Genomic DNA, 144,179 nt, shown 5'->3' with positions numbered 1-144,179 from the left:
GGCCATACATTGGAATTGGCTGAGGTGCTTTAAAAAGTGGTGAAGTGATCCCACCCCGCAGATTCTGATTTAATTGGACTAGCATGCAAGCAGAGTGTCTGTATATTTAAAAGCTGCATATGGTTGAAAATCAGTGGGCGAAACTATCCCATGGTGGGGTTTATATAAGTCAGTGTGCTGTCTCACTGACTTATATCTTATCTTAAGAATAAAAGACTTCTTCTCCCTAGAATGAGAAATAATAAAGAATGAAGGTCTCTTGGAGGTCTTACACAAAACTCTTCATTATTCTTTTTCTCCACTTCTCTCTACCATTTGATGCCAGCCATATGTAAGTTCTTTCCTAGAAACCTCTAGAAATCTATAGGTTTTTATCTAGTATTCTCTGTATTCTTAGGGAAATATAGTCCTGTGAGTTTTCCTGGACTCCCTGAATGATGGTTTTCACTCCCTATGATTCCAATGTGTTCTCTTTACAAATATCCATCGCAGCCACTCTCCAGTTACAGCGTGCTTGGTGCCCATCTGCTCTCTGTATGGGGCTGCTGTCACAACAGTGGAAGGTGTAGGAAGCATTCGCACCAGGATTCATCCCGTACAGGTCAGAGTGTAATGGGACTGGAACCAGATGCTGGTATAGGCATCCCACATAGTCTGCTATACTTGCACCAATTTTGAAATCCTCTGTGCTTCTAAATTTTCATTTCGCCATAATCAGTGCTTCATAATGAAGGTTCTTTTTAGAGACTGGTGTATAAACCAAGATTTCTTCTTTGTTTATAATATATCTTTACTTCTCTGCTCCATCCTTACCCTAAATTAAAACAATGACACCTTATACTATTAAAATTGATGGAAGCTACAAATTAGAGTTTTTTCCCCAGAGATTCGGTTGCTACACATTTACCATCACATTTACAACCAGGTTTATATGCCGCATCTGAAGCAACTTGCCATCTAGCAATAAATCCAACACATTTCCCTCTAACATTAGAACAATGTCTGTCCTTTCAGTTGAGCTACAGATGAAATATTTGCTTTCATCTTAGGGGTGAAACATTTGAAAAATGTTTATTTAAAGACATTGGAAACACACTTGAGCCAGCCAGTTGAGTAAGAGACACATGGGAAAGAAACACAAGAGGGACCCACAGAGTCATGTTCCCCACTTATTGTTTTGTTGTCTTTAAATGCATAAAAGTTGAATGTGCATAACTTAAATATATGAATGGCACAACACTACTAAATTACACTTTACAGTTTTCAAAGTATTTATATAGATTTTGTCATTTAGACCACCAAAAATTCTGTAATATAATGGTGAAGGGGATGAAAATGACCTGCCAGAGACTGCTAAGTGATTTGCATATACTTGTTCATTTATTCTCACAACCATCCTGCAGAATAGATAGCATTATTATTCTTATTTTAATGAAGAAAAGTCAAGTAAATCACCAAGGTCACACAGTTAATAGGTATGGTAGTGACTAAAACTCACAGGAGCGGGACTGCAAAGCATTTTACTTGTACCCTAAGCTACACTTCCTATTTCACAGGTAAAGAAATCAGTCTAGAGACTAAAGTCACTTAATTAATACCTGCCACTAGGCTTTTCTTGAGGGGAGAAAAAATAAAAGGCTTTTTAAAATAGAAATATTTTCAAGAAATAGAAATATTTTTCTTCTAGAGTGACGTCTTTTACCCTGCACTCATTCCTGGAAAGCTAAATAAATAAGCTGCATTCCTTTCTAGCGTCCAAGGTAGGGAAACAAGAGGTTTGAAGCATAAATAACGTACTGTTTCCTCCCAGGAGAGACTTGCCAAGTGTCATGGCACACAGTGTGGCTTCTGCAGTCCAGGAATGGTGATGTCCATCTACACACTGTTGAGGAACCACCCAGAGCCAACCCTGGAGCAGATAACCAAAGCTCTTGGAGGTGAGCCTTCTTGGTCCTCTGTAGGCAGGGCCTAGGATGGAAAGTGCCCGAGCAACTAGAAAAGGAAATCCCAGCCCATGGAGAGACATTGTGGCACACATTGAGGTTCCAGGCACCTGGCTAACATGAAGGCCTCTTTAGTACCTTTAATACTTTCCAGGAAGTATTGCCTTCCTTTTGTGAGCAGTGATGCCAAGAACTGGGGCAATATTGGTTTCATTACAAATCTTGCTCCCTTAGTGAATCCCAGTGTCCCTCTACAAAAGGCATTCAAATAGGCTCTTTCTAACACTTATAATATTATCTCTTCCAAATGTGGAAATTTGGGTAGTAGGGAAGGATGAGACTTTGTTGTTTATTTTTAAATTAATCTGTTAGAATCATTTATTAACTCTACTTACTACAGTTAATTAAAAAAATTATAAAGAGGATACACTTTCAGATACTTTACTTTTTATGTTCTGGTTCTATTAGGAAGTCATGGGCAGCAACTAGTTATCACAAATAAACTTAGTGAGAAATTCAGTCTCCTAAAATGAAATAACTATCAAATTTAATGAATAAACACAATTTTCTACAAAACAAAACAAAAGCATATTAACAAATGTAGTTTTCTGTAACAAACATACTCACTTTCAAGGTAACTGTCCTCTAGTTCTTAGAAGAAAGCTGTGAAAATAAACCTCTAAATATTATAAGAAAGCTCCTTGTCCCTTTCAGTAAACAGACCTAGACAGAAATTCAGTGTTATGATGAAAAGATGTAGACTCAAACAAAGTAAAAATGCAACTTAAATTTTATGGTAAATGGTATATAAAAATTCTTTAGTATTTTCCTTTGTTTCTCAACAACCTCTTCATTGAAAAGTTTTTAGTTTCTTATAAAGTAGTACTAAAACTTTGGCCTATGGTTTCAATTATAATTTTAACCCAACCTGAATAGATAATCTTTATTCAATGAAATAATCCACACTAATGAAGAATTGAGAGCTTCAAAAAGCAGAGATCTTGTGATTTGCCCTACTTGTTGTTTAGAGAGTCTTAGAGAGATGGATTATTTCCTCCCAGATTCTGTGCCTGTAATTCACGTAACAACCATCAGGAGGTGGTGCTATAAAGTTTGGCTAAATTGATGAAGTAGATAACCTTATGTGGGATGTGGATAATTTGGAGAGTATATTTTGGTTCACAATCCATTTGCCTGAGCTCTTTCTAGAATTAAAAATGCTAGCCACACTGATAACCTTCATGTCCATATTTTAAGGGAAACAATAACATAAAATAAAGTTCAAAGTAATGCAGTTAGGTATGGAACATATCTTCTAAAATGGTCAGCTGGTATAAATCACCACTTCATTTAATCTTGTCTTTCTCTTCAAGACTAAGGGAAACTTTTTTCTTTTTTTTTTAATTTCCATCTTTTTTCCTTAGAATCAGAAGATTTTCTGCAGTGGCTACTATTAGCATTTCTGTGGTGGGCCTTTCATAGGGCTTATAAACTTGTCACTGATTATGTGACCAAGAACAAAAACATGACAAAAAAACTCTCATACTAGATCTCTCTAGTGTTTAATGTCTGCATATAGTTTATCAGAGAGAAGGTGTCCATTGCCTCTTAAATACTTGTATCTCATGCCATGTAGTTATATTTTAGACATTTCTGCTCCTTTCCTCAGACTCCAAAGGGAGATTCTTAACTCACACACTGCAACATTCTTTCTTCTTAGCAAAAAGAAAGATAGATTGTATGTTCTGAATCCCTTCTTGAGCATGTAGTTTCTTCCTAAGCTGTTCTTGTTCTAAAAACAAAAACAGAGTATACCTGTTAACCACGTTTCCGTGTGACTCGCTGGCATCAAGCTGTTACACTTTTGGCTGTTTAAACCTACCCAATCCACACATTTATAATGCTTCTGAAATTGTTAAACTGAATTTTCACATAATCATTTAAAATCTATTTTTACTATAAAAATAACACATTCCTATTATGAAAAATGCAAAAAAAATAATCAAAAGGGAAAAAACTCATTCATATTTCTGCCCTCAGAAAACAACCACAATCAGATACTTCTGTTTCCTTTCAGTCTTCTCTATGCATAGTTTTTGTTTTCTTATTTTAAATACTTGTGGCTACTGTATATATGATTTTATATTGTATATACAATTTTAACAGTATAACCTAAGAATTTTTTCATTTTATTTGTAAAAAGACAGTCGTTTCCTCACCTTTTCCACCATGCTTTGGAAATATTGACTGATTAAAACAATACCAGGTACTTATTGAACACCCATTGTGCTGTACTGGAGGGCTCATGAAATCTAAGATACTCCTCACCTTCTGCAGGAACGTAAGATCCATTGAGGGAGATGAGCATGTACATAAATGACCCTAACTAGCACAACTGATGATAGGCCTGCAGAAGGATCCAGACAGTGAGGGGTACAGCTCTGGGTGGGGTGTTAGAGCAGACCCCATGGAAAAGGGGCCTGGGGCCCTGACAAATGAACATACTCTCCCTAAGAGAACATGTGAGAGGGAAAAGACTATTTAAGAAAAGCTTAACAAAGAGACACATGAGATGTTACAGGAGTGTAGCGTTACATGAATTAGGACAGGGGTGGGAAATAAGGCAGGAAGAGTTGATTGGAAAAATTGTGGAGACCTTTGTGATATATCAGGAAGAAAATGTAATCACAAGATTTTTTTTTTTTGAAGAACATCTCTGTTCCCAAGAGAAACAAAAAAAAGAATCTAATTACTAATAGATCTATTTCACTGAAAAAACGAAGCACAAATAGGGAATATATTTCATTACCATTCCTTCAAAATTGATCTCTTCTTTTTTTAAAAAAGACTTTATTTATTTGAGACAGAAAGAGAGCACGAGTGAGAGAGCATGAGCCGGGGAAGGGCAAAGGGAGAGGGAAAAGCAGGCCCCAGGATCATGACCTGAGCTAAAGGCAGATGCTTAACCAACTGAGCCACCCAGGTGCCCCAAAACTGATCTCTTCTTAATCAGGTAACTTGTGCCGCTGTACTGGATACCGACCAATTGTAGAAAGTGGAAAAACTTTCTGTGCGGTAAGTTAAAATAAAAAATTTTTTCAGTTGATTTAATATATTGATGAACATTTGCATAAAATCATCTCTTGCATTCAGTTATTTCTAAAATACCCTCATGTTGACCTTTCTAACATTTAAAGTTGTTGAATGCCACTGTTGGTATTTTTTAAATAAACCTTTAGCATGTATCTTCTTTAGCCCTAAATTAAGCACTTTCCTAAGAAGCATATGGTACTTGACTTCAAGAAATGCAAACTCTATTAAAGAAAATAATATAAACTAAGGAATAGTCTATATATAGACCATAATATAGACTATAGACTATAATATAGACTAAGGAATAGTCTATATATAGACTATAATATAGACTATAGACTATAATATAGACTATAGACTATAATATAGGCTAAGGAATAGTCTATATATAGACTATAATATAGACTATATAGACTATAATATAATATAGACTATAGACTATAATATAGACTAAGGAATAGTCTATATTATTTTAGACTAATAGACTAAGACTATAGACTTTTTAAAGAAAAATATATAGGCTAAGAAATAATAAAAACATAATTGAAAAGCAAGATACTAAAAGTTCAATATATCCTCTATACCATGTGTATCAGTTTTGAAGGAACATTGATTAAAGAGAATTAATGAGTGGGAAGGGAAAGGAAACATTGGAGAAGGGGAGTTTTGAGCTAGGTCTTAGAAGAAGTGATAGAAATGAATGGGTGAAGAGAGGCCAGTAGAAAATTCCAAGTAAGAAAATGCATTGAAGTAGAAAAAAGAAAGCTGTCCAAGGTTCCACTAGGAAACTGATATAGCTAAAGCATTAGGGAGTAAAAAGATATTATTCTGGGCTAAGGAATTTAGACTTAAAGTTGGTAACCAATATATAGTCATTGTCTGTTCTCAAGCTAGGAGTAACACGGGAACAGTATCTCAAAGGGAAAATTCTTGGCACCTGCCAGTAAGAAGCCTAAGCCTGAAACGGGATGAGGACATGGACTAGTGCAGTCCTCCATGAATGAGGGAATGAGGACCTAGACCAGTGTGGTAAATATGGACCCAAAAAGATAATTTTCAGGAAAGGGATTGCCAGAATCATAACCTCCAGACAATAAAGGATATGGTTAAGAAGAAATCCAAGTCATCCTCAAAGTTAAGAGATTAAGGGACTAGGCAGAATGAAGGAAATTGGGAAAAAATGATTAGTGTTTGGCACAGGGTGGGGGAGGCTGAGTTTTGAGATGTATTAAGTTTTCAGAATATTAAATATCAACAAGGTTTCAGTTAGGATGGATTTCTAGCACCCATTTTTTATGGTAAAAGTTAATTTTATATAATTTTGGTTAACCAAAACAATTCAAGTTACACAATTTAATTCCAAATACCAAAAAGTCTTTGGGAAAAAAATCTAATTTTAGACCAGTAATGAAGAATCTGAAAAGCTTTGCAAACTACAGCTATTTTGAAATCCTGGGTAAGACACCATTCATGATGAACCATATGAATGGCCAGTCTTCCACCATTTTAACTCACAAAAACAGCAACTTCATATGATTCATGCTTCAAACTAATACTATGTGATTATTTTCCTGGAGATCAAATCTACCCATACAAAGATCGATATTTTTATCGACGCACTTGGGTCCCCACATTCAGCCATTTGTCACTCGTTCCTTATTGTGCACGGCATCGTCACAAAATCTAAATCCCTTCTTAAGTCTGTAGAAAATTCCTTATAGGTAAAAATATCAATCACCACTTCTGCAGTGCTTCCTATGTGTCAGACACAGTGTGTACCATTTGCATATTTAAATCAAACAGACCTGTTTGGGAGGGGTTTTATTTTCCTAATTTAACAAACTCAACCCAGTTACTATGTATTGAAGCAGAAACTAGAACCCAGGTCTCCTTTACTCCATGTACAAAGTCAAACCATAGGTCTCCAAAACACCCCAAAGCCTTGGGTTGCTTCTGCACATGAAAAGGACAAACAAGGATAAAAATAATTAGCTAGAGTTGCAGTACTAACCAGTGCATTCAGGCCTGGGGTCTGCATGAAGTGTCCTGAAAATTAAGGTAAATGGTTTGGGACTTGAATCATCCAAATAATTCAGAATAGCTCCAATAACACCCAAATAAAACTCAGGTTTTCAGTTTATTTTCCTTTGTGAATAGAAAGTTTTAAAGGCAGTTTGCCTCCCCGGGACTTTGTTAAAGATACATGCTGTATCACTCTTAGGATAAAGAAAAGCCATCTTTTTTGATTTTTTGATTATCACCTTGTTAACTACTCCATTGACCTCACTCTAGTGGAAGCTTTAGCTGGCTGACCCCACCTCCTCTGACCGTCTTCATGATCCCCTGGGATTTGAGTGACACATTAAGAAGACCCTATTACAGCATGGTTACATGCTCCCTGTAATTTTCCCTAATTGTTCAGTGATGGAATAGCTTGTTCCCCGCTCCACCCCATTACAGAGCCCTTGAAGGCAAGGACATGCTCTGTTACTTCTTCCATTGCTCCTGTGGGGCCTGGGGACTGAAAGTACTCAGGTTGATGTTTTAAGAACTGACCAGTGAATTTGTTTTAAATTCTTGCATTACTTCCTAAGGAATCAACTATTTGTGGACTGAAAGGATCAGGAAAATGTTGCATGGATCAAGAAGAGAGGTCTTTTGTAAATAGACAGGAAAAAGTAAGTATCTTGTGTTCCACTTCAGTTGGGATTAACTGAAAAATACCCACATAAATCCAAATGTATTCATTTCCTGTTCTTTTCAGTGAGTAAAGTAAAAGGAAGTGAATTCAGGAAGTAAAGAGTCTTAAAATGCTTCAAAAATTAACAGGCCCATGACTTTCATGAGGCCAATCACCACATAAGCATTTTCCTTCAGAAGCATTACAACTTTCTGTGCCTTAATCGGTGTACCACCACCCTTCCGCACAACAAGTACTATGAGAGCTGTAAGCAGTGCATCTTCATGCTCATAGCAAATAAGTATCTGTTAATAACACCCGAGACCCAGCACAGAAGCTTAAACCCTAGTTCCTGATGCCAAAAGAGGAAGCCCAGAGTCCAGTAAATCTGCCAGGAAACCATTACAGTCCTGTGAGGGTGGGAAGGACTCTACTCAGGGATATGCTGTGGCTCTGGCACCTCCATTTTGTGTAAAGCGTGTCAGAGGTGTGGCCCTGAATCTGAAGTCTCACACTTAGAAATTCCTGTACATCTTTCAGTAACGCTGAAGTTCCATTTGTGTTTTGTTTTGTTTTGTTGAGATGTGTACCAAACTGTATAATGAAGATGAATTCCAGCCCTTGGATCCATCCCAGGAACCTATATTCCCTCCTGAACTAATAGTAAGACACTTCACTTTTGTTGTCTCATAACATGACGTGGTACAAGCCTTTTTGCTGTATGTTCTGGAATCACTGAGTTTTAGACATTAGAATTTGGAAGTGTGTCCTATGTGATAACCCACTGTTAAGAATTTGTTCGGTTCCACTAAAAGTAATTTCAAGCAGATAGCTTACAAGAGTGGTACTGCCAGGACCTCAGAGCTGCTTTGGTTTACCCCTTCACTCAAAGATCCTGAGCTCAGAGAGTATAGGTAACTTACTCAAGGTCACATAGCTACACTGTGAGATATGGTGAAGCTATTTTGTAAAACGATACTTATTATAATGGAATTATATTATTCTTACTATTAGCCTATGTGATTTCAACTCAGGGAAGAGAAATAGAATAATATAAACAGTGTGTATGCTCAACATTCTATTCTATGACTATGCTCGGAAGAGAATGTGAGATGAGGGATATGATTCTACTGGCTTCCCAAAAGGTCACAATCCCCATGCACCCCTCAGAGTGTGAGAACTTGGACTCACTATTTAAAGAGTATACAGACACACGTGACACACACACACACACACACACACAGAGTTGTAAAAAAAAAATTACGCTTTACCTGGTAAATGACGTAAGAGATTTTTCAAGGATAATTTTGCCTAGAAGCAATTTTTGTCATACCAAAACACCTAATCCCCAAAGATGAGGCCCCTTTGAGTCACTGTTAGGGCAGACCTAGAACAAGAAGCCTGGTCCTTTAATCTCAGACCAAGACACTTTCACTATACCATGATTGCCTCCTCTTCAGGCACTCACTTCACAAATATAGGTAGTTTGCTCTACTCTATATGCAGTTGGTGATGGACAGATACCTATTATGATGTTTATTCAGTGGTGCCCACATGGATCTTATCAATCTAAGTAGTTTCAAACAGGCCATCCTTTCCTGATCAATATAAGGAAGGTCACCTCAGAAAACTAAAATGACCCATCAGGCCATTTGGACAACCAGAGCAGTGGATATACTCATGGCATGTAGTTCAGTAGCCTTACTCAAAAGCCTATTGGCTTTGTTTCTTTGCAGAGAATGGCAGAAGATCCAAACAAGAGAAGGCTGATGTTCCAAGGGGAGAGGACTACCTGGATCACCCCTGTGACCCTCAGTGATCTTCTGGAGCTGAAAACCAATTTCCCTGAAGCCCCCCTCATCATGGGGAACACTGCAGTGGGTGGGTGGTTTTTAAGCATGTTCCTTAGTCTAGCTTAGGTAACCTAGACATCTGTCTCTCTTTTTAAACTCTCATAAATGCAGTTCATTTTAATTAATAGATACCTGTGGTCCTTTAGAATGTTTCATTGTTTTCTTTTGCGAATATGTCATTTGCATCACAATTTTCACTCTAGATTATCAGTGAGCAACATCTGTTAGCACCCATTGACTTCCTTTTCTAATTGCTTTAAATGATTTTCTCTTTAAGGACCTAGCATTAAATTCAGAGGTGAATTCCATCCAGTTTTCATATCTCCACTTGGGCTTCCAGAACTATATTTTGTGGACTACACAGATGATGGTATGAACCTTCTTTTACATTGATCATTGGTAGGCTATGAGTAAGTATATGCACTGGCCTTATTTGAGCATTTCATAGAATATCTGACCTCATTTATTCATTCAGAAATATTTATTGAGCGTCTACTATGTGTCCTCTATGAGCTTTATCAAACTGAGAAATTGACTGAATAAGGAGACTTAAGACATTGGCTGGCTTGTAGGAAAGGTTCTTACCAGATATTACTCCCTGACTCAGAAATTTGCTCAGGGCTCAGCTTATACCCACACACATTCAAAAAATAAAATAAATTCTGGGACACAAAATTTGAAAATTTAAATTTAACTATTTATTTTTATGGTCTTTTCACAATTTACCAAACGCTTTCACATCTCTTGTTTCTTTTGATCCTCATGACAGTCCTGGAAGGCAGAGATAGCAGGTGGTAGCCTTGGTGTCTCCATTCTTCTAAAGAAGATAAAGAATCAAAGGACTTAAGTAAATTCCCCAATTTCACACAGCTAACACATGATCGAATCAGGACTGGATTCCAGGGTTTCTTACTTCTAGTCAAGTTCTCCTTCCACATAATGCACTGAAAAAGGCTACCTGAGAAACATATCCAAACTCAGCATTTTAATAGATAACAGTGTATAGGTGGTAAACATTCTATTTTAGAATAACGTTCTCCCCAATGAGTAAACAGAAATCAGATTGTCTGCTTTCCCCTCTGATCTGCTAATTTTAAGTCAATCTGCCCATTCATTTTTTTGTTTTACCTGTTACAATGTTCATATCAGTGGACTCATAGGAAGAAATGGAGCAAGGGGAGGCCAGGCTGGTACAGGAGAGGGTTGGAAGTAAGGTGTGGAGGTACTTGGTTAGGGTGGGGTGGGAGTGAAGGGACTGGGGAGGAGGGAGAGCCTATAACACTAAGTCAGTGTTTCTCAACCTTTTCATTATTGTCTCACTAGGGAGCAATAGACATTTTCCCCCTAATCATCCCTCCATGAAATTTTAACACCATAGATAGACCATGTATCTGCTTATGTATAGTATGTATATCAGAGCTTTATACATCAAAAGAGTAAGATTTTCTTCACCCCCTTTGGGCTGGCATTATCCTCCTTGAGAATGCATGAACTAGATGATATCACTACTCAAGGCATTCCCTATAAGCACACTTTTAACAAAACTGACCCAAAGTACAGACAAGTGTCTATTCTTGTTCTGTTAAGGGAACAATATGAAGAGATGGCAGTAGAAGAAGGGTAAATGGGCAATGCAAATGCGTAGGTTACTTCCCACTTCAATTTAATGTTCTTTTAAAAGTCTTATAGAATCGGGGCACTTTGGGTGGTTCAGTTGGTTGAGCATTAACTCTTGGTTTCGGCTTAGGTCATGATCTCAGTGTCATGGAATCGAGCCCCACGTGGGGCTCTGTGCTCAGCACAGAGTCTGCTGGAGATATCTCCCTCTACCTCTCCCTCTCCCTTTGCTCCTCCCCCTGCTCGCCCTCTCTCTCTTTCTCTCTAAAATGAATAAATAAAATCTTAAAAAAAATAAAAACACAAAAGTCTTATAGAATCTTGACTGAAATTTTTATATTTGATCTATTTATTCAGGAAAACACTAAATTGGGAATTAAAGTAGTGAATTTCATATACCTGTGGTTGGTATGTCCTAAAATGCATGGCATATATGACTGTATACGTGACTGAGAAAAAGAATTTGTTACTTAATATTTGGGAATAAAGCAAATTGCCAGAAATATCTTCACCTTTTACTTTTTTAAGTTAATAAAAGAGAAGATATACTTGAAAGATTATTTCTGTGCAGCTCATGAATCTTGTTATAATTCACCTTCAGTTTATATTCCACTATCTTATTTTCAGGAGTGACAATAGGGGCAGGGTACAGCCTGGCCCAGCTGAATGACGCTTTACATCTTACTGTTTTGGAGCAACCAAAGGAGAAGACTAAGACTTACCGTGCTCTCCTGAAGCATCTGAGGACACTTGCTGGAGCCCAGATAAGGACTATGGCGGTATGCACCCTAGTGTGATGTGAAAGAAGCCACAGTTATAGACAGTCATGCAGTCTGTTCAGTTTAGCAAACATTACTCTGAAGAGAAATCCCCAATGTCGAACAAGTCTCTACAATGTAAGTGTGAGTGTGTGTATGTGCCCAAAGTGAGTTATCACACTGCATGTGTGTGTGTGTGTCCAAAGTGAAAAATGGCATATTATATCACAGGATTATGGTACTGAAGTCTGAAGATGCCCAAATTCTAAACCCAGCCTGTCGCCCATGAATGGTATGATCCTAGAGAAGCCACTTGACCTCTTTAAGCCACTATTTTTTCATTTTAAGAGTTAAAGTTCAACCAAATGGGCTGTCCATGTCTAACGGGCTATGAAATATGTCTTATTCAAGGTATAGTAATAAGAGCCTCACTTTGAAAATACTCTTTTATGGCTGTTTCTTGTCTTAAACCTTTGCACTGAGCTCAGTTTCTTAACCCGTGCATCCCACATGCCTATTCTTGGTTGTCCCCCAGTTGTCTAGCTTATTGAGGTTTCCTTATTATTTAAGATTTAAGAGTAATTGGTTTGGACCACTGCCCACTCCAGGTCTTACTACACGATGCCTTAGTCTTAGTCTTCTCCTTTGGTTGCTCCAAAACAGTAAGATGTAAGGCGTCATTTCTCCTGATTTTCTCGACCCCTATTTCTGTTGGTTCTCAAAATTCACTGTATGTTTTTACCTTCTGCATCTTCCGTTCCTTTTTCTGGACGAGGCCCCTCAAAGTTTCTCATTCAAGGCTATGTCTGAAGCTACTTTATTGGTGGTTTAGAGTAACAGAGGAGACTCTACGGCACAAGAGTACAGCAAGCATTTTGAATGGGAGTGCTATATATCCCAGTTCTTCAGACTTTACTCCGAGTCTAGTCCCCACTTTACCCCCATATTATTGGACACTCATACTAGGGCCAGCTTTCAAGGGAATTTTCTTCCTCATTGCACATGGAAAAGGAACATTTGCTCAAGCAATAAGTTTGAACTGGGGTTAGGGGTGGGAATCTTGCACAATATGTGGCCTGACTCTATTTAGCTGCCCTAAAGCCATACCAGATCATTCTATGAAACAAAGAAGAGAATTAAAAAATTAAAACTTACCAAAAAAACTATACATAATTTCTTATTTGTCAAATAACTAGCTTAAAAATGTTATCTTTTTTTATTTAGACTTTAGGAGGACATGTGGTGAGCAGACCTAATTTTTCTGACCTGAATCCCATTTTAGCAGCAGGAAATGCTACCATCAATCTGATATCCAAAGGTAAGAGATAAGCCTTAGGCATTCTATTTTATAATTACCGCTGTCAGTTATGTAGCTCCTATCATAAACCATGAATTAGGAACCCAAGTATATCTAACTTAGACTCACCGAATATATAGGCTATATTACCTCAAATGTAAGGATGAAACCGAGATCAATTATCCTGTTCTCAGATGTTCTGTATCTTATAGATCAGTTACTGTACCTGAGAATTTTTCTTAACTATTTGTCCACATTTATGTATAGTCCAAATTGTAGTATCAAAGCATTTTTAAAATGAGATGTGTATCTGCAGTTTTAAAGCTTTATAGGACATTTCATTTCAGGGTTTTATAAAGATGGAAATTTTTTTATAGGACTTTTCATTCTTTTTTTTAAATATTTTATTTTTAAGTAATCTTATACCCAATGTGTGGCTCAAACTCACAACCCCAAGATCAAGAGTCGCATGTCTACCAAATGAGCCAGCCAGGCACCCCTAGGACTTTTCATTCGAAATAAAATCAAGTTTGTGGGGCATATTACTGATTACTTCTCTCTTTATTCAAAGACAGCTTGAGCTTTGCCAAGGGAAAATTATTTAAACTTAGTGAGATAACAATAAATGCATATTTAATTCATAGAGCTATTGATGTAAGATACCCTCTCTTTGATTAAAATCGCATTTTTAGGGGCACCTGGGTGACTCAGCCAGTTGAGCGTCCAGCTCTTGATTTCCTCTCAGGTCATGATCTCAAGGTCATGGGATTGAGCCCTGCCTCTGGCTCTGCGCTGAGCAGATAGCCTGCTTGGGATTCTCTCTCTCCCTCCCCTCCCCCCAGCTCACATGCCTGCTCGCTCTCTCTCTTAAAAAAAAGAAAAGAAGAGAAAAGAAAAGAAAGAAAGAAAAGAAAAGAAATCATATTTTTAAAAATACAGTGAATCAAATGAGAGTATTATAAACTATTTAAGAAAAAAAAGCTGTATATCAGGCATTTCACCTCTGTCACTTGTCCCATCTCTAGCACTTTGAACAGATCATTTAACCTCTCTGGACCTCTGGACCTCAGTTTTCCCATTTGTGAAACACATTGTACTAGGTTGTTTCCAAATAGCTTTAAAGTTTTTCAAGGCCAAAATTTGTGAGTGGTGTATAATGGGTGGTAAGAACCAGAAAATACTTTTCTTTTCTTGTTTTATTTAAGATTCTATTTATTTATTTGAGAAAGAAAGAGACAAGTATGAGTGGGGTTAGAGACAGAGGGAAAGGGAGAAGCAGACTCCCTGCTGAGCGGGGAGCCTAACACCGGGCTCAATCCCAGGACCCTGAGATAATGACCTGAGCCGAAGGCAAGTGAGAAACTGACTGAGCCACCTAGGCACTCCCAGAAAAGACTTTTCAGATTATCTGGCCCAACACCGTCGTTCTACAGATGAGGAACCAGAAGCCCCAAAGGTTCTGTGACTTGCCTAAGATGACCCAGCTTGGAAGCTGCAACTGGAAACCACATCTTCTGGCTTCCAGCTTGCACTCTCTCTTTCCACCAGAGGCATCACACCTATCCCTTGCTACATATTCTCCAGTTGATAATTTCTTTCTGATCAAGGTCATTTTCTCTAATAGGAGGAGAACGGCAGATTCCTTTAAACAGCCATTTTCTTGAGAGATCACCTGAAGCCAGCCTCAAATCAGAAGAGATTGTGTTATCTGTTCATATTCCCCACTCTACTCAGGTAAAGTCTTCCTGACTTACCGCCCACCTGGAGGGAGCTCAGCTTACCCTGCAGGGTGACTTTGGGGCTACTCTCAGGAAGGGGCAAATTCTCAGAGGACCATTTGATTTGCTTTCTTACCAGGGCAACATTGATAGGCCCAACATGACTTCCATGGGCCCTAGGCACTTTTGCCTTCGTGGCTCCCTTCCTCCATAAAAAGTAAAATAAAAATTTTTTAAAAATATGACTTTTTTGGTATAAAGATGAAAATAACCCAAATTGCATTTAGTGTTATATATTCATTATTACTATATTCATTGTTTCATTTGTTTTTAAAAAAACTTTAAAGGAAAACATTCTTGATATTCTGGTAAGTTGTAGAGTGAGAGATGGGAGCTACGCTTGTGGTGAGCATAAGGTATAGGGATGCTGAATCACTATGTTGTACACCTGAAACTAATGTAACATTGTATGCCAACTATAGCGAAATAAAAAAAAATTTTTTAAAAAAGAATAACATTGCTATGGCCCCTATCTCTCTACAGAGAGCCCTTTGTGTGAGGAGTTGAATTTTTGGTTTCAGATAAATATTCATCTTAGCCAAGATTGAGTAAAATTATAATTAGTTCCATCTACAGCAAGTTTCTAGTAAACTGAAAGTTCATGATCATAAAGATACTTCCAAACCAACCAACATTTATTAATCACTTTAAATAAAATTGTTTATTAACTACCTACCACTCGGCATGCCAAGCACAGTGCTGAATCTGGAAGACACTACATGTATTCATAAGACATGGGTTTCTGTCCTCAAAGGTCTCTAGATCTGAGAGGAAGGGCTTGAAATCGTAAGTAGGTAATCATCTCAGACAGGAATTATGTGCACAAAGAGCCAGGGTAGTTCCCTTGACATGGAGAGTCCTCCTTTGGTGTTGTTGCTCAAAAGGGAGGGAAAGCAGCTGGGATAGAGCAAAGATCAGTAGAGAGAAGTGGGTGCTCATTCCAGGCAGGAGAACAGCTTGGGGGTGGGGGCTAGGTGGAATGGCAGGTTGGTCTGGGCAGTGGTCTGGGGCAGCCCTGTGAGACGTGGCTGGGAGGGAGGCTGGGGCTCCATCACCAAGGAGCTCTATTATTCAATCAAGGAGTTCGTACATGTCCTAGCAGACAGCCATCTTTGAAGGCTTTAAACCAAGGTAAACTCTTAATGAAAATGGTATTTTAGGAATGCCAATCTAACGAGAAAAATAGAGGATAAGCTGGTTGGAGGAGAAACTGAAGGTTGAATGGCCAGTTAAGAGGCTAATGCAGTCATGCTGTAATTCAGAAGGGTGAGAATGAGGGTGGTGGCAGCAGGAATAGGGAGGAAAGTCCCCACCAAGCAGTACAGTGGACTAAATAGGATCAAGTGTGTCTCAAGCATCTCTTTATCACTTTTGCTTTCTAAATCAATGATGTTTTATCTTTGACAGGGTCCATGGTGGCACCCCTATCCCCACCAAGATGCTGGCCACACAAAGAGACTCTCCTACTTTGTGGCTCTAATATTTCACACTAGTAATGAGATTAAACCTAGAATGAGAGATTGAAACCTGGAAGGCACTTGAAGACCATGTGATCCAGTGGTTTCCAAGCTGCTTTTTTTTTTTTAAGAGTAAAGCTCACCGCACACGTGAAATTTACTTAGAATGCCAAACTAAAACAGTTAAAAGTGGAGGTGTCCTAGTTCATCCCGAGAGGCACCACACCTCCTGATTTTCCCTTACCCCTCTCAGCAGCCCTGGAGGCACCACCTGATGAAACCCAGCCTTCTCATTTTTAAAGAAAATTAAGACCCAAGCAGTTTAAATCACTTGCCTGAGGCCACATGTGGTGACTCAGAGTTGAAAGTACATGACCATCAACTCTGGAGCCAGACTGCTTAGATTTCAACCCCAATTCTGCCACTTACTGTATGACCTTGTACGAGTTACGTAACCTTTCAGTTTCCTCATCAGTAAATTAGAAATGAGGACAGTTTCTCTGAGGATAAAATATTAATACCCTTAAAGCATGGGAGCCAGTACTCACAGTGAACACTGTGGTCAAAAGGATCATTGAGAGGCTCCTTTTCATTATAACTAATTCTGAGTGTTTTTCTGTTTCCAGTGGCACTTTGTGTCAGGACTCAGGCTGGCCCAACGTCAGGAAAATGCTTTTGCCATTGTCAATGCCGGCATGAGTGTGAAGTTTGAAGATGGTACAGACACGATTAAGGATCTTCAAATGTTCTATGGAAGTGTTGGCCCCACTGTTGTCTCTGCAAGCCAAACGTGCAAGCAGCTCATTGGGAGGTATGTCACAGCACATCTGGATATAAAACTCAGGACTTTGTATTTTAATATTTTAATGAAAATAGCGCTTGGAGAATTTTTTTCTGATTACATACATATTACATAATCATATAGGAAATTTAAGCACTGCGGAAGAATATAAAGAAAATAAAAGTCACCCAAAAGCCAACCTTCTTCAAGATATAATTCTTTTGTTGCAGTTTCTGTGATAAGATGAATGCACAAATTAATCTAAGTAGATAATATCTTCAAATTTTCATTTTTAATTAACCTGCAAATAAGTAAAGGTTTCTAATACTGTACCTTAAGACATCTGAAAACGTCCTTACAGCAGAAAAAGAAGACAAAATATTCAAAAAGTTTAAATGGCCTTCCTCCTATCACTCTCATCATTTCTAGTGTTTGGAAAGTAAGTTTTAAAAATTCTTCCAACCAGTGCTTTTACAATAATTTTTATCTTCTCATTTCATTGTCAACACTGCAATGCAACTTAATGCAGCTTTTCTTCTCAGATATTAAAATGAGTGGATGCTTTCAAAGCATTTCTGTAGAAACTTTCATTTGTGAAAATGTTACAACTATCATCAATAATTGGGTCATTTGCTGGTCATTCCCTTGTATGTACGTGCCAGGCATGACCTGTTTGCTGGGGATGCAGCAATGAACAAGACAAAGTTCCAGATCTTGGGAAACTCTGATTTTAGTACTTTGTTACCCCAGCTCTTTGAGATAAAGTCAACATTCCCAGGCCATGGAGTTACAGATAATAATAAAGGAGGATGGTGAGGAAAATTTGGAAACCATCGCAGCAGATTCTAAAGAAAGCTAGTGACATATTGGAGGGTTTCATCCAGACTTCAAAGATGAATACGGATTTTTTCCATCTTCCCTTGCTCTCTGTCAGTTTAGTCTGTCTTCCCCTCTCCTGTGACGTGTTTACATTCTTTTCTACGAGGTCGTGGGATGACCACATGCTGAGTGATGCCTGCCGTTGGGTCCTGGATGAGATTTATATTCCACCAGCAGCTGAGGGTGGCATGGTAGAGTACAGGCGAACCCTCATCATCAGCTTACTCTTCAAATTCTACCTCAAAGTGAGGCGAAGACTGAATAAAATGGTAAATGACTTCTCTGGGTCTCTGAGTGCCTTGACATTCTGAGTGTGAGTCTGCACATGAAGGACTTCCCCTTCCCTTCCCTGCTGTAGCAAGGGTATCAGGAAGGGATGGAACCTGCAGTGTGGGGCATCCCAGCCTCTTTTGTCCCTCTCCTTCCTTCTCCCTTCTCCTCCTCTCCTGGGCTGAGAAGCGGACAGTCTTGCTATTACATTTGCCCTATAGGTTGTGTGACAATACTAATACGCAATATCAAGTTGATCTACATAGTGAAAAGCTTTCAGTAATTAAATTATAACATCTTTTCCTATTTTAAAGAAAATTTTCTTGTTAAAACAATACCTCCTTTAATATTTAGAAAATGTGGATAAGCCAAAAAGGAAGAGAAAATCCTTTGTAATCCCATCACCCATACATAACTGTTATTAATATTTTAGTTTGTATCCTTCTAAGCTCTTTTTCGTGGATGTGTGTATATATGTGTCACACATATACATCTATAGAACGGTTTAGCATAGCTGGCTTGTTTCACATAGTAACAAGCAGCTTTCAGTGTCATCAAATATTCTTCGTGACAAAATGACATAATGGTTGCATGATGAGCCATTATTTGATCTGTTCCTTACTTTTGGATATTTAGATTGCTTCTGGTTTTTTAACTGTTTTTTTTTTCTTACCTAGCCTAGTTTAAAATGATCTTCACAGCAGTGTTTCTCAGAATGTGGTCCACGACTGTGAGTGTCCCCGTGATAAGTCGTGAGCTGACCCAAAAATGGCAGATAAGGGACTACATACACATTTCTTTTATGGCTGAAAGATTTACTCTGTCAATTCAGCAAGTCCTTTTTTATCGTTTTTATTAACATTATTTATTATTAGCGTTAACATAATATTCTGTTGTAAATTATTATATACTCTATTGTATATGTTCATTATATATATAATTTGCATATATCTAATACATTACTACATATAATTTATTAAATATGTCTATTGTTTTATATTCTTATATATTGTCATATGTTCTCTTACATATATATTATGATTATATGTTCTATCTTTACAGAAAAAGCAAAAACAGAGAAGCAAAAATTTTAAAAATCAACTATAAAACAATAATCCTACCATAAAGACTATTATTAACATTTGGAATGCATACATATATATTTCTCTTTTTTTTTTTTTACAAGAAAAAGGGATGATACTCTGCAAAAATTTTTGTAATCCATTTCTTCACTTAATTATAATTCATGAGCATTTTTAATGTCCATAAATATACTTCTATGAAATCATTTTTAATAACTGCAAAATATTATATCTTATGGCTGTTCCATAATTTGTTTATTCAGTTCCCTCTTATTGGATATTTAGATTAATTCTAGTTTCTTTACTATGACAAATGATCTGTAGCTGAATGTCCTTGTAGATTAATCTTCGTCTGCTCTGTTAGTTGCTTCTTTGTGATATATGCCCAGAAGACTGTCCCGGACTTGAAAGCACAGCCTCTGTTTGGAAGTGCACATATTTCCACCCATTCAAAAGGAGAGCTGTTCATAAAGGAAGTCTCCACTCCCTGGAAATAGCATTCACCTTCTTGTGTGCATGAGCAGATACAATCATGCTGCTGCTAGCCTAGGGAGCTCGAAGCTCAGGGCTTTCTCCCAGCAGATCTGGAGACTAATATCTGGGAGAATAAATTGGATAACCTATTTCTACATGTACTTCTCCAAGCTAGTGACTCAGGATGTAAAGCTAAATGTGAAATAATCTTCTTTTCAGGATCCCCATAAGTTTCCTGATATCCCAGAAAGGTACATGAGTGCCTTAGAAGATTTCCCCATAAAAACACCGCAAGGAATTCAGATGTTTCAGGTCAGTGTGTAGAGTTCTTATTTTTATTCTTTGTATGCATTCAGATGCATGCATCCTGCATATATCTTTCTCTTTTCAATAGCTATATTTTTTATTATTTGTAAGGGTCATGTCTACCAAAGCCAGCCAACACTACCCATTGTTACTCACACATGATTTCACAATTTGCTTGATTTAGCTTCTATTCTATTTTACTCAAGTCTTCACAAGGAATTGGATTCTAAATGTCCCTCCTCAACTATTTCAGTGTTGTTGCTTAAAATGTTCTCCTTTTCTTAGTGAATGCCTGTTCTTTCTTCAAAACCTAACTCTACATTCACTGCTTCTAGGAAGCCTTCCCTGCTTTAATAAAGCCGTCCTAAATCCCCCAGGAATTGTGTATTTTCTTTGCACCATATTAGCAGTATAAAGTGTTCTTTATTGCTATATGAAGTTGACCATGTTATTTTAATGTGTGTTTGTGTGTATTCTGATATCCTTACAAGCTTGTGGAATTTTTAAGGATGAGAACAATGTCTTCCTTTTGGAGAGGTGAGGGGGTAGATTATAACCAGAATATATCTCTTACCATGGTACTCAATGGACATTTATTAACTTTGACTCACAGATATGGATACCGATTACCTATAATTTTTCTTGACATGTGAGTAAGCCAGATATATCAGACCCATTTTCAGTGCATGAGAATGTCTGGAAGTTAAATAACTGCTTTATTCATTGACAGTGTGTGGATCCCTACCAATCCCCACAAGACCCCATCGGCCACCCAGTCATGCACCAGTCAGCCATCAAACATGCCACAGGGGAGGCTGTATTTAGTGATGACATGCCCCCTATTGCCCAAGAACTCTTCCTGGCTGTAACCACCAGCACCAGAGCTCACGCAAAGATCATGTAAGAAAATAAAAGATGTTTCTTTGTATTACTGGAATGCATTCACAATTTCACATTAAAATTGAGAACTTATGGGGTGCCTGGGTGGCTCAGTTGGTTGAGCGTCTGCCTTTGGCTCAGATCATGATCCCAAGGTCCTGGGATCCAGTCTCGCATAGGGCTCCTTGCTCAGCGGGAAACCTGCTTCTCCCTCTGCCTGCCGCTCCCCCTGCTTGTGTTCTATCTCTGTCAAATAAATAAATAAAATCTAAATAAATAAATAAATAAAATTGAGACTTTATTATATATTTAAGTCAACTAAGAACATTCATTTCCTCTTCTGGATGGATAGCAGTCCTTTTTTAAGCAAATTTTTGAAAGAAACTAATGCCAAGAGTCCAAACACAAGCTAAACATTGGCACTTTTCAACATAGAATTTTGTCCCATGATTTAGTTATGAGGTTCATTATAGTTTTTCCCTGTGTTTGAGTAATCATTTATATTGTACCCTGAACTCACCCCTGCAACTTTGATGCGCGCTTTCAAATTTTCCCTCCTAGATCAATTGATGCTTCAGAAGCCCTGGCCCTTCCAGGTGTTTTTGATGTGATAACAGCAGAGGACGTTCCAGGAGATAATAACCATCAGGGAGAGGTCCTCTATGCACAGAATGAGGTGTGTGATTTGTATGGGGCCTTTTACTCAAATGCTCAGTTAGAAACACCAAAATGACTATTGGTTCTGACTCTAACATCCATGGATTCATGTTCACATCACAAATACTTACAGGGAACCAAAGACTCCACATCAGTGATTCTCAAATTCTCTCTTGAATTGTGGACCCTTTTGAGATTCTGATCATAAGCCATAAGCCCTGTCAAAGACAGTTTCTTAAAAAAAAATTGAGAAAACCATAGAAGCAATATCGATCATAGGACATTAAAAGAACCAACAGAATTTCAGGATGACCGGATTAAAGTGTGTGATATGGGAATGGTGAGGAATGCTCCCAAAGACAGAAGCCAGGTCGTTAAGTTCTGCACCCAGTTTTTGTACCCTCTAAATCTCACTCAGTCCAGTGTTTTGAATTTATTCTCATAGGTAGAAAAATCATCTTTCTTTTGGTCATAAGAACCCAGTGGGTAAATGTAAGAATGTGGGAACTGTAATTCCTTTTTAATGATTCTTGTCTTAGCTAATGGCGACATGTGGCTTTTCTGCAGGTTATTTGCGTGGGTCAGATTGTCTGCACTGTGGCTGCTGACACCTATGCTCATGCAAGAGAGGCGGCTAAAAAAGTGAAGATCACTTATGAAGACATACAACCAAGGATTATCACAATAGAGGTAGTCAGGCCATTTTGTGTCTTCTAGAATGACTAGGCCGGTATACTTCTGGCAGAACTCAACTGGTGGAGTCACAAAATAGTATAATTTGGGCTCCATCTATACTCTGCACTTTAAGTGCTATCTATATTTTCAGAGTGAAGGCTCTAGCGATCTGCACCTTGAGACATAATACTGAGAATTTCCCTGCCTGGATTTCCCCTTCCTTCCTGTGACCATTTCTTCTCCCATTGCCTCTTGCCAAGGCATGTCCTCAGAATACAAATAAGTAACACCAGAGGAATGTCCTTATGACTTCCATGTAAAACTAGTCAGTGGAAAAATCCAGAGCACTGTGAGACAGAACAGTTGTAACATTTACTGAATTGCAGCCTGGGTACTCTGTCTCCTGCCCACTTCCTCCAAGCTCTGAGACAGAAAACCCAGGTTTGTATTCTAACTCCATCTTTTAGAGGCCTCTTAATAGCAATGAAAGTTTTGCCAAGTTACTTAAATCCCGCTTACTTTCTTAGCTGTAGAACGGGAATGATAAAAGCACCCACATAAATGTCATTGTGAGGGTTCGATGAGAAAACCCAATTAAAATGCTTAGAACAGCACCTGGGAGACATGGAATTCATGCAGTAAATATTTGCTATTATTTTTGTTTTAGTTGTTATTAATGGGGGCATGGTGCTATAGCAAAGTGCTAAACTTGGTCCATCTTATTAAATGCGTGTGATGGAGGGAGAGATGAATAGGTGGGTACATGAGCAATATGAAACCCAGCCAGGTAGGCATCAGTCTTCAATATTCTCTGATTCCCTCTGTTCTTCCCAAGAGTTGCCAAGTTCAAGTCTTTCCCAGCTATCTTTTAAATGCCTTTAAGTCAGCCCCTTTCTTTCCATTCTCAGTTTCACCTCCATCCCACCCTTCAGCCCAGACCTCCCCATTTATTGTCCGACTTACTACAGTAACCACTTAAAGAGGCTCTTGTACTCCATTTCAACCTGTCTACCCACCACATTAACTTTTCTAAGCCTCAGTGTTCATCAGGTCACTTTTCTTATACAATCATGCCCCCCTCGATAAGGTTCTTAGCATAGAACTCAAAGTCTTTCATAATCCAACCTCAATTCACCTTTGAAGCTTATCCAGGTGCTTCTTGATAGAAAACCTGCTCCCTAGCCAGCCTGGCCTTGTTCTCTTTTTGGCCCCTCAGCTTTTTTTCAGCCTCAAACTATTGCTTTCTGAGGTGTCCTTGACTTCAAATGATTTCGCCTCCTGTCTGTAACTGTCCTAATTCCATGCAATTCAGCACCTAATTTAGGTCACCTAGACAAGGCCATTTCTGAGCATTTGCAGCTCCACCAGCCTCCTCCTTGGCCTCTCTCTACCCTCTTACTCCAGCCCCCACTCACACCACAAAGTTGGCACCTGAATACCCAACTGCCTCAGGTCATCCCTCAGCAATCTAGAGGGTGAGGCCCTGTTTCATATATGCTTGTTTCCCCCTCAGCTCTTCCTCAGAGCCCTGAACAAAACTGAGTCACCCCTGCCTGTACCCCATGGTATCCCAGTTTCTGCAGACTCTCCACACTGCTCGGATTGTCTGTTGTGGTGTGTGACTATCTGATAAAGCAAGAGCATAGCAGTTTGATGGGGGATGAATGGCTTATTAGGATGTGAAAAAAACAAAACTTTTTATTGTTTTGGTTTGTTTTTCACTTGCAGCAAGCACTAGAGCACAATTCATTTTTTTCCATTGAAAAGAAAGTCGAGCAAGGAAATGTAGAGCAAGCCTTTAAATATGTTGATCAAATCATTGAAGGTAAGTGGTCTCAGGCCAGAAAAGTAACTCCTCTGAAGTTGAACACTCTAAGTTCAATTATCTGGTTTGAGAAATACTGAAACTCCAAGGCAGAGCTCTCAACCCTAGTGTGATTTTTAAATCAAGATTTAAAATGCACAAGTAATAAGTTTACAGTTTGATGAAATTTTATGTCTCTGTACAAATCTATGTAAACACTACCCACATCAAGATACAGAGCACTTCCAGGGTGCCTGGCTGACTCGGTTGGAAGAGCATGCAACTCTTGATCTTGGGGTTGTGAGGTCGAGCCCCATATTGGGTGTAGAGATTACTTAAAAATAAAATCTTTAGAAATACATATATAGAACACTTCCAGCAGCCCAGAAAGCTTCCTCTTGCCCTCTCTCAATCAATAACTCTCCCAAAGGTCTTTATCACACAGAAAAGTTTTACCTCTTTTGAACTTCATACAAATTAAATCTTACAGTATAACTTTCTTTGTGCCTACTTCTTTTATTCAACATTTTGTATGGAAGATTCATCTACATGGTTGCATAGATCAGTAGTTCTTTTTCATTGTGTAGGAGTATTCCATTGTATAAATAATTCTACAATTTATTTATCCATTCTACCGTTGATAGACTATTTAGCTATTTTCAACTTGATGTTATGAATAAAGTTTCTTTAATATTGTACATGTCTTTTGGTGAACATAAGCAGTCATTTCCATTGAAATATACCCAGGAGTAGAATTGCTAAATAATAGTGTTTTTATATATTTACCTTTAGTAGTTAATGCCAAACATTAAAAAAAATTTTTGTTCCAGTTGTACTCCTGTTAGTGCTTATGAGAGTTGCATTGTTCTGTTGTTATCATCAGTCTTTTTAGTTTTATCTAATCTGGTGGAGTAGTATCTCATTGTGGTTTCCACTGAATTTCTTTGATGATAATGATATTGAATTTTTTCATATGTGTATTGGCCATTTTTAGATCCTCTTTGGTGGGATATTTGTTGAAGTCTTTTGCCTGCTTTTTAACTAATTAAAAGTGATAATTATAATTAATATTATATTGCTATAATTATATATAATTACTTTTAACATAATTAATAATATAATAATTACTTAATTTACTTACAAGTCTATAGGAGGTTTCTATGTTTTTTGGTATAAGTTCTTCGTTGGTTATAAGTATTGCACATATCTTCTCCCAGCCTGTAGACTGCATGTTCACTGTCTTCATTATTCTTTTTCATGAACAAAAGTTCTTGATTTTAATGAAGAACAATTTGTCAGTCTTTTCTTTATGGTGCCCAGTGTTGTTGAGCCCATGAAGAAATTCTTGCCTATCCAAAGGTCATGAAGATATTTTTCTATGTTTACTTCTAGAAGCTTGATAAAATGTTTTAGCCTTGACATTGAGGTCTCTAATCCATCTCAAATTAATTTTTCTGCCTGGCATGACGCAGGGGTCAAGTTTCAGTTTTTTTCAAGTGGATATCTAGTTGACCCAGCACCATCTATTAAAAACTATCTTTTCCTTTAGTGAATTGCAGTGCAGCTTTTGTGGTTTTCCAGGTGTCTACATATGTGTATGTGTATTTCTGAACTCTTTATTATATTCCATTCATCTGTTTATCTTTGTAACAGACCACGCTATCTTAATTGCTGTCACTCTATTGTAAATTCTGTAATCTGAGAGTATAATGTCCTTTTGCTAATTCTCAATATGACCTTAGCTATTATAGGTTCTTGCACTTCCATATACATTTATCATCAGCTCATCAATTTTCACTAAAAATAACTTTCTTGGATTTTGACTGGAATTGCATTGAAACAATATCAACCTAGAGACTGAAAATCTTAACAGTATTAAGTTCCAATCCATGAGCAGGATAGACCCTGCCTTTTATTTAGGTTTACTTTAATTTCTCTCAGTAACTGTAGTTTTCACTACAGAGCGCATCCTTCTTAATATTTATACCTAGTATTTGGTGCTTTATGATGCTGTTCTAATGACATTTATTTTTATTTAATTTTCTACTTGTTTGTGTCTAGTATATAAAAACACAATTAGCTTTTATTTATTTAGTTCTTTAATTTTTTGTTTAAATTCAATTAGCCAACATATAGTACATCATTAGTTTCAGATGTAGTGTTCAATAATTCATCAGTTGCAGGGAGCCAGATGCAGGGCTTCATCCCAGGACACTGGGGATCATGACCTGAGCTGAAGGCAGACACTCAACTGACTAAGCCACCCAGGCGCCCTGATTTTTTTTTTTTTTTTTTTTTTTAGTACCAATACCCAGATCCCACCCCATACCAATGAAATCAGAACTTTGAGTACAGGACGAGAGCATCAGTATTTATCTAAAAGCTTCCCAGATGATCCTAAGGTGTTTTCAAGATTGAGAAGCACAGTTCTTTAAGGAGAATTACTTCCAGTCTTGGGTAAAAGAAAATAGTAATTTTCACAGAATCTATTACCCCCTTCTAAAGAGTTGGAATAGAGAGTTCTGCAAGCTTTTAATCTTTTATGAAAACCTGGAAGAGAGTTTTTTTGGGGGGGGAGGGGGACCTTTCTGCATGACTCACCTTTTGTTGTCCAAAGAGATAATTTCAAGAAATCCTTTGACTCTTGGCAAAAATAACTTCTCACTTATTTTAACAGCACAGGAATCTTTTGGCTAATTTTTGTTGTTGTTGTTATTCTTAGCTGAATTATGTTGACATAAATTTAAAGCAAAAATAGTGAAGTATTTAGTTTTTTATTTTATTTTAAAGTAAAAATGCCTTCCAAATGCTGAAAGTAGGGCCAAATGCCTCTTCTGGTATAACCTAGAAAATGATAAGGATATACTGAGCAAGCCAAAAATCTCAGCTAAACCAGCAGGAGCAGGCTGGTTTTAGGGAAAGNCAACCTCAGCTCTGCCATTTTAAACCTTTGTGTCCTTTCACGAACCACTGATCTGTGACTCAGTAATCCTGACATCACTGGACTGAGGTACATACTGTTATTACCCTCCCCTCTTTCCATTTTACAGAGGACGAAATGAGGGTTTAATAACTTGGCCAAATTCACCAAAGAGATGATGGTACCTGCATATGTAGCTAGGTTAGTCGTATGCTCAAGTCCAGCACATCACAGATCTCACCACCCCATTGGACAGATGAGGCAACTGAGGCCAAGTGAGAGGAAGTGAATGATCCAGGATCATATAGCTGGTTGTACACAAGTCTTAATTAGAAAAAAAGTGGTTTAACCAAATGATATAAATTCCAGCTCTCCATAAGCTAATAAAGCAACCTGCTCCTCATAAACCAAATACACTGAGAGCCCCCAGTTTGGGACTTTCACGTAAGCACTGTCCTGTGTTTATACCTTATAGGTGAGGCCCATGTAGAAGGGCAGGAACATTTCTACATGGAAACGCAAACTATCCTGGCTATCCCAAAACAGGAAGATAAAGAAATGGTCCTATACCTTGGAACACAGTTTCCAAGCCATGCGCAGGTAACAGGATATTTTTGGAAAATGGGACTCCAGATGTGGTGTGCTGTAGGGCCCTACAACCAAGCACTCTGCTCTAGGGGACTTTGGATTCCTTCGACTCCTGTAACTCAAACTCTCTGTATATTTGACATAAGCTACAGTCCAGAATGGAGAAAATGGGGCACATATTTCCCTTAAAGGGCAGACGTTTCAAAGAGAAATGAAAATTTCGCTACCTTCCAAAACATAGGTAAGATAAATCTTACCCTTAAAACAACTGTGATAGTATAAACCTAATGTCAGGGAGGTCAAAGCCTTCTTATTATATTTAAATTTCCCTTTGTGGCTCACTCCTGTCGCTTCCCTGTCTCAGTGTTTGTATGTATTGGTGAGGCACGTGTAAAGCGATTGCGTTTTCATGCAGTAGCAGGTGATTTCCAGTCCTATTCCAGTGGTTGAGATAAAAGGCATTGCTGCACCCAGGCAAGTAAAGGAAATCCTCTGACACTCCCCTCTTCTGAGATGTGGAGATGTTGGGTCTAGAATAGTGTCTGGCACAGGGGGATACTTAAACAGTTATACTGAGAGGAGGAGTAATGACAAGTACTACTGAGGGGAAAAGCAAAAGCTGAGGGCTTCCTGGTAGAGCAAAGTGAGTTGGTACCTTGGGGTCCTGCAGGGGTAGATAGGCTCAGTGGGAGGAGGAAGCTACTATTCAAGGCAAAATGAAAGTCTGAGGGAACTGATGTTGAGCTGGGATGTGGCTGTGGCCTCCATGGTTACAAGTTTTGAAGTGGACAGCAGAGGAGTGAGGAGTTATGGTTTTGCCCTGAAAAACCTACGTAATCTCCCACAAGTTGCCGGGCACCAGTATCTTTTTCTATAAATTGAGAGAGGTGATAAAGATCACCTGTGAGCTCTCTTTTGACAGAGAGTATGCAGGTCTGAGCTCCAAAATGGATAAAATGCATGCCCCAGGTTATCATTGCTGTCTATCATCAATACCTTCTAAGGTATAATTAGTTAACTTCATGAGGCATTTCCCAGGGGTAACTAGGGTACAGGGTACTCACAGCCCTTCATACATTGCTGATACGCATGAAAAATGGCACAGCCTGGAAAATAGCATGGCAGTTTCTAAGGATATTAAAGGTAGTGACTACATAAACCCAACATTTCCATGACTAGGTATCTACCTGAGAGAATTGAAGTCATCTGCCCACACAAAAATTTATATGTGAGTGTTCATAACAGCATTGTTTACAAAGTAGAAACAATCCAAATGCCCACCAATTGATGAATGGGTAAACAAAGACGGTATATCCGTACAGTGGAATATTATTCCGCCGTAAAGGAATGAAGTACTGTTACATGCTACAACATGGACAACATGCTTTCAAAAACCTTGAAAACATTATGCCAAGTGAAAGAAGCCAGTCACAAAAGATCACATATTGTATGATTACGTTTATATGAAATGTTTCAAACAGGTGAATCTATGGAGACAAAAACTACATCAGTAGTTGCCTAGTGCTAGGGAAGCCAGAGAAAGGTAAGGAGTGACTGCTCAGTAGATCCAGGGTTTCTTTGGGGTTGCTTAAATGTTCTAAAATTAGATTATGGTGATGGCTGCACAGCTCTAAATATTCTAAGTTATGGAACTAAGTATGTTCCATACTTAGAACTAAATAAATGTTCTATTTGTTGAATTACGGGTTTGACTAGGCAGACGGGAAGTATACTGGTGAGGAAATAAACTATCAAATTGCACTTATGTGGCTTCGGGGACTTACCTCTTGCAGGAATTTGTGGCTGCAGCATTAAACATTCCAAGGAGTAGGATCGCCTGCCACGTGAAAAGAATTGGAGGAGGATTTGGGGGAAAAGTGACCAAGCCTGCTCTGCTAGGAGCCATTGGTGCCGTGGCCGCCAACAAGTAAGATTCGCGGTAGCAGCTGCTCCTGGCGGTGCAGAGACCATCGTGTCCTTCCGGTTGTGCACCCCAGCCTCCATCCCGCAGGTCACAGCCTTTCATCTCCAAAGGGTGGACTTAGCATGTGGGCGGAGGAACACTGGACCGGAACCAGAGGATCTGTGTTCTAACCCTGCTCTTGAACTGCCACTCACTCACAAGGTCACCTCAGTTTCTTCACCCATAAACTGGTGAAAATAATATCTACCTGTCTTGTAAGATTATAGGGTAAAATAGATGTAATCACTGTGTGTCTTGACTGAGATGTAACCACGTATTACTTTTCATTGACTTTAAAACTTTAAAATATTTATGTTTTAAATTGTTAAAATAAATCAAGCTCAGCTTGCCTGCGTGGAAGAAGGGTCAAAACCCTAATCTTACAAGAGACAGGTTTTGTCATGAGAAGAACCAATGTCTGCTGCTCCTGGGAATGTTCACTTAGCCTCTCCATCATCCAAATGGAATAACCAGACACAGGAATAGCTGTGACTTTTGTGAACCTTATAACTACTAAACCTCTCCAAATATTCAAGACAAACTTAATTTATCCTAGGCTACTGCTACAAAAGGAAAAACTGTGAATGCCTTAGGTCATTGGCACTTTCCAACAATGGAAAAGGCTGTCTTATACAAATGGGTGTGCAGGCACCAGGAACATTCCTTCAGAAGCCAGAGTCCTCAATGGACATTTTATGAACAGGGAGCTGAATGAAAAGGGGCCTGAGCTCAACAGAGCATTGGTTCTCAACCTTTCCAGCCTCAAAATCCCCCGTGGCAGTTATTTTAATGCCCCTTTTAATATCCCAAAGTAAAGTTCATAACAATATAACCTACTTATACACATAATTGCAAAATAATCATACAATCCCCTAATGTTATATAAAAAATTTTAAATGAAAGTAACTTAAAATGAAATAATGTAGCATTTCAATATATAAATTCTCAGTCATGATAAAACCAGGATAATAATAGGAACCATGTTTATTTTAATGTCCCCCACAAACTTCTGAAATGTTGTTTAAAGCATGTGACTTCCCCCCCTGAAAACCACTAAGCCTGATTATTTCAAGCCCCCTTCCCCATCTCTTTGTTTCTACAATTTATAAAGCATCCAGCATATTAATAGAGTCATTTCCTATAGGACTGGCCGCCCAATCCGGTTTATTCTAGAGCGTGGTGATGACATGCTGATAACTGCTGGCCGCCACCCACTCCTCGGAAAATACAAAGTGAGTGAGATCAAAAATTTTAGGAAATTGCCTAAAACATTGTTCAGTGATAACCAACCAACTGACAGGAAGGACAGTTACTAAATTCCGTACCACTTGAGAGGAATATTTGGATGCTGCCTACAACTGACCAGAACTTTCTTGGAATCCTAGTCAACTTGGGCATCAGCCTCAGTGTCCCTCTGGTGACTATTACGTCAAACCATTTTCATAAGTTAGGTAGACTGACAACTGTGATTACATATGTTTGTGTACTGACATGGTTGTATCGAGAAAGTGGTTTTACTTATATCACTTTGTAGATTGGATTCATGAACAACGGTGTGATCAAAGCTGCTGATGTTGAATATTATATCAACGGTGGATGCACTCCTGATGAGTCTGAGTCGGTAAGAAATATGCGTTTCCCAGAGGCTACCAGTTGAGCTGTATGTGTCACACTTTATTGGCATGAATATTTGTCATGCAAAGTAGATAAATTCTATGAAGGGTTCTAGTTAGAGAAAAAATTTGGTTAAGTGGTTTTGAATATTTGATAGATGTGAAGTGTTGTTTTGTTTTGCTTTAATTCAGGTAACAGAGTTCATCGTGCTGAAATCTGACAATGCATATTATATTCCTAATTTCCGGTGCCGGGGTAGGCCCTGCAAAACAAATTTGCCATCCAACACAGCCTTCCGAGGATATGGCTTCCCTGAGGCTGCAGTGGTGGCAGAAGCTTACATGGCTGCTGTGGCATCGCAATGTAACTTATCCCCTGAAGAGGTAATAAGTCAGCACCCCCTAACAAAACAGCATTGGTTCAGATATATCTTGAGTGCCTACATATAGCATTATATCAGCTTCTAAGTAGATTCAAAGAAATAAAGTACACCATCTGTGTATTAGTTAGCTTTTGGTATATAACAAGTCAACCACAAAATTTAATGGACTAAAATAACAGAAAGTATTTCTTCTGGTTCTCAGGATCAGCTAGGTAGCTCTTCTGGTCTGAGCCAGCTCAACTGGAGTTTTATGGTCTAAGACAGCTTCGTTTATGTGCCTGGTGGTCACTGGGCCAATTAGTCTGGGGGACATCTCAGCTGAGAAGGGTCATGTCCACTTCACCTCCAGAGTCTCATCCTCCAGTAGACTAGCCCAAGTTAGTTCTCGTGGTGGTGATCACAGACTTCCCAAGAGTGGCAGGAGTGTGGCAAGCCCTCAAGTGTCTGCCTGTGTTGGTCTGTATTGGTCTATATTGTCCCATGGGCCAAAGCAAGTCACATGGCCAATCCCAGAGTGAGGGCGAAGCCACCTAAGAGCATGAACACGGAGAATGAAATGATTGCCATTTGTGCAGACATTCTACCATGGCTGCAGATGTTAAGGAGCTAATTTGAACAGTTAAGAATAAGGAAATGTTGTGTAGGGGTAGAATAATTTTGAGTGGGGAGAATTTTGTCTCACTACTAACAAAATTTGTGGCAGGGTTCATAATAGTTGGTCCCTGCTATTTCTCAGGGTCATGGTGAAGTTAACTGAGATAAGACACTTAGCCTACAGCCTGGAGCAGATGAAGTGTTCACCAGTAGTTTCTGCTGTTATTGTGGTTATTGCTGTTACTGTGATGTTTTTACATGTACTCTTGCACTTGCATATTTACAGACATTTAAATGGTTTCCTTTTTTAGAAAGACTTTCTTCATATCAGGTATATAGCAAAAACCCATGCCCCACTAATGGAGTAAGGATATGTCCTTAAAATCCATTTTATTGTCTTTCAGGTTAAAGAAATAAACATGTATAAGAGAATTAGCACAACAGCCTACAAGCAGACATTTAATCCAGAGCCATTGCGAAGATGCTGGAAAGAATGTCTGGAGAAATCTTCATTCTCTGCTAGGAAACTGGCTGCAGAGGAATTTAACAAAAAGAACTACTGGAAGAAGAGGGGGCTTGCCGTGGTCCCCATGAAATTTACCGTTGGGTTCCCTGTGGCCTACTACAATCAGGTGAGGTTGAGAGAGGTGTCTGTCTTCTCACCAGAAGCCCTTTTCCACATGACTGGCTGTCTGAAAATGGCAATCTTTGCAACTAGGGATGGCCTCCTGCGGGGAAAGAAGAAAGCGGGGCGATTCCTACAGCAGGGAACAAAGCAGGTTTAGGCAAGCGTGGGAGACCACAGGTATCAGGGCAGATCAGGTGTGACACGGTAGCAGGGACTCGGAGTGATCAATGGGTAAAGTCTAGTTTGAGGGGTCTGACCTTGGGCAGGGCCCCAAACACGAGCATTGGGGAATGAGGTCTAATTTCAAATCCATGAGAGAATTGGGAGAAATAAGAGGATCTCTTTCTCTCTTTCCTAAATTCTTAGTGGCAGCAGTGGGGTCATCTGAAGACAGAGCTTTCAAAAACACACGAGAACAGACAGAGCCACCCCATTCACGCAGGAACTTGGGGTTACTATGTGAAAGCTCCGTGACTGCTGTGCCTTGTTTTAGGTTTCACCTTGAACAGTGTTTCATGGGGCTCTGCTTCTGATTCTGTCTTATTTTTTGCTTCTATCCCCATCTGAAATGTCCCCTTAACAAACCTATGCCAAGGAAAGAATACAGGCCCCCTTCATGGTATGAATGCCTCTCACCAGATTATCTTCCATACACACCCTTCCTTGGCGTCCACTAACAAGGCAGAAAGCAAAATGAGAGGGCGAGAGGGGAAGGCCAGGAGCACTGCACGGCTTGGAGCCGCTGCTGTCTTTCCCCCGGGGGTGCTTCTCAAGCTAGAATAACACACAGACCCCCTTTAAAGGAAAGCTTCTGTGGACTCTGTGATCACTTAAATTACTTATTTTGATGTTATTTAACTGTGAATAACCTCAAAACAAGGAATAAGCTTCTTCTAGCTCTTATGTCTTTATAAAATACAAACAAAATTGGAAATTAAATAAAAATAGTATCACAAATGCCAGTAAGAAAATAATAACATTAACTTAACATAGTAGAAGATGTGGCTTCTTTAAAACTAAGTGCTTGCTCACAAAATGATGGTAGTGCCGGCTGTTGCTGCTGTACAAGACATTTTGAAATCTTTGTCCTAAATGCCTACGTACGGTGTGCTGACTCACTGTCCCACCTCTTGCCTCTAATATGCCCCATTAATTAAAATAGCCCTACTTGGTGGTTGTACAATCATCAACATAAAATCTAACATGGGCTCTGAAAGCATGTGGCAATACCCACTGTTAAGTGGTTATCTATTACTCTTGTTAGATTATCATTAGGCGAAAACACAAAGTTTAAAAGTTCTTGTAGAGAACGTGACAGCCCTGAGATACAGCCTCAGACTCAGGAGACCAGCATAGCTAAATTAGTTGATATTTTCCGTGCTTGGTAGCAGGGGCGTGGGCATCAGCACAGGGGTCGAGGTCCCAAGGGGGCACCTGCAGGGTGCTGGGCCACATGCACTAGCATGAGAGAGGAATTGCTGTAAAGAAAAATTCCAGCAACTTGCAAACCACCTAACGTAGACCAGCCTCCTTCCTCCTATGGCCTGGTCCCTGGAGCCACTTGCACAGGCTGTGGATTCTTCCACTGGAAGAGTCAGCCCCAGAGAAAGACAGCAGCAGTGAGTTTGAAGGAGACAGCCTGGCATAGGTGTGGAGGACACTGGGCTTAGGTTTAGGAGTTGTCGGTTCCAGTCCTGACTCTGCCACAAGCTAAGCACCTGGGTTTGGCCATTCTCCTCCTCCCCAGGCTTCTACTCCCCCATGTGCAAAGTGAAAATTTGGACAAAATCGGTGGATCCCAAACCTGGCCAATCTTCAAAATCACCTGGGAGTTTAAAAAATGGGTGCTTAGGCTCTACCTCCAAACTTCTACTAAGTTGGAATTTCCAGAATGAGACCCATCCTTTTCCCTACCATGATCCTGAATGTCAGCAGCATTTGGAAACCATTAAAACATCTCAAGGTTCTTCCAGCTCCTCTAGTTTCCAAGGCAGTTTGTGCCTGGAAATTTACTCATACAGGTTCTATTTGCTTTAAAATTAATTTCCCTGTTTTGGAGAGAAGAATAATAAACTATCGTACAAGGTGGGGCTTTGGAGTGGCCTCAAAGCAATCACACAAGGCCCCAGAAGGCCAGAGACTGGTAGGAGGGGAGATGAGCCACCATTCATACATTGACATTGATGGCTTTCAAGTCTGGGGTTTATTGACAGGGGTTGTTTGTCGCTACCTGTGAAGGCTTTCTTCTCCAGTATAAACAGTGAGAGATGGGCTCAATCAAGCAAAACCGTTCATCTGGCAACCTCAGCTAAACTCTCAGCAACATTTGGCCTTGTTATTTTCCAAACTGTGTAATTATTTCCCCCAGGCAGCTGCTCTAGTCCATATCTACCTTGATGGCTCCGTCCTGGTGACTCATGGTGGCTGTGAAATGGGACAAGGTCTTCACACCAAAATGATTCAGGTGAGATAAGTGCCCATCATCTCCACTGTAACAAAGTATAGCACCTTACAGTCAGTTTAGCAGCCTTTTTCCTGTTGAGCAGGAGAAATACCATCACGCTACATGCACGGATCAACTGTAAGACTCATCTTGATTTCAGGAATGCAGACTGTAGGGGGGTGAAGGAAGTGAGTGTTGGAACCGAGGAAATATGTGATATTATTCTTCCTGAACAAAAAGAATCAGGTCTTCTGACAAGTGTGATTCTGGTTTTCAAAGATAAAATACTTTTCAGCTTTGTGGCACCTGCTCAAAGCAATACAGTGTTAATTCAGATCTTCAATTAAAAATTGATGTGTTTAAAAGGATGAGAAATTATGTTCATAGAATTCACAATCTACTTAGGAACTCCACATGACTGGCCATTCCGTGTACTAATTCAAAGAAGTGTTTCTAATACTTATTAAAGAGCAAGAGATTATTTGCAATAGGAAATTTTTCCTTCTTTTTTTAATATTAAATAAGAATGTGTTGAATATGATACCTGAATCAAATTGTGGGAGCAGGTATGTGTGTATGGGGCAGGGGGAGGAGACAAAGCTGCTCACCCAATGAGAAATAGGGAGAAGACACTTTCCTTCAGGAAATAATATTATTTAATAGAGTGCTTGGAATTAGGAAATTACAAAAATCCACAGGGCCTTCTTTTAACGTATCTTGCTTCTTTACAACAAAATCCTTATGCCTGCAAAATGTCCCACAAAAGAACCATAATCTGCTAAATTATCTGTAAATCACAGAAGATGAAGGTCAAACAGTAAGATCAGGCCTCAGCCTTGCCTACTGCATGTGTCCTACTAAACTACATGTCCCAGAGTGACCATACTGCCGTATGGCTCCTTATGAAACTGGTATAAAAGCAAGCGCAAAAAGTTTCTTTGGTTGCTGCAAACTCATAATCTACATATGAAACCCTGTCTTATAGGTTTGTGCCAATAGGACAGTCAGGTTTTATATTCCGTTCAAAACAAGAATTAAAATGTTTTTAATTTGGGGGGAATGCTTAAAGTCAATGAACAGAGAATATTAAGATGCTGTCTTAAATGTTTGTGCCAATAGGACAGTCAGGTTTTATATTCCGTTCAAAACAAGAATTAAAATGTTTTTAATTTGGGGGGAATGCTTAAAGTCGATGAACAAAGAATATTCTTCTTCTGCTTCTGACAGGTGGCTAGTCGAGAACTGAACATCCCCCAGTCATATATACACCTGTCTGAAACAAGCACCATCACAGTGCCCAATGCTAGCTTCACGGCGGCGTCGATGGGAGCAGACATCAACGGGAAGGCTGTACAGGTGCCTGTCTTTCAGTTCTCAGTTACTCAGTGATAGTGCTGGAGGAGACCTTGTCCCACCCCTTCTTTTATGGAAGATGAAACAGTCCAAGAGAAGTCAAGTGGCTGATTGCAGAACATTCAGCTAATTACCTGCAGAGCCAAGACTCCAAGTCCAGTTTTCTGGGGCTCCCATCTGGTGCTCTTTCTGCTGTCCTGGGCTGTTTTTCGTAATTAATGTTTGGTTGCATATGAAACCTGCAACCTTCAGCAACCTCCCTTTGTGTTAGATGAGAGAATCTCTCCCTGACCTCACCCCAGCACACCGGAGAAGTGCAGAGTAAGTGCATCACTAACAGGACATCCTCATTCCAGGAAGGGGTTGACCTGTCTTTTACCTCTCTAAGGATCAGTTTCCTCTTCTGTAAAATTTCACCTAACTACCACCCATCTCGTAGAATCATTGGGTGGCTTGCAGAGATCATGCAACAAAGCCACCACCACCACCTCCCTTCTCCCCACCCTCCAACCTCCAGAAAACCACTGATTGACCATTAGGGACCCACGAAAGACAAACACCTTGATTTAAAGAGATTTCAGCCTGTTGAATATGCCCATATATCATGTGAACCGTGATTCCCAAAGTATGTTCCTTGGAACAGTGGTCCCATGACGCTCTCAGTGGAAAAAAAGGATTCTGTAGTCAACAAGTTTGGAAAATGTTGCATACTACATCCCGCTCATAGAGACTTATGATGCATATTATCATAATAAATGCTCTGACAACTCCTGCAGTATAGAAACCTCTTTAACTTTGTTTCACTGTTTTTCCCAAGCTTGCTTAACCATGAAAACATTTTCATTAATAAAACCCCTCCTAATATCTATAGAATCAGCACCCAAGAAAAACAGTCTGGGAGATTCTCATTTGGTTAAAACACGTAGGTGACTGAGTCCATTTTTCACCTTTTATCTAGATTCTAGTTGTCTTGCAAACACAGGTGGCACAAAGACACCCAATGCATGGCTAGGCATAGTCTCAGGCATTGATAAAGCAGACATACTATAAAAATTTAAAAAAAAAGATTAAAAAAAGGAAACAGTGTTTTTAGAAATATTTTTATATTTTATAATGAAAAATCATCATAAAAAGTCATAAATTTGTGTGACTTCTTCACACTTATTTTGTTGATTCCATATTGATTTAACGAACATTTACTGAGGGCCTACCATGTGCTAAGTAGTATAAGCACTAAGGGTAGGTAAAGCACTAAGTGAAACAGGACTAAGTCCAAAGAGCCTGATCTCATAGAGCTTACATTCAAGCAGTCAATCAATCAATCAGTCCTTGAGCCAGGTTGTGAACACAGCAAGAAAAGAAGCCATGCAGGTATTTGGGAGCAGAGGGAGCTAGCTTACTATGCTTGAGAAGCTGCAGCAGGCCTGGGGGACTGGAGCAGAGAAAGCAAAAGGGAGCAAGGTAGAAGAAGTAAGAAAGACAGTAGATGGGTAAGATTAGGGTGTAAATGTTTATTCTTGAAGCTGGATAAGGGGGGCTAGTGCATTATTTTACTTTTATGTATTTTAAATTTTTCTGTAATGTAAAAACTGGAAAATTTGTATCTGGCATTTAGAACTTCAGTAGAGGGAGGTGACCCTACCAAGGGACATAAGATGAGAGAATTCTCCATACAAAGAAAGGAGTTCGGGACGTCACAAAAGAATGAAATTGTTCTCTGCAATATCTCACTCTCTTAAAGAGAAGACAGTCAGACTGCTGAGTGTAAAGTTATGTGTAGGAGTATAAGGTCAGGACACAATTAGGAGAAAAATACCTGATATTTGGGCAGGCAGGAACCCTGTGACCTAGGTTTGCCTTGGATGTGACCCTCTTTTGAAATGCACCCATTTGTAAGAAGGTCGGTGATTGAAAGCTGAATGAATCAGCAAAGAGATTTATGAAAACAAGGATCTCTGGGGTGCCTGGGTGGCTCAGTCGATTAGGAGGCTGAGTCTTGGCTCTGGTCATGATCTTAGGGTCCTGGGATCGAGGCCCGTGTCAGGCTCCCTGCTCAGTGGGGAGTCTGCTTCAGGATTCTCTTTCCCTCTGCCCCTCCCCTCACATGCTCTCTCTGTTTCTCTTTAAAATAAATAAATTTTTTAAAAAAGAAAAAACCAAGGAACTCCCTAACACATGAGAAGCCAGAAACCACTTCCCAAAGAGGGGATGATAGAAAAGAAGGAGCAGAAACTAAGAGGGGGCATGAGAGGTGATCTGAGGCTGTGATGAGTACGTAAGGGCAGACATGAAGAGATTCATGTTTGAATTAAGGGTGGAGGCCAAGTTGGAGCCCACTGACACAAGGAGTCAGCAGGTGTAATCTCAAGGGTCTAAGATTTCACCTCGATCCTTCTTATTTTCGTTTCACTGATAATGTTTTGAAAATTTGAAAAGCACATTTGGCATCATCAGAATGACCACTTTATAAGTGACGTGTTGCCATGAGACCTCTGACCTCACATTTGGGACCAAGAAGTATACTTTGTGTCAAGGCAACAAGAAAACAGCACAGATGGACTTCCTAGGTCAAAGCTGTTTTTTCTTGCCCAGTGAAGAGCCGCTGATGGCAAGGTATAAAGTGCAGATGAAAATCTAGTGGTAATTTACATAAGAAGAATGGAGAGAAAATTGCTCTGTCAGCTGGCACGGAGCAGGCACACTCAACTCCACTGCACGTGGGCGAGAGCAGCCAAGATGGCCACTTTCCAGGCAGCAATTTAGCTTCAGAGAAACAACATCATCAACCAACTAAACTAATGTTGTTATTTTGAATTTTGTTGGTGTGTAGATTGGTTTGTGTGCTTTGTCATTTTATTTTTGCTTTAAAGGTACAAAAGAGCTATAACTCTAAGGAGACTCAACTAGCTTTATATTAGCATGTATTAAAACAGCATTATAATAAAAATAATGGATGTCAACACGGCAGGATCCATAAGAATATTTGTTTCCTTCAGAGGGGTTCCCTACATTACTCAACTTTAAGAAACCCTGCCTAGAGGACTAGCAAGCAGGTTCACAAAACTGACAGATTCCATTTGAATTGATTTGAGTACTTAACATTTTGCTATTTCCTGTGCTTTAATTTCTGATGTCATTTCAAATATTTATTTTTAGAATGCCTGCCAAATTCTTATGGCCCGTCTTCAGCCAATCATCAGGAAAAACCCTGAAGGAAGATGGGAGGACTGGGTGAGTGTTCTATTATCTCTGCCAGGAAAAGGCAGATATGTCCAGTTGGGCGATGGCCCTAAGTGCCTGGGCTGATGGGTGGTGCCCATTCAAGAAACAAAGCATTTATTAACATTTACTTCAGCTTTTCCAAAAAAGCAAAAGCAATGTCTGGATTCACTGAAACTTGACTTTATTTCAGAGCCTGATCTCTCACAAAGAATGATAACAGCATGGGCTCTAAAGTAAAACACACATTAGGGTTACTGTCCCTGCTCTGTCACTACTGGCTCTGGGAGACAAGTTTCACCTTCAGTGCCTCAGGACCTTGGTTTTCTCACCAGAGCAGCAGAGATAATAGCAGTCCTACTACCAAAGGATTACTCTATTTTTAATAATAATAATAGTTATTATTATTATTACTATTATTATTATCTTTAGTATTCTTATTCCCAGCCCCACCCAGGTTAATCCAGTAAGGAAGCTGACTTAATATACTGGGACAGTCCGTCAGATTATTTGGGAAAAAAGCAGAGTAAAAGTACATACGTATACAGACACACATACACATATAAACACGTGTGTATATGTACATAACTGTGTAGATACAAAAGTACACGAGTATGGTCTAGCCCCCTCTTTAATTTAAAAACCCAAAAAGCGTTAAAAAATAATAAACTCTACACTGTGCAACCCAAAAAATAGAGGGCCTCAGAGCATAGCTAGCAGCTGCCCCTGTACATCCCTCTTGAAAAGCATGACCCGTGCCTTGTACAAGGTGTACATCTCGACTGAGGTGAATACAAGTAGTAAGCTTGCTCCAAACAAGAGAGGAAAGGTATTTTTCATTACTTTCCCTAAATTTATATTTCTTTGGTAACCTATCATCTCTTCCAGATTGCAAAAGCCTTTGAAGAATCCATCAGTCTCTCAACTACTGGATATTTCAAGTAAAGGACATTTTTACTTTGGGTTAGATTACAGCTGGGCAGAGATGGTGTGCACTCATCAGTCTGAACAGATGCCCGGAGAGCCCGGGAGCTCTGCCGGGTCCCCACTGTCACCCTCAGGCCTGGGTCATGGCGGGGAGGCCTAGGGACTCCACCAGGAGGGACCCGCAGCTATTTACACACACTCGGACCCAGTCCAGTAACTGCCCTCCGGAGGGTAGAGGTCAGACATCAGTGGGGCTTCTCCCCGCGTCTGCGCTGCAACTACTACGATTCTGATCACACACACCCCTTGCCGAAGAAGGGGAGGGAGGACGGCAGCCATGGGGAGGGTGCTCCGTTCATCTCCAGGCCCCACAGTACAGTGAGCGATGAGACCACCACTGGGGAAAGGGCCCTTCCTTTTCACTGCTGGTTTCTCTTCTCAGAGGCTACCAGACGTATATGGACTGGGAGAAGGAGAAAGGTGACCCCTATCCATATTATGTTTATGGAGCATCCTGTTCTGAGGTTGAAGTTGACTGTCTGACTGGGGCTCATAAGGTAAAGAGCAACATTTGTGTTCACCACCTGCATAGTGTAAACACAAACATTGACGTGTTTTCCGTGTTGTTCATGACAATCAACTTGGTCCTCCAGCTGGAAGAACCAGGGACAGATATATAATTTTAGTAAAGATCTATTTTAAATAAATCATATTTTCCACTATATATTTTCTCTTGTAACAGCTCCTTAGAACTGACATCTTCATGGATGCTGCTTTCAGCATAAACCCAGCCCTGGACATTGGACAGGTGCGTAATACCAGGACCCTCTGACCACAGGAACTTTTGGTCAGTTCCATTCAGAAAAGTATTTCCCAGAATCCTCCAAATGTTGTTTATACCTGGTGCAAGTACTCGGCAATATATATTATATATTTTACACACGCACACACACACACAAATAGATAAAATATTGGACAAAAATTCAAGAAAAAGTTAACAATCATTGTCTCTGTATGGCAGGAATATGTGTGGCTTATCCTGCTTTATAATTCTCCGTGCCTTCTAATTTTTCTTCATGAAAATTAATATGTTCATAATGAGGGAACACTATATAAATACAAAATAATAAAGTTACATTAGGATTCATATTAAATTTAAACAGACTGCAATTTAAGGAAATATAAAAGAAAAAGATATACTTAAACATAATTTTTAGCCTCCTGCAGAATTTAATTCTGATTTTGATCTCACAAACAATAAAATTAATGCACCGAAAGTCTTTTTAAACTTTGAGTTAAAATATTTCCAGCTGTTGGTGTAGCTTTGCTTTTTTCTAGTCTTGTTACTGAAGGTGGAGCCAGTGGAGGGGCCACATGAGCCCACCCCAGACCTACTAACCACCCCCCAGGTGAGGCAGGGCAGCTGGTCCCTGGGGTCCACCTGAGTAGCATGCTGGAGCAGTGGAGAAGCTTGGCATCACACCTGACAGACCCATGGTACTTTCGACTGCCAACAGCTTCCCAGCACCCTAAGAGATTGGTTTATCTGGGTTAGCCATTGGGCTTTATAAGGAACAATTTTATTGATCCCTCTGTGCTTCTCAAAATGTGGTTCTCAGACTCTGCAACAGAAGTATTTATAAGTGTTTATTGGAAACATGGATTCCTGAACCCAGGAATTCAGTCCAGGCTTAAACTTGTTCCATCTTAACTTTGCTGGGCTGAGACAGAAACTGGCACGTTTAGCCTGCACCTGAAATTCATCTTAAGCCTGTAAAGTTTGAGAACCACAGCTCACCCAGTCCTCGCCTCCCCTTCCCTTTCCTATCCCTCCTCCCAGCTCCTTTCTGCCTCTTTATTGTTTAAGCAAAGGCAGAAAGGGAGATGCCATGATCCAGAAAACCCTACATTTGTCTCATTGGAAAAGGAAAGAAAACTAGAAGTATGTTAGACTTGATCTCTTGACCTCGATCTTTTCCTTTAGGGATAAGCATTTGGAAGTATCCAAATACAGAATTCAGATTTGTATACCTTATTCCTTAATTTTACATTTCCAATAAAATGCAAACTGTGACTCTCCCTCAATTCTTTAACCTCCAGGCAGACACCCCTTAAACCTATTCCCTAGGGCATATTAGTTTGTAAATAGAACTCATCATGACTTTTAATAAAAAATATTTAATTTAATATAAGTTTTTTCAATCCCATCTTGTTTAACATTATCTACTCTACATGGTAATTTATAAAGGGAAGTAAAGAAATCCAGATATTATAATAACCTACAGTGTTCCATTTATTCTAGTTCATGTTCCTTTAATGTTAGCTTCTTTTTCATCTAATTCAACAGACATTTATTAAGAACCCATGTACCAGGCCCCGTGCTAGTAACAGAAAACAAGAAGGCCAAGGCCTCAAAATGCTCATAAACATGAGAAAGAGCAAGATGGGAGATGTGAACAAGGAAAATACCCTCCGAGAGCCACCATGATGGGGGAATGTGTTCAAGAAACTACTGGAGGAAGTAGTTTCTAAATCCACCCAGGAGGTGGTAGGAGGATCCAAAAGGCTCCAAATAGGCAGGAACTTGAAGAATAAATAGGAATTCTCCAGGGGGAAAACCTGAGGTAGGGAGCAGTGAAGAGAGTCAGGAGAAACTGCAATACAAAGACTTGAAGGTCTGAATGAAATCTGGTGGGCTTGAGAATTACCCGGAACTTGTCAAGTGTCTGGTACCTGGCAAGTGGGTCACCTGGGCAAGAAGAACTAGGGATGAGGCCAGGCAGGATGGCAAGCACCAGACCCTGCAGGACCCTTTGTAAGTCCACCCCAGGCTGTCAAGAATGACTCATTACGGTTCGGAGCACCATTTTCAGTCACATTGGAATATTTATTCAATCAATATCATATACTTACGAACTGCGAAATTCTTGCCTGTAGATTGAAGGAGCATTTATCCAAGGCATGGGATTCTATACCATAGAGGAACTGAAATATTCCCCAGAAGGTGTTCTCTACTCTAGAAGTCCAGATGACTACAAAATCCCAACTGTCACTGAGATACCAGAAGAGTTCTATGTCACTTTGGTGCGTTCCCAAAATCCCACAGCCATCTATTCCTCCAAGGTAAGAACGCAAGACCTCTATATTAGTTTGTAGGGCTACCATAACAAAGTACCACACACTACGTGGCCTAAACAACAGGGATATATTTTCTCACAGTTCTGGAGGCTAGGAGTCCGAGATCAAGGTTTGATTTCTTCCAAGGCCTCTCTTTGGCTTGCAGATGGCCGCCTTCTCACCATGTCCTCCCATGGCCATCCCCTCTGTGTGCACGTCTGATGTCTCTCTCTGTATGTCCTAATTTCCTTTTCTTATAAAGACACCAATCATATTGGATTAGGGCCCACCCTAAAGACCTCATTTTAATTTAACTTCACCTCTTTAAAGACCTTATCTCCAAATATGGTCACAGTCTGAAGTAGGGGGTTAGGACTTCAGCATATGAATTTTGAGGGAGCATAGTTTCGTCTATTACAACCTACTCTTTCAAGAAATAATGAAAGAGTCCCCTGAGTTTGTTTACTCCTTTGAATTAAAAATCCCAACAGGAAAGGGGAAAAGAAAAGCAAATTCATGGCAGAGTGGTGCTCACTGACTTCAGAAGACCGAGTAGACTCTTCACTCATGAGAGAGATCATGAAACAAATTTAATCAAACAAGAAAGGTCAAGGAAGAGTCAAACATCTTGGGTCGTTAGGCTAAGTGCCATCATGAGATAAAACTGAAATTGTAAGCAAATTTCACCAGCCCAGAACTTTCTTTTCTGCACCCTTCTCGAATGTCCTCCAGACTCAATTCTTTCTTGTTTATCTGCCTCTCTCCACACCTCCCCAAATTGGAATAGTCTTTCAAACAAGTTTCTCACTATTTGCTCTGAGCTGTTAATAGCTGCTGATATAAGAGGTATTGACCCTATGTTCCCTGGAGCATATGGGCTCTAATTGGCTCTTAAAGACCTATGGTGAGGTTCTTGAACACAAGTGCACAAAAAAAACACAACTTCCCCCAATTTAAGTTCTATTCTGAGCCCACATCTGGCCAGACAGATGGCAGGCTAACCTTAGATTTTTCAGGAAATTGCCTGTCCTTCTTAAAAGTAGGTCGAGATCGGGAGGAAAGCAGGACTTCCTGTCTGAATGGCCTCTATCTCTACGTCTGCACCAGGACCATCTCTAAAGACCATCCTGACACAGCGTACAATCCTGCCTTTTAGGGTCTAGCCACATCCCTGCCAGTGTGCTCCAGATAGGACATTTCTGCCCCCCTCCTCCTCTTCAGAGGAAACCCCTCCTTCTACCAGCTCTACCTCTCCTTCTACATTTGCTTTAGAGTAAAAATCAAAGCCAGCGATAAGCTTTATTTGCTTAGAGATAAAGGCCAATTCTCCACTAAGGCCCTAACCACAGACCACAGACCAGATTACTTTGAAGAAAGAAAGAAGAAAAATCAGCACAAAGATGCATTGGTGAATCATTCAAAATATGATGCCACTACACTATTAATTCAGAAACATCCAGCACACACCAGGGAAGATAGCACACATGCAACTTCAACAATTCACTCTTTAGAGTCAACCACCTCACTGTCTTTCAGGCTCAGCTACAACGATTGTGGTGGTTTTGTTTGGGTTTTGAGTTAAACAAAAATGGTCTGGAGCCCAAAGTGGAATATTCTAGAGGGCACCAAGGGCCTTGGTTTTTAGGACTTTACCTGAGCAGAGGAGCAGGAGGTTTTAGCTGCCCCACTATCCTGATGTCCTGGGGCATTTTCATGAGCTACTTTGAGGAGGACCCCACACACAAATCAGCATGGGGGGAATTCGGTTCTGGCAATTCAGACATACTCCAGTCTAATGATTATACAGCCAGAAGAGGTGAGTGAGTGAGTGAGTGTGTGTGTGTGTGTGTGTGTGTGTGTGTATACACAAATTAGTCCTAACAGAACCATGCATTTCTGACAGACTTTTACCCTCCTCTCAGGGGTTGGGTGAGGCTGGAATGTTCTTGGGATCCTCCGTGTTGTTCGCCATATTTGATGCAGTGACTGCTGCCCGCAAAGAGAGGGGGCTGACCAAGACCTTCACCCTGAATAGCCCAGCAACTCCTGAGTTTATTAGGATGACTTGTATGGATCAGTTTACTGACATGGTAAGGGTGGTGAGGAGAGGTCTCTGGTAATCACCACTTACGTGGACTTTCAGGTTCTTGGTATGGATTTGGTAACCATGACAAAATCCCAGGGCAGGTTCATCTTTTCCAATGAAAATTCTCACTCTGCCTCTACCTGCTACTACCTATATACTTTAAAGCAACTGCAAAGTGAGTGGACCTCTTCAAATGATGGCTTGTTTCAGACCCCAAAGAAAAGCTGACTCAATTGAGCCAGTGCTAGTAGCAAATCCACGTGGTAGCTAACTTCACCTTAATAACTAAATTAGATGAAATAGATATCTGATCTGGTCAATTATTCAGAAAGTATTTGTTAAGCAAACTAGTAAAAATAATTTAAATTAAAATATCAAAGTCACTGGGCACTCTTTGATATGCCTTGTAATGACACACTAATAGAACACAGTTTCATTTTCCAGCTGCTGAAAATATGTCTAGAACCAACATAAGAAACTATTCCTATATTGAACTGCTTACTGCAGCCCTAACTGAAGGTCTAGTATAAAGTTAGATTTCACTTTATGCTTTTGAAAGTAACAGGGCTTCTGAATAAGATGCATCTTATCCCAAACATAAGAAGTTTATGAGGATAAAGAGATTTATGACTCAAGGATTGAAAGGAATAGGAAAACTATATATTTTTGATAAGAATAAAATGGACATTGGCTTGTTCTTTTTAAAAAAAAATAATTTTTCTTCTGAATTACAAGTTTTTCATATATAACATTTTATTAATTATCTTCCCTCTTGATTTTTTTTTAGATTCCTAGAGATGATCCTTCAACATTTACACCTTGGTCCATCCATGTGTCTTAATCCTATGTTTCTCTTAGAAGGTGAAAGAATACATGATTGACCTTAAAATTTTCAAACCAAAGCGAAGTATAGATTGGCTCCTGATTGTCAAGGATAATTTTAGTATCTTTTAGTTATTCTCCATGGTTTAGGTTGCTGCATGGTTATGTTTTAGGACATAAGTTTACACCAAAAGATATAATGAAGCTTAGAATCAAAAATTCTTCTTTTCATTTGCATTATCCTGAAGATCTACAACATCATGATTTTGAAACATGGTAGAGTTTTCATTACCTATTATCTTCAACAACTCCAGAAACTGCTCATGCTTTGTTCTTCAGAACTCTGATCACCCCTAAAATCATCCACCCCAAAACTCTCAGGATTGGATCCCCAAAGTCAGTGGTGTGATGGTGATAACCAGCTCACCTTGAAAAATCCATGATTGATAGTGTTTGCCAATTTCTGTGGTGTAAACACACCCACCTTGGCCAATTCTAAACCACTAACAATGAGGTCTCTGAACATGGGGTTGGAAGAAATGTACATAATTGGCTCTGGTGATCTCCAGCACTGAAAGCCCGCCATGATCCTCAGGTTCCTGCCACTCCCACGTGGCCTGTTTAGATGAGGCTTAGGGGTGTAAACCATCCCAAGCCTCCAACTGGTCCTCATCTGCCATGAGCTATGCTCATGGTACAGTGTCTTCCTCTCCTGGGAAACCACATAGAGTAAAACAATGATCTCAAATCATTCTGCAGTCCCTTGATTTCGCTTAGTATCCAAAAGATGAAATCAGCACCGCCTTCCTTTTGTCATTTCAGAGGAGCAGAGAAATCCTGAGGGTTGGTTTGTTTGTTTGATTGATTTTTCAGTTATTTCTTAGCTATTTTGCATTGCATTTTCCTGAGGAAATGCAGGGTTATGCCAAAGGAGATGTTCAGTCCCTATGAGGTTTGAAACAAAATAAACAAATTAAATCACTTGTCGGGATTTGTATACCAGATATTAAAGCTCTGCACTTATTAATAGTAATTTTGTGTGTGAATGACTGTTCTTGTGTGTTTGAGACCAGATTGGAAGAATAGAAGGCTGGCAGTAGAAAAGAAAGGCTTCTTTCCAAAGAAAATTCTCGTCCGTCAGTCAGTGTCTCTTATTCTAAGAGAAGTGTGTGTATATGTGTGTGTGTGCGCACATGTGTGTGTATATATATTTTTAAATGTCTATTTGAATTCACCCAATAATTTAGTTTGCCTGGAACCCAACCCACACAAGCTGTGCCAGACAGAACAGCAAAAATAGGATCACTGGTATATTTTTCTTTTTTTTTTTTTTTTAAGATTTTATTTATTTATTTTGACAGAGAGACAGCCAGCAAGAGAGGGAACACAGCAGGGGAGTGGGAAAGGAAGAAGCGGGCTCGCAGCGGAGGAGCCCGATGTGGGATTCGATCCCGGAATGCCGGGATGACGCCCTGAGCCGAAGGCAGACGCTTAATGACTGCACTACCCAGGCGCCCCACTGGTATATTTTTCTAGTAGTAAAATAGGAAGACACATTTATCACAGACACAAATTAATTTAAAAAGTATTGTACTTCACAGACCATATGGTCAAAGCCTCTGAAAACGCAGAAATTGAATTTTTGCAAAATAAGTCTGATCACTTCAGCAGTAGTTAATTAACTTGAAGAACTGGGGTTTGGGATGAAGTATTTACAAAAATAGTACATCTTATAGGATAGCAGATACCAAATTCTAATGCCCTTAAAATTTGACAATTTTTAGTATCTATTATATTAAAACTTAATCCATAGTACTAATTTAGATAAGTATCTTAAAATTTAATTATTGACTGTCTAATTTTAAATTGTTATTACAGTGATAGTTGCACAGAAGTGTAGGATACGATCTTTCTAACCAGTGATAAATGATCAAGAGCCCTTCAATGATTAAAACACACGATCATTATTAACTTTGGGCCAAACTGCCATTGCTTGTTACTTAGAAACCCACCATGGCTATTGCTTAATTGTGGGTTCAATAAAAGTTCATCAGAAGAGAAGTAACATGTGGCAGGTCTACACGCTGTGTCCTCCTTGCTCCGTTCAACCTGCGAGGCCAAGGACGTCTTACTTCTCCTGGACCAAAAGTTGATGACAGACCTGTCTTGTTCCATCTTACAAAAACACTGGGCAACTGGAGCTGAGTGAACAGTAGTGGGGAGGGATTTGATTTCTGTTCAGTGTCTTGAACCTGTAGACACTCACATGCACTTGGGTTTTAGAAATGGGATTGGTCAAAAAGAGGGCTGGCACAGGAGAGCTGGGACATCTACGTTGTTTCTTGAGAGGAAAAAACCTTTAAATCCTCTGCACTTGATGCTTTCAATGGTGGAAACTGGCCAAGTTCCTCACAGTCTCAGAACACGTGGAATCACAGGCTAAGTTTTCTGGAAGCAGATGCTGAGACAGAGTATGGGGAGCAGGATGTTTTTCAGGGAATTGATACTTGAGACAGGAAGGTTGGAGAAGAAGAATCGGGCAGAGGGAGAAGTCAAGCAAGACCCTGGAGGCCTCAGGAACTCAGCATGGAGCCTTGAAGCAAGCACTGCTCCCATGACTTGTCCCCCTTAGGCTGAAATGGACAGGCTGTGTCATGGGCAGGGCTGCCCCAGGAAGGACACGGCCTTGAGGAAGGAGGCTCTCTGCCCCTGAGGCAGACCCTGAGGGAGCTCCCTTCTCTTTGCTGTATGGGATGCTGCCCAATTCATGAATTGTTGCATCAAGCCAATTAGATCTTTACATTTACTCAGTTGAATTTTCTTTTTAACAGTATCATGTATCAAATACATAATATAAAGCATCTTAAACTATGGTTTCCATTTTTTTGTTGTTTTTGCTAGTTTGTTCAGGGATGAGTAATTGCATTTCTTCTCTTAATTTTGAGGTTCTACTATACCATTAGTTATACATTTCCATTTACTTTAAGAAACAAACACATATTTCTCTACTGCTATTTGAAAACAAGCTACCAAATGTTTCCCCCATGAAAAGTTGCTCTCCCGGCCTCCTGCTCTATCTCCATATTTCCACCCTTTGTCCCAGTGAAATAATACTTTTGTAGCTTTTACTTTCCCCTCTCCTAGTAAACCCCAACCCTTAAGTTGTTGGGGCTGTGGTCTGTTTTAGTTCCAGACTATTAACTGAATTTCCTTTATTATAGGACTCGTTAGCATTTATATTACACTTTCCCTAATAGCCTGCCCTATCCACTTAGACTTCCTCTCCCCTTTCCCTTTCCATCCGAATTACTTTATTGTTTGATCCTTTTCCTCAGATGGGGTGGTCTTTATCCGGGAGGAAGAGGATATTTTGCTCCACCTACGTGGTCCCCATTGCCTTTCTTTCCTCTCAGAAACCGGCAACTGCTAGTCTCCTGCCCTCTAGCGGCCACTGCGGCAGCCAGAAGTTTGATGCCAGGAAGCAGGTACTCACCAGACCCAGAATCTGCAGGTGCTTTGATCTGGAGATAAGACCTGGGAAGGGAAGGGAAGGAACCTCATAGTCAAAACGGTTGAGACTAGAGGGTCTGAATCTAGGTGTTTAATGACCAACCCAAGGGTCCTAAAAGTGCCCTATTATTGGTCCCCTTGCCTGTGTTCTGCCTTTGGGTTTTGAAGAGCTCACCACAGAAGGCAACACCTTAGGGACACTGAAGTCATGGCCAGTACTTTTCCATTTACATCTGTGAGCAGGAGTTGTTGCAGGTTTTTTCCAGAAATAGGTTTGTTTGGATTGTTGGGGAGGGAAGTGTCACATCCAATATTAATTCTTCCATTGGGTAACAGGGACTTTTTGATGTACCTTTTTTTATAACAAACATAAAATCTCATTGGCCAATATATGTCAAGTTTCTCTCACCAGAATAATCCATTTTAAAGTGAAGAAATTTAGCATTCCCTTTTCATAAAGGAAAAAAAGAAAAAAGCAGTGGTGGCTTTTTTTCCTTTGTCTTGACTAAGATCTGAGAGTCAGAAAACCTTGGCAGAGACTGCATGCTACCTTCGTACTGTGGGCAACCTTTTGTTCACTCTGCAGTGAGTCATGTTTACACTGAGTTCCCCAGAGCCCTGGGGCCTTCTGAAGCAGAGAAAACCAGAGGACTTCAGGCCTCACCCCCAGCCCTCTGGGCTAAGCAGTAACCCTTTTGTTTAATTTGTTTACACTTTATAAGATTTCATTCAAACAAAAGTTTCCCTGGCTGAAACAAGTTTGAAAAACACTTCTCTAAAGCCATTCAAGGTCAGATTTCAGCTTCCCAGCAATTAATGTATTTGGTTCCGTAATTCAAACTACTTTTATATCTTCCAAATCTAATACCATAATCACACTTTAGTACCTTAAAACTGTTCTTCTATGTTAAATGCTTGTATTTTATGTTGACCCTGAAGGATTTATTCCTATAAGTATTTTGAAACCCCATGATCCAAGCTTTTCATTGTCAGTGTGTTTGCTCCTGTCAATGGGAACCATGAACTCTTGGTGTTCACTAGTTTCCCTCTCCTAGGGGCAGAGCCACGTGGTGAATGGACTGTGGACCCTGAAAAACAATCCCTGTGTCAGTTTTCTTCTAAATGGAAGCAGCCATTAGGAAAAGCCTCCGTCTCCACTTTTTCTCTCTCCAGGCTGCCTCCCCTCCATTCCTAGATCTCATAGAATCAGCTCCCACTCATCTGTCAGGACTAGATGTCTCTTCCTTAGGCCTTCCCTGATCCCCCTCCCCAAAACAAAGCTAATTCCCCTGATCCATGCTTCCCAAAATGATAAATATTTAATGGTATGTCAGTACCTACTGGGTGAATGAATGAATGAATCACTAATGCTTCCTTCACTTAAAAGTATCTTAGGTAACCAATCAGGCATATATTCATCCCCTCAGTAAACAAGTTGTCATCCATGCTGAGCGCTGTGGAGGATACAACCATCTATTCTAACTTCCAAGAGCTTGCTACCTAATTAGGAAAATGAGATACAAACATCAGTAGACAACCAACTATTAGTGGCAGATAAGAGGCTAGATTCCCAGTTCCTGGTTTATTAAATGAAAAGTAAAGAAGCAGTTGGTTGGATCTGCAAATGCTTTTAGAATTGACAGAAGAGAGAGTGAAAATGAGAACACAACTGCTCAAAACCTTTGGGATGCAGCAAAGGCAGTCCTAAGAGGGACATGTATAGCAGTACAAGCCTTTCTCCAGAAACAAGTAAAGTCTCAAATACACAACCTAACCTTACACCTAAAGGAGCTGGAGAAAGAACAGCAAATAAAGCCTAAACCCAGCAGGAGAAGAGAAATAATAAAGATTAGAGCAGAAATCAACGAAATAGAAACCAAAAGAACAGTAGAAGAGATCAACGAAACTAGAAGCTGGTTCTTTGAAAGAATTAATAAGATTGATAAACCCCTAGCCAGACTTATCAAGATCAAGAAGAAAAGAGAAAGAACCCAGATTAATAAAATCATGAATGAAAGAGGAGCGATCACAACCAACACCGAAGAATTGGAAACAATTATAAGAACACATATGCCAACAAATTAAGCAATCTGGAAGAAATGGATGCATTCCTAGAGACGTATAAACTACCAAAAAGGAAACAGGAAGAAATAGAAAACCTGAATGGACCCATAATGAGCAAGGAAATTGAAGCCTTAATCAAAAACCTCCCAACAAACAAGAATCCAGGGCCAGATGGGTTCCCAGGGGAATTCTACCAAACATTTAAAGAAGATTTAATACCTATTCCTCTGAAGCTGTTTCAAAAAAATAGAAATGGAAGGAAAACTTTCCAACTCTTTCTATGAGGCCAGCATTACCTTGATCCCCAAATCAGACAAAGATCCCATCAAAAAGGAGAATTACAAATAGCCCTGATGAACATGGATGCAAAAATTCTCACCAAGATACTAGCCGATAGGATCCAACGGTACATTAAAAGGATTATTCACCACCACCAGGCAGGATTTATTCCCGGGCTGCAAGGGCAGTTCAACACCAACACATCAATCAATGTGACACACTACATAAATAAAAGAAAGGACAAGAACCATATGATCCTCTCAATAGATGCAGAAAAAGCATTTGACAGAGTACAACAACCTTTCTTGATTAAAACACTTCACAGTGTAGGGATAGAGGGAACATACCTCAATATCATAAAGCCACCTATGAAAAGCCCACAGTAAATATCATTCTCAATGGGGAAAAACTAAGAGCATTTCGCCTACGGTCAGGAACACAGCAGGGATGTCCACTATCACCACTGCTGTTCAACATAGTACTAGAAGTCCTAGCCTCAGCAATCAGAAAACAAAAAGAAATAAAAGGCATCTGAACAGGCAAAGAAGTCAAACTTTCACTCTTAGCAGATGACATGATACTCTTTGTGGAAAACCCAAAAGACTCCACCCCGAAATTGCTAGAACTCCTACAGGAATTCAGCAAAGTGGCAGGATATAAAATCAATGCACAGAAATCAGTTGCGTTTCTATACACTAACAATGAGACAGAAGAAAGAGAAATTAAGGAATCAATCCCATTTACAATTGCACCCAAAACCGTAAGATACCTAGGAATAAACCTAACCAAAGAGATAAAGGATTTGTACTCTGAAAATTGTAGAACACTTATGAAAGAAATTGAGGAAGACACAAAGAAATGGAAAAATGTTCCATGCTCATGGATTGGAAGAACAAATATTGTTAAAAAGTCTACGCTTCTATAGAGCAATCTATACATTCAATGCAATCCCTATCAAAATACCATCCACCTTTTTACAGAGTTGGAACAAATCCTAAAATTTGTATGGAACCAGAAAAGACCCTAAATAGCCAAAGGAAAGTTGAAAAAGATAACTAAAGCTGGTGGCTTCACAATTTCAGACTTCAAGCCCAATTACAAAGCTGTGACCATCAAGACAATACGGTACTGGCACAAAAAGAAACACATAGATCAATGGAACAGAACAGAGAACCCAGAAATGGACCCTCATCTATATGGTCAACTAATCTTTGGCAAAGTAGGAAAGAATATCTAATGGAAATAAGATAGTCTCTTCAACAAATAGTGTTGGGAAAATTGGACAACCACATGCAGAAGAATGAAACTGGACCATTTTTTTTACATCATACACAAGAATAAACTCAAAATGGATGAAAGGCCTAAATGTGAGACAGAAATCCATCAAAATCCTAGAAGAGAACATAGGCAGCAACCTCTTTGATCTCAGTCACAGCAATTTCTGGCTAGACATGTTTCCAAAGCAAGGGAAAGAAAGGCAAAAATGAACTATTGGGACTTCATCAAGACAAAAAGCTTTTGCACAGCAAAGGAAGCAGTCGACAAAACCGAAAGACAACCTACAGAACGGGAGAAGATATTTGCAAATGTTTTATCAGATAAAGGGTTAGTATCCAGAATCTATAAAGAATTTATCAAACTCAACACCCAAAGAACAAATAATCCAGTCAAGAAACGGGCAGAAGACTAGGTGATGGACATTAAGGAGGGCAGGTGATGTAATGAGCACTGGCTGTTATATACAATTGATGAATCACTGAACTCTATCTTTGAAACTAATCATATGCTATATGTTAATTAATTGAATGTAAACAAAATTAAATTTTAAAAAAAAAGAAGGGAGAGGAAGTTCAATGCTGCTTTTTGATGATAAATAAAGAGGGAGGGAGGGCAATCATAGCAGGATAGGAACAGGGTTGTTATGACTGCAGACATGGAAAAGCCTTCTTCGGCCATTTAACAAATACTTATTGGGCATTTATTCTGTGGGAATTTACTCATTCTAGGATACAGTGGTGAGTTGAAAGTAATGTTCAAACCCTCATAGAGATTATGTTCTACTCTAGTAGAGAAAGCCAATAGAAAGGTGAACAAGTATTCATGTCAGGTAGCAACAAGTGCTATGGAGAAAATGAATCAGTGTGGTAGAAAAGAGAATGCCGGAGATACTACTGCAGACTGAGTGATCAGGAAAGATCTCAGACCCACATAGCAAGAAGGCACCAGCCAGGCCAAAGTCTAAGAGAAGAGAAGTTGAGGCCAGATGAATAACATGCACCAAAGTCTTGGGACAGGAATGAATTCCACATGTTCAAGAAGCAGGGGAAGACCAAGATAAGAGGGATTACAAACAAGGGAGGAAGTGGTTGAAGATGCGGTTGGAGAGGTAGGCAGGGCTAGTCCCATGGGGCCTCCTTAGAAATCATATGGGGTTTTGCTAAGTGCTCTGGGAGGCCATTGGAAGGTTTTGAGTAGAGCAATGTCATATTTAAGCAGAAGAATGTCAGTGAGGAGAGTAATTTGGCTGGAGCATGAGATTTTTTTTTTAAAGATTTTATTTATTTATTTGACAGAGATAGAGACAGCCAGCGAGAGAGGGAACACAAGCAGGGGGAGTGGGAGAGGAAGAAGCAGGCTCATAGCAGAGGAGCCTGATGTGGGGCTCGATCCCATAACGCCGGGATCACGCCCTGAGCCGAAGGCAGACGCTTAACCGCTGTGCCACCCAGGCGCCCCAACATGAGATTTTTTTTTAAAAGCAAAAGAGTCTAAGGCCTGAAACTATGGAGGGCTTTGCACCCTGGGCTAAGGAGTTAAGACTTTATGTCCCAGGCCTCGGAGAGCTATTGAGGGTATTTTTAGCAGGAGTGACATGATCAAAAACACTGACCTAAAGGTCATACCTGATTCACAGCATGATATCCAGCATCTCCTCTCAGGACCCTGTTGTGGGTTTATTCAGCAACTTTTTAACACATCTGAAACACCTGCATACACACCCAAACACGTGTGTAAACACTTGTCTCCACAAGTATAGGAAGGTGCCTGGAACCTCAGCATTAGAATTGTAAAGAAAGTTGGAAGCTACTAACTCCATCTGATTAGGAGTGTTTCTGGACTAGCTCTTCAGGATTCTGAAGCCACATGTGGACCAAGTGGGAAAGAGGATCATCCTCAGCCAAGTCGGGAAGATGCTAGGTCTTTGCCATCTCTGGCCTGAGGCCCTGTCACAAGGTGAGGTCAGCTTAAGACAAAGGGTTGACTAAAAGTGGTGTGCCAAGGCTGCATGCACTTGTGAAGGAAGTGTTAGGGAGCAGAGGTCTTGCTTCCTCTCTTGAAACCAGTCCAGTTGAGCAGCTACCTGCTTTACTCATACGTGAGGCCAAGTCCTAGGCATTACTTTAGCTGAAAGAACAAGAACTGCTTGATTTTATCTCCTCATATCTAACTGGAGAGGTTCAGAAAGATCAAACATTGTATTTTTCTTTTTATTAAGGAATCTATCTATACACTTAAGATGTTTTAAGCCAAGAGATCTTGGTTTGGGTTCCTGCTTTGCCACTTAACTTTCTGTGTGACCCTGAGCTACTGATTTCACATATCTGGGCCTCATTTTATTCACCTGCAAAGTGATTGCCTTGACTATATCATTCTTTCCCAGTGGAGCAATGGGGAGGAAGTAGGGAGGGTAGAGAGGGGCTGGGTGATTGTGGCACCCCACACCTCCACTTTAGGGCACAGAGTGCACTTAACCATATGATTTCTTATACGGAAGCTTCTGCAGCTAGAGTAAGAAAAAAGTTGGGAAAAGTAGGAGGTCTCAGAAAGCCTACTTCTAGCTCTCTTTGAGAAGAATGAAATCTGTCCAGAATATATTCCTGGGACTGAGACAGTGTGCAGAGTGGGTTTAAGTTTAGGTGGTTGTTTATGGTTTTCACACTAAAGCCCTCCAACTCACAAGAAAACAAGAAGAGTGGGTGGTGCGTGGAGCAAGCTTTGAAGCTAGGATTGGTGGGAAGCAGAGGAAGAGGCTGGGCCACACAGGTGCCCTAGACTTAAAAGGCCACAAAGCAGGGAAGTCTCCACCCCTTGCCCTGCTCTCTGGAACTCTAAGCTGCCTACTTCTGCACCGGGAGGGATTTCAGCTGCTTGGCACTAGATATTCATTTCTCTGACTGGTGCCAAAGAACATCCACACCTAGAGTTGTAAGGCAAAATTTATTTACAGGTGCAATGCCTTGCCCACCGAAATCGGATGACTTGGTTTTCTTTGTGAATGGGAGAAAGGTAAGTGTTGGATGATACTACTGTGGCTTGCAGAAACAGCAGGAAACTACTAGCTTGAGGGCAGTTCTTGTCCAGTCAGGGACAAAAAGCCAGGGACTAGGAACCCATACCAATTTGGCCTCTTGTCCACTCAGCCAAGGCTTAGCTTCTGAGAATATGGGGAGGTGGTAAGCATTGGGGTTAATCACACTTGCTTTGGCATCAGGCAGTCTGGTTCCATTCCAGCTCTGCCATTTACTGTATAACTTTATGCAAGTTACTTCACCTCCCTGAGCCTCAGAGTACCCGTGTCTAGAATCTACTTCCTAAAATGATTAAAAGTGAGATGCTTCTTTCGATTAGGAATCTGCAAAGTCCTTATAAAGCACTTAGCACTGGGCCTGATATCCTGGAAGCACTGTATCTAGTAACATATCTTGATCCTCAAGCTCAGGAGGACAAGAAATAGAACTTTCTTTATTTTTGTATTTATCAACTTAATTTTTCTGTTGAGGCTTCATTAATCAGAATTAGTTGAAATGTAATTGCAGTCAATTTTCAATCCCCTCTTTCCCAGGTTGCAACTACGTTTTAGGGGAACCTATATGACAAGAAGAATGGGCACACATTGTCGCTCTCCTCTAGCATCCCCCTGTCATAGCTCACCATCCATCCACACAGGCTGCTGGTTGACCCTCAGTGCCCTGTGCCAGGCAGGTCTGCTCTGCTCATGAGCCTCTATCTCTCAGGGGAACCATTCTGTAGTTCCCAAAGCATGTGGCTTCACTTCAGTCTTGCCACCTCCTCCAAGGCCCTTCACACTACAATCCCACAAGCCTAACTGGGATTTGGCCATGTCCACCCTACCACCCCAAGAAAGGAGATAGTATATAGAGTTTTCATCATGTCCCATGTAACTCTCTCTCCTGTAACCAGTCTCCACAGCCAGCAGCCACCATACATTTTTCCAAACCTTCATTCATGAGCTGAACCCTAATTCACTTGTTTCACTGGCCTAGGCTTTGGAGCCTCCTTTGTCTATTTTCTGTTCCTAATCCCTTCTGAATCATGAGCCCAAAACTTTTTGGGGGGCCTACACAAATTCATGTTTTTCTTCTAGGGAGAAAGGAAGACCCTAACATGAATAGCCCACTGTGTCTTCCTTTCCTCTGATGCCACAGAATGGCTGGAGGTGTTTACAGGACACTCTAAGATAAAGTCAAAGGAAATATCCCAAAATAAGCAAGTGGGAAAGAAGCACCAAAGAAGATCCCTCCAGGCTTCTGAGTGATAATCCCCCACTTTTCAAGGAGAGGGACACCCTGGGTCCGTGGGCTGGGACAACAAATCTCAACATTAGCCACTCTGCCATGCGGGGACTAGCACACTCAGGGACCCCTTCAAGATGACACCAACTCTCCCCACCTCCCATTTTTGCCACCAACTCTTGAGGTCCGTGATGTAATCACATGTGTTCCCAACTGGAGGTGTCTCAGAGGTGCCAGATTAGAAACTCTTCCTATCTAGACGTCTTCCCTCCAGGATCCTTCATTGTACACACACACACACACACACACACACACACACACACACACACACACACAGCATCCAAGTCTCTCCCCAATTTCAAATATCCCAAGAGTACAAAAGACTGAGTTGGAATATTCCACACACATAGGTAGTGGAGCAAACATGAAGAATGTAACTCCCATGGGGGCTTACCCAGTGGGGACTCCCCACTCCAATCACATATAAAAGCATTGTTGTCACACTTACTTGGCAAGTCTTCAGCTCTGTACATGTATGGGAAACTTGTTTGCCTTCAGAGCAAAAAATAGTTGGGCAAATGAAAGTATTATACCTGAGTCCCTAAATCAAGCAGGACAGCAGACATTACCCTGGGTCACCCATTCGATCCCCATAATAATCTCTTTTCTGTTTCCAACACAGGTGATAGAGAGGAATGTGGACCCAGAAGTCACTCTGCTGAGCTTCCTACGAAAGAACTGGATCCTTTTGATCAAAGTCTGGGCAGTGTCTATGTTTGCCTTAAAACTTCAGCCTGCTATGATTATGAAAACTAATCTAACCTCCCCATCTCCAGTCAGCTCCATTGGCCCTTGCTGTCTCTTCACTTTGGGCAGTGGTTTTAAGGATATTAAGTTAATTGGGCTATTTGGAGAGGATGAAATTTCCCCAGAGCTTCTTATATCTGGATTTAATAGCAATGAAATAAAAGCTAAGCTCTTTACTTCAGCACTAATTATTCCTTGAAGGGCTCTCCAAATCCCCAAGAGGGTAGTTATATAATAGAGGTTTGCGTTGCATGTACCCTGTCCTGGCGGGAAACCAGATTCTCCAGATTCGGGAAGAGCATGTGTCATCGGAAAAGATTGCCTTTCCCTACATCCGTTCTCTTATGAGAGGTTTTCCCAACCATTTTATATTCTGAAATTTAGATCTTCATAATGGCAAACATTTTAAGTGGTAGGTCTAATGTATCTCTCTGAGAAGCCAAAAAGTAAACAAAGAAATAGCAGAAATTATAAATTGATGGAGTCGACGCATGGACAAGTTTTGTTTAAAAGTCCACATGATGTTTAGTTATCAATATTTGTAAATTAGGAAATCTTGTATTTTAGAAAATCAAGATTTTTCAGCTTCTCATGAGAAATGAGAAAATAGTCATTGCTGCGTGACAGCTGTTTTGCTGAGCAGAGGGACTGTCCCTAGCGCCCTATCTAGAATGAGGCACAAGCTCTCCAGTTACACGCAGCCCATTCTACTCATTTACATACCTCTCTGATAAGCATCTGATGTTAAAACTTAATTTAAATGAACAAGCCCTATGGCTTAAAAAAAAAAAATCCGTGATTCTGAAATCTTCTGAACCAGTCTAATGAATTACATCCAATCTCACAAACTAAACTGGGTGGAAATGGACCACAATTAGGAAGAAGGAGGACTAAAGAGAGGGAGTGAAGTCTGAGCCTGGATTTGACTTGAACTTTGACCAAGTGAGAGCTGAAGGACACTTTAGGTGAGATCTGAAAGTAAGGATGGGAGTTTTTGCCAAAGGCTCACTCACTTGTTTTCAAACCATACACTCTTTTTTTATAATAATTTTTTATTATGTTAGTCACCATACAGTACATCCCTAGGTTTTGATGTAAAGTTCCATGATTCATTACTTGCGTATAACACCCAGTGCACCATGCAATATGTGCCCTCCTTAATAGGCCCATCACCGGCCTATTCCATTCCCCCAGTCCCCTCCCCTCTGAAGCCCTCAGTTTGCTTCCCAGAGTCCATAGTCTCTAATGGTTCATTGCCCCTTCTATTTGCCCCCCCTTTCTTCTTCCCTTTCTTCTCCAACAGATCTTCCTACTTCTTATGTTCCATAAATGAGTGAAACCATATGATAATTGTCTTTCTCTGCTTGACTTATTTCGCTTAGCATTATCTCCTCCAGTCCCGTCCATGTTGCTGCAAATGTTGTGAAATCATTCTTTTTGATGGCCGAGTAATATTCCATTGTATATATAGACCACATCTTCTTAATCCAGTCATCTGTTGAAGGGCATCTCAGCTCCTTCCACAATTTAGCTATTGTGGACAATGCTGCTATGAACATTGGGGTGCATATGGCCCTTCTCTTCACTACGTCTGTATCTTTGGGGTAAATACCCAGTGGTGCAATGGCTGTATCATAGGGTAGCTCAATTTTTAACTGTTTAAGGGACCTCCACACTGTTTTCCAAAGTGGCTGTACCGACCTACATTCCCACCAACAGTGTAAGAGGGATCCCCTTTCTCCACATCCGCTCCAACATTTGTTGTTTCCTGCCTTGTCAATTTTTGCCATTCTAACTGGTGTAAGGTGGTATCTCAATGTGGTTTTGATTTGAATTTCCCTGGTGGCTAATGATTTTGAACATTTTTTCATATGTCTGTTAGCCATTTGTATGTCTTCATTGGAAAAGTGTCTGTTCATATCTTCTGCCCATTTTTTTATTTGATTATTTGTTTCCCATGTATTGAGTTTGAGAAGTTCTTTGTAGATCTTGGATACTAATCTTTTATCTGTAGTGTCATTTGCAAATATCTTTTCCCATTCCGTGGGCTGCCTCTTAGTTTTATTGACTGTTTCCTTGGCTGTGCAGAAGCTTTTTATCTTGATGAAGTTCCACACGTTCATTTTATCTTTTGTTTCTCTTGCCTTTGGAGATGTGTCACGAAACAAGTTGCTGTGGCCGATGTCAAAGAGGTTGCAGCCTATGTTCTCCTCTAGGATTTTGATGGATTCCTGTCTCACATCGAGGTCTTTCATCCATTTGGAGTTTATTTTTGTGTATGGTGTGTGAGAGTGGTCAAGTTTCATTCTTTTGCATGTAGCTGACCAATTTTCCTAGCACCATTTATTGAAGAGACTGTCTTTTTCCACTGGATGTTTTTTCCATTGACTCTTAATCATAGGAAACAAACCGAGGGTTGCTGGAGGGGAGGGGAGTGAGGGGCTGGGGTAACTGGGTGATGGACATTAAGGAAGACTCATGACGTAATAATGAGCAATGGGTATCATATAAGACTGATGAATCAGTGACCTCTACCTCTGAAACTAATAATATATGTTAATTAATTGAATTTAAATTTTAAAAATTAAAAAGAAAAAATAAAATAATTAAAAAACAAAACAAATGCAATACAATTGGACAAAACTAGAATACACTGAACTGCTAAAATAAGATTTTCTCTCCCAATTACATGATTGGAACCCAGAATACCTATAATGAAATAGGGCTTTTCAAAGGGTTTTCATAGCCATCATCCTATAAGATGCTCATGATAAGCCTGTGAAGATAAAGTCGGTATTACTTTTCCCTTTTTGCAAGTGAGAAAACAGACAGGGAAAAGTTATTATGTTCAGTATCACACAACCAATAGGATCTAGAGTGGCCTTTACTGAGACCTGGCAGGCAAATGATTTCTCAGACCTACCCCTCACCCCCACCCCCACCCCCAAAGAAGCCCTCCCTCACTAGCGACACCCTAGGGAGGCAGCTATAGGGGGGTAACATGTGTGCCGTGCACCCTTTCCTTGACCAGCCCCTCTAGTACGCCTCACAGGAACCAAGTACGCCTGTGGAAGAGGAGGCTGCGGCGCGTGCACGGTGATGGTGTCTAAGCGTGACCCGCTGTCCGCGAAGATAAGGTAGCCTACCCAGAAGCTGGAGGCCAGCGGGCTCTTTGTTTCTTTGCCATGCTTGTATTCCCATCTGAGACCTAAATGTCTCTAAGATCTTGTGATTCTAACCCTCCCTAGATCTTCATCCGCTCTGAGAATCTGATAAAAGCTATGAGCTCTCTCCTCAGAACGTACATAAACTAATTATATTTTGCACATAGTTTCAGGGAGATTGCAGAGCTCCTAAGGCCCATCCATGTGGGAATTCATAATGCCTGGCTAGATAAGATTTAATAAACACATGCCTCCCTGGCTGAGACTAGTTGAAAAGCAAAGAAGGAGTATCCAGAAAACTGGGTCCCCTTTAAGGTTTCTGGGCTGAAAACAGCCAGATCCTCGTTGTGGCTCAATGCACTCATCCAGGGAGTAAATGCTGATTTAGGAGAAACATTTCTCTTTGGTGGTCACGCACTCCCTGTCTGCACACTCCTCACGAGCACAGCTTGTTCTCATCACACGATACTCCCTATGCCATTGCCCTGATTATTAAAGCTTCACATTCCTTCTTGTTTTTCTTTTTTTTCTTTCTTTCTTTCTTTTTTTTTTAAGGATTTTTATTTATTTATTTGACAGAGACAGCCAGCAAGAGAGGGAACACAAGCAGGGGGAGTGGGAGAGGAAGAAGCAGGCTCCTAGCAGAGGAGCCTGATGTGGGGCTTGATCCCAGAACACCGGATCACGCCCTGAGCCCAAGGCAGACACTTAATGACTGAGCCACCCATGCGCCCCCTCCTTCTTGTTTTTCTTATTCTTTTGTTGTGTTGATAACATTCACAATAAAGGTAGAGGCAGAATCTGGCTTGGGACCTTTCGCCCCTAGATCCTCTGGTCCCCATGCCCTTTCCTTTCTCCTACTAAGGTGTCTGGAATAATCGTTTCATTTGCCACCTCAGGGTTTGCTGGCCAAACCTGACATGTCTATGTATCCCATGGTAAGAAACCCCCAATTTAGGCAAACCATTCATTTTACAGATGAGGATACTGAGGCTTAAAGAGATGAAGTGACTTGTTCAAGGTCACACAAGGTTCTAGAACAAGGACTTCAACGCACATTTTCTGGTTCTGAAAATAATGCTTTTTCTGCTGCTGGTTTGAACCAACCCTGCAGAGCAGGGACCTGGGCCGTGGTTGCATCCTATAATTAAGGGTCAGATTCCAGGACTTGGGCTGCTCCCAAATCCACTGGCCCAAGAAATCAAGAAATGGCCTCAGAACACATGTCATTCCACTGTTCAATGAACCTTACCCAGAGAGTTTAAAATTAACAAGCAAAAAAAATCTCAAATGCAGACATAAAAGACTTAAGTGTGCCTTTTACCTGTTATGGGGTCAATATCCTAATAAATACTAGTTGAGGTCCAATCATACTCCTGGTGACATGAGTGTATTCCCATTGAGTTCAGACCTAGGTGGGTCTGTATGGGCTTAGAAAGTTTTTCTGAGGTTCAGAATGCCCAGGTTCTCCCTAGGGATCCTCAATTCTTTGAGATAGTACAGAGTCAGCAGAGAGGACTCTAAATTCTCCTTCCCTGTCACCTCTCCAGTTCCCCATCCCCCAGGCTGAATGATAGGCTTGGGGGAGGTTTCTGCTGCCCTTCTTGGTTCCCAGATTCCCCAGGAGGCAGGACAGTGTTACTCTCCTTGATTTTCTTTGTGTTGCTCATATGAAGACACTTCTCCATTACTGCATGCCTGGTGCCCATCTGCTCTCTGTATGGGGCTGCTGTCACCACTGTGGAAGGTGTTGGAAGTATCAACACCAGGCTTCACCCTGTGCAGGTAAGAGCACATTGTAATTTTCTCACTTCTTAACTTTTTCTTTTTAACCAACACTGTGTTGACTGTGCTGCCTGGAGCTTCTAGGTTGTAATCAGGTAAGTAGAAGCTTTGGATGCATATTGATCAAGGTAATAATACCTAAGTGATTTAAAGAAAGTTGGAAATCCACATTTTATTAGATGATCATCTTTTTTCTTACTTTTCTACTCAAATGATAAGCATGATTATCAAAACATTGATTGATGTCTATGTGACTATAGGCTGGAATAAATATTGTACACAAGATATTATTCATAGAATAAAATGTCAGAGACGCACAAGATAAAACTCAGGATTATTCCCTGTGGCATAGGAGGTCTTGGGAGTAAAATTAGAACTGAGGCTGTCTATACCAGAGCACAAGCACAATCATTTCTCCAAATCTTAACTTGAAGCTGGAACACAGAGGCTGATTTTAAGAGAACTGTGACATGCGTTAGCAGAAAACACACCGGCTCCTCTGTCATTGTCACAGAGAAGGGAGATAGAGAACTGGAGAATCATAGGTCCAAACCCACCAGTACTGTGGGTTCTTCCAGCAGGAGGAGCCCAGAGGGTCTCTGGGTTTCACAACATGAGAATCAATTCCAGGAAGGTCAGCAAAGGCCAAGGACCCAGCAGAATTTACTAGAATGTCTGGGAAGATCACGCAAGATAACACTCTGAAATCTAGAACAGGGCTTCCCAAACTTTAATGTGCTAAGAATCATCTGGGAGCTTGTTAAAAATACAGATTCTGAGTCAGGAGGTTTGGAGCAGAGGTCTGAGGTTTTGCACTTTCTGCAAGCTCCCAGGTGGAACCAACACCACTGGTCCATGGACTTCACTTTAAATAGCAAGGATCTAGGACACAGACCAAAATCTTGGATCTTTGAAAGTAGAACTCTTTTGAGCCAACACAGAAGAATTTAAAGAAAAAAGTAAAGTGAGGTCAACAGTAAATAGTCTCCAAATTAATCAAAATGAGGTGGCCCCATGGTCAGAATTAAGCTGGACAAGATGTGGAGGTGTTCAAGAAAATTGTTTTTGAAACTTACACAGACTTTCCTTATAATTACTGATTTCCGGAGAATTCTTACTCTGGGAATAGAAGCTACACACTGTTAATTCCCAGTTAGAAGGACCTGAGCATCTGAGCTTGAGAGATGATTGTAATGATAGAATATGGCTTCTGAGTCACCTCCTCCAGAGCAGCATAGGAAAAGGGATGCTGGCCATCTCTGAGCCAGGGGAGGGGTGCTCTGCTCAGGGACTGGGTTCCACCATGATAAGGGAGGTGCCAGATGTGGACTTTCGGGAGGGGTGGTGACAGCAGAAAGGCCTGTGATCGTTCATTCATGTGTCCTTCTAGGAGAGGATTGCCAAGAGCCACGGCACCCAGTGTGGGTTCTGCACCCCTGGGATGGTGATGTCCATGTACACGCTCCTTAGGAACCACCCGCAGCCCTCGGAGGAGCAACTCCTGGAAGCCCTGGGAGGTAGGGCTGACATGGAAAGAAACCACCACCTGCCTGAGGCCAGGCGGGAATCATGCTTCAGGCTGCTCCACCCCACTCACAAGGTCATCCCAGCCCCACTCAGGGGCCCTTCTGGTTGTTTCTAAAGTAGCTACGGCTCACCCAGGAGCAGGTAAGAACGGCAGAGCACTTGCTGGAGAGGTCACATACCCATCTTGACACCTCAGTTCTCTCTCCAGTGACTTATTTGGCTGCCTTCACTGGAGCTGTCATAACAGAGTGCCACCAACTAGGTCAGTTAAAACAACAGGAACTTATTCTTTCACGGTTCTGGAGGCTACAAGTCTGAAACCAAGGTGTCAGCAGGGTCGTGCTCCCTCTGAAGGCTCTAGAGGAGGATTCTTCCTTGCCGCTTCTTTGCGTCTGGTGGCTGTTAGCTGTCCTGGCATTGCCTGAGTTATAGATGCGTCACTCCAGTCTCTGCCCCTCTCTTCTCATGGGCTTCTCCCCCGTGTGCCTGTGTCCGAATTTTCCTCTTCTTATAAGGACACTAGTCCTTATAAGGGTTAGGATGGACTCTAATCCAGTATGACCTCAATTTAGCTTGAGTATATCTGCAGAAGTCCTGTTCCAAATAAGGTCTCATTCATAGGTTCCAGGTGTTTGAACCTCAACATATCTTTTCTGGAGAACGTAGTTCCACCCACAACAGAGCCCTTCACATATTTGAAAGGATGCTTTAAATTTTGCAATGGGTTTAAGTTACTACAGAGAAGTACCTACTCATATCCCTTTTGCAGGATCAATAAACACCATTTTCAGGTGTCAACAGTGTCTAAACAAGTTACCTGTTAAATATACAAATTCTTAAATTGAGACCTGAAGGTGAGCACAGACACACTCTCGTAATCTGCGAGTTGCTGGCAGTTGCTTCCTTTACGCTCTTGGCCCCATTACAGAAAACCATATAGTGCCTTAGAACTGGCCTGTATTTTCTTGTTTTAGGATCCCCTGTATCTTACATAGATACATGTTGAGTGAATGAATAAACTAATAGATGAGTGCAAGTGAGCTCACTAGATAGATGACCATCTTCTTTAGGACAGAGAATAAAACTGGAACTGACATGGTGGGAAGGTTCATATTCTAAGAACAGGAAAAAAGCATTGAACAGTCTGGCAGCTATTTAAACATTCTCAAAAAAAAAAAAAAACAACCTAGGTCTGTTTTAACTTTCGAAAGAAACTAGTAAAAATAAAGCCTACTGATAAGCACGTTTCTTCTCTGATAGGTAATCTATGCCGCTGCACGGGGTATCGGCCAATTCTCGCAAGCGGAAGGACCTTCTGTGTGGTGAGTAGGTGACTGGGGACACCCTACAGAGCAAGAATGACAGTGACAGCTGGTCAAGGCTGGGAATGTAGGGGTTGAACTGTTTAGATCATCTAAACAGACTATAAGTGAGACTGTAAGTGAGTCGGTTCTAACTGACTCATGAGAATTTTAGCTACTTGATGAGGACGGGGTGAAAGCTATGCCACCTCTGATGTTCCACATCCCACCACAGAGGGCAGTCCCGTGATCTCACCAGGCATCCAGATATCCTCCATGGCTAGTTAAGCAAGGCTTCAGGACAGCACAGGTGGGAGGACTCCAGCAAATCCAAGGAGACAAGTAAAGGTGTGGAATTTGCTCTGGGGAGGCAAGGTTAGTTCCAAGAATTCAGACTGGCTGGTAAAGTGTCAGCAGGTAACGAAACGAAATATGCAGAGTGGAATCCAAAATTCAACCCCAAGTACAAGAGCACAGGGAGTTTCCTTCACAAAATGGGGTGATGGATGCCTGGGTGGCTCAGTCAGTTAAGTGTCTGCCTTCGACTCAGGTCATGATCCCAGGGTCCTGGGATGGAGCCCCACATTGGGCTCCTTGCTCAGCAGGGAGCCTGCTTCTCCCTCTGCCTGCTGCTCCCCCTGCTTGCACTCTCTCTCTCTCTCTCTGACAAATAAATAAATAAAATCTTCAAAAAATAAAAATAAAATAAAATAAAAAAATAAAATGGGGTGCTTCACAGGCTGCTGTGAAGATCAAATGAGAAATCATGGGCAAAGCATGTAGCAAAGTTCCGGCTGGCACTTAGTTGCTACTGTTTACTGACAATGCTGTTGAGGCAGTGTGGATGTGGGCAGTACTGGCCTTATACCCTAGCAAGGGGAACTCCACATTTGGAAGGGTCCCTTGCTGGTCCTCCTCCAGCCATTCTCAGGAGACCATGGAGCCAAGGTGACTTGCTTACTGGATGCTTCACCCTTTTCTAGACCATGCTCCAGATATGGTCTTGACCCCATTCCCAGGCCTGACACCAACCTCTTCCTGAGCCCATCTTCCTAGAGCAGATCATAACAGCCAGTGTGTGTACCTCTAGGTTAAAGGGGAGCCAACAACTGGCTGTTTCTGGAAAAAGTGGATGGAGCTGATACATTCAGGCCAGGATGTTCACACAGGTGTTTGAGGCCCCTCAGTTCAGAACAGAGCCAGGGTGGGAAGAGGGGTGCAGAAGACCAAGACCGAAGCGTCCATTTATACTCTTGCCCTAGCTCCACAAATGGCAGGGGTAGGCCTGGAAGTGGACCGCAGGTGTATCCCTCTCCCCAGAGCCAGGCAGGTCCCCAGTAGGTGCATGTCCCAGACTTCCACTGCCACACAGGGGAACCAAAGCTGTTAAGCTGAGAAACAAAATGAATAGCTTGTAAACCCATTAAATTGCCAATGTAAGTGAAGCACTTGTCAAATATGAATAAAGGAAGTTAAAGGAAACCTCTCTCTCCCTGGAATATGGATGTTATCCACCTTTCCAGGCACAGACTCTGGGGATAAAGGCAAAAATGTGGTCTGAGACCCACCTGTAGCCAGCTAGCCCCAGGGACTTTAATGGGTGAAAGAAGTTGGGCCCCAGTGGGAATACCTGAGGCTCACATCTACTAGCCCAAGAGAAGACGGGCTGTTTCTGTTGTAGTTGACTCATGGCCCATCATGGACACTCTCAGAGCTCTGAGTAAGAGAGGAAGCTCCGGTCACTGGGCCCAGATGGTTTTGCTTTTTGGACAGAGTTAGGAAGATGGAAGCCTGAGGCATTTGGGCAGAGAACTGGGGTATCTGAAAGAAAGTATTTTACTAGATACTAAGGAGAAATTATTTAAGGAAGAAGACAGAAGAGGTAAATTTGAAAGAAATGGGAAATGAAAGAACCAATAAATGGAAACCTGCTGTAAAATTCATCAATCGTCCATTCCTTCCCAGTCAGTCCCATGCAGATCCCAAATGTTTAGAACACCTGGTTCCAGAATAGATTTTTTTCTCCATATTTCTTTATTTTTTTCTTTTCTTTTCTTTTGTCTTAAAAGTCCTTGTATGGGGCGCCTGGGTGGCTCAGTTGTTAAGCGTCTGCCTTCGGCTCGGGGCATGATCCTAGAGTCCAGGGATCGAGCCCTGCATCGGGCTCCTTTGCTGGGAGGCTGCTTCTTCCTCTCCCACTCCCCCTGCTTGTATTCCCTCTCTCACTGGCTGTCTCTCTCTCTGTCAAATAAGTAAATAAAATCTTTAAAAAAAAAAAAAAGTTCCTTATATAAATGATAACATTCAGTGTTGCTAAATCTTATATATGTTAGAGAATGAATAAATCATCATTGTCCTGAAAGGTATCATATCAATTAATTCTACCACTAGGAATTCACCTATGAAAAAATTTAGAGACGTGCACAAAGCTATCTATGTAATGAACAGCAATGTTCATTATGTTATTTATAGTTATACAGTGTAGGAAAAAAACCTATGTATAACAATAGCAAATCTTATGAATATATTATAGAATAGCCAGAAGATGGACTATTATATGGTCAGCAAAATTATATTTTAAAGACATTTTAGATGTACTATATGTTGGCTAATTGAATTTAAATTAAAAAAAATAAAGTCATTTTAATGATACAGGAAAAGATTCACAATATAAATGAATAAACACATAAATGAGCAAATAATAGGCAAATAAATGAATAGAAAGGAAAAATAAAAAGTATATTGTACTATAAATATAGTACAAATATGTAATACATAAAAATATTATCAGTGGAATTGGGTAATGACAGTTTCTTTTATGCTTCTTTATATTCTTTATTATTATATAGATTATTGTACTACATATTTTTGTATATATTATACACCATATTATATATTTCATATAGTCTATATTATCATTTTTTAAAAATATTTATTTATTTATTTATTTATTTATTTATTTATTTATTTGAGGGAGAGAGAGAGAGTGCACACACACAGAGGGAGAAGCAGACTCTCCACTGAGCAGGGAGCCTGATGCAGAACTCGATCCCAGGATCCCAGGATCATGACCTGAGCCAAAGGCAGATGCTTAACCAACTGAGCCATGCATGTGCCCCAATCATTCTATTTTTGAAATAAAGCAAAAGAAGAAAGATCTTGTAATTATCCCTGTTCCAACAGAAACCACCAAAAATGACTTTAAAAAGTCTGGAGTCCCATTTAAGTTACCAAGCCTTCCGAGGCACACACCCATTAACCTATTCCAAAGTTCTTCCTCTGAAGGCATTTCACTGTCCTAGGAGTCAAATGGCTGTCAACAGAAAGGAACAGGAAAATGCTGCTTGGATCCCGGAGGAAATGATTCTTCTTCACTCCTCAGGGAAAGTGACGTGAGTCCCTGTTTGTTTCGTCCTCTCCCTGAGAGTACTGCTTAATGCTGGCCCAGTGTTAAAACTTTGCTTCTAAGTGTTGATGGTCACACTCCGCATTACTTTCAAATCCCTAAAGCACATGCACGAATAAAGCACTTTTCATTTGGAACCTGGTAACACAGTGATTCAAAGCCAGGCTCTGATTTTCCCCTTCAGTCTCTGGAAGGATGAAACAAGAAAACATAAACCCACTCAGACAAGAGGAAAAGACCTGCCCCAACTATGATGAGTCCCATCCTTGGGTGGGAAAGGGGTTTTGTGCCCTGCCCCACTCAGGCAGAGCTGTCCTCTATCACCATGTCCCCTCCTTTGCAGAGAGAGGGCACCGCAACCTCAGGAAGGAAGCCTGTCCAAAGTCACATGGTGAGGACATGATCACCACAGCTGGGAAGTCTAGCCGGAAACATTGTAGTCTCTGGCTTTGCTCTCTGAGAGATACTAGTTTCCAAAAAGGACCCACTGCCAAGTTCTTAAAACAATTACTTAGAGAAGTTGGAATAAGGATAAAATAGAGTCTGCTCCCTATAGACGAGGAAATCTGAAAGAACAGAGCTGCCCTTAGATGACACCAAGCCAGTCATCCCCCTGCTGTAACTCTTTTTTTTATAATAGTTTTTTATTATGTTATGTTAGTCACCAACAGTATATCCTTAGTTTTTGATGTAATGTTCCATACTATTTCTATCCCGCACACCTACCTCGTTCCCATTCTTGGCCTCCCACCATCACCTCATTTCGGTCTGAAGAAGATGGCAGTGAAACAGAGGGTTATTGCCACAGAAGGCAGGCTGCACCCCCCACGAGCATTTCACAGAGTATCAGTTTGCCTCAGGGGCGTCAATACATTCTCAAGTCCGATCCTCGATTTGGTGGCCTCAGTAAGTCCATCTGGGCAATATTTGGGCTCTGGGAACCACCTGATTCACTTTAACCAAACTTGAAAGAACATGATATTTAAACTGGAATGTGCCCTTATGTTCATTCACAGAAGCACAATTATAAAGTGGATCTAATGGTCACCAAGCTGCATGTCCTTTCCCTGTAGGAAAACACACATAGGAAGCCCCATTATAATGAGGTTGCTTGGTGAACATGGATGCAGAGCAATTAGATAACCTTAAGGGTAATACCATGGAAGACCCCTCTCTTCCACCAGGGTAGACCAGCTGGATGGCAGGTATCCGCCCCATGACTCTCCTTCTCTTAAAGCTGCGTTAAGATCTTCTATTTTTAATTCCTGGCCTAACACCTTTTTGGGGGAACTTTCAATCCTCAGATCTGATTCGTATTGTTTTTTTACATTTTCATTCTCACACACTATCTTTTTCCTAGGTTTTAGAGACACACCACATTATTGCCCCCAGGTCAATTCTAGCTAATGCAAAAACTGATCATTCAGATGTTGGCCTGTAATTCCTCAATCTGGGGTCTTACTAAGAATCTTTACAAGGAACAGTTGCAGGTTTTCCTTCTGGAACCTGGGAAGACCCCAGAGAAATAGAAAAAGAGGGGGAGTGTTGGACAAATGTCAATCCATTTCACAAATTACCCTTCAAAATATGCACTATTTCCATTTACCTTTAGAGAGGTTAAGTACCTTTCCTTTGGGAGCGTCAGGAAGCCAAGTTGTGGCAGAGCTGAGAGTGAACCCAGATCTGCCCCTGATGTCCACCCATGCTCTTCCCCGCTACACAGACCTCTAGCTCTGCTTCCTGTGGTTCTCCCGGTTTGCTGTACCTCTTCAGGAATCCTTTCTGGGAATAAGTGTTTCCAAAGCTAAAACAGATCTCTTTCAGACAAGATTAGAGTTTGGGTAACTTTCCACTGTGCTTTAGTTTCCTAGTTGGTAAAAATGGAGCTGATAGTTTACATTCTTTATATAATTTTCGTGAGGACCAAACAAATTATTAATTATTACATTAAATAATGATGTAAAAGCACTTAGAGTGTAAAACTCCATAAATGTTTGGTGTTAAACTTAGTGAGGGTGGTTTATGCATAGTCATGTATGTCTACAGTCATTTTTAACTTCAGGACTTCTCAGAGCCTTTAGCATTTTGAATCCTGACTTGACCGGTGAGAGGACAGTGACTAGGGCACAGTGGAGATGAGTCCCCTCTGATAGTTTCTCATATACTGCCTTGGTGTTGCGCAGGGGACTCTTCAAACTATTTCGGAGAGTACCCTTTTCCTTAGTATATTAGGGGCAAATCAGTATTTCTCTTACAACAAAATTCTTATTTAAAACTTTGATTTGTTTTGAACTATTTCCTATTATTCTCATATTAACAGAGTAGGAGAATTATGACTGTGTTCATTTTGCCTAATTAATGTAAAGAATTACAATGCTGTTTCTGCTTCAACTGGGCTGACAAGGCCATCTTCTGCCCTTTGTAAAGATTTGCACAGAGTTATTTGCGGAAGACGAGTTCCAGCCCTTGGACCCTACCCAGGAGCTTATATTTCCCCCAGAACTCCTGGTAAGATAAGTTGGGTGCTTTATGTGTTTGTTTAAATGTCACTGGTTATAAACTCAGTTTTATAAAACCACCCTTTCCTTCCTGTGAAGTTGTCAAACTGTGGAAATATTTGATCACATCAAGAAGCCTGTCCCCACCCAGCTCAGCAAGCCCTCCCTGGCTGATGCTGTGGACACACTCCCTGAAGCCTCGGCTGCGGCTCGTTGTTGAATGGCTTCGTCATTACTCCCATCGTTGTCATCTGCAGCATGTCTCTGTTCACTGTCCTAGCCATCCCACTTTGCTCAGCTTCTCACTTGGTCTTCTAACCACACTAGTATATTGACCGCAAGGAGCACTTCCAGGGCCCTCCCCATGCCCTACCCTTCCCTCTATCAGCATCTCTCTCTCCTCTCTGGCATCCAGTGGTCCCATTCTATAAAATACCTATTTCTGAAGGGGTTCTGATGTGTTTATTCACTCATTCGACAAATATCAATTATCCAGCAACATGCCAGGCACTGTTCTAGGTACTAAATATACAGCAAGGAGTAAAAACTAACATAAAAACCCACCCTCAAAGAGTTGTCATCTGCTAGGAAAGACAGGTAATAAGCAAGATAATAGATAAGAGATACAGTGTGTTAGCCAGTGAGAAGTGCTAAGAAAGAAAAAAATAAAACTGAGAAGGGGACTAGAATACTGGCCAGAGAAGATTTCTCTAAGAAAGTAACATTTGAAAAAAGTCCTACCAGAAGTGAGGGAGCAGCCTCAACAGTAGGGGAAAAGCAGTCTAGACAGTGCACACAGCAGGTGCAAAGGGGCCAAGGGTAGGAGAATGCTTGTGCTGATCAAGGGGCAGAGCAGGGTGCAGCCTGGCTGGAGCACAATGAACAAGGTCAGAAAGCCACTGGGAAACAGACCACAAGGACTTAGGCTGCTGACTTTTACCCCACGAGAAATGAGAAATGATTAGGGAGGTTGGACAGGGGAGGGGAAGTTTCCTATTAATGTTGTAAAGGGATCTGGGATCGTTCTGGCTGTTGGGATGGGAATAGCCTGCCAAGGGGCACAGGAAGGAACAGCAAGCCATGTCAGGGTGCTAGTGATATCCCGAGAGATGATGGTGCTGGACCAGGCTGCCAACATGTAGCTGAGGAGAGTAGATTCTGGATATATTCTGAAGGAGAGCCAACAAGAATTGCTGCTGGATGTGATGTGGGGTGTAGGAGAGGGAGAGAGGTCCCAGGCTGACTCTGGGACTTTGGGCAGCTGGAAGGGGGAGTGGCCATTGACAGAGAAAGGGAAGACCTCAGGAAGAGCAGGGTATTTTTTTTGGTGGGGGATCCTTTTGGGGGGCTTCAGAAAAGATGGGATATGAGGAGCTCAGTTTGGGATATGTTAAATCTGCGATGCCTATTAGACATCTCAGAGGAGACATCAAGTCTCATTCAGATCTAGAGTTTGGATTTCAGAGGAAAAGTCCAGGCTGATGAGGTTAATTTAGGAGTATTAGTATAATTATGATTTTTAAGGCCATGTTACTGAATTGTGTTCAATTAATCTATACTGAAGTGTCATTGACAGGTGCCAGCCTATTTTGTCACTTGCCTGCAAAGAGCTACCTATTTTAACAAGTCTTCAGTTAAAGAAGTAAATATCTAATTATGGAAATACAGGCATTAGTCAGTGGGTATAGTGAGTATCTTTTCGGTCAAGTGGACCCCAGGACTCCTGCAAACTCTCTGGAGGAACGTACCTTCCTCTGGGATCCTGAGGCAGGTGTGCCCACGTGCATACATACTTGTCCTTTGCACTTAGAGAATGGCAGAGAAGCCAGAAAAACAAACCCTGATTTTTCGTGGAGAGAGGGTTACTTGGATCTCCCCTGGCACCCTCAAGGATCTCCTGGAGCTGAAAGCCAAACATCCTGAAGCCCCTCTCATCTCGGGCAACACCTCACTGGGTGAGTGATTACAGCGTTTCTCCCGCCACCATCAGAGCCAAGCCCAACCTCCCGTCCCCTACTTTGCTCTCCGTCTAAAACACTACTTTTTAGGGATAAAGCCTCAACCCTTAGAATAAAAAGATTATAATATAGTAGTGCATTATAAAAATTACTATAGAAATAATTAGATCATTATATCATATGATATATAATATAAAGTACACAATATGCTATTTGGGTCAGGAATATATGTGATATATATCATATGATATAATGATCTAATTATTTCTATAATTTTAGATATAAATAATATATAAATTGTATATATTATAATAATATAAAAGCATAATACAAATATCGTATTATAATATAATAAAATGGTCTCCAAAGTTGGATGTACCTATACCCTGGGAGTATGTAGCATGACCCCCTGAGATGTGGAGAAAAAATATTGGAGTTTTTTTTATCATTTAATTTATCTTGTCTTTTTTTATTTTGTTTTTGTTAAATAGTGAGTAGATATAATAGAAGTTTATAAAATACGTATGGGTATGCTAACAGTGCACACCCAGTTATCACCTACACCCAGTTTAACAATGAGAACTTTACCAAAAACTTTGAAAGCCCTTTGAGCCCTCCTAACCACATTCCCTTCCTTCCCTTCCTCTCAGAAGCACTCATTAGTCTGAATGTGGCGATGGTCAGTCACCCTCTTGTTTTTACAATTTTACCACGTATATTTGCGTCTTTAAGCAAGATGTCATTTACTTTAGTGTATTTTTGAACTTCACATAAATAGACTGACGCAGTATTACTCTTCTTCTATTTGCTTTGTTCGTTCAATATTCTTGACCTGAAATACACTCATAGTGTTGCAGGTAGCTGCTAGATTCCATTGTGTGACTGTGTATAATTTGCTCATCCATTCTACTATTAAAGGACGTGCAGTGCTTTCCAAGTTTTGGCTATTATGAATATTCTTTTTTTGTTCTTTTTTATTTTAATTCCAGTATAGTCAACATACAGTGTTGTATCAGTTCCAGGTGTACAATATTGTGATTCAACAATTCTACATGTTGCTCAGTGCTCATCGTGGTGAATGTAGTCTTTAATTCCCATCACCTATTTCACCCATCTTCCCACCCACCTCCCCTCTGGTAACCATCAGTTGTCTCTCTCCTTTTTTTTTTTTTTTTTTTTTTGCCGTTGCACATTTGTTTTGTTTCTTAAATTCCACATGTGAGTGAGATTATATAGTATTCATCTTTCTCTGAATGACTTATTTCACTTAGCATTATACCCTCTAGCTCCATCCATGTCATTGCAAATGACAGGAGTTAATTTTTTATGCCTGAGTAATATTCCATCGTATCTATATGCCACATCTTCTTTATCCATTCATCTATTGATAGACACTTAGACTGTTTCTGTAATTTGGCTATTGTAGATAAGGCTGCAATAAACATAGGGGTGCATGTATCCTTTTGAATTAGTATTTTTGTATTTGGGGGGTAAGTACTCAGTAGTGCAATTGCTGGATCGAAGGGTTGTTCTATTTTTAACTTTTTAAAGAACCTCCACACTGTTTTCCACAGCGGCTGCACCAGTTTGCATCCCCACCAACAGTGCACAAAGGTTCCTTTTTTTCCACATCCTCACCAACACCTGTTGTTTCTTGTGTTTTCGATTTTAGTCATTCTGAGAGATATAAGGTGATATCTCACTGTAGTTTTTATTTGCATTTCCCTGATGATGAGTGATGTTGAGCATCTTGTCATGTGTCTGTCAGCCATCTGTATGTCTTCTTTGGAGAATGTCTGTTCATGTCTTCTGTCCATTTTTAATTGGATTATTTGGTTTTTGGCTGTTGATTTGTATAAGTTCTTTACACATTTTGGATACCAACCCTTTAGTGGATATGTCATTTACAAATATCTTCTCCCATTCAATAGGTTGCCTTTTAGTTTTGTTGTTTGTTTCCTTTGCTGTGCAGAAACTTTTTATTTTGATGTAGTTTCAATAGTTTATTTTTGCTTTTATTTCCCTTGCCTCAGGAGACATATCTAGAAAAACATTTGTTTGGTAGAATTCACCTGTGAACCTCTCTGGTCCTAGACGTTTGTCTGTTGGGAGTTTTTTGATTACGGATTTAAATTGCTAGTTACTGGTCTGTTCAAATTTTCTATTTCTTCCTGCTTCAGTTTTGATAGGTTATATGTTTCTTATTATGAAAATTCTTATATATATCCTGGTTCCAATGTGTAAGCACTTTCTAAGAACCTCCCATCCATTCTGTTTTCTATTTTTATATACATATAATGAATGTAAAAATAAGTAAATACATGTACTGGAAGAGCATCCTTATAAATTTACTTTGCAGGGTATATAGCCACTGCTTTTACATCTATATACATTTATTATCAAATTTTTTTTAAATTAGTATCTGAATATTTTTATGAGAAATTTTCAATGCCAAAAAAGGGCATTTTCTCTTTCCTAAATCTCTCTAAAATATACATATTTACTTTTCAGGTCCTGCAATGAAATCTCAAGGACATTTTTACCCAATTCTCCTCTCTCCTGCTAGGATTTCTGAGCTCAGTATGGTATCCAAAACAAGTGATGGTGAGTTCCTGGTATTCTTAGTAAAACGTTACTGAACCAATCCCTGCACAAAGCTTACACTTGCCAAGGAGCTTGGAACCTACTTACACATTTGTCTTGTCTGGCCTATTTCTAACTCTTCATCATTTTTCTGATGTGATACAATATCCCCACCATAAAACCTTACTATCAAAAGCTTTGCACAGCATATGAGGTATTCAGATGACATCATTCAAGGCCTTGTAGTCACCTGCAGGATTCTTGCCTGTAAAATGCCATGGTGACCTAAAGACAAAACATTTGCAGTGTAATTTTGATGGGAAGACAGCAAGAGAACTAGTATTATCCATCAGTTGAATGGTCAGTTTCTAGGAGGGAGGATGTTTGCAAGGAGAAAGTAGGAGAAATATTGTATGGCACTCAAGTGTTACTTATTTCATGTGGACAGTGGTAAGAGGTAAAATGAGACAAAGACCTGCCCAGGCAAGCACCCCAGTCACTTACAACGTCCTTCAGGGCCCACTACATGCAAATACTACTGCATCAGGCAAGGTGGTACCCACAAAGTAGGAAGAAAGCATGCAAGACTTTGACTTCGGCTGCACAGCAAACCCTTGTGGGGTGTGACAAAAAGAACCTTATTTTACTCCTTTCCTCATCCCCCAGAGCCCCTAGCATGTAAGCACATGCATATAAGTGCTCTGTTCAATGACTGACAAGTGAATTGATGGGAAAAAACGAATGAATGAGTGGGTCAGGAACTTGAATTTGGGATGCAGTAGTAATGATGACTTTCTTAGGCAGCAAGGAGATAGACTGAACTGAAAGCTGAGTCAAGACTGACTTGTAGGCCATTGTGAGCTTGTAGGCATCAATGGTAGGCAGGGGAGGGGACCCGCCTTGGCTGTGTCACTGCCATCCAGGAGTCCTACCTTCCTGGCTCCTAACCGCCATTAGCCAAAGTCAGACTGTGCGGCAGACCGGCAAGCATGCCCTTCCCCGGCATCGTCCTACCCATTTGCCAGGGAAGGGACCCTTCCTGGTTTTGCCTGGCACTGGGGCTTCGCAGCTCCAGCCTCGGGAATGACTCAGGTAGCACACCTGAGTATAATTCAGAAAACAAGGGGAATGTGCTTAGATTCACTTGAAATCTTGGTGAGAGCAGAAGGGAGAGAAGGGGAGTGGTAGAATGGGTGGATTGGGAGCAGAGGTAACCAATATAAGCAGGAGGTTAAGGCAGGAGAAACATTCCCTAATCTGCACTCCACCTATCATTTAGCCCAGTTTTCAGACTTCTCTATCACCCCAACCCTGTCCTCAAAAAAAAAAAAAAAAAAAAAAAAAAAAAGTCTTAAACAGAACAAATAAATGAAAATAAGCTGCTGTGTTTGAAGGAGAGGGGAGACTTTTCACCATCCCACTATCACTGAGCACCCCCCCCTTATGTCTGTGCCTGAAAGGACCCTTCAGAGCACAATTCAGATTCCTCAGGGTTACCCAGATCCCTCATTTTTAGGAATTCCTCATGAGGAAGCCAAGATGCAAAAGAAGAGTAGATTTGCCCAAGGTCCCCAAACTGGCTGGTAGCCAGGCCACCAAGCCACACATCTCCCATTTCCAACTGAGAACTCTTTTCCTTACTTGATGAGCCTTTCCCCATCCCCCAGGCCCACCTGGGGGCCTGCCCACTTGGTTGTTGGAATGCACTGCTCAGTTTGGATCTGCAAACAAAGTAGAGCCAGATTCTGAAATCTGAGGAAGCTATACGCCTTCCTCAGGCCTTCTTAAAATTAAAGTGTGAGTACCCTCTAGTGGCAGAATGTTCCTTCAGGAACATTTCCCAAGATTCTTAAATTTTTCCTAAGGCCCAGAAGAATGCCAACACTGGTGGAGGGGGGGTACATCGGAGCCAGATGTGTGTGTTCCCCCTTCCCAGGGCCCCTCCATGGGAAATAAATTTCTGTGAAGGCTTATGTTTGTTTAAATTTTGCATGCTGATCTAAATCACGTACATGTTTGACGCAGCGTACACTTTTCCCCTCAAAATCTTTAGTATAGTAAGTGCTCCAGAAAGTCCCTACCTCTTTATCCTCTAGACCCATGCACTCTGAAACACATGATGTCAAAACAAAACTCACATTCTGAGACTCAAAGTCGAAGCTCTTTCCAATTCTATTGGAACACAGGCTAGGTTTTGTGACCAAGGATGAAATAAAACATGAATAGGAATACAGTAAATAGAATTTTCTCAGTACAGCCGTGTGAAGCCTAGCACAAAGTCAGGGGGTAATGTGAGCAATGGAAATACAGCAGAGCAGACAGCCAGCCTTTTACTCTCCCCTGGTGCTGAACTGCCCTCTTTAACCTGTGTCAAATAAGAGATGGTCACGCTGGTCTGTACGACACTTCTGACCTTAAAATAATAATAATAGTAATAATAACAACAATGTCTTTTTGTTTCTGACTTCTTCCCTACTAATAAGGCTCTGGGTCAATAGGGTGGGAGGAATTGCATGACAGGAAACAATCTTGGACTTCCCAGTGCTTCTGAAAGCAAAAGTGTGGCCAGGATTTTTGCAGAAGTTGAAGACCAAGCTCCAATGGACCCTGTGGTGATAGGAAGCAATGAACCATCATTAATGGGTCTGGGATGGACTCCGATGTTACAGAGTGCCTTTTATGAAACACTGGGCAGCAACAGGGTGAGGATTCTAGGTTGAGACATTCTAGGGCAGAGAAGAAGTTGAGTTGTCTTTAGGCAAGATTTGCTTCGTATAAGGATAATAAGGAACAGATAGTGGTTTCCCTAATCAATTAGGTTAGCTGTGATTATTGAAGCTGCGTGTATGTTATGTGTTATGTGGTATGTTGGTAGGGGTGGGAGAAATACTGTGCCAAGTTAATATTTTTAATATTGATAAAAGATAAAGCTATGTGAGAGGGTAAAATATTCTCATCAAAGATTAATCCACTAGTTGGGGCGCCTGGGTGGCTCAGTCGTTAAGCGTCTGCCTTCGGCTCAGGTCATGATCCTGGGGTCCTGGGATCGAGCCCCGCTTCGGGCTCCCTGCTCAGTGGGGAGCCTGCTTCTCCCTCTCCCACTCCCCCTGCTCGTGTTCCCTCTCTCACTGTGTCTCTCTCTGTCAAATAAATAAAATCTTAAAAAAAGAAAAAAAATCTTAAAAAAAGAAAAAAAGATTAATCCACAAGAGAAAAAAACAAAGCCTAGCCTGCGATCTGATGAAAACAGGCTAACTAAAGTTAGAACCCAGCCCTGGAAGTGATGTCAAATCAGACTGTATACGTGAGCAATTCATCCTACAAATCCAGGGATGTCAAGGATTAATTTTAAAAGGCCGACTAAGTGATCTCCCAACGGTTTGGGTGACTTCTTCACTTTCAAAGATTGATCTGAACCCTTTTCATCCCTATTGTAGGGAAACCCCAGAGCTGGTGCTAATAGCCTGCCAATACTCACAAGTGTGCATTCAACACCTCTTAATTTTAATTACTTCCTTGTCAAGTAGCAAACAGCATTGCCCCAACCCTCCTGCGTGCTCTCCCATCACTTCCACTTCCCTGGCCACTCCCTGGGGACCCCGAATGTCCCCACACCCAATAACGCCCAACGTAATATCTGGGGAAGCTCCTCCAGGAGCTGTGTTCGTTCTGAACGGCCCTCTTGGAACAGGTTGTCAAAGATTTTGAGCATCAACGCTACCTGTGGAGGTGCAAATCGGCAGTCAAAGCATTATTGATTATAGACAATGATCTAGGAGATTAAAAGTCCTTCATCATTATTTTAATACCACCAGATTTATTCCCCTTAATCACAAACAGCTTTGCAAAGTTTCACTACAGTCAGTCAGGAAGGGAAAAGTTCTAGTAGGGTCTGCCACCTGCTAGTTGTCACTGTCATTCCTACTTTCTAGCCTCTATTTCCTTGCATTTGTCTAAAGAAGAGTATAGACCAGCCCAGGGGCTCCTCCTGGCTGCACAGAACTACCTGGGGAGCCTTTGAAAAAGCCCCATGTCCAGAAATTCCAACTTAATTGATCTGGGAGTGAGGTATCTGTGAGGTTTTGAGTTCCCAGTGGTTCTCCGTGCAGCCAGTGTAGAGAGCCAACACACCAGCTGAACACGACCACCCCGGCACCCTGATTATAATTCAGTTGCTCCTCCCATGTCACCTATAAAACCATTTTGCTTCCTAGGACTGACAATAGGTGCTGGCTGCAGTCTGGCCCAAGTGAAAGACATTTTGGCTGAGCGAGTTTCCGAGCTTCCAGAGGAGAAAACTCAGACATACCGAGCCCTCCTGAAGCACCTGAGGAGTCTGGCGGGCCAGCAGATCCGGAATATGGCAGTACGTGCTGTGGACCAATCTGAGACACACTGCACCTGTTTCTTAATCTCACTGCAGTGTTGAAATAAGCACTGGCAGAATCAGTATGCAAAAAGGTCTCAGCAGATAGAAACAACAGGCACAATAAATAAATACTTAATATTCAACAAACATTATTAAAAATATATTTAAAAGAGGCCTCTAAGTCAAGTTCAACATAATAGCCAGGTAGCAATGCGGGTGGGCAAAGGAGGCCATAGTTTTGCTAATTTCATGATGAGACTATTTGTCTTATCAAAGAACCTAATTCAGTTTTAGGCTGCATTAACAGAGGTATAGTACCTAAACTAAGGAGGGTAGCATTCCCTACTCCATACTGTTCAGACTGCAGCTGGAGAATAATGCTTAGGTCTGAGAGTCACACTTTAAAGTCTGGCTATTTTTGACTGCAGAAGAAAGAGAAGAGACACGGGTTTTCAAAAAAGGCATGCTCCCAAATGGTGTGTTAGAAATCCCTGGGCTATGAAGAATCGAGGGAGGATATATTTCCTTTGAGAAAGCTCTTCCTATGATTCCTCCTGTCAAGAACCCTGACTAACACCTAACAGCCTGGCGAGGAGATGGTGGCAGGAGAGTGCGGGGTTGGAAACCATGTCAGAAAGAGGAATAGTGGGGGTTGGGACAGTCAGAGGGATCGTGAGCACTGCCTTCAAATGTGTATAGACTCATGAGGGCAGATGGGATTGACTTCATATAATCACAAAGGGTAGAGGTAAGACTGATAGGGCAAAGTCCAGGGAGGCAACTTCAGCTCAGTGAAAACAAGAACTGGTCCTCACCCATGTTCCAGCCCAGACCACAGCAACCTAAGGTGGTCACTGGCCCAGTGACCTGGATGGCCAGTCATTTCCCTCCCAAGTTCTGAGATGCTGTAGGCTCGACCAGATCCCAGAAGAAGAAAAGGGCAGCTCTCTCTTAGTGGTGTAGGTGCCCAGAGCCCCCACACGCCCACGTTGGGTTGGGCATGTTGCAGGCAGTGTTAGATGCGGGACAGCAGCTCTGTAGCAGGTACCACAGCCACCTGTGCTGTGGCCGAGGTTGAGCAGCGGGTGGTTCAGAATGGGCTGTGGAGCCCAGCTCCTTGGGTTGGAATCCCAGTCCTGCCCCTTCCTAGCTGGGAGACCGGGCTCAAGTTTCATAACTTCTCTGTGCCCCAGTGTCTTCATCTGAAAAATGGGGATAATGGTATCAATTTCCCTGGGTTGTTGAGCGAAGTGAGTCAATGTGTGTGAAGAGGTAGAACAGACCGAATGCTGTGTGAGTGATAGTTACAATCAGTTCTCTCCCAATAAAGTAGCAGGTGGGAGGGGCCTCCCAGACAGTCTGAATGGAGTCCCTCTGCCAAGAAGACCAAGACTCCTTGTGACACTTTCACAGCAAGAGGACCTTAAGCAGGTGCCTGTGGGGCATAGGATCTGAGGGATAGAATGACCGAGGTGTTAACTATCTCTTCTTAGTCCTTAGGGGGACATATTATAAGCCGGCACTGCTATTCGGATCTGAATCCAATTTTGGCTGTGGGCAACGCTACCCTCAATCTGATATCAGAAGGTAAGCTACCGCAGAACATTCTGAATGGCACCTAAGATTTTCTATCTTTCTTTTAAGGTCTCTGGCTCTTAATCCACCATGGAGAGGGGCGCCTGGGTGGCTCAGTCGTTAAACGTCTGCCTTCGGCTCAGGGCGTGATCCCGGAGTTCTGGGATCGAGCCCCAGCCCCACGTCAGGCTCTTCTGCTGGGAGCCTGCTTCTTCCTCTCCCACTCCCCCTGCTTGTGTTCCCTCTCTCGCTGGCTGTCTCTCTCTCTCTCTCTCTCTCTCTCTCTCAAATAACTAAAATAAAAAAAAAAAAAGTCCACCATGGGGAATTCGGGCTCCTGGAGGAAGGCACACTGATGCGAGGGAGTGGCCAGTGCTTTCTGCTGGCACCACACCTCCCACACACACAGCAGTCACCCCAACACAGCCGTGTGACAGCCAGGGTGGTGTGCAGAGACTGAGCTGAGGGCTCTCTGCTGCCTGAGGACTGCTCCCCACTCCTCTTCACCCCACCCCTCTCAGTTGCTGTGTGTGAAGCCACGAGTCTAGGGAGGACACTCTGTAGATACCACAGGCCCTCTGGGGACAAGAGGAAGGGAATGATTAATTTTACATGCTGGCTGAAAACATCATTCCCTTGGGGCCATTCCATGCAAAACTACCCTTGTCTCCCTGGAAACGCTCATCTCCCTCTGTGCCTCCGCTGCTCCAAGGATGCTGACACGCCCCTTTACTGGGCACTAACTGTGTGCCAGGCTGCGCGGGACATCTAACACACAGCCTGTCTAGTCCATCCAGCCACCCAGCTGAGGCCACGCGTAGAGACAGACACGGGATGGGAGCCATTGTCTGCAACAGGCTGCCTCCCCGGGGCCTCTGCTTCTCCCTGTGATCACTCCTCCCCATCCCTCACCCACAACCCATCACATACCCACTCCTTCTGTCCACCCCACTTGGATGGCCAGCCATTTACTTTTCCTGTGGGCTACTGGACCCAGGGGCTAGGGTGCAGGGAAGCAATCACAGTCTGCTCCCCACATGACCTTTGGGGGTGTGTCTGACCAGGAATATATCACAGGTCATGTAACCCTCCCAAAGGGTTTGTGGGCCTTAATATGATCCCATCCCTAACTGGTGGGAAGTGTTGGGAGAGGCTTTGTGCAGTGGAAAAGCTCTCATGTCCCTATTCAGCTTTGCATGGGGCCTGCCTCACCCTGGCCTGGCAATGTCAGCCATTTTCCTGAGTCCTCCCTGCCTGTGGTCCAAGACAACCCCAGCCTGACCCCCAAAGACCAGGAAAGAAGCAGCAAGACTCTGGAGCCTCAGGATAGCAAGGATAGCCTGGCCCTTCTACTACACTAATACTAGTAGTGCTAGTAGTACTAGCACTACTAGTAGTGGTGCTCTTCTGCCGGGGTGTCGGTTGTTACCTTTGGCTTAAAGTCTCTGTTTTCCCAGCTTTGCCCAAGCCATCTCCACCCCGAGCGCAGCCTAGCTCCGGCAGGGCTGGTAGATGAGCTTGCGGACCCAGCGTAGGACAGGCCAGCAAAGGTCAGGAGGGGCTCCTTTGGGGTGCTCCTGCCTCCTTGGGGGCCACCCCTACATTACAGTCAGCATCTTGCTGCTTTTGTCAGGCACAGAACCCACCTCAGACTCTGGGCTGTGGTTTGATCTCCTCATCGCACTGTTCTGCAGCCACAAACCACTTTCTATAATGGGGGGAGGAAGGCAGGTAGGTAACTGCTCTGACCACTAAATTGTAGCAGTTGGGCTGAAACGAGTTTTTGTGAATTGCTCGCTTCCTTTTAAGCGTGTAGGTATCCAACAGCAGCAGCAAGAGCAAAAAGCAAATGTAATGATTTGAGCTCTGCTACTAGTGGGAGTAAGCCCTGTCTCTGCCGAAGCTGAGCCCTTACCTGGATCATATCACTGAACGAGTTAGGTTTAGTCAGCCAGCATCTGCCTAAGTGTGACAATGGCACAGGCCTAACCGGCCTTGGAGGTGGCAGGAGCCCCAGCACACAGAGCATGCGGATGCCCTGGGCAGACGAATGGGGAACCCTGGGCTCTCACACACGCAGACCGCTGCCTCACTCAGGCCAGACGAAGGTGCCCTTTTCCTCTTTGCTGCTGACATTTAAGAGTACAGAATACTCCGGCATTCCTTGTTGCAACTGTGCAGAAATGTCATTTTCTTCAACAGAAGGTACACGGCAGATTCCTCTAAACGAACATTTTCTTGCTGGGTTGGCAAGTGTAGACCTTAAGCCAGAGGAAATTTTGGAATCTGTGTACATCCCTCACTCTCAAAAGGTAAGAATTCTGCTGGTTGCTTTTGAGAGTTGTTTTTCCCTTTTCATAACTGGATGCAGTCATCTTTAGAAATCTGAAAACAGATGGAAGGAAAATAACTCTGCCCTGAAAACCTGTTTCCTGTCCACTGTGGGCTGGCCCAGCACTAAAGCCCTCACACACCCTCGGGCAAGCAGCTCTGGGGTGTGGATTTGGGGTTGTTGTTTCAGCTGTGGGGTGGGGCCCACTGAGGGCATGCGGTTGTGCTTCCACACCCCTTTGTGTCTACAGACCAACTCTGGGAGGCAGAAATTAAAGCTCTCCCACTATGGAATGAGCTTCTCTGCCTGACCCACAAAGAGGTGGTAGCTGGGCCTGGGCCTCCCCACTTCCCACTCTAGCTAACTCCAACAGCTCGTAGGAACAGAGGGCCTCCAGATGTTTGCTAACACAGGATATCTGGGGTTGATGTGGCCACCCAGCTGGCTATGGCGTGAGTCCTCTGTCCTCACTCAATGTTCCGTCTCTCCCCAAAACCATACCTGAATCCAAGAGGACAGTCTCCCCAGAGAGAGGCAATTCCACACACACACACACACACACACACACACACACACGCAATGATCAAAAGCCAGGAGTTAGCTTGGTTATTGCAGGAAGTCTTATATTAAGTAATGTTTTCAGCCATGGGTGACCTTCATTTATTTTTCCTTTGCAATGGAAACTTTGAGATGTGTTCTAGTCAAATGTGCATCTGTGTAAAGGCCCCAGACAGAAAACCAGGCCGACTCAAGAACAGCGCCCTCAGTGGCCTCACAGATGGAAACATACTTGAGACACAGATCATCGCCATTAACCCCATCTCAAAACATCCACAGTCACGGTGCCAAAGAGCCCAGTGGGACAGCCATCACCCTCCTGACTCTTGTTCCTGATACAAGATTCCCTAGTCCACTGTCAGAAAGTTCTAGTCAACTCCTTTGTGACCTTTGCAAAGTGGAAACGTAGTCGTTCTAGAAACCGAGAAATGTGGTGGGTCTGTTTGACACTGTAAGCAAATTGCACTTAGAAGCACCTGTGCTGGGAGGGCTCCTCTATCCTCACGAAAACAGAGGCAGCGGGAGACTAGAGGGAAGAGCTCCTGGAAGCAGAGCACATGGACATGATCCAGGCATCTGGGCCTCGGGAAAAGTGCACGGTTGTCCGTGTTCCTTGAGGGTCCTGGGCACTGGGGCTGGGCCTTTGGGAGGACGCCATTCTCATTTTGAATGGGAACACACCCGACTTGTCCTCTACTTGTGCCGAGTGTCTTTTGTGTCCCCTTAGATTGAGTCTAAGTGATGAATTAGTGGCGCCAAGAAGCAGAAACCATGCTCTTAGCTTTGACATGTCAAACAACCCCAAATGGTTCTTGTCTCCACAGTGGGAATTTGTGTCAGCCTTCCGACAGGCTCAGTGCCAACAAAATGCCTTGGCCGATGTGAACGCTGGCATGAGAGTCGTCCTCAAGGAAGGCACAGACACCATCAAGGACCTGAGCATCGCCTACGGAGGGGTTGGGGCCGCCACAGTCAGTGCACAGAAATCCTGCCAGCAGCTCGTGGGGAGGTAAGCAGCGAACCCTGCACCCCAAAGGTGAAATTTGACATCAAAAAAAAAAAAAAAAAGGTGGTAATCTGGCTCTGGCCAATGTTGTTAAAAGCCCTGGGAAGATGGAAACTCCTATCTGTAGAACCACGGCTTGTTCTTTCTGTAATTTTGCTAATAAATGAAACCTCACTTGACTTTGGTTAACAAGGTGCCACGCCTTGGGTGAGGGATACAACGAAACTGGCCCAGGACCACACGCACACCGGCACTCCAGCAGACCCACACCAGCCGGGGGCCCAAGGGCACCTATTGCTGCTGTCGCTGCTCGGGGGCATTCGATTTCTCCCTCAATAAAGGCCTGTCCAGTTCCTATGGAATTGTACCTAATGACCTATTTGTTTAATGCCTGGTTCCAGCATGGTCTGGCTCTTGAACGTGCTTGGTTCATGTCGCAATGAAATGGCCCCATCGTCACCCTGCCATGACTCTCAGGCCACTCGGTACCTGGATTTTCCTGAAGGGCTTGGTTAGGCGATTTCTAAGTTCCCTTCCAACTCATAAAAGGAGACCTGGGGTTTTCTAAATGGTCACTATCCAATATCTAGCTCATGCTGTGAGATTGAAACTGCCCTTGAACTCGTCCCGTCCCTGCCTCCAACCCCACCAGGCCCTGGAATGAGCTGATGCTGGAGGAAGCTTGCAGGCTGCTTCTGGAAGAAGTCTCCCTCCCAGGCTGGGCTCCAGGGGGGAAAGTGGAATTCAAGAGGACTCTGGTGGTCAGTTTCTTCTTCAAATTCTACCTAGAAGTTCTGCAGGAACTGAAGAAGCTAGTAAAGTTTATGCCTGTAAGTGCTCTGGCGTTCCTGTCTCCTTGCAGCCAAATGCTCCCAGCTTTTCCACTCCTTTTGCGACCTGTCTTGTGGGCAGCCTGGGCTATTACCTGTCACCTGTTCTGAGTCAGGCCTTGTCAGTTCCCAGCCATCCATCCCCCTGGAGGGCTACTACACGAGGCTCGGGATGCCAGGCTGTCTGCATTTCTCAGACACTCACTGCGTGCCCTGAGCAGCAGGGCATCACGGCACCCCTGCCTGCAGTGTGCAATTTCCTTTTCTTTTCAAATCGACTTTACTGAACTATAATTACATATAATAAAATGCACCTATTTAAGCTCAATGAGTTTTAACAAATGTGCAAACCCACATAGCTACCCTCAAACAAGGTATAGAGCATTTTCATCACCCCCAAAAGTACCTTTTGGCCCCTTTGCAGTCAATCCTCCCAGCCCTGCCCCCAGGCAACTTCTGATCTGCTTCGTGGCACTAGAGATTAGGTTTGCCTGTTCTGAAATTTTATATTCAATATAAAAAGTAAGATAAAACTTTATTTTAAAGAAATACTAAACTTTATTCATATGCAAATATTTAAGTGGCTTCTTTCTAGACTTTCTGATTATAAACTTCTGGAATAAGTTAAGCAAAGTAAAACATTCTCTTTCTCTCACTCTCTATTTCCTACCCTGACTACCTTGTACCCCCTGTTTCCAACCACACCCCAACACTCTTCACGCCACCCAAGGTGTCCGAGTTTCGTTTACTCAGAGGTACACCCTCATCAACCACATGCACCAGGGTAATTCTTGCCGCGTTTAATCTCTGAATCAAGACACTCGGTGTGTTTCAGCCACCTAGAGAGCCTTCCCAATTTTAGTGCTGAATTGTTGTGTTGCTGAGAAAAAAAAAAAAACAGGACGTGGGCTCTTTTGTGTTTACCCAGCTCACTGAAAGGCCTCTCCATCCTCAGGGTGACTCAAGGATCAGATTCAAATCAGTCAGTCCAGTTCCTCCTTAGATGGAAAGGGAGGGAGGGCAAGACACCCTCAAGAAAAGGGAGATCCTGGGAGGTGCTGTGGATTTTGGTCCTCTAAGCTACCCCAGGCTTGCAATTTCTTGGATATTTTAGCCAAGTCATTTTCAACACACCTCAAAGCCCAGTTTAATCATAGACTAATCAGTTCGTCTTTATTGTTTTGAATTGTCTCTCAGGACAGCCATCATTATCCTGAAATTTCAGACCAATTCCTAAGTGCTCTAGAAGACTTCCCCATCACAGGATCCCAGGGAGTCCAAAGGTACCAGGTCAGTGAGTATAAAGTAATGGAAACCTAGAAACTAAGAGATAAGCTATAGCTGTGTGAACAAAGCAAGCACTGCAGAGTTGTGATTTATAGTTCTGACTTTCTAGTTGTTGCTGGTACATTGCCCTTTGTTAGACCAAGTCAGGGAGACACTGGACCTAGGATCAGGCCTGACTACCACTATCCACACTCGAGGCTGAACCAACCTGGAATGGTTTGACCATCTGTCCAATTGATAATCTCCTCCAACTGATGTTCTTTGGGCATTTGTTTGAAGAGTACCTAAGCCAGGTGTGGGGGAAGGACTGAGCAAGACAGTAGCAAGTTTCAGCCTCCAGCCCTGATTGCAAATGTCTGATCTCCAGTCAGCAAAGCAAGAGCCCTGCCGGCACCTGAACTGCCCCCCCCTTCTTGAAGGACAATTTAGAAAGTATCTATTATTATCTGTTAGCACCCAGCCCCTTCCCCCACCCCATCTACACACACAGATCTTCCCTGAGAAGAGTTCCAGAGTAAACACTTTCTCCATCGCCTTATCCTCCCAGTGATGTTTTTTGGGCCACTTACAGGGGCAGCCAAGGCACCTTGGTCTGGATCTGGATAGACTCCACTGCCATTTGCTCTCCTCCCCTCCACCCTGCCCCAGGCCCTGTTCAAGTTGATGCTCAAGCTTTTGGCTTAGATTTTGGTCCCCCACCATTGGGATTTATATCACTTTAGGCTTCATCATCATGATCACTTTACGTGTGAACAGTTTGGTCATGAGAAAGGTAAGAAAGCAGGACAGGGAAACCCTCTGAATTCCAGGAAAAAGCAGTTCAGGGGCGTGACTTGAAAAAAGAGGATGCCAAAAGGAAAAGCTAGGGCCCCCTGTCACCTACTTCACAATTCTGCAAAAAGGTCGGCATTGCCACATAACTCACAGGACAATTCCCCAGTCTAGTTACATCATTAAATTGTCACATTTATCATCTGACCCACTCCAGTGTTTGTTGCCTGAGGGTGACTGATTTCTCAATCCTGAATCAGGAGTGTTGGTATTTGGCCAGGCCACTTCTGGAGATTCAAGTTTTCCAGGGCAACTCTTGTCTCCCTCTGCAGCGTGTGGATTCTCACCAATCCCTCCAAGATCCAGTTGGGCGCCCCATCATGCACCTATCAGGTCTTAAACATGCTACAGGTGAAGCCATATTTTGTGATGACATTCCAATGGTGGATAGAGAACTTTTCATGGTTTTGGTGACCAGTACCAGAGCCCATGCAAAAATCATGTAAGTAAATGGAAAGCTTTCAAAAAAAAAACTTTTAAAAGCACACCTGCAGTTTCCCACAGAAGAATGTGCCTGTTCTGCCATGTCCTAAGCCCAAAGAACCTAAAATTGAAAGAATAAAGAAAAGGTCACCATCCCTAAGAGGAGGAAGGGAGGGTATCTGGAAATGACCATTAAGAAAGAGAGAATAAAAATAGTAGTTATGGGCTCCTTGCTTCTATTCTAACCTCACAATTCCTCAGCTCTCTGCTGGATCCTCAGGCATGGCTCCCAGGAGTAACTCCCAGTAGGGCGATACTCAGCTGGTGATAAAACCCTGAAATACTGCATTTCTGAATGGTAATTGCCCACTATCCTAAGCTTCCTAAAAAGGTCCCTTGCCACAGCCACATGGGCGCTTCCTCCAGCTCCCCTCCAGTAGCTGAAGTGTTACCCTGACCCAGCAGGGAGCCTCCTGGATCCTGGGGCAGGTCTGCTCTTATCGGTCAGGTCCTAAGCTGTTATATATTTTGATTTTCAACAATGTTCTATCCTTCCCTTAGGTCTGGGGCCTTCAAAGTTTGCTGATTTCTTCTTCTTAAATATTTATCTTTTTTCAGATCAGTTGATTTGTCTGAGGCCCTTGACCTACCAGGGGTGATTGATGTGATAACAGCTGAGGACATTCCAGGCACCAATGGGACTGAGGATGACAAGTTGATGGCTGTAGATGAGGTACAGAGCATGCCTTCTCAGGCGACTTTGTGCAGTTAATCACCAACGTACCACCTCGAGCTGGTTTTCAATCACCCCCCTCCACCCCCGCCCATTGGGGGATAGAAGTGCCAACTAGTCCAGCTTCTCTCTACACCTAACATCTTTATTCAGACAGACTTAGAAATTACATAGTAAAAAGGATATTTATTGCAGAAAAACAAGTCCTAGTTTTCCCACTGTGTGCTCTTGAATCAATTTACCATCGTCTGAAGAATAAGTGTAGGAACTGACTATATCAGGATAGAATACCCTAGAAAGATCTAAAAAGGAGAGTACAAAAAAATACAGCTACTCCCTGTTATTTATACTGAATTCCCTCCCTTCCTGGAACAACCCCACATACACACCCCCACCCCCCACTGACTCTTACAGACGCCATTTTTGATAAAGTTGCTCTTGCCATCTTTGACCTTTTAATTCAATTCTACAATCATTCATTGAACACTTGCTTTTGGAACCAGGCTACCTTGGTTCATGTTCCAGCTCCACCCTCACTAGCTGTGTGCCTTTGGGTATTATTACCTGTAAAATGGGAATCATCATAGCACCAACCCCACTGTGTTATTGTGAGAGTTAACTGAGTTAATGCACATAAAATGCTTACAACAGTGCTTGGCACCTGAAGGCTCTCAGTAAGTGTTAGCTGCTATCGTCACGTCTCAATGAGTCACACAGACTGTTTCTCCTTCAGCCATGAAACGAATCACTGTTCTTTTGGTTGAACTCCAGATGAAGAGGTCAGCTGTTACTTAAGAACTATATTATCTGCGCAGGAGGCCATAACAAAATACCACAGACTGGGTCACTTTAAAAAAACAGAAATTTATTTTCTCACAATTCTGGTGGCTGATCACCGGAGATCAAGGTGTTGGCCAGTTTGGTTTCTCCTGAGGCCTCTCTTCTTGCTTTGCAGGTGGCCATCGGCTCACTATGTCCCCACATGACCTTTTGTCTATGGATGAGCCTCCCTGGTATCGCTTCCTCTTCTTAAAGGAGCATCAGGCATATTGGATTAGAGCTCCACCCTGATGACCTCATTTAACTTTAATTGCCCCTTTAAAGGCCCTGTCTCCAGATATCATCACATTGGAGATTAGGCCTTCAATATATGAGTTTGGGAAGAAAGAGGGGACAGGAATCATATTGTACAAAAAACACTCCTTATCTTAAACTCCAAAATGATAAATGATATGTGAAGATGACACATGTGAACCAAGCTTTACAGAGGACACAGCAGATTCAGGTCACAGCCAATCTCACATCCACTCTGGGGCTGATATTCATTAAGTAAAATGGCCAATGGAATCATCTATCTTATTTAAATTATTTTTTTAATTAAAATTTTTGTTAGCCAAGCACATGTAGTTGAATGTGACCTCCAGTATGATTATTGCTAAACAATAATAACTATGACCAGCCACTGGTGAGTAAGATTATTTCTACAGATATTTTGCTACCTGCTTCATGCATGTACTTTCCGCAGGTGCTTTGCGTGGGCCACATCATCTGTGCTGTGGTTGCAGAGACAGAATTACAGGCAAAGAGTGCAACTGAAAAGATAAAGATCACTTATGAAGATCTGGAGCCAGTAATCATCACCATCAACGTAAGCAGGCTGGCTGGTTTCTTTCCTGTAAGGTTGTAGAATCAAAAGCACCTTTATAAATTTCTTTTTTTAATTTTTTTTAAAGATTTTATTTATTCATTTGAGAGAGAGAGGGAGAGCATGAGCAGGGGGAGGGGCAGAGGGAGAGGGAGAAGCAGGCTCCCCGCTGAGCAGGGAGCCCGATGTGGGGCTGGATCCCAGGACCCTGAGATCAGGACCTGAGCCAAAGGCAGATGCTTAACTGACTGAGCCACCCAGGTGCCCCCACCTTTGTAAATTTCTTAATGCAAGACTAATTCTAACTTTTTCTAGTCACTGACTTGTTCTGGAAAAACCAGAACCAAAACCTTCCTCTGGAAGGTATTATTTGTATGAATTGAAATTAGCTTGGGCCCTAAGAAATGGGGGGCAGAAAACACACCAAGAACTGAAGTTTCTTTCTCTCTCACGTTCAGAAAATCTAGAAGGGGTCAGTCCAGGGCTTATGTGGGGTTCTATGTGTCAGGAATCTGGGCTCCTTCTATCTAGTTGCTGCATCATGGATGGTTTCTACACTCCAGGTCACACTTTGGTCCACAATGGCTGCCGAAACTTTGGCCATTAAGTCCACATTCCAGACAGCAGAGAGAATGAGATGATGAAGAAGGGCCTATCCCTTCCCCTTAAGGACACTTCCCATATCTCATTGGTTAACACCTAGTCAGATGCCACACGTACATGCCAGGGGAGCTGGGAAATGTAGACTTCATGCCAGGTGACTACATGTTCACTAAAAATTGGGGAAGATGATGAGAGTGGATATTTAGAACGATCATGCTTTCAAGGTAGGGACTAAAAACAGAGGGACTTTCACGATGGAATTCCATAGATATTTCCACTTGTATTTTTGGGTCTAGCTGATGGAATGCAAATGCTATTTCCAAAGCAGAAAGAATGAAGTTAGAATAGAAAATTCAGATATAGCCTGGGATTTGCAGGTTCTAACTCAATGAAGGGCAAGTTCAGAGTAATTGAGTTGGGAAAAGCTTTCTTATTTGTGCACTTGTGACAGAAAATATAATTTTTTCAAAGGCCTCAGTGAACTACTTGACATTTTTTAAAATGTGCCTAAAACAAACAACTTGCTCAATATTCAAAGTGTTAAAAAGGTCATGCTTCTTGATCTTTCTAAACCAAATCAATTCCGTTCCAAATTCCCATTTTGCCAACTTTGCAAGAAGTCCAGATCCTTTTTCTTGGCTCACTCTCCGTCCATGGGTTGTACTAGGATTCTAATCAGTTTTTGAAATCTCAATTCTAATCCCATTTCCTCAAGGGGCAAATGGCACCCAGAAGAAAAACCATGAAATATCCTGGGACTCAGAATGGTTAGAGATCTAGAGTTCTCTCAGAATGGGACTGTCCAGAGTCAGCTAAAAATTTCTTTTGTGAAGCTAAAAATAGAGCTACCCTATGACCCAGCAATTGCACTACTGGGTATTTACCCCAAAGATACAGACGTGGTGAAGAGAAGGGCCATATGCACCCCAATGTTCATAGCAGCAATGTCCACAATAGCCAAACTGTGGAAGGAGCCAAGATGCCCTTCAACAGACAAGTGGATAAAGAAGATTCCATATATACAATAAATAAAGATTCCATATATACAATGGAATATTACTCAGCCATCAGAAAGAATGATTACCCAACATTTGCATCAACATGGATGGGACTGGAGAAGATTATGCTAAGTGAAATAAATCAAGTAGAGAAAGACAATTATCATATGGTTTCACTCATTTGTGGAGCATAAGGAATAGCAGGGAGATCGGTAGGAGAAGGAAAGGAAGAATGAAGGGGGGTAAACAGAAGGGGGAATGAACCACGAGAGACTATGGACTCCCAAAAACAAACTGAGGGTTTTAGAGGGGAGGGGAGTGGGGAATGGGCTAGCCTAGTGATGGGTATTAAGGAGGGCACGTACTGCATGGAGCACTGGATGTTATAGGCAAACAATGAATCATGGAACACTACATCAAGAACTAATGATGTACTGTATGGTGACTGACATACCATAATAAAACACTTTTCCTTTTGTGAATGAAAGTAGGTAACAAAATAGCCATACATACCAATACTTATTCAATCATACATCCATTCACTCATTTCAATGACTGTAGAGATGAGCAGCAGTGGAGGGTAGTGGCTAAAAGCACAGATTCTGGAATCAAACTGCAAGGTTTAAACCCTGGCTGCACACCTGACTAACTTAGGTGAGTTAAGGTGCCATGGTTTCTTCACCTGTAAAATGGAGATAATAATAATACCTACCTCACTAAGCTGTTACAAGACTAAATGAGTTAATACATGGAAAACACTTAGCACGGTGCCTGGCACATACTCAATCCTCACTAAATAAAGCACATATTACAATAAGATCAAATGATCTCATGACGCATTTCCAGTATGGCGATAAACCTACTTCCACATGAACTTGGGTGACTCATTGAGATCTTGGTGTAACAGAAAATGAAAAATTCTACTATCTGGTACCCATTTTCTGCTGCTTTAAGAAATCAAGTATTCTTCACCAGGCAAGAGGCTTCTGAAATTTAAGCCGGGGCTTGAACACTGCCTCTATCTCTTATTTTCGGCATGACTTCAAGAAAGGTATTTAACCTCTCTAAGCCCAGTCTCTTCATCTGGAAAACAGAGATCATAATGGAATTAACGTGAGAATGTATGTACATGCATTGTGTATTGTGCAGTGCTTGACACAAAGCAAGTACTCAGTAAATATTGGCTGCTCTCATTATCATTATCATAATGAGCAAGATAGATGACGAACTCTAAGGCTATTGGAGAGTAAGAATGCAGGAGGCAGGTGCCATTCTGAAGTATGGAAAATCACATTGGGCCTAAAGGCTCACCAAGGATCAGCTGTTAATACGTGAATTCACAGAGCCTCGGAATGGGACAGCTTCAAGGCTTCATGTGTAGTCAGTTCACGCTATTGTCAGAAAGAAAACATAGAAGAAAGGACTAGAAAGGCTCTTACAAGATGTGCCAAATACCCAAAGAAATGAACAAACTTCCTACAGTATCTATTGGGCTTTCTTGCTCAGAGATATGTTGGGACTTGGGTCTTCTCCATCAACTTGGCCTCAGTTCTTCAGATCCCTGAGTTAGAGGTTCCTGTACATGAGTTACCTAAGTCTGACACAAGTACTTTTCTTCAGGAAGAAGATAAAGAAGGAGGGCCAAAGCTCACCCCTACTGCAGTTAAACCCTTCACCTGTTCCCTGGACATACACACTAAAGATGAGAAATGAGTATTGATCATCCTGGGCTATCATAGCATCCCCAGATCTCAATTCTTAACATTTCCCTAATCCTCCTTATTGATTTTCCCTGCAATCTAGAAGACATCTTCCTGACATCCATCTCATCTCTGCCATGAGCCCACTACTCTAGTACTCCCTCACTTGATGACTCCCTTCATGGCTATTTTGGGGAGTTTACTGACCTTTGATTAAGAAAAAAAAAATGCCATTGGAAGAAAAATTTTTTTAAATTGGCTTGTGTGGTTTTTTCCTATCATGTAGGATGCCATAAAGCACAACTCATTCCTATGCCCTGAAAAAAAACTTGAACAAGGAAACGTTGAGGAGGCATTTGAAAAAGTCGATCAAATTGTTGAAGGTAAGTGGCTCAGGATATTTAATAGAATCGTTGCAGGTTCTATTCCAAAGCAGACATTGAGAGCGTGTGATTTTCCCTGAGAAAGGGCATCATCTAAAGATTCAGCACTTTGCCAAATTTCTCTTATATCTCTTCCTTTCAGACTGTGAGAGTGTGTATGTGTGTGTGCTACCTTTGGTGGGGGGGGGGGAGCAACAGAATATATAGAAGAAAAGTCCCTAGCACTTTGATTAGTCAAGGACAGAGGAATAGAACCAGACACTTTGAACTCGTTATCCAAAACCGTAGTCTCAGAAACAGATTGCCCTCAGTTGCCACGGGACAAATGCCTGATCCATCAGTTCTTTGGTCCGAACAAATCCACTCTGGTCTGTCCACATCTTACTTGCTTTTTAATTCCTCAACATGGTAGTTTCCAACTAGCACACACTTTCAAGAATTTCCCTGTCTTGCACTTAACAGGAGAGGTCCACGTTGGAGGACAGGAACATTTTTACATGGAAACACAAAGAGTGCTTGTTATTCCGAAGGCAGAGGACAAAGAACTGGACATTTATGTGTCAACACAGGATCCAGCCCACGTACAGGTGAGGTCCAGGATCGCCTTTACCTTCCCAACTTCCTAATTCCATCATGGCCTTCGATCCCCACAGCCTCACAGTTGGCAGCCATTTTACCTGTAGAAACTTGATGCCCAGGTACTGGACACCCAGTGGAGCAGCTAAAATACCAGAACCCTTTTATTTTTTCTGGTCCTGTCAAGTAAATAAAAGAACAGTCGAGGTGAAGGGGATTAAGAGTACACTTACCATGATGAGCACTGAGTAATGTAGAGAATTGTTGACTCACCATATTGTATACCTGAAACTAACATAACATTGTATATTATCAGTACTGGAATTAAAATTAAATAAAATTAATTAAATCAAATTAAAAAATAAAGGAACAGCCACAGTCACTTCAGATTTAAAGAGTGCATTCATCTGCAACATGTTTAAATGAACTCTATGATTGGATAACAACACTGAATTATATCTGTATGTGATTTTTCTCTAAAATAATCATTACAGATAACCTTTGGAGAGAACACATCACTTTATAGCACATTTTCATTTCCCAGTCGCAAAGTGCCCTAGGTTTTAGCTGCAGACATCTCCTTTAGCAAGCCTTCCTGAGTTTGCTGATTTTCAACTTGTTGGGACTTCAGGTCTGGGCATTTGGCTATGATTCCAGCTTTTGACAGGAATCTGGGACTCAGACAGTTTCCCTTCTGGAAAATACCATTTTTCTGCTGAAAAGGCGCTTCTGTAAGATTAACGATGTTTATGAATCAATAGAGCTCTGCAAGACAGATTTAGACTATCTTAGTGTTTTGTTGGTCTTTTTTTTTTTTTCTGACAGTGGGTGTGGATGAATATTGCTATGATGTTGTTTCAGAAAACGAAAGGCTTCTTTGCCATTTCTTGTAAAACTTTTCCTTTATCTAACTTTTACAGAAAACGGTGTCCTCTACTTTAAACATCCCCATCAACAGGATCACCTGTCATGTCAAACGGGTGGGTGGAGGTTTTGGCGGGAAAGTAGGAAGACCAGCTGTATTTGGAGCTATTGCAGCTGTGGGCGCTATCAAGTAAGTGCAGTTGGGAAAACAGGAGGTTGTAAAATGTACAGAGCTAAGGGTAAATCAGTGGACTGAGAGTCACTCGGACTGCTGTCGTAACCACCTGAGTGTCCTTGGGCAATTCAGGCTCCTGTCTCTTTTTCTTTATAATTATAGATACAATAACTACCCTCTTAGAGTTTTTGGAGAACTCAAATGTACATAGGACTTCAAATAGGCTAATTTGCTATAAAAAGGAAAAGTGATATTATGAGTTAAACAGCTCCAGGGCTGAGGCTGCCCTGTTCTTGAGTTTCAGGGAAGGTGACCCATTTAGGGGTGGGACAAGTATCCTGCCCAAGTGGAACACCAAGGGGGTGGGTCCTCCCCCACTTTTCCTTCCTACTCCAGCTGCAGACAGGGTGGAGCGAGGAAAGAAAGGCTCCCACCCTCTGCCTCTCTGCACCTGGGAAGGGCCGGCTATTCAATGTTTGCTTAATGACAGATGACATCCTCAAAGAAAGTTCCCGGGCTAACCTCAGCCGGAAGGCTTGCTCCTTTGCTGTTCATGCTGTTCAGGTTGCTGGCTTTTCTGTTCCTTGTTCATTTTCTATGGCTGTTTCTTGGTAGTAACAAGTACTGTCAGAGCCCCAGTCAGCCCACAAAGTTTAAAGGTCCTGCTTCCTTTGACAAATTCTGTGTAGTTCAGAGCTAGCTTCCAAAGCACTCAGATGTGTGTCTCATTCAGCAATGAGAGGTGGAAAATCACAGGATCCAAATCCCATCTCCAGTTCATTCCATAATGAACCTCTCTATTCACACCCACCAAGTACCCGGCAAGGGATAATCAGTTCATCATACTCCCACCAGGCTTTGTGCCTTTAAGACCTCTCAAGCATTATTGCACATTTGAATCATCCAGGGAGCACTTAAATCCCAATGCCTAAGCTGCCCCATAAAGATCCAGGCATCACTATATCTGAAATTACCCCAGTGGTGCCACTGTGCAGCCAAGTGTGGGAACCAGTGCCTTAAGCTACAACCCTGCCTCAGCACACATCAGGCATGCATTTAGTAGTTCCTAGAGCAGGGTTTCCAAACTCTTCATAATAAGACGCTCCCAGACCCATAGAAATTCCTGCCTCCCCATCCCAGACCCACCAATTCAGAATCACCAGGGGGTGGACCCAGAAACTTTCCATTTAATTGATGCTCCAGGTAGTCTCCACCATTAAAAAAACAAAAACAAGAACACAAGAGAGCAAAAAAACAGGAAATCTTGTACCAGAATTGTAGTTTTCAACACGTACCTGAAAATACCTGCATAAGAATCACTGAGAAAAATGCCAATTCTAGGGCCCCTCCCTAACGTATTGAATGAGAGTCCTAGGCTAAGACTCAGGAATCTGCATTTTCACCAACCTACCAGATGATTCTTTTGCACTCCAAAGAGTCCGGAACCATTGCCCTAGAGATACAGAAAGGCTAAAGCTCCGACTACCCAAGGGCTCAACTTGGCCAACAGAGTAGCGTTCATGGGTAGAAATGAAGATGTAAACTCAGCAGGCTAAGGACAAGTACTTGGCCTTGTTTTTGCAGTTGTGTTGTTAAATTTGCCTTTATCTATTCCCATTCTTTCTCTTTTGTCACTAGTGGTAGGGATATGCAAAATGGCTGGATCTGGGTAAGCATCAAATCTGAAGCCGTAAGAATGCAAGTTAGGGACGCCTGGGTGGCTCAGTCGGTTAAGTGTCTGCCTTCAGCTCAGGTCATAATCCCAGGGCCCTGGGATCAAGTTTTGCATCAGGCTCCTTGGTCAGTGGGGAGCCTGCTTCTCCCTCTGCCTGCTGCTCCCGCTGCTTGTGCTCTCTCTCTCTTTCTCTCTCTCTGACAAATAAATAAATAAAATCTTTAAAAAAAAAAAAAAAAAGAACACAAGTTAACTGGCATGTGACATTGATCACTTTAGCTAGATCTCCAACCATTGAGTTATAGGCTACAGAGACAGTAGTAATTTGGTCACGTGTTAATTCAGATCAGTGCCCAGCTCATTGTATGCACTCAGGGACTATCTATGGGATGAAGAGATGGTTAAATGAATGGTTGGATAAATGGGTGGGAGAATGGATGGAGGATGGATGGGTAAAAAGGTAGATAGATGGATGGGTGGGTAGATAGTTAAATGAGGGGATGAATAAATGGGTGGGTGGATGTTAGACGGGGAGATGGATGAATAGGGGACTGGATGGATGGGTGGATGAAATGGGTGAAGAATCTGACTAAGATTTGTTTTCTTTAGAACTGGTCATCCTATTCGTCTTGTTCTTGATCGCAAAGATGATATGTTAATAACTGGGGGAAGACACCCATTATTTGGAAAATATAAAGTGAGTATTAAAGATGAAATTATTAAAATACCTCATTTTATCTGAGTGGTTTTATCATTTTCTATTATTTCAATTTTGCTAAATTCTAAAAACAATGATCTTACCTAAAATATTAAATGAAAATGCTATGTATTTGAATACTCATAAATTTTATGAGGAACTTTAAGTAAATCTAGTATAGGTTAGGAAAAAATTGAATGATAAAAACACAATTTCAAATGATAAAAAATTATTGAACGAGTAAGATTTTCGTTAGTGGTTCCTCGAAGACAAAAAATGAGATAAACTATAAGCACTTGTTATAACAAAACTTCCTGACTATAAAAATATTTTGTAGTAGGGGTGCCTGGGTGGCTCAGTCGGTTAAACGTCTGCCTTCGGCTCAGGTCATGATCCTGGAGTCCCAGGATTAAGCCCCACATCAGGCTCCCTGCTCAGCTGGGAGTCTGCTTCTCCTTCTCCCTGTGCCCCTTTCTCCCCCCCCCCCCGCCCCCCACTCATGTGTGCTCTCTCGCTCTCTCTCTCTCACTCACTCTCTCTCCCAAATAAGTAAATAAAATCTTAAAAAAGAAAAAATATTATGCAGTTGAAATGTTTGGAAATAATTTTACCATTTTAACTACAAAATCATTTTTACAAGTGTTTCTGCCAGGTTGTTATGAAAGTGTCACAAAAGATCTTTGCAAATAGGAAAAAAAGAATCCACTAACTAATGAAATAATTTTAAATTGTTTCAAACCACACTCATTGCATTTTATGCAACTATGTCATAAACACCATTAAAAATACTGTTAACATACAGTTGACAACAACAGTACTTTTCAAATTTGTGACTGAGTTTTTAGGATAGTTCTAATGTAATATTTCTGTATCAGAGATGTTTTATCTGGGAACTGTTTACAGCATACACATGGCTAGATAGTCTACCTGATGCCATTGCCTTAGATTACTAAAGTATGATATTCCTGGATTACTAAAGCCATACCACAGCACCGTTTTATTTCTTCCATTGGCATTAGTAATTTTTATAATTAGTGAGAAAAGGACCACAGTTGGCCATTAAATTTTTTATTTGCCTTCAAATGCACAGAAATTAATGCAACTACTATTATCTTCTCGCACCAAGAACAATGTAGAGGCACATTCTAGGATTATGGCACTGTGTTTTGTTATGGTGGTTGTTGAGTTCTTCGGATTTGGCCTGAGTTATAAATCAGGCTTTATTTATATTGCATTTATGAGACTGTTTCAGTACTAGTACTTATTAAGAAGGTTCTAGACTGTAAATATTTTGGTAATTATAGTAATGTATTATAGTAATGTAAAATATAATTAAAATGAGGGAAATAGACTTTGGAAAATCCAAATTTTACTTTATTTTTAAAGAAACATAATTTTACCTTCAATATAGTAAGATGTGGGTGGTGAGAGAGATGTGTGTATGTGTATGTATATATAGAGAGAGATCTTCATTCAAACCTAGCTAACAAAATTTTGCTCAGAGCTATTTGTAAATTAGCATAATAGATGTTTACGTGTAAATAGGTTCTTCTGAAATTCTTAAAAAGTTTATAAACAGTTTAAGAATTCTCTCTACTACCTTATTTATTATACTGTTTTGCTTAGCAATCCTTTCTTCATGAAAAGTCACAGGTAAACTTCAACCTAGCATTTGTCAAAATTACCATAAACTCTGAATTTGTGGATTTTTCTACACATGCTAAGTGCTCTGCTTTGTTATCCAACACCTCCATAGATGATAATAGCCATATAGTTGTGCCCATTTTCAAAAAGGCAAAGGGGGGCGTCTGGGTGGCTCAGTCATTAAACATCTGCCTTCGGCTCAGGGCGTGATCCTGGCGTTCTGGGATGGAGCCCTACATCAGTCTCCTCTGCTGGCAGCCTGCTTCTTCCTCTCCCACTCCCACTGCTTGTGTTCCCTCTCTCACTGGCTGTCTCTATCTCTGTCAAATAAATAAAATCTTTAAAAAAAAAAAAAAAAGGCAAAGGGACCAGGGCCAATCCTTTTCTGGTAGAAGTACAACAGGAAGTGGGAAATTTTCAACCTGGGCTATGCAGACCAGCGGGTCTAGGTGGGTGGGAGGGGAGTGGCAACTTCAGAAAAATACAAGGTGCTTCTTTGAGTCCCAGTAAGAACAACAGCACTAGCTCACATTTGTGACATCCTTAATCACAAAGCACTTCATCAGCTCCCTGAAATGAGAGCAGTTGTTCTCATGTCCATTCCCCAGCCTCAGCTTCCCAAGCTTTCCCATGACGAGATGCACTGATTCATTCCCACGCACTCTGGAATTCCAGAGACTTTTCCACAAGGGGGAGAAACTATAGACTAAATTAGAAGGAAAACTAGTAAAAAGTGAAGGAGACTTTTGGTGACTGGGTGGCTCAGTCAGTTAAGCATCTGACTTCAGCTCAGGGGGATTGAGGCCCCCGCAATGAGACCTCTGTGGGGCTCCTTGCTCAGTAGAGAGTTTGCTTCTCCCTCTCCCTCTGCACCCCCCAGTCGTGTGCATGCACACTCTCTCTCTCTTAAATAAATAAATAAATAAATAAATAAATAAAATATTTTTTTAAAAAGTGAAGGAGACTCTTCAAGAAACAAGGAAGAAGAGGGTAGCAATTATACACCAGGAGGCAAGCAAGGACTTTGGAATTCCATACTGACTGCCAAGCCAGAAAATGATGCCTTGAAAGGAAGGGCTCAGCAAAACTCAGCTCAGGGGAGGTTTCTTTGTCAGGCAAGCGATGGCCAGGGGTGGCACACCACCAAACAAATGGGAGCAGAGTCTGCCTTCAATCCCACTCCATCCTAGGGTTGGGTTGGGACTTAAACGTGGCTTGTAAATTTTAGACAGATCATAAAATGTCCTTCACTTGGTGACAGGTGGGATTCATGAACAACGGGCGAATCAAAGCTCTGGACATCGAGTGCTTCGTCAACGGAGGATGCATGCTGGATGACTCTGAGCTGGTATGTGCATCAGAAGCCAGCACCAGCGTTCACCCTGAGTAGAATGCAGAATTTCTAGATGCGTCTTCGTGGAGCATGTTTCTTCGAGTACTTACCCAAGTTCCACAAGCAGTTAGACTCTGTACTTGACTTTTACAGGGGAAAAAAAAAAGTATTGTCCAATATATATTAATATCTCCTTTCACTTTAGGTAACAGAATTTCTTATATTAAAGCTAGAAAATGCATATAAAATCCGCAACCTCAGGTTCCGGGGCCGTGCATGCATGACAAATCTACCATCTAACACAGCCTTTCGCGGATTTGGCTTCCCACAAGGAACCCTGATAACAGAATCTTGCATCACAGCTGTGGCAGCCAAATGTGGCCTTCTGCCAGAAAAGGTAAGGTTGTAATCAAGGTCGTAACCAAAGTTGGTGAAGAATCAGATGAGGTTGGGAACTAGCTACCCAAGGAGAGACCCCAGAAGAGCCGCTCAAATTAGCCCTGGCTCAGAATTCGAGATAAATTAAGTGCTACCTGAAAGAAATGACTTTCCACTATCTTCCTACCTCCATATGCAAACAACTTTCTGTTTCTTTCTTTTTTCTAATTTTTATAAAAATAATTACTCTTTTTAAAATTCTAACCACACTGAGGGAATTAAAATAAAAAGGGAACATCCCCTTTTTCATCCCATCATCCCTATTGGTCAAGGGTAACCATTGTTAATAGTTTTATGTTTATTGTTCCAGCCCTCTATATTCATACACACATACATAAACATTGATGTATTATATATATAGAGAGAGAGAGAATTATTTACCAGCATGGGACCATGATAAGCATATCATACTTTTTCTACTTGACAGTAGGTCATGGCTCTCTTCCTGTGTCACTAGAATAATCTACTTCATTCTTTTTCATAACTGAATAATATTATGTAATAGGGACTTAACTATAATTTATTTAGCCACTCCACTATGATACACATTTATGTTGTTACCCATTTTTGGCTATTAAAATGGTGTTGCAAAAAGCATCTTGGTACAGATATACCAAAATAAAGATGTATTTTTGCCCTATTGTATATATCTGTAGGATAAATTTATAGAAGTAGAATTGCCAGTATGAAAATTTTTGAGAGATATACTGCCAAAACATGCCCCCCCAAAATATTATTTTGTACAGTATCCTAGAAGGTGCACAGTATAGACAGGATGCAGGCCAGAGAGAGGCAGTCACTGGCAATTGAAATAATTATTAATAACACCTTTCTAGCCCTCACACATTTCAATCAGACCCTAGCCTACTTTTTACACTTCTTTTCCCTTTAGTCTCCTGCTCCAGAAGCCACACTTAATATATTGTCCTTTGAACCCCTTGGCTCCTAAGATCAACAGAGAGGACCACCAGGCTTATGATTGTCAGGGTACTTCATACACACAGGAGAACACTTACACATTGTACAAGGAAGACCATAGTTATCCTAAGAGAAGTCACATAAAGTGTTCTATGAGTACAAAGGAGAAAGACATCGCTTTGGCTTGGGGGGAGGAGAGTCAGCAAGAACTTTCTGGAGGAGATGACACTTACGATAGACCTTGAAGAATAATAGGGACAGATAATAGGAAGGTAATCCAGGCAAATGGAGCGGCTCCAGCAAGGAGAGGCAACCTCCTTGTGGTTCGGTTTCCTTATCTATGAAACAAGGATGATATGACTCACCACACAGAGTTCCTGCAAGAATCAAATGAAACATTTGTTTTCATAAACTGGATGGTATTATTCCAATGTTACTAAAGATCATGGTAATTATTTTATTGTTACTAGAGTGAAATGGGGAGAATGAAGACTTCCTGAGCATATCTCAGTAGGTTCTCCTTCTTTGTCAAGTCTTACAGGCTTCCAGGACATATGACACCCCATATTCAAACACATTTTTAAAAAGATTTGACCAGAGGCTATTAGAAGGCTTACAGTAGATCTGCTATTGTTACTAGCCACAGTGCCTTTCCTCTGTACCAGAATAAATCTTCAATTATGACAATACATCCTTGCTTTGATACACAATCTACCAACTCTTCTTCAACCTCTGAACCTTGTAGGAAAAAAGGAGATTCTGCTTCCCTCGGCCCCTCCATCCTACTACCCTCCAGGGCAGTTACTACCACTATCCTCCACTTTCAGGAGGGAGAAACCCTGATTGGTACATTGAAGAAGAGATGAGAAATAACTCCCATTATTTTTTTTAAAGATTTTATCTATTTATTTGAGAGAGAGAGAGAGCATGAGCGGGGAGGGGAGGGGAGAGGTGGGGAGGGACCGAGGGACTGGGCAGGGAGCCGCCATGGGGCTCAATTCCAGGACCCCGAGATCATGACCCAAGCCAAAGCAGATACTTAACCGACTGAGCCACCCAGGCGTTCCTAACTCCCATTATTTTTGCAAAAGAACACGCTGTTCAAAGAAAGAAGAAGCACCCTGTCTTCTTCCCACCAAAGTTTGTGTTTTACTGGGGAAGCTTTTCAAGTCTCTCTTTTGCAGTCAGCTTCTGTCTTATCGTAACTATTGACTCAACTTCCTACCCATTGCAGATTAGGGAGAAAAACATGTACAAAACGGTTGATAAAACCATCTACAAACAAGCGTTCAGCCCTGAGACCCTGATAAGATGTTGGAATGAGTGTTTGGACAAGTCTTCCTTTCACAGCAGAAGAATGCAAGTGGAAGAGTTTAACAAGAAGAATTATTGGAAGAAGAAGGGCATGGCAATCATCCCCATGAAGTTCTCAGTCGGCTTTGCTGCAACAAGCTATCACCAGGTAAGGCTTTTCTACATGGTAAATAACCCTTAGATCAGATGCGCTTCTCGCCCTGTCTGCTCACGTTGACTTTGGTAGAGGATCACATTTCCCAGGCACTTAACCCCCCCCTCCCCCAGCACCTGGGAAAAATGTAAAGAACTCCCTGAGCAGAACCCCCATCTGCAAGCTCGTTCAACACAGTGCTGTAGAAAAAATATCTCAGTGGCAGAAAATGGCATCAGCAACCCTGCTGCCAGCATGGCTGCCAGGACGCAGCCGTGATCACCACCACCACCCCACCGCACCCCAAATCATCCTTATGCCAAAGGGAAAGAAAGCCCACAAGGCCTGGGCTGCTGAGCCCTCTGAGCCTGGGGGTTATGGCTTGGGCAGGAAGTGGGCCTCTCGCAGTTTGTGCCCTAGACCCCTCAGCTCTCCTCGGTGATCCAAAGTCTAAGCAGAGAGGTCCCTGCATGTTGCCCTTCCAAGCTGGCTGTTTCCAGCCATCTCTCCCAGGAATCTGTGTCAGTTCTAATGGAGAAACCAGGGTGAGTGGCCCAAAAATCCTTTCAGGTAGGTTGCAAAAGGAAGAGGCAAGTCACTCGAAGGCCCCATCCAGAAGGTAGGAGGAAGGTGCAATTAGATGAGTCCATTAAATAACACAGGACTGGTACAGACGAGTGTTCGCAGCAATCCCAACGGGTTCCATGTGGGAAAGCTATTTAGAAAACCGGGAAATGTTATTGCCTCCCCATTATCGTCCACCAGAAGGAGAGACTCCACAACTGGAAAAATCTTATATACATTAGATCTAAATCTAAATCTAAAAATGCATCAGATCTCCCTTGTGTGTATAGCATTGAAAGCATTTTCGCACTTATACCCAACTACCAGCAGCCAATAGACCCACACGCATGCACACACCACAAGAGCTGCCCTCTCTGAGGAAATCCTTCTTCGGGAATAAAGCAGTTGCCCCCAAACCCTAAGCAACTGGAGTTGGGTGGACCTGAGAAATCCTTGGCCCTGCCCACTTACTAGCTGTGTAATATTAAGCAAGTTATTTAACCTCTCCGAGTCTCAGCTTCCTCAATTATAAAATGAGAATAATAATCCTTTGTCTTAGGATTGATGAGGACTCAACAAGCTAATCAATGTAAAACACTTGGCAGGGTTCCTGGAGCACAACGTAGTTACCCAAAGCAGCCCACACCCCTCCCCCAGGAGATCTCAGACACACTGCCCAGGGCTGTGGCTCCTCCAGTGAGTAGGATGAGACTCCCTGGCCTCCTGAGCCACACTCCTGTTCAGGTCCAGCATGCCTGTTCTATACAGAGGTGCAGGAAGGTTAACCATTACACCTACAGGCCTAGACTAATTCAACAGCTGGAGCGTAAGTCATTCTAGATACCTGCCTGTGTGGGTTTTTTTTTTTCTCTGACACCAAATGTTGTGTTTTTTCTGCACCAATCCTCCATCACCAACTGAGTGTGCAACAATTCCATTCAACTCTGACACTAACTACCCAGAGTTAGCACGGACCCCACAGATCAAGGACTACGTCCCACAAGACTGCCTCCATTTCAGACACCAGCAAAAGTAGGGTGCCCAAGCTATTCACACTTCTGCCCAGGCAACTACAGATTCAGGGGTTTCCACTACCCACGTCGCTTAGGTGTGATAATTTGCTAGAGCAACTCACAGAACTCAGGAAAGCACTTTACTTACTATTATGACCAATTTGTTATAAAGGATACCACCCAAGAGCAGCCACACGGAAGAGGTACATAGGGCAAGGTATGTGAGAGGGGAATGGGGCTTCCATGCCATTCTCCTCCAGCCTGTGGCTGTGGTCACCAGCCTAGGAGCTCCCTGAACCCCGTTGTTTGTGAGTTTTATGAAGGTTTCATTACATTGGCACAGTTGATGAAATCACTGGCCTTTGGTGATTGAACTCAATCTCTAGTCCCTCTCCCCTCCCCGAAGGTCAGAGGGTGGGGCTGAAAGCTGGCAGCCTCTAGCCACGTGGTTGGTTTTTCTGGCAGCAATTCCCATCCCCTACAAACTGTCTAGGCTTCTCCCAAGAATCATCTGAAGGGCATACAAAAGAAAGTAAATTCCAAGAATTTTTGAACCTCTGTGCCAAAAATCAGGGACAAAGACCATGTATTTATTTTTTAATGTACAACACTTCCCCTCACTTGTATGGCTGCCCCTCACCTAAACCACAGTCTGTTCTCTGCCATCAACCACGGGAGCCAACTTCTCACCTCGCCACACACACACCTACAAATCCTTAAATCATGCAGTGACTTTAAAGCTCTATTTGAAAGGCTTCCAGCTTCTTCACAGAGCTCCAAACTGATGCACTCAAGAATCAGCAGGCTCAGAGTTGAAATGTGTTATTTTGGGGCTGCTGATGACTCACAAAGCTGGAACACCTACTCTCCAAACTACGCATGGGGAGCACTGTCAGAGGGAGTCAAAAGGCCCACGATGATAAATACTATTATTAGCATCTAGAAGCCTGGACACCCCGAAGCTCCTCCAAACCATTCTGAGACAGAATCGACTAAAGTCCTAATTCCTCCCCCTTCTTCTCCTCCTCCTTCTGGAATGAAAAATACCACATTTCCATTTGTCCAATTCAACGAACATTTATTTAGTGTCTATGTGATTCAGACTTTCTCCAAGTTCTCTACAGGACACAAAACTGAACGAGACCTTCCTCCATGAGACTCTCACAGAAGAGCTGGTCACCCCCTGTATTCATTTCCTGTGGCTGCCATAAGAAAGTACCACAAACTGGGTGGCTTACAACAAGTTTATGCTCTCCCAGTTCTGGAGGCTTGGAGTTCAAAAGCAAGGTATCAGCAGGGTAATGCTCCTTGGAAGTGTCCAGAGGAGAAGCCTCTCTTGCCTCTTCCAGCTTCTGGTGTCTCCTGGTGTTCCTTGGCTTATGGCCATGTCACTCCAATCTCTGCCTCCATCTTCACATGGCCTTCTTTGCTGTGTGTCTTCACACAGCCTCGTATAAGAACACCAGTTATTGAATTTAGAGCCCACCCATATCCACTATGACCTCACAAATCATACTGTGTTATGACTTGCTTTCCAACCTGTCCCCCAATTACCATGGGACCTACTACATTGTCGAGGAAGAACCACATCTTGTTCATCTGTGTATATCCAGAGCTGAGCACAGGCTGGCACATAGCATGTGTCAAGTACTTAACAAATGTTTAATTAGTTAGCTGAATGGTCAACCAGAGACTTTAAGCAGGGGAGTGATAGTTGGAACCAATACTCATAACTCCTGAGTATCCAAAGGGGCTCTTATTAAAACCAGGTTCCTGGGGCAGCTGGGTGGCTCAGTCAGTTAAGCGTCCAACTCTTCGTTTCGGCTCAGGTCCTGATCTCAGTGTCATGAGATCAAGCCCCATGTCAGGCTCCATGCTCAGTGTGGAGTCTGCTTGAGATTCTTTCCTCCTCCCTCTCTCTCCCCTCCCCCGACTCACACTTGCTCATGATCTCTCTCAAATAAAAAATAAATAAAATCTTTTAAAATTTTTTTAAAATAAATAAATAAAAATAAATAAAACCAGGTTCCTAAATAGGAATGTTCTTTACAGGTGACTATTGCACAGAACAGATCTAAGCTTCAGAATCCCACCTGGAAAGCTTGCCTCTCTGACCCTCCCTACTCTGTAAGACTGGGGTTTCACTACCTCGTTTGTTTATATTTAACCTCACTAAACTTGCACTGAGCTGTGCCTTCTGGGTTGTTTTACTAGGCAGCTGCCCTCGTTCATATCTACACAGATGGCTCTGTATTGGTCACACATGGAGGCAACGAACTGGGACAAGGTATTCACACCAAAATGCTGCAGGTAAGCTATATATAATTAAGTCATTAATCTCTCTCTACATTGTTGCCATGACTGACATTTGGCACTAATTTTGGGGGAGATGATCAAATCCTAAGGTCTTGACTATTTTGTTGAAAAACTTCTTCGGTATCAAATGGAATGTCTGAGGTAGCAGAAATCCCACGTATGTACAAATAGTCCTGGAACGTGACCAGGATTTCTGGGTGGAGGTGGTTGTTAGTGAAAACACCACTAATGAGCCCCTGGAGCACTGTGGTAGGTGCCCCAGGCAGGCTTTACCTAGAGTAGGAGTTCCCCAGCTTTTCTATTTTGAGACCAGTATGCATGATTTTTAAAGTTTGGACAACAACATTAGGTTGCTAATATACAATTTGGACAAGTAAGGACAAGCATGTCATCAACTGCCATCATGCTATAATTTTTAAAGTATATTTTAACACACACACATACATATCCACAAAGTAGGAAGAAATGATCTCAAGAGAAAAAAAAAAGAATACTCCTTTAAATTGAAAAAATTTAACTATGACAAATTCATTAGATTATTCTAGTACACATCTGCAGCTTTTGACTCTCTGGCCCCTTAGCTCCTTTGGAATACACCCCCTACATTCCATAGAGGCCTAAAGGACTCCTCAATTCTGGTACCTTCTACCCATTTCCCTCCTTTCCCCAACTCCGGCCACAGATAGAGGCGCAGGTGACAGGTTTGGCTAGTGATGGTCCTTAAACCCACTGGCCGCAGGGATGGGTCCAGGCGGAAGGCCCAGGACCAAGATCCTTTCCTGGGACTGATGTAGATGCTGACAGAAGAGAACTAGCATTCCCTTTTCCTATGCCATTGAGGAAGCATGCCTCTTCTTGGAAATAACATAGCCATTGTAGGAAGAAAAACAAACGCGAGAGGCAGCTAGAGGACCCTGATGAGACCAGAAGGACTTAGATGCAGACATATGTCACACTGGCTCCACCTGGCCTTCCCAGGGAGGAGACCCAATACATGCCCTTTGGCTCTTTATCTCCAAGAACCAACAAAATTGTCCTTTTTTTTTTTTTTTTTTTTTTTTTTTTTTTTTTTTTGGCCTCTTTCTGGGGAAACTTAATCTTACAACAGCATTACTCTGTAGATTAGCACTTGGGAACAAGACCATAACTGCAGACATCTGGAGAAAGACTTTTTGCCAAAACTAAAAGACAACAGAAACCAAAATAATGCTTTTTCTCTTCCTTCCTTCCTTCCTTCCCTCCCTCCCTTTCTTTCTCCCTTTTTCATTCTTTGTGATTAAATATCTATCGTTCCACATGTGTCTGCTAGAGAAACTGGAAGAAAAAGAACAGAAAAGAAAACAGTGAACAGCAAATGATAGAGGAGTATAAACAGGAGGGAACAAATAGAAGGCAAGAGGGAGAATCGAAAGATAAAGTTGGGATGAGGGCAAGAAAGAAGACAGGCTCTCAGGGTCATTTGAAATTCATTGGATGCTCATACCAACAGATTTAAGACCAATTTCTGAACCAGTCAGTCCACTCTCTCTCTTCCTACCACTGCCACCAAATAAAACTCAGAAAAAAAGGAAATCCTTCACATCCTAAACACACTAACTTTGATTGGAAGAACCATTATGGAATATTACCAAGAAAACATTTTAAAAATCAGCATGAGGCTCTACTAAAAAGTGGTTTTAATTTTTTAAAAACACATTAATTTAGGCTTTCAAGGATATCATGGATGTAATAAAAATGGTAGTATTTTTTTAATTAAAAAATTTACTCAAATCTTCCTAGAAGACTTTGCTGGACTTGAAAATACTGATTTTTCTCATAGGTGGCCAGCCGTGAATTAAACATACCCATGTCTTCTCTGCACATCTGTGAAACAAGTACGGCCACAGTGCCTAATACAATTGCCACGGCGGCTTCCATTGGTTCGGATGTCAACGGCAGAGCCGTGCAGGTGCTCCCCCTGTCTGTCGTCTGTCTTTCCCTTCAGCACTTTTTCCATATCGCTGGTTTTCTTCGCTGGATACAGACACAAGCAGCTGGCTTCAGAGAAGTCATCTGTGGCACTAAACATAATCTCAGGATAACCAAAATGTCGGGACAGTGTGCTAGTTTGAGTAGGCTAAACTGAGGTGACACGCAGACACATAGGATACAGTGGCTCAAACACGACAAAAATCCCTTCCTTGCACACGTAACGGTCCAGGGGGACCGTTCGGTCATTAGAGCACCCTGAGCTTAAGGGCAGTTCCTCCACCTTCAACGTGTGGCTTTCAAGGCCGCCCTGAGCATCATCATCAGGGAAGAAGCATGGAGGTCAGACCTGAAAGTGATGCAAGTCACTTCCACTCATCACCCACTAGCAGAACAAGTCCCAGGCTGCGTCTAAGTGCAGAGGAGGCTGGGAAAATATGGAGAAGTACACCATAGGCCCAGCTACTATGGAACAAGGGGAGAACAGAGTTTGGTGAATAAGCAGTCTCTGTCCCTGGGAGACACAGAAAGAAGAAATCTGGGTACTGAGTAATGCAGAGTTGGGCAAGTTTCTTCTGACACAAACAAGTTCCTGCAGACAGGTAAGTAGGAGAAAGCAGTAAGAACCCCACCAAGTAGATCTGGTTCAATTAAAGCGTCTATGTCAGTGCAATCCACCACAGCACTCATGCCTATCCTTTGTACTTATTTTCTGATATTTTTTAAACACAAGATAGGAATAGCTCAGTGTGTATGGGGGTTGTCAACCCAAACTAGGCATTAACCCATCTTCTAGAGTTTTATGTATCTGTGTTAAGGATCGGAAACTTTGCAGATTATTCTAAAGACAAATTTAGTTATCTTATCACTTCACACCCAAAACCAAGGCCTTCATTACAGTAGTTTGATGGTGGATGGATAAACAGATGGAAGGATGGACAGAGAGTTGAATAATATTTCAGACCCACAGGGATATTGGCATGTTATTGTTGCAGACTGGAAAGCACAAATTAGAATGAAAATAAGATGTTTTGTTCCTTTGATTTTAATGGCTGGAAAATACAAAAGAAGGTATAAGTCAAAAATGTAGAAAAAGAGAAGGAATTAAGAGCACAAATAGAAAGGGGACCTGAAAACAGAAATTCAGCTGAGCCCATATTTTCATAGGAAGTGAACCAGGGAGGTTTAAAAAAAAAAAAACCTGCGGTAACTGTTCCGAATGTATCAGTATCAATCACTCCATAAACATTTACCAACCTAATCAATTATCTATTACTATTCTCCCACACAAATCCCAACCACTGGGCACCTCTCTAATGAGACTTCACTTCTTTACCCTTCAAGAACGCTTGTCAGATCCTTCTGAAACGCCTCGAGCCCATCATTAAGAAAAATCCAGAAGGTACATGGGAAGACTGGGTAAGTGTTCCCCTCTATTTGTGACGGCAAATGAGAAAACACTCCAAAGCAGGGCCGAGAGCATCACGGCAGTGTATAGCCACACCACACACAGTTTTTCTAAGAGTGGACCTCTGCAAAAGGGCAGGATCATGAAAGGCTGAAGCAGCTGCTCCATGCTGTATACCAGGTACGTGTGAGAGAGAGCCCGGGGAACAGCATTACTGACAGGAGGAACAGAAGCTTATGAAGAACACCCAGAGGCCTTACCCACTCTGCTTAAATAAGAAGAGGAAAAGATTTAGCCTTCCTAAGCCACACACACACACACACCCACACACACACAATTGTTGTTTTAAGTGGGGAGGAGGAAAACCAAAAGGCCTAATTGCTATTAAACATGTCTCAAAGGAAATGACTCATCTAATCCAACTTTACGACATCCTTTATCTTATATCATTAGAACAGTTATCTCACACATGCACACTTATCTAGAGTTCCAACGTGGAGAAACGAAGCCCCAAAAGACGTTGTGAACTCAGGCCCTACATCATGGATGTGCAGCAGGATTCAGACATCTCAGCCCAATCAGAAGGAAATTGTTAGTGTACCAGCTGAGGAAAAAAATATTACAATGAGTTCTATTATTGGCAACAAAGCACCAGAAAAAATTATCAGATGTCAATTTTGATATAGAGAATATTTTCATTTTCACCTCTCAGATGATGTATCTATTTTATTCTACTAAATATGCCCATTCCACAGATAGAAGCTGCTTTCGAACAAAGAATCAGTCTTTCAGCCACTGGATACTTCAGGTAAAAATTACAATAATATCTGAGCTTAGCTGAGAAAATAGAAGGTAACCCAATTGCTCTGGGCCTTAGGTCCCTTATTTGTAAAACAAGTTTTAATTATGTGATCAGTGAGGTCCATTCTAAGTCTAAAATTATATGATTTTATGTAAGCCTTTGAACTATGTCCAAAGAAATATTAAATAATAAAAATACCCTTATTGGGTAAAAAAAATTATTGTTTTAATATGACTTAGAACATCTAATCATCATTTAATATTCATTGTTGAGTAGTAAAAAATACCATCATTAGAAATAACTTCCAACTCAGTTTTACAAATCTCCCTCCCTTTACCATAAAACCTTTCTGTTTTGGGGGGCGCCTGGGTGGCACAGCGGTTAAGCGTCTGCCTTTGGCTCAGGGTGTGATCCCGGCATTGTGGGATCGAGCCCCACGTCAGGCTCCTCCGCTATGAGCCTGCTTCTTCCTCTCCCACCCCCCCTGCTTGTGTTCCCTCTCTCACTGGCTGTCTCTATCTCTGTCAAATAAATAAATAAAATCTTAAAAAAAAAAAAAACTTTCTGTTTTGGAGCTCCTCTCTGGGCAGGAAGAGATGCGTAGGGTGATCGCCGATCCTCATTTGCACAGTTTCTGTCAGGGCGAGGCCCTCAGTCAATTCATGTTCATTGAATGAAGCGCAAAGAGAAGAACTGGTTGTCCAGTGCAGGAAGTGTGTGACATCAGTTTTATCATCTAGTGAAACAAATCACCAAACTAAACACACACATGCACACGGAGAGAGAGAGAAAACAGTAAAGCAATTTTTTCATGAAGAAGGAAGGAAGGCGGAAGATAACAGAGCAGCCCAGTGCCCTGTACATAATGAGCTCTAAATTTCTGAGTTCAGTTACCCAAGAAGAGAGCAAATCAGCCCTCTAGCCTGGTACATCTTCCATTGTACATTAATGCATGGAATTACATGCCCCCCCCCTTTTTTTTTTTTTTACCATCCCTGAATTATCATCAGTTCCCCAGGTAGCACAGTCTAGGGGGTCCCTTTGGGAATGCTGATAAAATCGGTTGAGATTTTATCAGAGCTAAAACTCAAACCCTAAGCCATGGATACAGACACACTGGGAGGTCCAGACCAAAACAGCCTGTTGGATTCTCTCTCTTTTTGGCATCCTAACTGTGGCACAAAGAGTTCTCTTTAAATGGAGGCTCATGATAGTGCTGCTGTAATTAGCTAGGTCAGAAATCCAAGGAGTAGTTTAAATGAGTTTAAAAAGCAGTTGAAATAAGTATCAATAAAATGAAATACTATCATAATAACTTTTAAAATGCATCAACATTGTTTGCAACCCCACCACCCCAAGCCGATGGGCTTTCTTTCTTTCATCAGGGGCTACAAGGCTTTCATGGACTGGGAGAAGGGAGAAGGAGACCCTTTCCCGTACTATGTCTATGGAGCAGCCTGTTCAGAGGTTGAAGTTGACTGCCTGACGGGCGCTCACAAGGTAAGCCAAGTATAACTTTCTTCTCGGCAAATTAAAACAACAACCACAAAATTGTGTTGTACAATAAATAGCCCAATTTCATTATGCAACAGTTGTATAATAAGAACAGGATTTTTTCAGTTCCTCGGTAATGTCTAGAGATCCAGCCTCATGCTGAATTTCCACTTAAGAAGAAGTCATCAAGAAGGAATTGCTCCTAACAGTGGTTGGTGGTTGCCAGAGATGGGGGTAAGGGCATAGATAAAAGGGGTGGAGGGGGTCAAAAGGTACAAATTTCCAGTTATAAAATAATTAAGTCAGGGGATGTACGGTACAACATGGAGACCATAGTTAATAATACTGTATTGCATATTTGGAAGTTGCTAAGAGAGTAGATCTTTAAAGTCCTCATCACATGAAAAATAATTTTTTTAACCATGTGTGGTAGTGGTAACTATGTTAACTAGACTTATTGTGATAGTCATTTTGCAATACATACATATATCAAATCGTTATGTTGTATACGTGAAAGTAATATAATGTTAAATGTCAATTATACCTCAATGAAAATTTATTTAATTTTTAAAAATTTTTAAAGAAGTAGTCAAAACCAAATTGCTCGTGACAGTCTAAAACGCATTATTTTTTATTCCATTTCAGACAACAAAGTTGCTTTCCAAAGTTTTTGCAAAACAAAACAAAACAAAAAACGGTCTGTTCCTAAAGTAAGGTCAAGTTACCTAATCTGAAGGAATAGGTGATTTAGTAAATTGTCTTGAGTAAACATTTGAGAGCACATAACGTTGTAATGTTTCTCTAAAGTCAATTATCCCAAGGGTACTACTGTCCCTAACAAAATAGATGGGGGAGGGGTATGAAAATAATTTTTATGTTTACTACTTAAGCAAGCATCCTACTGGAAGCAGGGAGTCATATTTAATCAAAAGCTAACAACTTCCCCCCCCAAAAAAGAGTTAAAACTTCCACCATAAAAGGTAAACCATGAATATATGTCAGGTGTCATTCTCAGAATAGAGAGATTACCGAAACCTTCAATAAAATTAAGTATATCCAGTAAGAGACTCTTAACTATAGGAAACAAACTGAAGGTTGCTTAAGGAGAGGTGGGTGCAGGGATGGGATAACTGGGTGCTGGGTATTAAGGAGGGCACGTGATTTAATGAGCCCTGGGTGTTATAAGCAACTGATGAGTTACTGAACTCTACATCTGAAACTAATGATACACTGTATGTTAATATGTTAACTAATTGAATTTAAATAAGTTATAAAAAAAGAATATAGAATATCCAAAGTATAGTAATTGTTAAGAAATTTACAGAATGGACCAATGACATATCTAAATTTCATATACAGATTATCCCAACATCATCTTGAACCATCTTAGCTGAAACTAGAAATGGTCAATTTATGTAAAATAGGAAGGAATTTGCAAATACTGATATGGAAATCTTATCAAAATGTCTTTTTCGCCCCATTCTTAGTGAATTTGTCCATCGCTTAAATTTTATATAGATAAGATAGAAAATACAGTAAATGAATGTAAATGTCTGTGAAACAGTTGCCCTCACATTCCACTTGAGTTCATCCTTAGGATACATTATATCCCCATTTTCACTCTAGATCATTGTGAAGAAGTAAACTCATGAAATTAGGATCACAGATTGTTCATACGATTATTTTAAAACTCTGTTTCCTAATGTTTTTCACATCATGGTACACATAGATAATGACAATATTTGCACAGCAGAGTTTTGCAAACAAGGACCTCACGTTGGCAGGTGACCAGCCTGAGAATCCTGCCCCAGACCCCACAGAAGTCCAAGTGTCAGTGCCCTGGCACACCTGTAACCCATTCTGGGCTCCACACTCAGTGGAAAGCTGTTTTTAAACTTTCTAAAAAAGATTTTATTTATTTTAGAGAGAGAGATAATGAGCAGGAGGAGGGGCAGAAGGAGAGGGAGAAGCAGACTCCCTGCAGGGCAGGGAGCCTGACAGGGGGCTTGATTCCAGGACCCCAAGATCATGACCTGAGCTGAAGGCAGACGCTTAACCTACTGAGCCCCCCAGGCACCTCTGGAAAGCTGTTTTTAGAAATCAACTAATTTTCTGAACTTCCACCCTGAAGGTGATATTACCAGATTTGTTACTAGCAAATAAAAATACAGGATGGCTGGTTGAATTTGAATTTCAGATAAACAACAAATAAATTTCTGGTATAAATATGCTCAATACAGCATTGGGAACTTATTTTATCTGGCAAGTTCTATCTGAGGGCCTTGGTATAAATCCACAAAGAAACAAATCTCACGAGGATCCTCCAGAATTTATGGTACCAGTAAAGTTAAAATCTGGTTGTCCCTGTGCCTTTCTTATTGCTAGTTAAGGTTCAGTCATTTGGGTGTCACTTTAGCCCATGAAATAGCTTATTCCTTGAAGAGGCGAAACTACTTTGAATTAAAGGGAAATCAGAGAAATTAAATGACAGGCCTATTGCCGCTGGTCAGAGCATGTGCCCGTCCCATCAGTGCACAGCCATCTCTTCCCACTGGCCAACACACTTAGTGCAAAATCTACCAGTTTTCAAGATGGAAATAAATTCAAGGCCCACTTGTGTGGGAGGTGTGTCCAACCTCCTGCCCCATCTGTTGAGAATAAAGGAAGGCTGGTCCCAATGCCCATAGAAAGTTGTCTGAAAGGTCAACATTTGAGTCAAAAGAGAACTGCCAACCCAAAGGGCTAGATAGAAAGGAGGAGCCCAGCTAGTAAGGCTAAACAGAGAATGCTGATATTGTCAGAACAAGCACAGGACATGGGGGCCGAAGGAAAGCCCAGAGATATTCCCAAGATAGACCACTGCCATGTACAGTTTTCTGTGGTTCCTTAACAACCCATCTGCACGAACCCTGTGCCAGAACATAAGAGCCAAATTAGTGCGATGTTTCTCGGGGAAGGAAGGAGATTAGCAAAGGTAGTCTCAACATTTTCCCTTCATATGTTCCAAGATCTTTCAAATCTCCAATTTCATACATGCCACTATGGCTACATGATTTCCTCCGTAAAACGGTAATAATACCACCCCCATCAAATCATCACGAAGCCTTGTTGAGTTCATGAGTTGTAGTTGAACAACAAATCCAGGTTTAGAATCAGATAAGCAACCAGGATCAATTATTCACTAAGTGACACTCAAAGGCACTCACATACCATGGACTTTGGAGTCACTTAAGAAAAGTCAAAACCATGATTACATAAGATCTTCTGGTTCATCACCAGTCCTAGCACTAAAGTTGAAGAGTTTGGCAGATTTCTTACCACCTCTTATATTGATGAGGTTCAGTGCAGTGTTCATTAACCAGCAGGAGTTCTGGAATAACTGGAGAACTTTTAAATAACCCTTAAGATAATCTTTTTAATTTAAGTTTTTATGATGAGGGAATTTTCATTTTTTGCAGAAAATCAGAACAGACATTGTCATGGATGCATGTTGCAGCCTAAATCCCGCTATTGATATTGGGCAGGTAAGTGCTGGCCCATGGAGATGGGTGCTGCTTCCTGAAAGTCACCGCGGGGCAGCTAGGTACTTCTAAAAAGCATACAGCATCACAGAGCTTGACATTTTTCCCTTTCAGGTTGAAGGTTCCTTTATTCAGGGAATGGGCCTTTATACCACTGAAGAGCTGAAATATTCCCCAGAAGGTGTTCTGTACTCTCGAGGCCCAGACGAGTACAAAATTCCAACCATCGCTGACGTCCCAGAGGAGTTCAATGTCTCCCTGTTGCCATCCTCACAAACCCCACCAACCATCTATTCATCCAAGGTAAGTGCCCCAAACTGCTGTGCAATGCGATCCATCAAGTAGCATGGTAAGTGAAAGCAGGTGGATGAAAAAAGTAATAATAATGTCAACCTGTATCAAGACCAAATCACAAGAGACTGTTAGAATTTGGAGAAGAATCACCTAGAGAAAAGTGGAATTCAGAGAGGAGTGATCTGTGCCCAATGACCGTCCTCGGCCAAGGACTTTATTAATATCCTCTTTCACTGGAAACGCTAACATTTGGTGAGAAGTTCTGATATGATAGAATAATATTTTCCCTGAAGAACCTTGAGACTAAAATATTAAATGGGATTGAAGGCACGATACTACTGAGATCTTAGGAAGCAGTGGCAACATGGGAAGAATCCTGGACTGAGGCCTCAGTGGACCTGGGTTCTTACCCTAGCCTCGCCAGCTCCCTGTGATCGTAGATGAATCACTCACCTCTTGGGGGCTCAGGGTCCACATCCATTGCCAGAAATGGATCCAGAACCGTGGTTCTCACCTGGTCCCCAGGGTACATTTGGCAGTGTCTGGAGATACACCTGGTTGTCACACTGGGGTTGTGGAGGGAGGAGATGTTCCTACTCTGGGTAGAGAGGCCAGGGATGCTGCTAAGCAGCCTTCAGTGCACAAGACAGCCCCCCAACAAAGAGTTATCTGGCCCAAAATGTCAGTGGTGTCAGGAAGCAAAGACACAAACCGTTGGTACTAAAGGAGTGGAGTTGCAAATGAAAATAAAGGTCCTCATTTATTGGTATTGCTATATACAGATTATGTGAAAATCACTCTCAGAGTAGAAACTTCCTTTAGGTTTGAGATGTATTGTTAAAATTTTCTCTCAAGCCTTTTAGGAGACTTCTTACTAGGATTGATGAATTGATATAAGAGAAAATGAGTTCACCTATATCTGCTGGAATGTTATCATTTCCAAACTGGAGCCCACTGTCAGCCCAGGAACTTTCTCTGGGCATATGTTGATGGAGCTGGGGAGTGGAGAGATGCAGGGGTGCAAATTTGAAAGGAAGGACAATAAGCATCCCCTTTGGATTCTCATTAGGCTGGAAGTCACTCAAAGAGCAGCTCTCAGGGCTCCAAGAGCAATATATATATTATATACATATATATATTATGTATATAATATATATATAGTAACAGGGACCTACTGAGTATGAGTACCAGGCACTATATATATATTATATATGTATAATATATGTATATAATAACAGGGACCTACTGAGTACCAGGCACTATGCTAGGTGCTTTTGCACTTTCTGAACTTTACAACACCCTGTAACGTAGATATCATTGCCTGAATTTCACTGATAAAGGAACAGAGGCTCAGAGACATAATCTCACCCAGAGAAACAGAGGGAGTAAGGGCCAGGATTCAAACTTCATGTCTCTAGCTCAGGGTTGCAAACTGGGGGCCCACTGGCTGAATATAGGCTGCAGATGTGTTTCTATGACCCACACAGTGTTTTTAAAAATCAGGGAATTGTAGGAGCACCTGGGTGGCTCAGTTGGTTAAGTGTCTGCCTTTGGCTCAGGTCTTGATCTCAGGATCCTGGGATGGAACCCTGCATTGGGCTCCATGTTCAGCAGGGAGTCTGCTTAAGATTCTCTCTCTCCCTCTCCCTCTGCTCCTCCTCTGTCTCTCTCTCTATCTCTCAAATAAATAAGTCTTAAAAATCAGGGAATTGTACATTAAAATAAGAATATCTAAATTCTTTTTAAAAATTGGTTGATCTGGTAATTGGCTACATTCTTAGAAGACATCAATTAGCTAGGACTGAAGAATAGGGGCTCCTTTAGACAGGACAGGGGGTATCTCTACTTCTCCATAATTCCCGCTTTTCTTTGCTGTCCTTCAACTGCCCACATCACGCATTTACATTTCCCAACTGTTCCTTGCAGATGCTAGGCTTGCAACCTATCATCTCGTACCCAAGTCTGTACTCCTCGTCTAGAGTACGCTACCTTCCCTGATGCTGGAGTCATAACGAGGCATTTTTCTCTGCTCATGAAGTTGACCATTGAATGTGCTTCTCTGAATAGGATACCACATAGTGCGCCTGTGTGGCTCAGTCAGTTAAGCGTCTTTCTTTGGCTCAGTTCGTGATCCCAGGATTCTGAAATCAAGTCCCACATTGGACTCCCTGCTCTGCAGGGAGCCTGCTTCTCCCTCTGCCTCCCTCCCACACTCTCTCTCTCCCTCTCCCTCTCTCTGTCTCTCGTGAATAAACAAAATCTTAAATAAATAAATAAATAAATAAATAAATAAATAAATAATAGGATACCCCACAGACGTGTACACCCACCTTTCCTATAAAGATTTAACCTAGACAGCATTACAGATACGGGAAGTTCAGGTGGTATTGGGATTTTTAAGAGTACCCAAGCTTCATTCAGTCGATAAGTCAGTGAACAAACTATTGAGAATTATTGTGAGCAAGACACTGTGCTAAGAGTTAGGGATACAACGGTGAATAAAGAGCCGGGTCCTGAAATATAGCAGCTTGCAATCTAGTATAGAGGATTCTAAAACAAATGTGCTTTCTTGCAGGGCCTGGGGGAGTCTGGGATGTTCTTGGGCTCGTCTGTGTTCTTCGCCATCACTGATGCTGTGGCCGCAGCACGCAGGGAAAGAGACACCGTGGAGGACTTCACAGTGAGGAGCCCAGCAACGCCAGAATGGGTTCGAATGGCCTGTGCGGATCGGTTCACAGAGATGGTATGGAATTATTGGTTATTTTACTAAAAGGTGATTTTTCTATCTCTTGTTTCTTAGACTTCTAAGGTAAATTCATAACCTAATCTGATCAAATTACAAGGTCAAATTATAAAATATGAGCTAATCAAAGTATAAGAGGATAAAAATAAATCACACAAATACCTTTTGTATATGTAGCAATTTTAAATTTTTTAAAAGCATTTCTACATCTGTTATTTAATTTGATTGTCTCGGCAACCCTGAAGTAGGACGATTTATCATGCTTCAAAAACTAGTAGCTAAATATGAAACAACTGGATGATTTCACTGAACCATTATAAATATTTCTCCCTCTATCTTATCTAATGTGTCCTACTCTTCAAGAAAAACAAACAATAATCCGTGTGTCATGTAGCTATATTTGATAATACACTGTCCATGTTCCCTATACAAGCACGGAGTACACAGTCTACCTTTCCTTGAGAAATAACAGTATCTTATTAACAGCTGCTGCTTTTCCACCTCATGCCAATGCCTCCCAGGCCAGGCGAGGGAGGACTGGGGACTCATCTGCTGGATGCACATGCACGTACTCATCCCAACCTACTGAGGGTTGTAGATTCGCCACCTCGGTGAGGTCACTGGGTGCACCTGTGCCCAGTTCCTCATAGCATCCTAATATAAATAACAACACTAGTTAGCACTGATTGAGCACCGTCCTAAATATTTACAAGATTATTTCATTAGTCATTACTATAATTCTGTCGGGTAACTGATATTATTTTCTTCATTTTACTATTGAGGAAATTTTGCCCAAAGTCAAAATTCAAACCCAGATCATCTGGCTCCAGTATACTATATTGCCTCTTAGAGAGAAAAGAATTGATTCTCTACCTCTTAAAAGAAATTTGTTTTCAGATCTATATTGAAAGAAGCCTAAATACTTAACTGACCTCTTCAAAACATCCAGCCACAGAGTGAAAGAATAATGTGACCCAGGATTTGGGAATACTGCTTAAAAGGAAGTGTCATCATGACACATTTCCTTCTTTACACGATCCAGTCCTCTTCCCATCTCCAAATCTGACTCAACATTTCTTGTACTCCAGTCGTACCAACTACACCGTCTTTCCCACCACATGTCCCGGCATTAGCTCTGCCCCCCAGGATGCCCCTCACCTGACTGCACTGTCCACAGAAGGGTTACTATCACCTGCTTCCGGTCAGTCCTGCTCAGTTGGTCAGGGTCAGAGAACCAGCACTCCTCTACTGCAGGGACCCCTTCCCTGAACTGACTTGGGCCTAGAGGTCCCTGTCCACCCCCTCCCAACAGCAGTGGTTACACAGTAACCAAAGAATCACTTGATTTCTACCCCAACTATCCCAACCTTTCAAAAAATGTTCTCAGTTGTCTTTTGCAGTAATAAATATCCTTTCCCAAAATGGGCCAGATTAGCAAAACTAAAAACACACAGCAGCAGGTTCTAATCTTCTTTTCTTGCCCACATTTAACTTTATAGGTCTTCAAATGGCCTGCCTCCCAGAAAATGGATTCCTTCATTTCCAGGTTTTTAGGCCATTTTTAATTAGTTGGGTTATCTGGCAAAGTCAGTTTGTCACCTGCAATGGTAAGAAGTGAATCGCTTGGATTTCAATTACTATTTGGGACCCAGTCTGCCAGGTACCTTGCCTATGGGAAGGGGCCATATTTTCTCCCAAGTCTGACGGTTTTTTATAAGATTAATTTAATATGTCTGTGAATATAAATCATCTACTAATTTGTATACCCATCAATCAAATACTCAGGGTCAATGTAAAAGTAACTTCACATTTTCTTTTTTTTTTTAACATTTTATTTTTTAAAGATTTTATTTATTTGAGAGCAAGAGAGCAAGAGCAACTCTAGCAAGAGACCGTGAGCCAGGGGGAGGGGCAGAGGGAGAGAGAAGCAGATTCCCCACTGAGCAGGGAACCTGATGCGGTGCTCAATCCCAGGACCCTGGGATCATGACCTGAGCTGGAGGCAGACACCTAACAGACTGAGCCACCCAGGCACCCCTTCACATTTTCTTTTTTTTAAGATTTTATTTATTTATTTGACAGAGATAGAGACAGCCAGCGAGAGAGGGAACACAAGCAGGGGGAGCGGGAGAGGAAGAAGCAGGCTCCCAGCGGAGGAGCCTGATGCAGGGCTCGATCCCAGAATGCCGGGATCATGCCCTGAGCCAAAGGCAGACACTTAATGACTGAGCCACCCAGGCACCCCCCCCTTCACATTTTCTAAAACACACCTAAATAGCACCTCATGTCATTATCTAGATTTGATATTATAAGCCTCATTTTAGTAACATGTATTATTTTTTATCTTCATAAAAGTAGCACATGTCCATTATGGAAAAGTAAGAAAAATGTTGCAAAGAATAAGATGAAAGTTAAAATCAGCCATAATCCCACTAACCAGAAATAATCATAAAAATGTTGGTATTTGGGGGTTCCTGGGTGGCTCAGTCAGTTAACTGTCTGACTTCTGCTCAGGGTGTGATCCCAGCATTCTGGGATCGAGCCCCACATCAAGCTCCTCCGGTAGGAGCCTGCTTCTTCCTCTCCCACTCCCCCTGCTTGTGTTCCCTCTCTCGCTGGCTGTCTCTGTCAAATAAATAAATAAAATCTTTAAAAAAAAAAAAGATTTGAACAGTATAATTGGGAGTGACTTCATGATGAGAGCAGGGGTTCTTCAAATTCTAGACAACACTTCAGGGATTCAAGAGTTTCTCTGTTCTGACCTCCAGACACCAACAGCAAAAGGATAACCAGAAGCCAGCCTTGAGTGGGGCTTCCCAAGGGAAGCAGAGAGGAGGAAGTCCTGACTCTTGGTTTAACAAAGAGGACCAGAAACACACAAAATCTAGATTCTGCTACTTCCTGTCACAGGACACGGCAATACTCCTCTATCCGTATTGTACCACAAAGCAAGTGCCAGGCATTGTCCTGGGGGCTGGGAATTCAGAAGTGAATGAAACAGAGAGCAGGCTCTGTCTTTGTGGAGTTTACTTTCTAGAGACCCTAAGTCCACCTTCCATCTCTCTAGTGTGGGTCAAAGCGGCCTCCTCGCTGGCCTTTCTATACCCAGTGCAGCCAGAAATTTGTGATGTGCCAAATATGATCATGTCACTCTAGCATGTACACAAGGTAGAAAGGTTCCCATTGCTCTGAGGATAAAGATACAACTTTTTAACTTGCCCTCCCAAGCCTGTAGACCTGCAAAGTCCAGCATGGCCTCACCCACTTCAGCTCTGCACAGTACCCTCCCCTGCCTTCTCTCTCCACGCTTGCTGCCTTCTGTCTGTTCCTCCTCAAGGACAGTGGCCTCTACCAAGCTCTGCCTCCTGCTTGGAACCATCTTCGTCCTTTTCCCAGGCTAATCCCTACTCACCTTTCACATTTTCAGTCAAATTCAAGAAATCAATTCAGTGCTTTCCTTCTTGCATATTTTGAGGTGCTGGGAGTGTGCAGGTGAGCCAGACTCACAGGCCCCTGCTCTCAGGTGGTTTATGGTGCCACAGGGGAGAGAGACAACAGTTACCATGAATAGGAAGTGTTAGCTGACTCTGGGTTATGCCTGTGCATCAAAAGGACAAAACTTTTCTAACTTAGCCTTAACCTTTTCTTAAAGTCAAAGAGGTCTTGGATTTGGCCCCAGCTTCGATAATTCATCATGCAATCATTCATTCATTTTTTCCATGCACCGGACATTGCGGGGGAACTAAAGACATAGTTAGCCAGTCAATCACAGCCCACATGGAGCTTACATTCTACTGGGGAAACCAGACAGTAAACAAGGAAGCACACACACTATAATTTCAGGTGGTGATAAATACTGTGAAGCAAAATAGAAAAACAGGGGGCAAGAATGTGATGGAGAGATTATTTTAGATTATTTTTGATGGTTTATTAGAGAAATTTTCTCTAGGGCATTGATATTTGAGCTGAGGCTTGAGTGAAGTGAGGGAGCAACCATAAAGCTGGGAATGGTATGGTATGTTACAGGCAGAGAATAGTTAATGCAAAGGCCCTGTGGCAGTTTCATTGGATTCAAAGTAGCATGGGACCAAGTAGTCCTCAAAAATGGCCTTATCTTGTAAGTCTCTGATATTGGTAGAAAAGACTTGTAACTAAAAGGGTGCAGTTGTTGTTCTTCCTGGCATAGAGACAGCAGAAATAAAAATGTGTGGGGCGCCTGGGTGGCTCCATGGGTTAAGCGTCAAACTCTTGATTTTGGCTCAGGTCATGATCTCAGGGTTGTGAGATAGAGCCCTGCATCAAGCTCCAGGCTGAGTGTGGAGCCTGCTTCAGATTCTCCCTCTCCTTCTCTCTCTGCCCCTCCCACACTTGCTCTCTCTCTCTCTCAAAAAATAATTAATTAATTAAATTTATAAATAAATAAAAATAAAATTTGTGGCTTACTTATCTTCACATCAGGAGGGTGAAACCTGAATAATCCTTATTCCAGCTTCCCTTGTAACTAAACTCTATTGCAATCCAGGTCTATATCTTCAGTTCTTTGGAAAATATGATTTGTTCACACAACAGGCCTCCTAAAGTTCTCATGGCCTGGCTCCTCACACAGACCAGTCTCTTTAAAGCATCTTAGAACAAATCTGAGCCTATATGAGATTTACATTTACTCAAACTACAACATGATATTTTAATCGAGATACAGTCGCCCCTTGAACAACATGGGTTTGAGCTGTGCGGGTTCACTTACACCCAGATTTATTATGGTGCAGCACCATTAAATGTATCTCCTCTTCCTTGAGATTTGTTATGACCTCTTCTCATCTCTTACTTTATAATAAGAATACAGTATATAATATATATGTGTTAATCAACTCTGTTATCAGTAACATCGTTCATTTCAGTCAACAGTAGGCTATTAGTACTTAAGTTTTGGGGGAGTCAAAATTATAAGGGAATTTTCAGCTTCACAGGGGATCAGTACCCCAGCCCCCACGTTGTTCAAGGGTCAAGTGTATATAATGATTCACCCTGGCATATAACACTGTACTATGCAAAAAAAAAAAATAAATAAACTTTTTTTGAGAAATAGATATTAACACTCCTAGTATATTTGGCCTTTGAGTTCTGTTGTCAAAACACAATTTGTTCTGACACATAAGAAGGCGAGAGGCTCAGAAGGCCTGTGTACCAGAACACGAGCATTGGAAAATCTAAAGCCTCCTCTTTTAATAACCTCCTTATAACCATAAGGTAAATAACAGCCTGCCTATATCTATTTCTTAAACAGAAATGATGGTCAAACCCTCAATACTTTTCCTTTGGAATTAAATAAAATAATGCGTGTAAAAATATTGTGTAAATACAAGTCACTCTGTAAATATTAAAGTGAAGTCTCCACCAAATACCCGTAACTATTAATGACTTACTTCAAAACATGCCTCTCCCAACGGGTTTAAAAAAGAATTTCCACATTAAATCAAGTTGACCTGCTAAGGGCCGAAAAAAATAACCCTTAAGACTAGCAGCCTCATTTTCACAGATAATTAGTTTCAAGTTTCAACAAAAAGCACACAGACACACACACACACACACACACACACAAAATTCTTCTATTTGAACAATCATTTACTATGTCAAAGATTGTTGACATCTGTGGCTTTGGTTACCTTGATCAGAGTTGTTGTTTGTTGTTTTTATCCATGGGCCCTTTCCTAGGTGGTTAACTCCTGGTCAGAACAGTGTTGCTGGTGGTAGTTTCTGCTCTGAGCGCAGCAAAGCATCCTGGCTCAGCCAGGCACAGCCAGAAACGTCATCTCTATATATTCCCTTTTTGGTGACGGAAGAAAGAAAAGTGTAGTTCTTCGAATATGTGTTTTGTATAGTCATTTAAAATTCCACAAGGGAAAAAAAAAGGAAATTTCTTTTAAAGATATACAGAAAATACCTAATTAATACTTTCAAGTTAGAGCGTTTCCTTAGAAACAGTGATTTCATCCAAAAAAAAAAAAAAAAGGTTTTAAGATTCAGAGATATGAAGAGCTCCACAGCCTTAAGAATTAGAAAAATCCTGCCTTGAAGAATTTGGCAGTAGGACAAATACAAAAACCTTGTTATCACTAGCAGCAAGAAGTATTTATTAAAGTAGCTACAACACCATGATGTATGGGGGCTGCTACCGTGGGAAGCCACGTAAAGCCAAGGAACAGATTCAGTTTCCATCTCCCAAAAGCTAAAAGCCGACACTCAGCTTAGAAACAAGTATGTAAGCAGGTTTCAGTTCACCCCACATTTTGAAGGGGCAGCTTTATAATGCTGACTCCTAAGGAATACTTGCAACCACAACAAGTGCGTGCGTCCTATGTGAGGCTGAGGTTGGACTTCAGAGCAACCTCATGGGAAACAGTCCTTTCATTCTAGACCGGACCCCAATGCCGAGGGCCATGCCTGCCCTGTCCTTTTATTCTGAACAGTGGCGGGTGTCTGGTGTCTGAAGGCCTTTACCTTCCTCACTCTGCAAACCCTAATCCGGCCTCCTCCCACCTACTCCCTTCCCTCTGCATCACTAGCACCTTGCCACCCCCATGCTGCATTTTCCCTTCCTGCTTCTTTTGCATTTCCAGATGCCCAGAATCAGTGAGAGTTGGCAGCATTAAAAGTGCCACCTGTTTGGTTCAGCAAAGGGAGCCCTTCCTGACCAATGAAGGAGAGACACGCGAACATTTCCTGCACTGTGAGCAGCCCTGTTTGCCTCCACTACCGTCAGCTGGTTTGCCCCCAAACACTAGTCCTCCACCGCACATCCTGTGTGCTGCCTTGTGTTTCTCTGAGCAGAGGGAGAGGTACTGCCAGTCCTACAAGATAGCCTTCTATTTCTTTGCAGTTTTGGAACCTACCCCCATCACATGTAGAAACATGCATTCTGCATCTGTTCTGCTTAAAGCTAAGCCACAGATACTTGGCAAGACCTTAAAAGCAGCACAGACACACCTTGGCCCCATGGGTTCTGTGAGCGGGAGCGTAGACATGAATGCATCACTCAGGAGACGACTCGCAACAGAGGCTCTGTGGTGCCTTCTTCAGAATGCTGTTCACCGTTCTGTTCCTGTGAGATGCACACAAACACATACACACACACACACACACACACACACGTGCACATGTGCATACACCCTCAGACTGTCGGTCTTCATCGCATTCTCCTCCCTGCCCCTCATGCTGTCTGGGAAGAGGTTTTACTGGCACTCTAACAGGCTGCGAAAGTGGTTCCAGGGTGAACATGCTGGTCCTGGGTGAAGAGACTAAATCTGTTCCCTGCAGTGCTGGATGACGCTTCATGCAGTGGCCTTTCTTACTACTGAGGGGGGTTATCTGACACTGTTACTGAACGTGTATTTTTGTATCTAAGAGCTCTCCTACTAGGTCTCTGGAAGGTTACTCCTTTATGTGAGAGAAGCAGGGGCAGAAGAGAGGTAGGGACGGCACCTAAAAAGGAGCAGGGCAAAGCTGGAGGCATTCCTCAGAGGAAGAGAGGGAGCAAGCAATGCAGGAAGTGGAACAGGAAAGAAGCAGCTGTTTAGCAGTGGAAAGAGTTCCAATGTACTTAGTGGTTAAGACACAGGCCCTGGAGTCAGAAGGATGTGGCTTAGAATCCTGGCTCTCCCTTTGGTGATTTATATCACTTCTCTGATCATTTAGTTTCCTTATTTATAAAATGAGGGGAGATGTGTGTGGAGAGGATAATTCTAATTACTTTATAGTGTTGTTGTAAGGATTGATAAGATAATGCATGAAAAGTTGTCACACATAGTAAGTGGTCAATACACACTGATGATGAGGATGATGATGGTGATGATAATGAAGATGATTGAGTCAAAAGTCCACAAGACCACTTTCAGGTGTAATGATTCACTACATGGACTCACAGAACTCAGAAAAGCTGGTATACTCATGGTTATGGTTTATCACAGTGAAAAGATACAGGTTAACATCAGCAAAGGAAACATGAACATAGGGCAGGGTCGAGGACAGACCAGGCATAAGCTTCCAGTTGTCCTCTCCCAGTGGAGTCACATAGACAAGACCTAATTCTCCCAGCAATGATGTATGAGAAGATATACAAGGTATTGCCAACCAGAGAAGCTTACCTGAGCCTTGGTGTCCAGAGTTTTTATTAGAGATCAGTCAAGGAGGCATAAGTTGCCTGCATCTGACCTTAATTACTCAGTGTCCAGATCTTCCAGAGGTCAAATGATATCACACGGCTCAAGGCCCCAGATAAACAAAGACCTCTTATCAGGTGGCATTTCAAGGACCTTGGAGTCACCTCTCAGGAGCTTGTCTGGTGCTAAAACTTTTTTTGGAATGTGCAGGGTTTGGACAACCCAGCCCTGCTGACTTAATCCTTTACTGTGCAATGATGATGTTAAAATATCTTGCATTGATGGCAACCACCCACTGTCACTAGACTTTGAGACCAATGAGATTGGGCCAGATACATCTCAGAAGCTGACGGTTAATGAAAAAGCAGAATTGGTCTTGACAGTCATAGTGAATGCTGCCTTAATTATTGAGAACCAACAAGGAGAAATAGAATGGAGAAGGAAGGGGATGATGGCACTAAGCAAAGAAGATAAAGGGAAGATCACCCAAAGCCAACGAAGAGCAGGTTAAGTCCCAGAGGTGGGGCCTGTGAGAACAACAACAAAAAAAGTTAGGTCCTCACTCCAAGAGCTAGGGAGTTGGTGAGACTCAAGAAGGCCCTCAATGACTATTGGTCTGTGTTCCAAAGCAGAGGGGCATCCTGGGGGCCTAGGTCTGGTGAAAAGAATTGGAAGCAGGTTTTGGGAAAGACTAAAACTTCCGTTTCCGTTAGCAGAGGAGCTGACCTGGACCCACCTCAGACTAGACTGAGGCGCTTTGTCCGTGTCCTGCCCAGCCCAGGTGCAACAGGCTGATTCTAAATAAGATAGCCAAGCAACTCCCAGAGCCCCAGTTAAGCAGAGAATACGAAAAGGCCCTTTGAGAAAGGCAAACCTAGCCCCCCATTTACGTTTCAATACAGACTAAGAGCAAACAGAACAGAATTTGTAATGATAACAGGTTAGAAGTTGAGTTTTTTTTGGTTTGTTTTTTTGTCTTCTTTTTGTATTTCTGTGAAACAAATATTAGGAGAAAAGCTTTTTGGAATCTTCATAACTTTCTATTACTTATGGGAAGTTTATTTTTGTTTTTAACATTTTTGTAACTAAAAGTCAACTCTTCAAACAAAAACAGGACAACAGCAGAGGTGAGGAATATCTGCTTTCTGCCAGACCTAAGGCAGGGGGAATTCCCAGCAGAGGACAGGAATTGAGGTGCACAGGAAGGATAAACAAGTCAAATTCTTGGGGCTTGTAGCCCAGGATAGTAGAATGAGCCTGGGGGCTAATTAGCAAAGGGCACTGTTCCACACAAATCATTTGGCTAAAGGTGTAGATGAGGCTGTTCTCAGATCACTGCAGAGAAGACCAAGTCTGTAGGCTCCAGTGCAAACAACTCTCAGCCTATCACTCTCCCCTTCCCACTATCCTCCCCCAAACATTTTCCTAAGATATATCATGATCAGAGGCGCCTGGGTGGCTCAGTTGTTAAGCATCTGCCTTTGGCTCAGGTCCTGATCTCAGGGTCCTGGGATCGAGCCCCACTTTGGACTCCCTGTTCAGTGGGAAGTCTGCTTCTCCTTCTCCCTCTGGCCCTCCGCCCTACCCACCCCTGCTTGTGCACACTCTCTCTACCCCAAATGAGATATATCATTCTCTTTGGAATTCACATCTGGGAAGGGAAGAAGATAGGTAACTAATCAAACTGCCCTCTTAAGAACATTTAAGTGTAGCAGAGATCACAACACAGAATCACTGTCTTTTCAGAGTTGTCATGAGAGGAATGGTACCTTCCCATTCCTCAGGAAAACTCTGCCTCCTCCTATCAGAAAATTTTTCAAAGCCTGCAGATTCGAGATAGTTTTTCTGGTGAGATAGCGCAATGGCATTATGATATTATTTTATTTGCTTTCTTTCTTAGATCCCAAGAGATGACCCGAAGACATTTAGACCTTGGTCTATCCCTATAGCATAACATTGCTGTCATTTCCTAAAAGGTAAGATTATTAAGCTGAAAGATAATTACTCAGAAAGAGAAAACATCAGCCAGTCCAGTAGCTTTCAAACTGTGGTCTAAGGAAATTTAGGATTGCACAAATGTATAAATTTAGTTTCTTTTTTTTTTTTTTAAGATTCTTTATTCATTTGAGACAGGGAGTGAGCAAGAGAGAGAGAGAGAAAGAGAAGGAGCAAGGGGAGGGGCTGAGGGAGGGGGAGAAGCAGGCTCCCAGATGAGCAGGGCACCCTGCCGCCCAGCACCCTGGGATCATGACCTGAGCCGAAGGCAGACCTTTAACTGACTGAGCCACCCAGGAGCCTTCTCGTTTCATTTTTAAATCTTATCCAACATTTTAATTTTTTAACAGTAAACATGCATGGCTTTGGATGCTGACTAGGAAAGTCAGGGTATTTTACCCAAGAAAAACAGCAATTTTTCTTTTCGTTTTCTTCTCTTTTCATTTCTTTTTTAAAGATTTTATTTTTAGGTAATCTCTACACCCAACTCACAACTCTGAGATCAAGAGTCACATGCTCCTTCGACTAAGCCAGACAGGTGTCCCAGTTTTTCTTTTCATCTTAAAATAAAATTTAAAATGAGGAAGTTGTAGATTAAGATATTTTATTTTATTTTTTTAAAAGATTTTGTATATTTATTTGACACAGAGAGAGAGAGAGCGAGAGCATAAGCTGGGGAAACAGCAGGCAGAGGGAGAAGGAGAAGCAGGTTCCCTACTGAGCAAGGAGCCCAACGCAGGGCTCAATCCCAGGACCCTGAGATCATGACCTGAGCCAAAGGCACCCTCTCAACCAACTGAGCCACCCAGGTGCCCCAGATTACGATATTTTAAAGATCCTGTTCCCTGATTCTTTTGAGAATCACATATATCTTGAGTGCAAAGCACAAAATTAAAATCTATTGCTTTCCACATTTATAATCAATTAGTGCTATATAAAAGAGGTACCTAGTTGTACTCGTTGAGTTCAACTGCTACAATTTTGTAGTGCAGCTTAACACAAAACACAGAGCAGTGAAGGCCTTGGAGCATAGTCACCAAACCTGCCTGGGAAATAGGCGGACAAGAAGAAATACACTTTCATTGTTGGAACATTAAACTGTTTCTCTGCACACTTATTGGGCAACTTTAAAAAAAAAAAATGAAAGCAGAGGAGAACTACATCATAGAATCAGAGAAAAAAATTTTTCATCAAACTCCAATTTTCCAATTAAATGTCTAAAACAACCTACGTGTGTTACCAGATCTGTTTAATTCCATTGTGCTTTGTCACTTAAGAACTTGGGTTGATAGTTTTGCTAAGTCACACTAAATAATTGATGAAATTTTTGTTTCTCCTTTCACAATAACAACAAAAATCAAAATAGTCAACATTTTAAATTACATTTTAAATTATTATAAAATAGTAATTAAAAAACATACACCTACATATAGAGGGCAGATTACCTAGCTCTTTAATTATTCTCTCTCTCCCTACCTCTCTCTTTCCAAATATTAAAATTAAATGTGGATACGATGGCAAATTCACTCTAATCTCTGTATAAAACAAGGTTTGTAAAGTGCACAGCATTTTACCTGACACTAGTACTCAACCAAGGAAAGCTACACACACACACACACACACACTCAGATATCCCAAGTGCCAAACTTTAACAAATTGGAGACCACCAGTGAATGAACTGGGTTGTCAAGATTTTGTACAAACTTCAAAATAAAGACCATTCTCAGAGTGCAAGAGAAATTTAAAAAGCAAAAATCAAAACCAAACCGAAACATCTCCTTTGGTACTTTACCACTTACAGCTACTGATGTGACAGAATTATCTCCATGCTGTGCAATTTTTTTAAAATGCAGATATAAATTGCATTCTGAATCTTTAACTGTCATCCTTTACCTGCAATTTCAGATTTTTGCTTTCTTCAAAATAGCATAATTGTTCTCATGTATTTGCTTTATAAGCAAGTGTTAAACATTGACTTTATTAAATTTTATACCACACTAAAATCATATATATGTGTGTGTGTTCCCATAACATTTTGAAACTCTGCTAAAAATGTGTGAAAATCTCTGAGCTCATCCAGCTTCTCATTTATTTTACAAATGAAGACATGGAGGCCAAGGAAGAATAAGAACTACCTAAATGTACTTATTCATATCCATAAAGCCTTACCAACCCAATTCTTCAACCACTTGTTGTTTTCCTTATAAGAAAAAGTTGGGGGATTTGCACACTTCTATAATTATTCTCTTTTCTTTTTTTTCCAGGTGTTTCAGTTTTTCAAGAGTGAAAAGATGGTTTGTGAATCCAAACTGATATTCTTATACTGTTGTGGAAAAAAGACATGAATTTTAGAAACATTATTCAAGTCTCTGATTAGGTTAAAGATGAATCATTATTTATAAATTATTTACTTAGACTTTCTAGGCTAGAGGGCACCAGACAAACTGCAATATCCACAGTAGCCAAATTTAAGTTTGATTTGTTTCTGAAGATATCACGTAAATATTCTCTAAAAGCAAATTGTTTTTCTGTGTCCATCCAATCTAGCTGGACTAGTAGTGCAAGTTACAAACCTAGAAGGAAAAACACTTCTCAGTAAATAAACATGTGATTACTTTTCCCAAGGATGTGTTCGATTGAGTAGCCAAAGGTGATTACTTTTCTCAAGGATATGTTTGATTCAGTGGCAACAGGTAAGAACACCGCAAGAGTTGTGCAAGTTTTTGTTTTGTTCCTACTGTGAATTAGCTATGGGTCTCTGCGCGTATATTTGACAGCAAAGGAATGGTATTTTACTCATCTAGGTCAGCTCTTCAACTGGTTAACATTCTTTTGGAATTTGGAGATAAAAGGCAATGTAAAAACATTTTCAATGTATTATCATAAAACCCTTTAATTTTTTTTTGTCTATAAAAAACATCTGATATACTATTAGTTTCAGAAATACTTCACCACTCAGTTTCCCCTATATTGAAGGGAGTAACACAGAACAAAAGAGTTCTAAATTGTAATCATCCCGACATTGTGGTTTAACACGTATGGGATCCGCCAAATTCCATTGATCTGAGTTTTGGAGGCCGTCGGAGGAGGAGAAACCAGAATATGAATTAGGCCTTATTTGACCAGAAAGTCGGGAGGTAAACTGACACTCTGTCAGCCAGAATTTGCATGATAAAGTCACCTAGCCACTATCTGCAGTGACTCCAGAAGTAAGCGAGGGAGGAGGGGCTGATCTCAGAGCGCGGGTGACGCGTGAGAGGAGGCAAAGATCTGGCTTGCAGTACAGGAGGCTGTAGGTCACTGGAGGCAGTGAGCACATCTGGTTGAAGGGACTAGGATACGGCTGTGCACAGGCCTGTCCACTGACTTCGGAGGCTTCACTAGGCCACGGGAGTCTAAGGGAAGAAGTGGGACTGGAGCACAGAGAGAAAGGAGATCAGAACAGAAGGTTCATAGGCAGGACAAAAAGTTACACAAGATTTTTGCACAAGTGAGCAGAAGAGCTGGGGAACTTAGTGGGAGTAGCCAGGGTAAAATAAGTTGAAAGTAATTAAAAAAAAAAAGTTTTGGCTCTCAAAAATAAAATCTTTCACTGTGTAATCTAATGTGAATATAAGAAATTTGTTTTGGGGGCCTGGGTAACTGCCTTCAGCTCAGGTCATGGTCCCAGGGTCCTTGGATTGAGCCCTGCATTGGGCTCCCTGCTCAGTCCGGAGCCTGCTTCTCCCTCCCCCTGCCACTCCCCCTGCTTGTGCTTTCTCTCTCTCTCTGTTAAATAAATAAATATTTTAAAAATTTTTTGTTTTATCATCTGTATCATTTTAAACAGTGGTAAATATAATTCATATTTTGTAAAAATCTGGTCTGTTGGGGCTAAGGCATTTATTTTCTATTTGTTGCAGTTGAGAATTATAAAGCAGCAAAAATAGAGGGATCTGTATAAAAATTACTTGTGTGAGGTGATGCACTGAAATCTGAATGGCAGGGATATCAATCAAATACCTTTTCAAAAAGGCACATTTGAAACCACATACTTGAAACCAGTTCTTTGGGCTCTATTTAAGCATCGTTAAAGGATACTTACTAAATTTTTTGAATTAGTAATAAATTCACACAGTTCAAATATATAAAAAGGTATATACTGCAAGGCCCTACTCTAATATCATCAGTGCCAATTCTCATACAAGCACAAAATATAACCACCTTTTTTCAAAAAAGATTTATTATTTATTTGAGAGAGTGAGAGAGTGCAGGGGAAAGGGCAGAGGCAGAGGGGGAGAGAGAGAGAAAGCATCCCAAGCAGACTCCATGCTGAGTGCAGAGCCCTGATGGTGCAGGGCTCCATCCCACAACCCTGAGATCATAACCTGAGCCGAAATCAAGAGTCAGACACTCAACCAGCTGAGCCACCCAGGCACCGCAACCATTTTTGTTAGCTACTTTTTTCCCCCTTCAGGAATAGCTGGTCCCAGAATGCCCAGCCACTCTCGTCAAGACTGAAGTTACTCTCGGTTGGTGCCACACATGAATGGGACACAGTGACCAAATGTCGGGGTGGTGGGGAAGTCTAAGGTTTCAGGATAAGCAGCTGGTTCCTGCCCCTGTTACATCTGCTGAAGCCCCCTCTCCATCTAGACAATTCTATCCCTTTCCCCAAGTCAGCAGCACCCTGGTGCCTGCAACAGTGAGGAATACAACCCTTAACGCTCATCGTGGCTCTGTGGATCCTCCTGTTCTCCCCCGTGGGTGTCAGGCACACAGAAGGCATGTGTACTCTTGCCTTCTGAACCCGGGCTCTCTGAGTGGGTTTTCTCGCATGAAAGGAGAAGCAGCCTGCTCCCAGCTCCACTCCCAGAATAGCGAAAATTAGCATTAGCTCTGTCTCGTATAACTGGGTAGACATCTAGCAATAAGATATAACTTCTGATTCATAAGATGCAGAAAAGAAGTTTAAAAATTAGAAATAGTTGGAGACAGAAAATAAAGGCATTTTCTCAGTCTCCCTACACAACCTTGAATTAGTTGATACTAAGATATCACTGAGTAAAAACAAGAATGTTCTCTCCTTGGCATAGCCACCGTAGCAGGACAGACATTCCCACACTCCCTTTACTTCATAGTTAGATGATGTCACCAGCTGTCTAACTGGTCTTATTCCAAACCATTCTGTGCATAGCTGCCCAGATAATCTTTCTCAACATCTGTAACCACCTACCCTCACTGGGTAAAAGAGTAGCATTCAACAGGAGAGTTTCTTCCAAAAAGGACCGTACCGTAATTTGTGTGGTAGTCACCAGTTATTTCCATCTGCTTGGGGGCTTTTCCTTTGGGAAGTTTCCCATCCTCCACTCCATGTGTTCCAGGAGGGCTGCTGGGAAAGGCACAGGATAAGCTGGGTCAGATCTCTCCTGAGAGTGAGACTCTTGAGTAAGGTACATGAGGTTAAAAGGCCACTGGAACAGATTGCCTGGAAGGCCCAGCTGTGGAGAGCAGGTCCACAAGCCCTGCTGCCAGATCCTCGGAGGCACCCCTGTCCCTGTGCATCTCAAGGCCTGCTTCCCAGTTCTGCCCTCCATCTGTCAGCTAGCCGATAGCTCCCCTAGAGCTGCCATCACAAATTCCCACAAACTGGATGGCTTAAATATTTATTCTCTCACAGTTCTGGAGGCTAGAAATCCAGAATCAAGGTGTTAGTTGGGCCATGGATTCTAGGGAAGAACCCTTCCTGGCCTCTTCTGGTGGCTTAAATATATCACATCATTTATACTAAATTTCTAAAGTATTTTAAAGTAAGTTACTACACAAAAAACAACACAAATTAAGACCAAACTCCTCAACATATCCACCTAGGTTCTTCTCAGACTAACCCTCACTTCATCTCTGCTGCCCCTCCCCCAACACACACAGACGTATGTACACACACACTCCACACTAGACACACCAAGCTGCTCCCTGCTCTTAGAAGTTGGCAGTCATCACCACTTCTCAGGCCTTTCCACATGCTGCCTCTTGCCCCTACTTCTCCATCTGACTAACCTCTTCTCTTCCTTCAAGTCACACTTCAGCTATCTCCTCTTCAGAATCCTCTGGGAGCCCCTTCCTTCCCAGCCCTGCAGATTTGGCCACTCCCTCATCCACGTTCCAGTGGCATCTAGAGCAGACCTCTCCATCTGTACGTTCACAGCGGTGCTGCGCTTGTCACTATCATCTGTGTCCCTCACTGGACAGTGCAGGTCATAAGAACCACAATGTATTGTCTTCCAACATCTATTATAGCACACCAGGCACATAGTAGGTACTTAGTAGATATGTCTTGAAGAAAACAGAAGTGAAGGTCCTAGAACATTTCATTTTTTACCTCTTCTGCCAAGGAAAAGCAGAGACCTTCCTCACTGTCTTAGCAAATGCTTTGTTCAAAGAAAAAATCCATTGCTTATATATTGTTCTTCCTAGGCAAGTTATTCTCAAAACATCATAAAACACCAAAGTTCTTAATGTTATTTCATAACACTTTTAACCTGGGTTCTAAAAGCTCATGGAATTTGTGCATTTTAAAATGTGACTTACATTCAAATTAATAGAGAATTGCTGCAGAATTTCACATTAGCACTTCCTATGACAATTTGCCTAATGCTGAGAACCTCTGCTGGGGACAATACTTATTGTATAAAGCCCTCTGAGGCCATAGCTACCTACACTTAGTTGGGTTCTGAAAAATGAAGCCATATTTTAAAAGAAAATTATTTTTGTTCCAGAAAGACCTAGGAAAGCCTCCAAGACAGTTTTAATACTGCCTTTTAAGCATAGAATCGGAAATGCATGATGAGTAAAAGGGTACTTTTCTTATGAGATAAATTGGCATTAGATTTCCATCATAGACAGTCCATGACCTTCTTCTGGAAGAATAATAATCATTAATGATATTATATTTAGCTTCCTTTGAAAGTAAAACAGCCCTACTTCCTCATAGAGTTTCTGTGAAGAACACTAAAATGCATATGAAAATATTTTGTAATCAATAACATCCTCTCTAAATGTAAGCTCTACAACGACCACTCTATTACTACGAACAGCGGTAGTACGTACCAGTCAGTAAGAGTAGTAGTACTTACTACAAGTAGAGTAGTGTGGCTACTGCTGCTATGACTACTACTACCAACAACTATAATAAAACACCAACTAATTTCTATTCCGTTTAGTTGCTTTCTCATTTTAGGCTAACTAAACTTTATAACTTTATATCACACATAGGCCCCTAAAAAGTGAAATTTGGGTTTATAAAAAGAGAGCAAGGAAAGATGGCCATCTAAATATGCCAGGCAACAGTTCAACATACATTGAGATCATTTTCTAACACAGAGCATTTTAGATCTAGGTTATCAAGATTTCTTGTTCTTTAAAGGAATTTTAATATATTAAGAAATAAGAATTAATAAGCAATAAACAGTCCTTCCTAAATAATCCTGTAACTAACAGTTATACCACATGCCAGCACAGTTAACCTTGTTGTTTGTTTTCCTTTAAATAAATGCCTTGAATGTTACATAACTTAGAATGTAGCTATTATGGTCATCCAAAATATTACTTAGCAAGTTACTTCAAACTATGTTCTAAATAAACACTTCACAGGAGCAAAGAGTTTTCACCCTAACCTACCATCATTCCTATGTAGAGAGAGATTAAATGCCAGGTTTCTTGAATCGCTAAGCCTCAAAAAATGTAATTAATAGAGTCTGTTTCAAGGGGAGAAATCAGTGTCTTAAAAGAATAACTTACTAACCAATTTTATTAAAATGTTCAGGTAATTAGCATGCTTATTTTTTGTTTTTCATAATCTTGATTTTAACAAATATTAGTAATAGTAAATATTAATGGTCAAATAACTACTCAAACTCTTCTATAAAGCAAGTGAAAGCAATGGTATATAGGAGGGGTGCACAGTTAGCTCAGTCAGTAGAACATGCAACTCAATCTTGGGGTCACGATTTCAAGTCCCACCTTGGGTTTAGAGATTATTTAAATTTTTTAAAAAATTTTAAATGGTATGTATGAGATATGTAGCAACTATAATACATTTTCATCTAAAATGAAATTATTTGAAAGCTCACTGCACCTCAACACTTTTTCATTGTAAAAATCTTGTGGAGCCTATGAAAATACTTCCACACACACATACATACATACATTCATATATACGTATGAGTACATATGCATACATGCATTCGTATGTACATATGAGTATGCATATATATAGGGAAACATGTATATATGATACAGTATTTAAGCCAGGTTCATAAAGTGTTCTACAATCTTCTATCCAAAGCATAGTGGTATAAATACTTTTCCCAGATCATTTTTAAGGGAAGCAATGCGCTTTTTGAAACAGGGCCTTGGCATCTTCCTAGTTTTTGGAAGAGAAACCTATTGTTACTTGCCCTTGAAAAAGAAACACTTATCTATTTCCACCACCAAAGTTAAAAGTACTATCAAATTCACAAGTTGCATCAAGCATCTTTCATCTAAGTAGGTCAAAAATTTAAATCCAAAAGTGCTATGGGGAGCTTGCAGTAATGGCAGAATGAAGATGTCAGCAAATCCTCTCTCCAAAATTAATGATAAAACTGGGCAGGAGAGTCCAAAACTACCATTTCAAGACCGTAGAATAATCAAACAAAGGCCAACAACAAATTGACACGTGCCTATTCATGAAAAACTGTTAAACTTCAAGTAAGAGCAGGAGGTTGGTGGCATTCTGTGAAAATCAACGAAATATAAAACAAAACCAAAAGATAGAGAAAAATCAATAAAACCAAATGATTTTGTTTCTTTGAAAACATCAACCAAACTGATAAACCATTAGCGACACTGACTCAGAAAAGAGAAGACACAAATTATCAAATGAGGAATGAAACAAAAGACATCACAACTAACTTTACAGATATTAAAAGGATTATAAGAGAATTTTATGAACAACTGTATGCCAACAAATTAGAAAACTTAGACAAAATAACAAATTCCTAGAGAGACACAAATTACCAAAGCAGATTCATGAAGAAATAGGAAATCTGAACAGATCTCTAACAAGTAAAGGAACTAAATTATTAATTAAAAATCTTCCCACAAAGGAAAGCCCAAACCCATACGGCTTCACTGATAAATTCTATCAAATACTTGAAAAAGAAATAATCCCAATCCTACACAAATGTTATGAAGACTACTAGGGTTACTGAAATATTTTCATTCATGAAATAAATCTTCATTTAAAGTAGGGAATCCCAGGGACCCTTGGTTGGCTCCGTCAGTAGAACATGCAACTTGATCTCAGGGTCATGAATTCAAGCCTCATGTTGGGTATGGAGCCTACATATAAATAGATGGATGGATGGATGGATGGATAGGTAGATTGATAGATTAAAAAAACAAACAAAACAGGGAACACAATCTGGCCTAGCAATGATGGAAAAAAGTTCCAAAATACTTTTATCATAAGACATTGTCTTGAATGTTGCTAATATTCTACCAAAAACTTTATTATTTACATGCTGGAGTTTACAAGGTTAGCCATTACAGAATTCTTAACTGAGCTCAGAAAGTCTGAATAACAAAGTCCTGCATAGCACTAACAAAAAAAGACAATTTAAGGCAGGCTCAGGCCTTGTCTTATGAGGCATTTCCTCAAAGGCCTGATTTATCCCTCTTCTCAAGCTCATTAACCTTAAGCTCCTTAAACTTAAAATTAACACTTTAAGCTCCTTAAACTCTTACACTAGTACAGCAGTTATCAGGTAGGCATGCAGTATATTGTTGGGAACTCTAGTCCGTTTAAGGATACCAGTAACAAGTCTACGAAAAGATATGAAACCCCAGTTATGAGCGTTAGAAGGGTCTTAGCTGTCAACGTAAAGCATCTGTACTCACATTTTACAGAGAGGTTAAGTGACTCATGTAAAATCTCAAAAACAGCCAGGGACGAGATTATCCTTTAAACAGCTATCTTCCAGCATTGCTCTAAGAAACCAGCCCCTTGACCTTTCTTGTCACCCTTCTTTCTCCCCCATGGTCAAGTCTCCTCCATGGAAAGTATTAGCTTTATCAAACTCATCCCATACTCTCTAAACCATGTTGCTTGCCATACACTGAGGCTTTACTAAAATGAGTAAGAAATTGCCATCGCCATCAAGAATTTCAGTATAGGTGGCACGTGGATGGCTCAGTGGGTTAAGTGGCTGCCTTTGGCTTGGGGCATGGTCGTGGAGTCCTGGGATCAAGCCCCGTGTTGGGTTCTCTATTCAGCGGGGAGCCTCCCTTTCCCTCTCCCTCTGCCTGCTGCTCACCCTGCTTGTGCTCTTTCTCTGTCAAATAAATAAATAAAACCTTTTTTAAATTTAAAAAAAAAAAGAATATCAGTATAGGATAAAAGATAAGACAGTCGCAAATACAAAGTAGATCACATATCAGAAAGAAAGTACAAAGAAGTTCAGAAAAGGAATGTGTTCACATCAGCTGCAGGGACTAGGCATGGCTTAAAGGAAGTATTTGAGATAAGGCTTGAAACGATAAATAGGATTTTGACAGTAAAAAATGAGGGAAGGACATCTCAAGAAGAGGGACATCTCAGTCTGACTAAAGCACAGAGTTCAGGGGTTTGGAACCTTTTCTGCTGTGATACAGTTTACAAACATTTCCCTTTCGAGCCCACCGCACCTACTCCCATGGACACACCTGAAAGCACAGATAAAATAGGCTGCCTGGCTATACAATTCCCAGGGGCGCCATCCCTCTCTGCCTTCCAGGGCCATATATCAGAATGGAAATAAGTGAGAATGATCTTATAATAGATAATCCTCAATCTGCTTTAATTTTTAAGGAAAATCACTTGCTGGAGCACCTGGGTGGCTTAGTAGGTTGAATGTTCGACTCTTGATTTCTACTCAGGTCATGATCTCAGGGTCCAGGGATCAGGCACCACATCCGACTCCGCGCTCAGCAGGGAGTCTGCTTGAGGATTTTCTCTCTTTCCCGCTTCCAGCTGCCCCTCCCCACAAAAAATAAATAAATCTTTTTTAAAAACGAAATCACTTGCTAAATTTAACATAGCTTTTAGTCAAAAATTGCTTGCTATATGCCCCACAATGGAGGGCAATAACAGGTTAAGAACCACCAATGTGATGGGAAGTAAAGGTGAGAAACATTGGTCAGAACTATCCCTGGGTGATCTGGAATACAAACCAAGGCATTTAAACAGTGAAGAGAAATGATTCAGGCTGCATTTGGGAAGATTACTCTGGAAGTGTGGAGAAAGGGATAGCAGTTAGGAAGTTATTGCAAAAGTCCCAGTTAGGGGAAATAGAGGCCTAAATGAAGATGATACTGGAAAAAGATGATAGAATTGAGAAATGTGACAAATATGGAAGATAAGCTTTGTGAGGTCAGAGGTCTAACTTGTCACCTCTGAATATCTAGTGGTCTTTAGCTCCATAACTATTTGTTGAATGGATAAATAAGATCTT

The 144,179-nt window shown here is 41.5% G+C and overlaps 2 protein-coding genes across 2 annotated transcripts in view; both read left to right on the top strand.

Moving 5' to 3' along the window:
* Positions 1–48,020, top strand: part of LOC103659731 (aldehyde oxidase 4-like) — a 55,897-nt gene extending 7,877 nt beyond the window's left edge. Inside the window, exons 4-35 of the mRNA XM_008687327.1 lie at positions 493–601; positions 1,811–1,937; positions 4,957–5,018; positions 7,631–7,714; positions 8,299–8,379; positions 9,453–9,597; positions 9,847–9,939; positions 11,814–11,965; positions 13,169–13,262; positions 14,866–14,975; positions 17,103–17,287; positions 18,243–18,405; positions 20,182–20,274; positions 20,999–21,168; positions 21,709–21,823; positions 22,372–22,494; positions 24,208–24,304; positions 27,679–27,803; positions 29,585–29,718; positions 30,899–30,986; positions 31,289–31,375; positions 31,560–31,751; positions 32,749–32,976; positions 35,341–35,436; positions 36,643–36,771; positions 39,925–39,999; positions 40,876–40,928; positions 41,357–41,471; positions 41,657–41,722; positions 43,852–44,037; positions 45,954–46,121; positions 46,905–48,020. Of these exons, the coding sequence (XP_008685549.1) occupies positions 493–601; positions 1,811–1,937; positions 4,957–5,018; positions 7,631–7,714; positions 8,299–8,379; positions 9,453–9,597; positions 9,847–9,939; positions 11,814–11,965; positions 13,169–13,262; positions 14,866–14,975; positions 17,103–17,287; positions 18,243–18,405; positions 20,182–20,274; positions 20,999–21,168; positions 21,709–21,823; positions 22,372–22,494; positions 24,208–24,304; positions 27,679–27,803; positions 29,585–29,718; positions 30,899–30,986; positions 31,289–31,375; positions 31,560–31,751; positions 32,749–32,976; positions 35,341–35,436; positions 36,643–36,771; positions 39,925–39,999; positions 40,876–40,928; positions 41,357–41,471; positions 41,657–41,722; positions 43,852–44,037; positions 45,954–46,121; positions 46,905–46,958 (3,799 nt within the window). The 3' untranslated portion in view covers positions 46,959–48,020. The remainder of the gene's footprint in view (positions 1–492; positions 602–1,810; positions 1,938–4,956; positions 5,019–7,630; positions 7,715–8,298; positions 8,380–9,452; positions 9,598–9,846; positions 9,940–11,813; positions 11,966–13,168; positions 13,263–14,865; positions 14,976–17,102; positions 17,288–18,242; positions 18,406–20,181; positions 20,275–20,998; positions 21,169–21,708; positions 21,824–22,371; positions 22,495–24,207; positions 24,305–27,678; positions 27,804–29,584; positions 29,719–30,898; positions 30,987–31,288; positions 31,376–31,559; positions 31,752–32,748; positions 32,977–35,340; positions 35,437–36,642; positions 36,772–39,924; positions 40,000–40,875; positions 40,929–41,356; positions 41,472–41,656; positions 41,723–43,851; positions 44,038–45,953; positions 46,122–46,904) is intronic.
* Positions 48,021–57,025: 9,005 nt separating this feature from the next.
* Positions 57,026–135,000, top strand: LOC103659946 (aldehyde oxidase 2). The gene is made up of 35 exons (XM_040636568.1): positions 57,026–57,079; positions 62,161–62,270; positions 63,974–64,082; positions 65,473–65,599; positions 66,870–66,931; positions 70,213–70,302; positions 72,744–72,824; positions 74,625–74,769; positions 77,284–77,376; positions 81,570–81,721; positions 83,218–83,311; positions 85,502–85,611; positions 87,014–87,198; positions 87,848–88,025; positions 89,223–89,315; positions 90,416–90,585; positions 91,185–91,299; positions 92,825–92,947; positions 96,532–96,628; positions 97,091–97,215; positions 98,125–98,258; positions 100,528–100,615; positions 103,521–103,607; positions 103,798–103,989; positions 106,183–106,410; positions 110,187–110,282; positions 112,108–112,236; positions 113,601–113,675; positions 114,420–114,472; positions 115,852–115,966; positions 119,419–119,484; positions 119,596–119,784; positions 122,351–122,518; positions 132,575–132,650; positions 134,934–135,000. The coding sequence occupies exons 1-34, from the start codon at positions 57,026–57,028 to the stop codon at positions 132,626–132,628; spliced, it is 3,987 nt and encodes a 1,328-aa protein (XP_040492502.1). The 3' UTR covers positions 132,629–132,650; positions 134,934–135,000.
* The last annotated feature ends 9,179 nt before the right edge of the window (positions 135,001–144,179 follow it).

Source organism: Ursus maritimus, unplaced genomic scaffold, assembly GCF_017311325.1.
Source record: "Ursus maritimus isolate PB19 unplaced genomic scaffold, ASM1731132v1 scaffold_1, whole genome shotgun sequence".
Lineage (NCBI taxonomy): Eukaryota > Metazoa > Chordata > Mammalia > Carnivora > Ursidae > Ursus > Ursus maritimus.
Note: the sequence above shows the minus strand (reverse complement) of the source record. Positions and strands in the feature narration are given on the sequence as shown.

Coding starts and splice junctions, on each gene's coding strand:
- LOC103659946 (XM_040636568.1), top strand. CDS start 57,026: ATGCCTTGCCCACCGAAATCGGATGACTTGGTTTTCTTTGTGAATGGG. Junction 70,303..72,743: donor CACTCCTCAGGGAAAGTGAC/GTGAGTCCCTGT, acceptor CCCTTTGTAAAG/ATTTGCACAGAGTTATTTGC. Junction 88,026..89,222: donor AGCTAGTAAAGTTTATGCCT/GTAAGTGCTCTG, acceptor ATTGTCTCTCAG/GACAGCCATCATTATCCTGA.